General features: G+C 43.6%; 2 protein-coding genes and 1 pseudogene across 2 annotated transcripts; 2 read left to right on the top strand and 1 right to left on the bottom strand.

The window, feature by feature from the left end:
- Positions 1 to 2048: 2048 nt before the first annotated feature.
- On the top strand, positions 2049 to 24768 carry LOC120054195 (5'-nucleotidase domain-containing protein 3-like). Its single transcript, XM_039001647.1, has 14 exons — positions 2049 to 2464; positions 5916 to 6100; positions 8353 to 8427; positions 9779 to 9834; positions 10648 to 10738; positions 11097 to 11234; positions 16165 to 16225; positions 16632 to 16734; positions 17240 to 17341; positions 17588 to 17669; positions 17774 to 17860; positions 17958 to 18098; positions 22711 to 22775; positions 23087 to 24768. The coding sequence occupies exons 1-14, from the start codon at positions 2152 to 2154 to the stop codon at positions 23349 to 23351; spliced, it is 1764 nt and encodes a 587-aa protein (XP_038857575.1). The 5' UTR covers positions 2049 to 2151; the 3' UTR covers positions 23352 to 24768.
- Positions 24769 to 30381: 5613 nt separating this feature from the next.
- Positions 30382 to 43964, top strand: LOC120053325 (annotated as a pseudogene).
- Positions 43965 to 61883: 17919 nt separating this feature from the next.
- LOC120053550 (filamin-C-like) lies at positions 61884 to 120113 on the bottom strand. Its single transcript, XM_039000682.1, has 42 exons — positions 119729 to 120113; positions 109668 to 109916; positions 105246 to 105343; positions 101635 to 101791; positions 100733 to 100929; positions 100020 to 100182; positions 99630 to 99830; positions 97369 to 97633; positions 97025 to 97161; positions 96582 to 96775; positions 96188 to 96445; positions 95782 to 95905; positions 95252 to 95412; positions 93018 to 93399; positions 92505 to 92767; positions 91992 to 92270; positions 91463 to 91781; positions 90950 to 91123; positions 89556 to 89718; positions 88814 to 88974; positions 84484 to 84651; positions 84219 to 84339; positions 83912 to 84068; positions 83651 to 83840; positions 83301 to 83569; positions 79114 to 79210; positions 78687 to 78827; positions 77345 to 77473; positions 76909 to 77082; positions 76405 to 76566; positions 75782 to 75985; positions 75336 to 75488; positions 74960 to 75082; positions 68583 to 68840; positions 67960 to 68232; positions 67617 to 67754; positions 66121 to 66236; positions 65545 to 65677; positions 65105 to 65281; positions 62904 to 63122; positions 62161 to 62373; positions 61884 to 62071 (listed from the first exon to the last, which is right to left on the bottom strand). Exons 1-42 carry the CDS (start codon positions 120111 to 120113, stop codon positions 61884 to 61886), a joined length of 8133 nt encoding a protein of 2710 aa, XP_038856610.1.
- Between the last annotated feature and the right edge of the window lie 307 nt (positions 120114 to 120420).

The following is a 120420-nucleotide window of genomic DNA, read 5'->3' as shown; positions in this document are numbered from 1 at the left end:
TAAATAAATCACTGACAGTGTCACCAGCAAAGCACCCCCACACCATCACAAATCCTCCTCCGTGCTTCACGGTGGGAACTACACATTCGGAGATCATCCGATTTCCACCAGTCTAATGTCCATTGCTTGTGTTTCTTGGCCCAAGCAAGTCTCTTCTTATTGGTGTCCTTTAGTAGTGGTTTCTTTGCAGCAATTCGACCATGAAGGCCTGATTCACACAGTCTCCGCTGAACAGTGGATGTTGAGATATGTATGTTACTTGAACTCTGTGAAGCATTTATTTGGGCTGCAATTTCTGAGTCTAATAACTCTAAGGAATTTATCCTCTTCAGCAGATGTAACTCTGGGTCTTCCTTTCCTGGGGCGGTCCTCATGAGAGCCAGTTTCATCATAGCGCTTGATGGTTTTTGCGACTGCACTTTTCAGTATTGACTGACCTTCATGTCTTAAAGTAATGATGGACTGTCGTTTCTCTTTGATTATTTGAGCTGTTCTTGCCATAATATGGACTTGCTCTTTTACCAAATAGGGCTATCTTCTGTCTACCACCCCTACCTTGTGTAACAGTATAACTTTACGTCCGTCCCCTCGCCCCGACCCGGGCGCGAACCAGGGACCCTCTGCACACATCAACAACAGTCACCCACGAAGCATCGTTACCCATCGCTCCACAAAAGCCGCGGCCCTTGCAGAGCAGGGGAACCACTACTTCAGGGTCTCAAAGCGAGTGACGTCACCAATTGAAATGCTATTAGCGCGCAGCACCGCTAACTAACTAGCCATTTCACATCTGTTACACTCACCCCCCTTTCGACCTCCTCCTTTTCCGCAGCAACCAGTGATCCGGGTCAACAGCATCAATGTACAGTATAACTTTAGACCGTCCCCTCGCCCCGACCCGAGCGCGAACCAGGGACCCTCTGCACACATCAACAACAGTCACCCACGAAGCATCGTTACCCATCACTCCACAAAAGCCGCGGTCCTTGCAGAGCAAGGGGAACCACTACTTCAGGGTCTCAAAGCGAGTGACGTCACCGATTGAAATGCTATTAGTGTGCAGCACCGCTAACTAACTAGCCATTTCACATCCGTTACACTTGTCACAACACAACTGATTGGCTCAAACTCATTAAGGAAAGAAATTCCACAAATACATTTTTACAAGATACACCTGTTAATTGCAATTCATTCCAGGTGACTACTGGTTGAGAGAATGCCAAGCGTGTGCAAAGCTGTCATCAAGGCAAATTTGAAGAATCTCAAATATAAAATATATTTTGATGTGTTTAACACTTTTTTGGTTACTACATGATTCTATATGTGTTATTTCATAGTTTTGATGTCTTCACTATTATTCTACCATGTAGAAAATAGTAAAAATAAAGAAAAACCCTGGAATGAGTAGGTGTGTCCAAACTTTTGACTGGTACTGTACGTCTCGTGTCTGAGCCGTTGAATTGCAACTCCGCTTTGTCTCTTTACTGACGTTTTGCATGTTTGATTGCCTTACGGAGGGAATAACTACACTGTTTGTATTCAACCGTATTCCCAGTCACCTTGCCATGGTTAAATGCGGGTGTTCGCTGTAATGCCCCTCAGCCTGCAGTGGCGGCACGCACCTATAACGTTTGTTTGCAAAACGCTATAATACTTTTTAAGAAGAAGAATAAGAAGGTCTGTCATTTTGAGTGTTGACCATAGAGAATGATAGAAGCCTCTAAGTGGCCAAAATGCTATTTATGAGAATGGGTAGCGCCATTGAGGGCTTCCACCATTTTCACGTAGTCAACTGGGTGGTACTTCCAACTTCATTGGCTGACCCCTCCTGGTGACCCTGTTGGAATAATGTCCACCTGGGTCATCAGGAGGGATCAGCCAATCGTGAAGAAGAAACATTACTACTTCACCATGGAGACAGCCTCAATGGCTCTGCCCATGCCGTCGCAGACGCTATAATGACACAGATACAACAATTCGTCCTCTATCTATATCTACGGTGTTGTGAGTGGAACCAAGGAAGTGACGTTGCCACGGAAGAGCATGGACCGATTCGGTTTCTGTATTTACAGAAGAGTGCTCTAACCGAGAAAATTTACCTAGAGCCCACGACCTACACGCTGGTTACTGACAACCCGAAGGCGACTAGTCATGACGCCGTTGTCACTGTACTTGTGTAGTCTGCTAAAAAATAATAAGTTGTTAATTTGCTACAACTACTTACATACGCACGGAACAACACTACACCTCGTCGATCGGGCGCCGCAGAAGACTCGACTCGCTCGGTTATTGGAAAGGAATTTCCATGCAGTGTTCCGTGGTAGGGTCACCGGGAAGGTTTTGGCGCAACAATCCGGTGCCAAAAACTATAGAGAGGCTACTATGTGTACCAGTTCCGCAAGTGGCCAGGACATGACCAACTGGTTGTGGTCTATTTACAACGAAACCAAAAAACAGACCGAAGGTAGGGCAAGCATTTGTTGAATTCAATGAAGACAAGTGTGGTTTAGGATGCAAAACAATATTGTCCAATAACTCATTACTCTATAGCATATTCCTTTGAAAGACGTTGTGTAACTTTCACTTAGCTAGCTACTGGTGTCATGTCAATAATAAGTACTTATTGTATGCCAGTTATTGTACCAGTTAAAAACGGGTGCCTATTATTGTAGCTACCACTTACAAGTACTTATTATTGTACCAGAGACACTGGACATTTCACCTGCTGCTGACCACTGTCAATGGCACACTGTCAAAGGCATCCTGAACTGTTGTTGACTGACTGAATGGACATAGACTGTGACACTGACATGTTGTTTTACACTGTGATTGCTTGCTGTCCCTCCCGTAGTCTCTGGAATACAGGCTTTTGAGACCCAGCAAATGGGCAGTGGACTCATCATGTCCAACATAGAAGGGGCCAGGGGTCAACAAGCTCTTGAAAACCCTTCTCTGTATGTTGGGTTTTTAGCAGTTACATTCACCGACATTTGGCTCCATGTGAACCACATTTCCAACAATGTGTTTTAAAGTTTAGAAAAGTAAATGATAATCACTTTCAAACCGGTTTTGCACAGATCCTCAAGCTGTGTGCCACCAGTTGACAAACTACACCTCCCCAGTTACGCATACACACACAGGTGTTTGGAGCACACTATATAGTGCAGGTGGCTTCCTATGTCTTCCGTCTGTCTTCCGTAAACAAGTGATGTAACATGGAGATATGGCCATATGGGGACACTAACCCTAACCATATAAATGTGTGTAGTAATTTTAACCTTTTTGTTTTTAAAAATAATTTATTGCTTATATGAAAGTTTTGTTCCTTATGCTTCCAAAAACATACCGCAAGTGATACGTGTTAATGTTTATAGCAAGCGTCGGGGTTCTTAATTATTCCTTGCCCACGAACAGTCGACCACCCATCAGAGATGATTGCAATACAATCTGCCTTCTCTATGATTTGCTTGACCTTCACTTAAACTCTGTTGAAATCTGCATCCAGCAAATTAGTAGATAAAGCAAGTCTGGTTGGAGGGGTGTATGATGGGCGAAGAACATTCAGAAATCCTTTCTAATACACATTGCCTGTGAGCATCAGAGGTGAACCAGTTGCATACAGAGCTCGAGAAAGATATTCATCAGCATTTCTCTGACTACGTTCCTCCATCGAGTCAAAAAACCGAATGATTCCAGGAGGACCATGAGCTGTTGCTATCGATAAGGTGTCTGATTCATCATTTTCACCTCGAATAGAAGTAGAGGGACTTTTGTCAGAGGTTGCTTGTTGTGATCGCTGAGGGAACTTTATGCACTTGGCCAGATTCTGCATCTTTGTTGCATTCTTCACATATGATTTGGCACAGCATTTGCAAATGTACACAGCTTTTCCTTCTACATTAGCTGCAGTGAAATATCTCCACACATCAGATAGTGCCCGTTGCATTTTCATGTAAAGATGGAAAAAATTAGTAAAAAAAACACATACAATTTCATGTACAGTTAAATAGAGAAGCAGTTAGATTAAAACTTCTTAAGGCTAGGGGGCAGTATTTTGACGTCCAGATGAAAAGTGTGCCCAAAGTAAACTGCCTGTTACTCAGGCCCAGAAGCTAGGATATGCATATCCGGTCCATATGCAGAAAACACTCTAAAGTTTCTAAAATGGTTAAAATAATGTCTGTGAGTATAACAGAACTGATTTGGCAGGCAAAACCCCGAGGACAAACCATCCAGGGGGGAAGAAAATTGAGGTCATAGGATTTCCCAATGGTTTTCTATGGGAAGCCCTATTTATGAGGAACCTGGTTGCAGTTCCAATGGCTTCCACTAGATGTCAACAGTCTTTAGAAATTGTTTGGTGTTTTTCTTTTGAGAAATGAAGAAGTAGTCCTATTCATTGTAAGTGTCACTCCAGGTGGACTCTACTGTTTTGGTGCGCGTGAACTGGAAAGCGCTTCACGTTGTTTTTATCCGGTATTATCCGTGCTTCTACACCTGCATTGCTTGCTGTTTGGGGTTTTAGGCTGGGTTTCTGTACAGCACTTCGAGATATTAGCTGATGTACGAAGGGCTATATAAAATAAACTTGATTGACTAAACTTGATATTAGAAACAGTTTATTCCGTCTTAAATTTGATCGATTATTTACATTTTAGGATAGCTGAGGTTGGATTAGGAACGTTGTTTGGACCAAATTTACAGGTAACTTATTAGATACTTTGTACTCATGTTGGGCGAGTTGGAACCGGTGTATTTCTGAATCAAACGCGCCAAATAAATGGACATTTTGGGGATATAAAGAAGGAATTTATCGAACAAAACGACCATTCATTGTGTCAATAAGACATTTGGGATTGCAAAAAGAAGATCTTCAAAGGTAAGGTATTTATTATATGGCTATTTCTGACTTTTGTGTCGCACCTTCCTGGTTGAAAAATTATTGTCATGTGTTTGAATGATTTCGCCGTAAAGCCTTTTTGGAATCTGACACAGTGGCTGGATTAACAAGAAGTTAAGCTTTATTTTGATGTATAACACATATATTTTCATGAATATTGAATATTGATATTCCTGTAGTTTGAATTTGGCACGCTGCTATTTCACTGGATGTTGTCAAATCGATCCCGCTAAAGGGATGGCGCGTGAAGGGATCCATAAGAGGTTTTAAGCAACTATTTTGTAAGATAAATGTTTTAAAATTAAACATGTTTGGAAACAGGTGAATTAACACTCCTCAGTTTGCAGGCTCAAGCAAGCTAAAACCCACATGGTAGCAAAAACTAACTAGCAGAAATTGTTAACAAGTTAGAAAGGATTTAAACACACTTTGCTGTAGGCAACTATTTACTAGTTAACAAAAAAATTAGGTATGTCATAAAAAATATTCACCCCACCCAGTATTGTAATCAAAACTTACCAGAAAGCATGCAGTCCTTGGCTCAGACAGTGTAGTAGTGGGCTCAATAGCATCTCATTAGTGTGCAAGATCTTGAGAATCAGCTGTACATGTGATGGAAGAATATACTGTGCATGCAGAGGGTTGCAATTCCATTGAATTGGGGATAGTTTAACCAAAATATGCCACAGACCTAGAACTGCCTTATGTGTAAGCCCACAAAAAGGTTCACTGTTATAAGCTAACTTTTTTTGATGAATTTAAGCAAAATGTTCAAAATTCCAGGGCTTAACTTCCCACGGAAATTTACCGTAAAGTTTCCGAACTTTGCAACTCTAGTCATGATTCATGTCCTGAAGGGCATGGGACAGTGTAGTAGAGGCCTGTATTAATTTGCAGAGTCAGTGGAAATAGATTTAGCTTACATTGATACAACACAACTAGCAAGAAAGGTTGAGTATGCAATGTAAAAATGCATGTGTTCCTGTTCTTCACCCTTTTCTTCCTTCTATTTTAGCCTTGATCCCAGTGATATCTAAGAACAGTGTGAACCCCAACACTATCTTTGCCAATAATGAGATGAGTCTGCACGATATAGAGATCTATGGGTTTGACTATGACTACACCCTGGCTTTCTACTCCAGACACCTCCACACCCTCATCTTCAACATCGCACGGGACATCCTCATCCAGGAGCACAGGGTACGTAGTCTGTTCCTCCAGTCTAGGCTGAACTCAGATCTGTAGCAGAGGGGTCTTTCATGTGTCAGGGATGAAGAGGTAGAGCAGAGGAACAGTAGCCTGATCCCGGATCTGTTAGTGCTCTCTTGACAACACTTATGTTAATTGTCATACCAAGTTTGTGCCATATTGCCAATTGCTCACTGGGGCCAAGGTTGGCTTGACAATGAATGGCAAGATAGCACAAACTGATCTGGGACCAGAGTCTGTTCCTCTAGCATGCTGTCCCAGATATGTTTGCGCTGTCTTATCAGTAGGACTTGGCAAGACAGCAGATACAAAATAGCCAAATGTTATGGTCATTGTCATGCCAAATCTATTTGTGCTGTGTAGCCATCTCCTACAGTCATTGTCATGCCAAACTGCCACCGGCATGACAATAACCATATGTGACTTGTTTCAGGAAACTAGGCATATGTCGCGCGTCACTATTTCGCAGGAGAGCCATTTGAATGCGTTTTTTGGCAGAAATGCCTTTCGAACATGTGAACTTTCATGTGCCTTAATAACAAACATGTATGCCTTCTGTAAATACGAATGAATTGTTAAATTACGACCCTAGTTGGTTTAGCCACAGAAAAAGGCTAAGGAGATAAAGAAAACGCCTGTCTCTGGATTACATCTTCAAACTAAGGGCAACCATGGCATCCGTGGCAGAGAGGGAAGTGTCCATCCATGTATACGGATAAGATAGTCTAGCTGGCTACATTTTCAGATAATACACGTTTCTAATTTTGTCAGTCGTTTTCATTTCAAGTTAGTGTACTGTTAGTTAGCTAGCTGGTTGGCTGGCTGGCTTGCTAGCTAACGTGTATGATCTGTGTAGCAATATTATTTGTATCTCAAAGCCATTTGCTTTGCTAGTTATAGACTGTTAGCTAGCTAACATTGAACCTGGTTGTTTAGCTACCTGCAGATTCATGCAGGGGAGTAACGTCATGATTTGGAATTATGGTTAATTGTTTAGCTAGCTAGCAACACGTCTTAACAAAAGACTCTGCTATGCAAGTAGAATGTTAATGATGTCACTGCAACAACTGTTGATAGACTTAGCCAGAGCGAATTTACCAGATATTTACTCCGATTTCAGAGCACTCTCATCTGAGTGTACCAGAGCACAGAATAACTGACAAATTTACGAACGCTTACCACCCTTTGAATATGGCCGGTGTCAGTAAACGTTGGCAAAAAAGCTTGAATTGTTGCCAGCAGCACAGTTGCAGTCACCAACGCTCTGGATAGCATAAAAACTGCCTAACCAGCTCTGCTAGGGCAAGTTAAATGGTCAGTGAGCTCTTCTCTTATTTGTGTCTGGAAGTAGCTAGCAAGCTAGCCAACATTAGCCAGTTAGCTTGGTGCTTGACTGCCTGTTAGGACAGAACGCTCAGATCAACCCTTAAAGAGATGGGTGGGGCTAAAGCTTAAGCGGGTGTGAACAATGCTGAATGGGTGTAGACAAAGAAGAGCTCTCCTGTAGGTGTACCAAAACATTCAAAGGACATTTTCTCAAAAGTGAGGTTACAACTTTCAAAGCAGAATTACCTTCCCATTGTTCCTTAACTGTAGTGTATGATATACCATTGTGTAGCTACTTTTATCCAATGTAATAAAAAAAATAAAAAAACACAATTTCATATTTTGCTACATAAGACCGAATTGAGCCGGTTGGTCACATATGAGTTGGTAAGAAGGCAGAAACAGCTCCTCTAGTCCTTGGCATGCCAGATCATAGGAGTTGACAAGACAGCATTAACATATCTGACCAGGTTTCTTTTTCTCTGCTTTTCCTCTGCTCTTTCATGCGACGATGAAATCTGCTCCAGATACATAATAATCATAGTAACAGAAAGCTATGTAATTCTGTTGTACTTGACAGACCACAGTCAGGCCGCGTCTTGTTCGTAACCTTGACAATTCTCCCCCTCCATTTGATTCAACACTCACAATTTTTCTTCCATAGTGAGATATTCTATTTGGTGTCAGTGTCACCCTATTCAAGTTGACAAATACTTTTTTCGTAGTCGTGGGAAGTTTTCTGGATTCTCTTTCCTTTCAATTCCTTTCAAGGTCTTCTATGATGAGTTTTTCTTCAATGATTGAATGACACTGACGTTAACTTTTTCAGTAGACTCTGCACACTTCTCAATTAGTTGATATGAGACATTTGTGTTCCACTCAAAGCTCGGATAACATCTATTTTCCTTCCTCTTTAGTACCCTGAGGGCCTGCGTGAGTACGAGTACATCCCAAACTTTGTTGTCAGGGGACTGCACTATGATGTCCAAAAGGTGAGCATGGTTGATGTTATAACATGTTATGTATAATGAGCAACTGGGCATTTTTACACATGACTCTGGTGGGATGTTAATTACGTAACTCACGGACCAGACCTGTATGGAAGCACCTGTTTTCAATATGTACTACATATACACAAAAGTATGTGGACAACCTTTTCAAATGAGTGGATTCAGCTATTTCAGCCACACCTGTTGCTGGCAGGTGTATAAAAGCGAGCACATAGCCATGCAATCTCCATAGACAAACATTGGCAGTAGAATGGCCTTGCTGAAGAGCTCAGTGACTTTCAACGTAGCATGCCATCTTTCCAACAAGACAGTTCGTAAAATTTCTGCCCCGCTAGAGCTGCCCCAGTCAACTGTAAGTGCTGTTATTGCTGTTACTGTTATTGAAACGTCTAGGAGCAACAACGGCTCAGCCAGTGAAGTGGTAGGCCACACAAGTTCACAGAGCGGGGCCGCGTAGCGCATAAAAATCGTCTGTCCTCGGATGCAACACTCACTACCGAGTTCCAAACTACCTCTGGAAGCAACGTCAGCACAATAACTGTTCGTCGGGAGCTTCATGAAATGGATTTCCATGGCCGAGCAGCCACACACAAGCCTAAGATCACCATGCGCAATGCCAAGCATCTGCAGGAGTGGTGTAAAGCTTGCCGCCATTGGACTCTGGAGCAGTGGAAACATGTTCTCTGGAGTGATGAATCACGCTTCACCATCTGGCAAGTCCGACGGTCGAATCTGGGTTCGGCAGATGCCAGAACCCTATCTGCCCGAATGCATAGTGCCATCTGTAAAGTTTGATGGAGGAGGACTAATTGTCTGGGGCTGTTTTTTCAAGGTTTGGGCTAGGCCCCTTAGTTCCAGTGAAGGGAAATCTTAACGCTACAGCATACAATGACATTCTAGACGATTCTTGAATGGCCTTCAAATGACCCCTGACTTCAACCCCATCGAACAACTTTGGGATGATTTGGAATGCCGGCTGTGAGCCGGGCCTAATCGCCCAACAGTGCTCGAACTTACTAATGCTCTTTTGGCTGAATGGAAGCAAGTCCCCACAGCATTGTTCTAACATCTGGTGGAAAGCCTTCCCAAAAGAATGGAGTCTGTTGTAGCAGCGAAGGGGGAACCAACTCCATATTAATTTCTATGATTTTGGAATGAGATGTTTTACGAGAGGTGTCCACATACTTTTGGTTATATAGTGTTTCCTTTATTTTGCCAGTTATCTGTATCTGTTATAAGGCTTTATATCACTGCTTGTGTGAATATTACATTTCTGATTGGCACTTGTCAGCCAATCTTTTTCTAATTTGTGTTAATCAATTATTTGTTCCAGGCATTACTGATGAAGATAGATGCCTTTCACTACATCCAGTTGGGAACAGTATACAGGTATGTACTATCAACACCATCACAGTTTACAATCAATAAGCAAAAGTACAGTCAATAACACTATAGAAAAATCTATATACAGTGTGTGCGAATGGAGTAAGGAGGTAAGGCAATAAATAGGCCATAGTAGCGAAGTAATTACAATTAAGCAAATTAACACTGATAGATGTGCAAGTAGAAATACTACTGTGCGAAAGAGCAAAAAAGTAAATATAAACAATATGGGGATGAGGTAGGTAGTTGGATGGGCTACTTACAGATGGGCTATGTACAGCTGCAGTGAGGGAGATATGTCTCCCAACTTCAGCGAATAATTTTTTTAATTTATTTTTCTGCAATTTGTTCCAGTCATTGGCAGCAGAGAACTGGAAGGAAAGGCAGTCAAAGGAGAAGTTGGCTTTGGGGATAACCAGTGAGATATACCTGCTACGGGTGGGTGTTGAGCTGAGATAAGGCGGGGCTTTACCTAGCAAAGACTTCTAGATGACCTGGAGCCAGTGGGTCTGGCGACGAATATGTAGCGAGGGCCAGCCGGCGAGAGCATACAGGTCGCAGTGGTGGGTGGTATATGGGGCTTTGGTGACAAAACGGATGGCACTGTGATAGACTGCATCCAGTTTGCTGAGTAGAGTGTTGGAGGCTATTTTGTAAACGACATCGTCGAGGATCGGTAGGATAGTCAGTTTTACGAGGGTATGTTTGGCAGCGAGAGTGAAGGAGGCTTTGTTGAGAAATAGGAAGCCGATTTCTAGATTTCATTTTGGATTGGAGATGCTTAATATGAGTCTGGAAGTGTTCTCTTGTCACATGTAGGGGTCTTCACCCGGTGCCAGACAAGGAAGTGATTGCCATGTACGAAGGCTGCCACGTTCCTCTGGAGAATATGAGTGACTTTTATGGCAAGGTAGGGCTCATCTCCTCTACCCTTCCACATTCACTATATACAGATAAGCCTCATTTACCGTGATAAACTTACCCCTTTACATTTTGCAGCAAGGCCACTCTGTTTATCCCAGTCACTCCGGTCATGAACTTTTTGCACCCCTACAGTCTGGCACACGATACTGTAGTATTACGTTTCTACCCTGTAATCAGTGAACCCAGAAGCAAATCTTACATGTGCTAGCTAACTATATACAAAATGTACTTATGTGGGCAGAGGTTAGGGATACACTTCTGTTTTGCATACCCTAGTAACACCCTCGCTTTACTTGTGTCTTGTCCTATCTGATCTTTAATAATCTCCCCTCTATCCTCCACAGAGTTCCCATGGCCACACTATGAAACAGTTCATGGATATCTTCTCCCTTCCAGAGATGAACCTACTGTGCTGTGTTAATGACTACTTTATGAAGCACAACATCGACTACGAGCCTGTGCACCTCTACAAAGACGTCAAGGTAAAGAGACCAGAACAGTGGTGTTCCAAAGACACCTTCTTTGGACTGGAACTGCAGCCGGTGGGAGAAACCCTCATAGGGAGGAGGGGCAGTTTCCCAGACACCGGTTAAGCCTAGTTCTGGACTAGTTAGAATCATGTTCAACGGAGAATCTCCTTTCAAAATGTGCTTGAAGACCAATTACTGTTCAAAAAGGTTTTAAATGAAATAAAGATCAGAAAATGGTCAGAAATTTTACCTGATGGTGGAGCTCTAAACATGCGTAAATTCCCATAGGAACACAGCAATTTTAAAGTGCAGAGCTTCTGCCTTCATTTTTCATCTTACAGGAATGATATACTACTGTACATGTGAGGAGAAAGCGGAAGGCTCTACCTATCCTTTGACGTAAATAACCCCTGTTTGATTCCTAGGTCGTCAACTAGATAGCAGTTGCATTTGGTTTGGGTAGTCAGTCACTGTGCCAAAACGGCTGAAGGGATCTTCAAACCGACATCTTAAAATGACCTTAGCAATCAGGGCTTTGAAGCTATAGTTATTTAAAATAAGACACAGACAGATGAGGGAATTTCTTACTTCTTGTCCCATTCAAGGATTCGTACGGCATTGCCAGCAGTAAGATTTGAGTTCGATTTCCAAAAGACAAGGACTGTAGCTTTCAAATGATATATCACTTTTCTATTTTCTGGTACCAGGTCCAAAACAACCACTCAGAGTTGAATAGGTTAAAACAGCTACAGAGTTCAATGGCTGTGAAGAAAAGTGAGGATGAATCAACATCATTGTAGTTTTCTCCACAATTATGATTTAAATGACAGCGTGAAAAGAAGATTACAAATATTCCTAAACAAGTCACTAAAGTAATACTGCAAATAAACATGGCGCTCCCGAGTGGCGCAGCAGTCTAAGGCACTGCATCTCAGAACAAGAGTACGAATCCAGGCTGTATCACACCGGCCATGATTGGGAGTCCCATAGGGCGGCGCACAATTAGCCCAGCATCGTCCGGGTTTGGCCGGGGTAGGCCGTCATTGTAAATAAGAATTTGTTCTTAACTGACTTGCCTAGTAAAATAATGGTTAAATAAAATTAAAATAAACACTTTTTGGCTTAAACGCAAAGCCTTATTTATGTTTGGGGCAAATACAACACATAACTGAGTAACTGCCTCCATATTTTCAAGCATGGTGGTGGATGCATCATGGTTTTGATATGCTTGTAATCGTTAAGGACTGGGGAGTTTTCAGGATTAAAAAAAAAAACGAAATGGAGCTCAGCACAGGCAAATCCTAGAGGAAACTGAGATTTTGTGGAAAAAGATCAGGGTGCCTTGTGAGGATCAGGCGACAAGTGGCTAATCTGCCTTTGCCTTCCATCCTGCTAGCTAACGTTCAATCGCTGGAAAATAAATTGGACGAACTGAAAGCACATATATCCTACCAACGGGACATGAACTATAATATCTTATGTTTCACAGAGTCATGGCTGAACGACGACATTAAGAACATACAGCTGGTGAGTTATACACTCTCGGCAGGATAGAACAGCAGCCTCTGGTAAGACACGGGCGGGGGCCTATGCATATACGTAAACAAAAGCTGGTGCACGATATCTAAGGAAGTCTAAAGGTTTTTCTCGCCTAAAGTGGAGTATCTCATGATGAGCTGTAGACTGCACTATCTACCTAGAGAGTTTTCATCTGTATTTTTCGTAGCTGTCTACATACCACCACAGACCGATGCTGGCACTAAAACCTCACTCAATGAGCTGTATACCTCCATAAGAAAACAGGAAAACGCTCATCCAGAGGCGGCGCTCCTAGTGGCCGGGGACTTTAATGCAGGGAAACTTAAGTCCATTTTACCTGTGCAACCAGAGGGAAAAAAACTTTAGACCACCTTTACTCCACACACAGAGACGCGTACAAAGCTCTTCCTCGCTCTCCATTTGGCAAATCTGATCATAATTCTATCCTTCTGATTCCTGCTTACAAGCAAAAACTAAAGCAGGAAGCACCAGTGACTCGGTCAATAAAAAAAGTTGGTCAAGCGGACAGGCAAAGCGGACTACGAAGGGAAACCCAGCCGCGAGCTGTCCAGTGACGCGAGCCTACTAGACGAGCTAAATGCCTTTTATGCTCGCTTCGAGGCAAGCAACACTGAAGTATGCATGAGAGCACCAGCTGTTCCGGACGACTGTGTGATCACGCTCTCCATAGCCGATGTGAGCAATACCTTTAAACAGGTCAACATTCACAAAGCCGTAGGGCCAGACGGATTACCCGGACGTGTACTCAAAGCATGCGCGAACCAACTGGCAAGTGTCTTCACTGACATTTTCAACCTCTTCCTGACTGAGTCTGTAATACCAACATGTTTCAAGCAGACGACCATAGTCCCTGTGCCCAAAGAAGCGAAGGTAACCTGCCTAAATATTTACGTCGGTAGCAATGAAGTGCTTTGAAAGGCTGGTCATGGCTCACATCAACACCATCATCCCGGAAACCCTAGACCCACTCCAATTCACGTTCCGCCCCAACATATCCACAGACAACGCAATCTCAGTTGCACTGCACACTGCCCTTTGCCACAAAAGGAACACCTATGTGAGAGTGCTGTTTATTGTCTACAGGCCAGTGTTTCCACACCATAGTGCCCACAAAGCTCATCACTAAGCTAAGGACCCTGGTACTAAACACCTCCCTCTGCAACTGGATCCTGGACTTCCTGACAGGCCACGCCCAGGTGGTAAGGGTAGGCAACAACATCTGCCACGCTAATCCTGAACACTGGGGCCCCTCAGGGGTGCGTGCTTAGTCCCCTCATGTACTCCCTTTTCACCCATGACTGCGTGGCCAAACGCGACTCCAAGACCATCGTTAAGTTTGCTGACCACACAACAGTGTGGCCTGATCACCGACAATGATGAGACAGCCTATAGGGAGGAGGTCAGAGACCTGGCAGTGTGGTGCCAGGACATCAACCGCTCCCTCAATGTGACCAAGACAAAGGAGCTGATTGTGGTCTACAGGAAAAGGTGGGCCGAACAGGCCCCCATTCTCATCGACGGGTTTGTAGTGGAGCGGGTGAAGAGTTTCAAGTTCCTTGGTTTCCACATCAACAGCGAACTATCATGATCCAAACGCACCAAGACAGTCATGAAGAGAGCACGACAACACCTTTTCCCCCTCAGGAGACTGAAAAGATTTGCATGGGTCCCCAGATCCTGAAAAAGTTCTGCAGCTGCACCATCAAGAGCATCCTGACCGGTTGCATCACCGCCTGGTATGGCAACTGCTCGGCATCTGACCGTAAGGCGCTACAGAGGGTAGTGCGTACGGCCCAGTATATCATTGGGGACAAGCTTCCTTCCATTCAGGACCTACATACTAGGCGGTGTCGGAGGAAAGCCCAAAAAATTGTCAACGACTCCAGTCGCCCAAGTCATAGACTGTTCTCTCTGTTACCGCATGGCAAGCGGTACTGGGGCGCCAAGTCTAGGACCAGCTGTAATATTTGTGTTGTGGAGAAATGACCAGTTAGTAGACGGGAGTACAGTTAGTTTCCTTTAGTCAAAAAACTTGTGCTCTACAGCCCCCGGCCCAATAGTGCGCATGTGCATTTCCTATTAGGTGTAGTAACATAACACTGCCGTAATACATTACTGTTTAGTAACTAATATGAACAGCTGTAGATCACAAATACTACTACAGCTTCTACCCCCAAGCCATAAGACTGCTGAACAATTTATCAAATGGCCACCCAGACTATTTACATTGACACCCCTCCCCCATATGAGTTTTTTTCACTGCTGCTACGCACTGTCTATTATCGATGCATAGTCACTTTACCCATACCTACATTTAAAAATGACCTCGACTAACCTGTATCCCCGCACAAATTGTTAACAGAATTACCCAAAAATCTGTTACAGAAAGACTGCAACTGAATTAGTAGGCACAAACCACCGTTTGGTCACCTGTTACTAGCCTCCCTTCCACTGGCATACTGTTACGTTCAGCTCAATGTTTTCTTTCACTTTCTGTCACATGGTGGTCAAAGCAAGAGTGTGAAAACAGTCTGGACAACCCCTCCCTCTCTCTCTCTCTTCTCCCTCTCCAGTTAATGTCACTTTCCCCGGCTCTTACTGACAACAACCCATGAGCCCCTTTTTTAAATGTAATTTACTCTAATCAGCCCTCTCACCCACTGAGCACTGACTGACCCCAGACGTCTGTTGAAAAGTAGTTGAAATTTAGTCCACATCTGAACCAGTCAATGTCTGTTTCACATGTTTATACACCACAGAAAAGTCAAGTAGTTTAGTACAGTAGAGCACACTTTAATTTACTGTACTGAACTCTACTTTACTGTGCTGTACTGTGATGTCCAAACTTGTGAAACATAGATGTCTATGATTAGTACAGTTATGGTCCAGTCCGGACCAACCAAATTTGGTCCTGTTTGGGTGTGGAGCTCATTAAAATAATACCCCAGTATGCAAAAGAGGATATTACATTTTTCTACCTATGTGTACCTATTCAGGATACATCACCATGAGGAGAATGATATTCATAATTATGCATTTCTGTATTGTACAGATCAGGGACCCATGATGTCATTCTGTTACCGGGTGTTAATCCACTTCTGTTGCTCAATAATCAAAATAGATTTTTTCAAACTCAAATGTGTCATATCATAGATGACCTCCTATTCTTTCTTTCATAAAAAAACTGCAGGAGATTTTACCATCATTCTGTTACTTTACGTCTGCACTGTTCTTCGAGTAAATGTGTTTTTGTCAATGTAGTATGGTTTAACTTTCTTTCTGTCCCTCTCACTGTTTGTAAAGTGCTGTATTTTGTGAAAAAGATTCCTCCTGCCACAAAATACAACCATTGTAACATCTCATCCTCTTTCTGTGTTGGCAGGCAGCGATAGGAGATGTCCATGTGAAGGGTATTATGTATCGAGCTGTGGAGGCAGATATGGGTAAGGATAACAAGGATCTCTGCTTAGTTCTCTAAAATAGTTCCTTTATGATCATTGGAGTGAGGGGAGTGTATGCTCTGATTTGGGCAACCCAGTCTGTTATGCTATATGTGGTATCTTTACAAATTATCTCAGGTGTTTGTGCTACTGTGTATGAATGTCTGTGAGGAGAGTTCTACGTCAAGGTCATTGCCATTGCTCGTATCTTCAAAGAGATTACTATGAAATATTGTTATTGTAGTTCCTAGATATAATGTATTTTCTGTAGACAATAGTAATTGTCTGACAGTGTAGCTCAGTTTATACTGTATGTTCACTACCCCTCTATCTTCCTCTCTGTCTCTCTGTCTCTGTCTCTCTGTCTCTCTGTCTCTCTGTCTCTCTGTCTCTGTCTCTCTGTCTGTAGAGAACTATATTTCCTATGGGGAACAGACTCACGCTGTGTTGAAGAAGCTCTATGAGGATGGCAAGAAGATGTTTCTCATCACCAACAGCCCCTTTGACTTTGTGTGAGTGTCAACCTGTGTTCGGGCGTCTTGTGGTCCTGTGTGGCTCACTTGGTAAGACCTTGGCACTAGCAAACGGCAGTGTTGTGGGTTCAAGTTCTGACGATATCGCATACAATACAAAATGTTTTATCACTGTACTGTAAGTTACTCTGAGATTGTCCGTCAGTACTGAGCTAGGCTTTACAACCACGACATTTGTTAGATTCACGTGGAGGCTTGACCCAAATCCACTGGTCTAAATCAAAGAGCTTTCATCACCTACTCATGTCATGGTTAGAGGAATGTTAGCTACAGTCTTGTTAGCAACATTCAGTCCTCACTGTGATGAAATGGCAACGTCTTGAAACAAGACTGATTAAAAAAAAAAAATAATAGAACAAACGGTTGAGGAATTACCCTCATGAGTGTGCAGATATGTTTGATGCTGGTAGAGTGTGCTGTGTGTGCTATATTCTGTTGTGTACTGTGTGAATTCTAATATAAAATCTAATCTGTGAACTCCCAGGGACCGGGGAATGAACTACATCGTGGGGAAGGACTGGAGAGATTTGTTTGATATTGTCATTGTGCAGGCCGACAAACCAGGCTTCTTCAACGACAGGAGGAAGTAAGTGTTGGAACGACATAAAGACCTTGAAACTTCTGTTATGTCCCTTTTGGTCTCCACAGGGTACCTACGTAAAGACTTCATAACACGTTAATAAACCATACATGACACGTTCACAAGCAGTGCATGAGCGTTCCGTAAATGCTTTATGTCAACAACCGCTTCAACAACAACCGTTGAAGTCCTCGTGAAAGTAAGTACTCTTCAAATAAAGTGTTAGCGTTTTTCTTCCTCTGTCCATCCTAGGCCCTTCAGACGAGTAACAGATAAAGGGGTGCTGCATTGGGACAGGATTCACAAGCTGGAGAAGGGGAAGATCTACAAACAGGTACAGGACAATTCACTTTAGCTATTGAATGTGAGTTAAAACTCCTTTGTGGGGTCTATGGAATTATTGCATTTTTCTTTGATACAGGTATGTGTTTGTTTCAGGGAAACCTATACGAGTTCCTGAGACTCACTGGTTGGAGGGGGTCCAAGGTGCTGTACTTTGGAGATCACATTTACAGCGACCTGGCTGTAAGTGAACAACAATTTGCAAATGCTTTAGCTGTACAAATACAATGTACGTCATAAAAGTAACTGGTTATTTGAGGTGTTATGCGTCTCCCTGTAGGACCTGACTCTGAAGCACGGCTGGAGGACAGGAGCCATCATCCCAGAGCTGAGGAAGGAGATCAAGATCATGAACACTGAGCAATACGTCCACATGATGACCTGGCTACAGGGCCTGACTGGACTCATAGAGCACATGCAGGTGGGTGGGGGCAGGGAGAGGTGTGTGTGTGTGTGGGGTGTGTTGAATACTGAGAAGTACGTCCACCTAATGACCTGGCTACAGGGCCTGACGGGGCTCATAGAACACATTCAGGTATGTTGGTGTGGGTGGTAGCTCTATGCCTACCTACACAATTGTAATCAGTAACTTAACTTTTGGATTGCCCAAACTCAGTAAAGTAATCTGATTGCTTTCAGTTACTTTTGGATTACTTTTGCCTTAAACGATCCCCCCCCCTCCCAGAGGAAGTTGGGGCCACTATTTCAACATAGTTTTCTGTCCAAATGATGAAATGCACATTTAGGTTCCACCTGCGAAGAATGACGAGGGCTGCTTATACATATTCACGAATGTATGTGGGAATTTCCGCGTGGAGTTGATAAACATCAACAAATTGGACACTGACAGCTGTCAGTGTAGCTAGCTAACATGCTAACCTTATCTAGCTAGCTAGCTATCTTGCTAACCTTATCTCCCTAGCTAATATTATGTTTGTTTTTTTACTACACCATATTCAAAAGATTAGCCAGCTGGCCCTTTGGCTGGTCCTGGAGCTGAATTTGTCATAAGCATTGATTTAGGCCATCCCTGGCGAAGTTCACCCTATCTTTTTCCAAGATGGCGTAGCAGTGCAGACGTGGTTTGTCGTCCTCTCGTGTACTTTTTGTATTTTTCGTCTCTTTTTTGGTATTTATTTTCAATCTCTTTTCCATTTTTTTATTAAATATACCTTCCGGTAACCCGCCTCACCCTATGTGATACGGATCCGCTATTTTTGTTTTAGACCTTATAGCCAGAACCTCCATCAGAAGCTAACCAGCTAATTAGCTACTAGCTATTTAGTCATTGCTAGCGGCCTTTACCTTCTGCACAGACACCAGCTGTTTTTTAGCCTGGATAATACTTGCCAGCCTGCCAGTATTGGACTGTTCTCTCCACTACAACGCTGGATTCCTGCCGTAAACCCTGGACCATTACTCCTGATCATCACAGCTAGCTGCCACCGAGTGACCCAGCCCCAAAGCTAGCCCTGAGCCAGGTCCACCTCCCAACCTACTCAGTGATCACTCGGCTACACAGCTGATGCCTCCCGGACTCTACCCCAACACGGCTAGAATCCACTACTCCACCGGATCCTTGCCGTAAGCTCTGGACCTTTGCATCGGATCATCGCTACTAGCTAGCTGCTACCGAGTGGCAAAAGTGGCTAACGCCCCTGCCCTGAAGCTAGCACCAGTTAGCCGTGAACCAGGCGCTTCTCCCGGCTAGCAAACAAAATTACTACAACTACAATACCTCTCTCGACATCTGGCCTGGACCCTTTGTCGACATGGCGCCCCGCCGTACCACCACGACTGGTCTGCCGACGTAACTCCATCCGCTGTGCCCTCAACCGGCCATTGCCGGACGTTGGAGCAGACGCTTCTACTTACCCAGCCTGCTAACTTTAAACACCATGTCTCCCACGTGCTAGCATAGTAACGACTACCCCGCAGCTTCCCTGTTCCATCTATTGCTGTTCACTGGATCCTATGATCACCTGGCTACATGGCTGATGCCTGCTGGACTGTTCATTAATCACGGTACTCCATTTAGTTTATTTTTTGTTTATCTGTCGGCCCCAGCCTGGAACTCAGGCCCTGTGTGTAGTTTACCGAACCACTCTACCCATTCATCGCCATTTTACCTGTTGTTGTTGTCTTGGCTGATTAGCTGTTGTTGTCCTACAATCTAAACTAGATGCCCTCAATCTCACACAAATTGTCAAGGAACCCACCAGGTACAAGCCTAAATCCGTAAACATGGGCACCCTCATAGATATTATCCTGACCAACTTGTCCTCCAAATACAATCAGGGTCTCAGCGATCACTGCCTCATTGCCTGCATCCGCTATGGGTTCGCGGTCAAACGACCACCCCTCATCACTGTCAAACGCTCCCTTAAACACTTCTGCGAGCAGGCCTTTCTAATCGACCCGGGTATCCTGGAAGGATATTGACCTCATCCCGTCAGTTGAGGATGCCTGGTCGTTCTTTAAAAGTATTTTCCTCACCATCTTAAATAAGCATGCCCCTTTCACAAAAACATCCTGTGGCGGACTGCACTAGCATCGAATAGTCCCCGTGATATGCAACTTTTCAGGGAAGTTAGGAACCAATGTACGCAGGCAGCTTTTTCAAACAAACTTGCATCCTGTAGCTCTAACTCCAAAAAGTTTTGGGACACTGTAAAGTCCATGGAGAATAAGAGCACCTCCTCCCAGCTGTCCACCGCACTGAGGCTAGGTAACACTGTCACCACCGATAAATCCACGATAATCGAGAATTTCAATAAGCATTTCTCTACGGCTGGCCATGCTTTCCTCCTGGCTACCCCAACCCCGGCCAACAGCTCCGCACCCTCGGAGGCTACTTTCCCAAGCCTCCCCAGCTTCTCCTTCACCCAAATCCAGATAGCAGATGTTCTGAAAGAGCTGCAAAACCGGACCCGTACAAATCAGCTGGGCTAGACAATCTGGACCCTCTCTTTCTAAAATGATCCGCCGCCATTGTTGCAACCCCTATTACCAGTCTGTTCAACCTCTCTTTTGTGTCATCCGAGATCCCTAAAGATTGGAAAGCTGCCGTGGTCATCCCCCTCTTCAAAGGGGGTGACACTTTAGACCCAAACTGTTATAGACCTATATCCATCCTGCCCTGCCTTTTCTAAAGTCTTCGAAAGCCAAGTTAATAAACATATCACTGACCATTTCGAATCCCACCTAACCTTCTCCGCTGTGCAATCCGGTTTCCGAGCCGGTCACGGGTGCACCTCAGCCAGGCTCAAGGTACGATAAAAGACAGTACTGTGCAGCCGTCTTCATCGACCTGGCCAAGGCTTTCGACTCTGTCAATCACCATATTCTTATCGCAGACTCAACAGCCTCGGTTTCTCAAATGACTGCCTCGCCTGGTTCACCAACTACTTCTCAGACAGAGCTCAGTGTGTCAAATCGGAGGCCCTGTTGTCCGGACCTCTGGCAGTCTCTATGGGGGTACCGCAGGGTTCATTTCTCGGGCCGACTCTTTTCTATGTATATATCAACGATGTCGCTCTTGCTGCGGGTGATTTCCTGATCCACTTCTACGCAGACAACACCATTCTGTATACATCTGGCCCTTCTTTGGACACTGTGTTAACTAACCTCCAAACACGCTTCAATGCCATACAACACTCCTTCCGTGGCCTCCAACTGCTCTTAAACGCTAGTAAAACCAAATGCATGCTTTTCAATCGTTTGCTGCCCGCACCCGCCCGCCCGACTAGCATCACTACTCTAGACGGTTCTGATTTAGAATATGTGGACAACTACAAATACCTAGGTGTCTGGCTAGACTGTAAACTCTCCTTCCAGACTCATATTAAACATCTTCAATCCAAAATTAAATCTAGAATTGGCTTCCTATTTCGCAACAAAGCCTCCTTCACTCACGCCGCCAAACATGCCCTCGTAAAACTGACTATTCTACCGATCCTCGACTTCGGCGATGTCATTTACAAAATAGCTTCCAATACTCTACTCAGCAAACTAGATTAGGTCTATCACAGTGCCATCCGTTTTGTCACCAAAGCCCCTTATACCACCCACCACTGCGACCTGTATGCTCTAGTCGGCTGGCCCTCGCTACATATTCGTCGCCAGACCCACTGGCTCCAGGTCATCTATAAGTCTATGCTAGGTAAAGCTCCGCCTTATCTCAGCTCACTAGTCACCATAACAACACCCAACCGTAGCAGGTATATCTCAACGGTCATCCCCAAAGCCAACACCTCCTTTGGCCTCCTTTCCTTACAGTTCTCTGCTGCCACAAATTGCAAAAATCACTGAGACTTACATTTCCCTCACTAACTTTAAACATCAGCTATCTGAGCAGTTAACCGATCGCTGCAGCTGTACATAGCCCATCTGTAAATAGCCCACCCAATCTACCTACCGCATACCCATATTGTTTTTATTTACTTTTCTGCTCTTTTGCACACCAGTATTTGCACACCAGTATTACTTGCACATCATCATCTGCTCATCTATCACTGCAGTGTTAATTTGCTATATTGTAATTACTTCACTACTATGGCTTATTTATTGCCTTACCTTCTCACGCCATTTGCACAAACTGTATATATATATATATTTTTTCTATTGTGTTATTGACTGTACGCTTGTTTATTCCATGTGTAACTCTGTGTTGTTGTCTGTGTCGCACTGCTTTGCTTTATCTTGGCCAGGTCGTAGTTGTAAATGAGAACTTGTTCTCAACTAGCTTACCTGGTTAAATAAAGCTAAAATGTTAAAAATTCAATTCAAAAATCTTTGACTTTTTGTATTTTTTCACAAACATCCTTTCTGAATTCAAAAGTAATCCAATAATGAATCATCTAGTTTTTAAAAAGTATCTATAATCTGATTACAATATTTTTGCTGGTAATGTACTGATTACACTTAGTTTGTAATCAGATTACATGTAATCAGTTACTCCCCAACCCTGTCCCTACTTCCCAGCTCCACAGATATGTATTCTCAGTATGTCTCCTCTTCTCCCTCCGTTCCAGGTCCACAGAGACCCAGCGTCGCAAGCTGTTGTCCAGGAGTGGATCAAAGAGAGAGAAGCCATGAGGTACCATGGGGAATTACTTGTAATGTGCATAGAGCCTTTCAAGAATCTCAAGAGAAACATTATATAATTTGTGATGAGTCCTCTTATTTGTTCAAAGTCTAGAAGTTATGCTATAGATATTTTGATAATACTTTCTTTGAAAGGCACCTATAGTACATAAGGACTTCATAACACATTTATACTCTACATAAGAATTCCATATGATGTAGCTACCCTTCAAATAAAGTCTTACCGATATTTTTCTTGACGTGCAATGCAAATGAGCACTGTCACTTGATAACAAATATCTTACGTATTTTATCATGCAACAGATCGCAGACTAAGGACATCTTCAACAGCCAGTTTGGGAGTCTCTTTCGAACGTACCACAACCCCACCTACTTCTCCCGCCGCTTGTCTCGTTTCGCTGACATCTACATGGCCTCCCTCAGCTGTCTGCTGAACTATGACTTCCAGCACACCTTCTTCCCTCGCCGGACCCCCCTGCAGCACGAGTCACCCTTCTGGCCCGAACAGACCAGCGCCGGAGCCCTGAAGATGCCCTTCATACCCCACAGGACCACGACTGAAGAGTAGAGAGGGGTAGGGTTTCAGTGTAACACTCCATCCGGACCTGCTCAAAGTAGAGGGGGACGGGTTTCATTGCGACACACTCCGTCCGGACCTGGTCTGGACACAGCTTTCTGTGGGCCCTATTCAGAGTTGAGATTAGTGTGCGCAACTCAGTTTTGCGCCGATCATTCATTCATTCATTCATTCATTCATTCATGTAAATTGGAGACTGGCACAAAATTGTAAGTTAAGTGCATTGTCTTCAAGTCAGAATACTGTCCTGAGATGGGTTCTGGACATTGCTGACTTGGACTTCAACCGTTCATTACATATTTAGGGCATGTGGACAGGCCATTCACTAGATACTGTACATACTCCATCTCATATGCTGGCTTTTTCACAATAACTTGAATACTGCTGCTCCTCTTTAAAATCTTGTCATGACATCTCACTATTACACGTGTAGGTTTCATCTATCTATAAAGATTTAGAACGTTAGATAATATACAGTAAGTACATACCCTCTTTAATAGCTCTGCAATGTTTCAATGCAATTCTATTATCATTAAGAGAACCGCTAATAGTAGAGTTGCTTAGTATACCAAACACAAAGTATTACGTTTGATGAATGTGCTTGACAGACATACAGTATGTAACCAAATGGAGATTTACTTAGATCAGCAAGCTTTCACTTTCATCCAAACAAGGTCAAAATATGTCATTGTGATCTCTAATTTCTTAGTAAGTATGTGTGGGTGTGAGGGAGAGAGCAAGAGAGTATGATTTGTCCGTACAGAGTGAATAGCGTTTATTTTATAGCAGTCTTGAAAGATGTCGGGGCATTATCTGTAACAGTCATGGTAATCATTTATGTAAATGTATGATATGCACTTGTTAGTTAGCTGTGTATTAAGATGCTCTTGGCCTTTTAAACTATATACAGTATCTGTAAATAAGGGGAAGTTGGTTATAAAGGGGTAATAAGGGATGACCACCTAAAACAGGTGGTCTCTGAACCTGTAAGCACAGAGAAACACAGACTCCTGATATTATCTAGCACAGGAGTTTTTGTGTGGAGTTGAATTGTTTGAAAATATGACATGACATTTTCGAAGACATGCCTTACACGTCTGTCACTAGAACTGCACTGTAGATCATATATTAGTGATGCTTTAGTTTAGAATATATTATTCCCTGGTAATAAGGGAGATAGGCCTACCCTAAAATCATATTTCTCACAAAGGCTTTATTGTTATTAGTAGTCCTTACTAGTTCAGGTACTAAGCACATTAATAGCACTCGGACACAACCGACCTAACTCAGTTTATTTTTCATAGAAAAGGGTAATATGTTGTATTTCATTGACAAATGTATTTATCATCGTCCAGTGTTGCTTGGCTATCTTTTTTGTTTGTTTTCATAAACATTGTGCTTTAAAAAATATAAAAGTGTTTTCAAATAATTTACTTTGCATTGAAATGTTCAGAAATTAGATTTATTCGTTTTGGGGGGAAACGAACAAGAAAATGACATTGTTTATGATCATCGATGAGGTTTAATGTTTTAGAAATCTATTGTTTGCGATATACAGTGTGGTCTGAAATTATTGACATCCTTGATAAAGATGAGTAAAAATGACTTCATAAAATAAATGACTAAATTCAAATACTGAGCTATATTGAACAAAAATATACATGTAACAATTTTACTCAGTTACAGTACATATAAGGAAATCAGTCAATTTAAATAAATTCCTTAGGACCTAATCCATGGATTTCACATGACTGGGAAAACAGATATGCATCTGTTGGATATGCATCTACATTTTTAAAAATGTAGGGGCTTGGATCAGAAAACCAGTCAGTATCTGGAGTGACCACCATTTGCCTCATGCAGCGCAACACATTTCCTTCACAATGAGTTGATCAGGCTGTTGATTGTGGCCTGTGGAATGTTGTCCCACTCCTCTTCAATGGCTGTGCGGAGTTTGTGGATACTGTCGGGAAATGGAACACGCTGTCGTACACGTCGATCCAGAGCATCCCAAACATGCTCAAAGGGTGACATGTCTGAGTATGCAGGCCATGGAAGAACTGGGACATTTTCAGCTTCCAGGAATTGTGTACAGATCCTTGTGACATGGGGCTGTGCATTATCTTGCTGAAACATGTGGTGATGGTGGCGGATGAATGGCACAATGAGCCTCAGGATCTCATCACGGTATCTTTGAGCATTTGAATTGCCATCGATAAAATGCAATTGTGTTGTCTATAGCTTATGCCTGCTCATACCATAACCCCTCCGCCACCATGGGGAATTCTGTTCACAATGTTGACATCAGCACACAGCTTGCCCACACGACGTCATACACATGGTCTGTGGTTGTGAGCCGGTTGGACGTTCTGGCAAATTCTGTAAAATGACAACCCACCTCGGGTTATGGTAGAGAAATGAAAATTAAATTATCTGGCAACAGCTCTGGTGGACATTCCTGCAGTCAGCATGCCAATTGCACCGGTGTAATAATCATGCTGTTTAATCCACTTCTTGATTTGCCACACCTGTCAGGTGGATGGATTATCTTGGCAAAGGAGAAACGCTCACTAACAGGGATGTAAACAAATTTGTGTACAAAATTTGAGAGAAATAAGCTTTTTGTGTGTATGGAAAATTTCTGTGAATGGCACAATCTTTTATTTATGCTCATGAAACAAACACTTTTACATGTTGTGTATTTTGTGTGTTTAAATTGTATGCAAAAAAAAAAGGGAAATTATACTAATAAAATTGCTCAGAGAAAGATTTTGTTTATCGAGTAAAACATTCTCTCAAAGGTAGGGGTCAAAATTATTAAGACCCCTGTTTTCAATACCTTTTTAATACCTCACCTTGCAAGGATAACCACACTGAGCCTTTTTCTAAAATGTTTAATGAGTTGGAGAACACATTTGGATGGATCTTAGACCATTGCTCCATACAGAATACCTCCAGATCATAGATATCTGTTGTCTTCGCTTATGGACTACCCTCTTCAGTTCAAACCACAGGTTTTCAATTGGTTTCAAGTCTGCGATTGCAGCCATAGCAAAATGTTAATTTTTGTGACCAATTACCATTTCTTTGTGGATTTTGAGCTGTGCTTGGTGTTATTGTTTTGGTGGAAGATCCACTTGCGGCTAAGTTTTAGCCTCCTGGTAGAGGCAACCTATAAGGGCACAAGGCGAGACCCAGATGCAGACACGGGAGGCAGATGGTTTGAGTCTTTGATATTTATTATATCCGCAAGGGGTAGGCAAGAGTGGTCGTGGACAGGCAAAAAGTCAAAACCAGTTCAGAGTCCAGGAGGTACAGTGTGGCAGGCAGGCTCGAGGTCAGGGCAGGCAGAATGGTCAGGCAGACGGGTACAGCGTCCAGAAAACAGGCAAGGGTCAAAACCGGGAGGACTAGTAAAAGAGAATAGAAAAGGCAGGAGCACGCTGGTTGACTTGGAACATACAAGACGAACTGGCACAGAGAGACAGGGATAAATACACCAGGGATAACAAGCGACACCTGGAGGGGGTGGAGGCAATAACAAGGACAGGTGAAACTGATCAGGGTGTAACACAACCGGGTTTTTGTCTAAAATATCCTGGTACTGGATAAAGTTCATGATGCCTTTGACTTTAACTAGGGCCCCAGGACAAGTGGAAGCAAACTAGCCCCATAAAATCAACCATAACATCATCCACCACCATATTTTACAGTAGGTATGGGGTTCTTTTCTGCTCATGCATTCTCATTTCGACACCAAACCCACCATTGGAGTGTGGCCCAAGAGCTCTATTTTCATGTCATGCTCCCAATGTGATTTTACTGTGTCTTCAGAAAGTATTCACACCCCTTGACCTTTTCTACATTTTATTGTGTTACAGCCTGATTTTAAAATTAATTACATTGAGATTTTTTTTGTCACTGGACTAGACACAATAACCCATAATGTCAAAGTTGAATTATTAAGTAAGAATTTTAAAATGAAATGTTTTGAGTCAAGTATTCAACCCCTTTCTTATGGCAAGCCTAAATAAGTTAAAGAGTAAATCTTTGGTTAACTTCTTAGTGATCCCTTCACGCGCCAATCCTGTCAACGGGATTGATTTGACAACACCCAGTGAAATAGCAGCGCGCCATATTCAAAAACAGAAATACTCATAATAATCATTCATGAATCATACAAGTGTTATACATCGGTTTAAAGATGAACTTCTTGTTAATCCAGCCACAGTGTCAGATTTCAAAAAGGCTTTACGGCGACAGCAAACCATGCTATTATCTGAGGACAGCACCCCATCAAACAAACACATGAAAATCACATTTCAACCCGCCAGGCGCGACACAAAAGTCAGAAATAACTATATAATTCATGCTTTACCTTTGAAGATCTTCTGTTGGCACCCCAATATGTCCATTAAACATCACAAATGGTCCTTTTGTTCTATAAATTCTGTCGTTATATCTCCAAAATGTCAATTTATTTGGCGCGTTTGACTCAGAAAATACACCGGTTCCAACTCGCGCAACATGACTACAAAGTACCTGTAAACTTGATCCAAACATTTCAAACAACTTTCCTAATCCAATTTTAGGTATTTTTAAACGTAAATAATCCATACAATTTAAGACGGGATTAAACTGTGTTCAATACCGGACGAAAACAGTACACTTGGCTATCTACCCAGATAGGAAATGGCTACTTCTTCATTCCTCAAAGGAAAAACATCAACCAATTCCTAAAGACTGTTGACATCTAGTGGAAGCGATAGGAACTGCAAGCAAGTGCCTTAGAAATCTAGATCCACATAGAAAACCCATTGAAAAGAGATTGAACTCAAAAAAAATAATTCCTGGATGGTTTGTCCTCGGGGTTTTGCCTGCCAAATAAGTTATGTTATACTCACAGACATAATTTTAACAGTTTTTGAAACTTTTGAGTGTTTTCTATCCAAATCTACCAATTATATGCATATCCTAGCTTCTGGTCCTGGGTAGCAGGCAGTTTACCTTGGGCACACTTTTCATCCGGACGTGAAAATAGTGCCCCCTAGAATTAAGAAGTTTTAACAAGTCACATCTCATCTCTGTACCCCACACAAACAATTATCTGTAAAGGCCCCTCATTCGAGCAGTGACTTTCAAACACAGATTCAACCACAAAGACCAGGGATGTTTTCCAATGCCTCACAAAGAGGCGCACCTATTGGTAGATGGGTACATTTTTTTAAAGCAGATATTGAATATCCCTTTGATTATGGTGAAGTTATTATTTACACTTTGGATGGTTTATCAATACACCCAGTCACTACAAATATACAGGTGTCCTTCCTAACTAAATTCTCGGAGAGGAACGAAACTGCTGAGTGATTTCACCATGAGGCCAATGGTGACTTTAAAACAGTTAGAGTTTAATGGCTGTAATAGGCGAAAACAGAGGATGGATCAACAACATTGTAGTTACTCCACAATACTAATCTAAATGACGGAGTGGAAATAAATATGCCTGTACAGAGTAATATATTTCAAAACATGCGTCCTGTGTGCAACAAGGCACGAAAGTAATACTGCAAAAAATGTGTCAAAGCAATTCACTTTTTGTCCTGAATACAAAGTGTTATGTTAGGGGCAAATCCAATATAACACATTACTGAGTACTACTCCATATTTTCAAGCAATAGTGGTGGCTGCATCATGTTATGGGCATGCTTGTAATCGTTAAGAACTAGGGAGTTTTTCAGGATAAAAAATTAACTAAATGGAGCTCAGCACAGGCATAATCCTAGAGGAAAACCTGGTTCAGTCTGCTTTCCATCAGACACTGGGAGAGGTTTTCACCTTTCAGCAGGACAATAATCTAAAAAACAAGTCCAAATCTACACTGGAGTTGTTTACCAAGAAGACAGTGAATGTTCCTGTGTCCGAGTTACAGTTTTGGCTTTAATCCGCTTGAAAATCTATAGACCTGAAAATGGTTGTCTAGCAATTATCAAGAACAACCAATTTGACAGAGCTTGAAGAATTTTGAAAAGAGTAGTTGGCAAATGTTGCACAATCCAGGTGTGGAACACTCTTAGAGACTTACCCAGAAAAGACTCCGCTGTAATCTCTGCCAAAGGTGCTTCTACAAAATATTGATTCAATATTTATGTCAAATAGATATTCATGTGTTTCATTTTCAATAAATGTGCAAAAACTTCTAAAAACATGTTTTCCAGTTTTACAAACATGTTTCATTATGGGGTAGTGTGTGTAGATGGGTGATATAAATATTTTGTTCATTTTGAATTCAGGCTGTAACAAAAACATTTGGAATAAGTCAAGGGGTATGAATAATTTTTTTATTGACCCAGTGCCTGAATATACACTACTGGTCAAAAGTTTTAGAACACCTACTCATTCAAGGGTTTTTCTTTATTTTTTACAATTTTTTACATCATAGTGAAGACAACTATGAAATAACACATTGAATCATGTAGTAACCAAAAAAGTGTAAAACAAATCAAAATATATTTTATATTTGATATTCTTCAAATAGCCACCCTTTGCCTTGATGACAGATTTGAACACTCCTGGCATTCTCTCAACCAGCTTCATGTGGTAGTCACCTGGAATGCATTTCAATTAACAGGTGTGCCTTGTTAAAAGTTAATTTGTGGAATTTCTTTCCTTCTTAAAATGGATTTGAGCCGATCAGTTGTGTTGTGACAAGGTAGGGGTGGTATACAGAAGATAGCCATATTTGGTAAAAGACCAAGTCCATATTATGGCAAGCCCATATACAGGTCTTAAAAATGCAAGTTTAATTTGATCGAGTTAACTCAATGTGTTGAATTAGGTTCCTGGGGGTTTATTCAGATCTTTGTAGTTTTGTGGTTGTGAATCCAGGGCCATATTCATAAAACATCTCAGAGTAGGAGTGCTGATCTAGGATCATTTTTGCCTTTTAGATCATATTGAATAAGATTACATGAACAGGACCTGGACCTGATCCTAGATCAGCACTCCTACTCTGATATACTTTATGAACACACAGCCCCTGGGCTCCTCTTCCTCAGGTCTGGTGTCTATGTCCACGTTGACCCTGCTGGCATACGAGCGGTACAACGCGGTGTGTAAGCCCATGGCAGGCTTCAAGATGAACGTACGTCGGAGCTACCAGGGGCTCCTGGGTGTCTGGCTGTTCTGTTTGTGCTGGGCTGTGGCCCCGCTGCTGGGCTGGAGCTCTTACGGCCCCGAGGGGGTCTAGACATCCTGCTGTCTGGGCTGGGTAGGAGAGGTCTCTATAATGTCATATAACTTGTTATAAGCATGTATGAACCTTTTATCATGCTGGAGCTCCCACCCCAAGGGCGTCCAGACATCCATCCTGGGCTGGGAGAGAATAGGTCTGTAACACTTTATTAAAAGGCTTGGTAACTTGATATAAGCATGAGCCTTTATAATGTCTTGTAACAACACATTTGTCCAGACATCCTGCTTCCTTGGCTGGCAGGACTGGTTGGTAACACTGAGTACTTTTCAGACCTTTTATTGAAAAGGTAAGGCAGTGTAGATTAGAATGAGGAAAGTGAGGAGAGTTTGCCACGAGCGTATGTAGGCTATGTGTTGAAGGTCATTGTTGGTAACACTTCTTAAAGCATCCAGGTATAATGTCTTATAACAGGGCTTATAATGTGTTATGTCTCTCTAGGTCCTGGAGCAACTACAGCTACCTCGTCCGCTACACACTGCTGTGCTTCCTCCTGCCTGTAGCCATCATCATCTACTGCTACACCAAGGTCCTCACATCCATGAGCAAGGTACACATAAATATTGTCCATCAGTCAGCTCCACAACGCTCTCTGTCTATATGCTGTTGCAATTGAGCTGGGGATGAGGTCAAGTCCCCATGTCCCTTAGAGCCCTCACTGTGTTCTACAGGAGCACCATCGAGAGCATACTGTCGGGCTGCATCACAGCCTGGTACGCAACTCCACAAATGCGGACCGCAAGGTGCTTAAGAGGCTGAAGGGATGTAAACAAATGTGTGCACAACATTTGAGAGAAATACGCTTTTTGTGCGTATGGAACATTTCTGGGATGTTTTATTTCAGCTCATGAAAGATGGGACCAACACTTTACATGATGCGTTTATGTTTTTGCTCGGTAGTTCAGGGCCTCCGGAGGGAAATCAACTGTGTTCTACTGTATGCTCACTAGTATGTGAATGATGGTAGCCCTGTCCGGTTTCTCTCCCTCTTCTTCCAGCTGAAGAGGAGCTCCAGTGTGGGGCTCCAGGAGAATACTTTTTGTAGTGGAAAATGAAACATTTGTGTTTCTTATTGGACAGTTCCATGTAGTTCCTCCTTTTTTCAGTCTGTTTTCTTCCGGTAGATACCTAATGAACACAACCCTGTCGTGGGGTGTTGTCTTCTTTTTCATCTTTCTATTCCTCTCCTTCCTCCTTCTCCCCCAGCTGAACCGTACTGTGGCGTTGCAGGGAGGGCGTCCCAGCCTGGAGGAGAATAAGCGAGATGTGAGGATGGTGTTGACCATGATCGGGGCTGCCTTCATCTGCTGGTCTACTCTACACAGCCCTGTCCGTGGTGGTGGACCCAGAGCTCCACATCCCTCCACTGTTGGCTACCATGCCTATGTACTTTGCCAAGACCAGTCCTGTCAACAACCCTATAATCTATTTCCTAAGTAACAAGCAGGTATGTGTAGGAGTGCCAGAAAAACACTAGAGTGAGGACACGCCACATCAATTGAGTTTCTAGATTATTGAAGGAGACTGCTATATATCAGTTCCAGTGGAGGCTCCTCAGAGGAGGAAGGGAAGGACCACCTTCCTTAGTGAATTTCATAAAAATGTACATGGTAAAACATTTATAAAGTTATAATTGTTAGATAAAACTATATTAAATATAATCACGTCACCAAATAACTGATTGAAACACAGTCTACATTATCCCGAACAGCACTCTGTAGGGTAGCACCATGGTGTAGCTGGAAGACAGCTAGCTTCCGTTCTCCTCTGGGTACATTGACTTCAATACAAAACCTAGGAAGCTCATGATTCTCACCCCCTTCCATAAACTTACACAGTAATTATGACAACTTCCGGAGGACGTCCTCCAGAGCTCTTCCAGCATGAACTGACATGTTGTCCATCCAATCAAACGATCAGATAATGAATCTAGTACTGAAAGCATACGCTACAGCTAGCTAACGCTGCAGTGTATAAAATGAGGTGAGTAGTTGACTCAAAGAGAGAAGGACAATAGTTGAACAGTTTTTAACAAATTCATTTCTTTCAAAATGAAGGAGAAGCAAGAGAGAAAGAGAGAAACTTTCAGTTTCACTTACTTAGCAAGCAGGTGCAGCTAGCTAGTTTAGCCTACTGAAACACCCTGCTCAAACAGAGGGATTATATGTTAGCTAGCTGGCTATGACTCTCCAACACAACACTGGAACTCTTCCAAGTCAAGGTAAGCTTTTGGTATTACTAATGTATTGCCCCCTGTGCACGCCGGTGTAACTGCTTACTGACTGTACACTAACGTTACTGCATGATTGTAGCATTTACATTTACATTTAAGTCATTTAGCAGACGCTCTTATCCAGAGCGACTTACAAATTGGTGCATTCACCTTATGATATCCAGTGGAACAACCACTTTACAATAGTGCATCTAAATCTTTTAAGGGGGGGGGGGGGGGGGTTAGAAGGATTACTTTATCCTATCCTAGGTATTCCTTAAAGAGGTGGGGTTTCAGGTGTCTCCGGAAGGTGGTGATTGACTCCGCTGACCTGGCGTCGTGAGGGAGTTTGTTCCACCATTGGGGTGCCAGAGCAGCGAACAGTTTTGACTGGGCTGAGCGGGAACTGTACTTCCTCAGAGGTAGGGAGGCGAGCAGGCCAGAGGTGGATGAACGCAGTGCCCTTGTTTGGGTGTAGGGCCTGATCAGAGCCTGAAGGTACTGAGGTGCCGTTCCCGTCACAGCTCCGTAGGCAAGCACCATGGTCTTGTAGCGGATGCGAGCTTCAACTGGAAGCCAGTGGAGAGAGCGGAGGAGCGGGGTGACGTGAGAGAACTTGGGAAGGTTGAACACCAGACGGGCTGCGGCGTTCTGGATGAGTTGTAGGGGTTTAATGGCACAGGCAGGGAGCGCAGCCAACAGCGATTTGCAGTAATCCAGACGGGAGATGACAAGTGCCTGGATTAGGACCTGCGCCGCTTCCTGTGTGAGGCAGGGTCGTACTCTGCGAATGTTGTAGAGCATGAACCTACAGGAACGGGCCACCGCCTTGATGTTAGTTGAGAACGACAGGGTGTTGTCCAGGATCACGCCAAGGTTCTTAGCGCTCTGGGAGGATTTACTAACAAGCTAGATTTACTAACAAGCTATGCTGACTATGACGTTACTTTAGCTAATATGGTGACAACGATGTAGGCTGTTTGTAGAGGTTTGGCTTGGAAAGGTTGTTTCGCATGGTCACATACAGCTGATTTGTTGTGCATTGAAGTCCACAAGTGAAGGGAAGATAAGGAATACAACGTGGCTGTTAACTCTGTTTACGTGTGATCAGGGGTGTATTCATTCCATTCTGTTTCTTAACTATATCACTATATTATCTACATTCAGGCAAGAGTGTGCAAGGCGGTATTTAATGTCGCTGTCTGTCACCTCAAATCTCTCGACCTGTGTGCTCCTACATTGTAAACTTTCATTCATAGGCTAGGTTGTAGCAACCTCATGATGGATATAGGGAACATTTTGGTTTCATGTAGTAGCCTAAACCTATTGATGTTACATTGAGCTGGGTGAATGGAATCTGAATGACAGTCATCCAATATGCTGTAATAGAAATAAGGCCATGCTCATGAAAACATTTTTTCCCTCGTCTCAAATGGCACTGACCGCCGCTGATCAGTTCCCTATGGTCTTAATTTCAATTATGATATGCATTTACATTTTGGTTATTAAGTAGATTACATTCTTATCCAGAGCGATTTACAATCAGTAATGTCTTGTGGATTGTCTGGTGTATTGAAGATTGTATGAATTTATTCATCGTTTTTTACCAGACATTTTGTACGTGGTTTGCAAACAGTTGGCATCTGTCTGTACTCCCTGTAGTTCCGTGATGCCACTCTAGAGGTCCTCTCCTGTGGGCACTGCATCCACCACGGCCCGGCCACCGACACCCTCACCATGCACTCAATGACCCTGATGAGCACCGTGGGCACAGGGAGCCGAGGGATCAGCATCCACAGCAAGGTGCTGCCTCTGTGAATCCTCTCTCCTTTGTCTCCTCCATCACTCCACCGGAAACAGAAATAGGAACCTAGAAGTATCACAGTGGTCTGGGTACATCCCGGCCCGGCCCAATCAAGGGGGAGAGGAGAGAATAGCTTCCTCCTCATCCTCAGGCCATATAAAGTAGTCCCCATACAATTCCACTTCAGTTAGTCTCAGCAAGACCTCAAGCCACATAAAGTAGTCCCAACCCTGCAATTCCACATCAGTCATCAGCCAAGACCGCCTCCTCAGTGCTATCAAAATGGGAATGAGCGCGCAACAGATCAGTGTACTGTCTACACTCATTCTGTTGTTTTTCTGAAATCTTTTTTATTAAATAGTTTTTAATCATAACAACAACAACATCTTTAACTATTGGAAGTTCTGATAGCTAAGGATTCCTCGACGTAGCTGGCTTTTTCGGCTTGGTCTGCCAGTTTGTGTCCCGGATTCCTGCTAAAAAAACAGTTAGCAGTTAGGCATCATGCTAACAGAGCAAAATAACGCTAACAGTGCTAGAGTCAAAACACCAGTGGTATTTGTGTCTTTGTCTGGGCTCAAATGCGCTAGGTGCGAGATGATGTCTATGCAAGAGGAGGAAAATAAGGTGGAACTAATAAGTTAACATGAATTCTTTGTCTGTTCCAAATGTATCATCAACCAGCATAGGGGAAGAGATTCTCCAGGGTGACCAAGAACCCAATGGTCACTCTGACAGAGCTCTAGAGTTCCTCTGTGGAGATGGGAGAACCTTCCAGAAGGACAACCATCTCTGCAGCACTCAACCAATCAGGCGTTTATGGTAGAGTGGCCAGACGGAAGCCACGCTTCAGTAAATGCCATATGACAGCCCGCTTGGAGTTTGCCAAAAGGCACCTAAAGGACTCTCAGACCATGAGAAACAAGATTCTCTAGTCTGAAACCAAGATTAAACCCTTTGGCCTGAATGCAAAGTGTCACGTCTGGAGGAAATCTGGCACCATCCCTACAGTGAAGCATGGTGGTGGCAGCATTATGCTGTGGGGATGTTTTCAGCGACAGGGACTGGGAGACTAGTCAGGATCGAGGGAAAGATGAATGGATCAAAGTACAGAGAGAACCTTGATGAAAACCTGCTCCAGAGCGCTCTGGACCTCAGACTGGGGAGACGGTTCACCTACCAACAGAACAACGGCTATAAACAAACAGCCAAGACAACGCAGGAGTGGCTTCGGGACAAGTCTCAATGTCCTTGAGTGGCCCAGCCAGAGCCCGGACTGGAACCCGACCAAACATCTCTGGAGAGACCTGAAAATAGCTGTGTAGCGACACTCCCTATCCAACCTGACAGAGCTTGAGAGGATCTGCAGAAAATAATGGGAGAAACTCCCCAAATACAGGTGTGCCAAGCTTGTAGCGTCATACCCAAGTGTCACGAATCCCGCCGAAGATGGTGCCTCTTCCTGTTCGGGCGGCGCTCGGCGGTCGTCGTCACCGGCCTACTAGCTGCCATCGATTCTCTTCTTTTTGTTTCTGTTAGTTTGGGCTGATTGGGTGCACCTGTTTTGAGTTTAGTTTTGTGGGTAGGCTATTTAAGGGCAGTAGGCCCACTGGCTTTTGTGCGGGCTTGTTATTCTGTTTGTGGTGTTTGTATTCGTGTGGATTTTGTCCTTGTTTATTGTGGACTGGATGTTGACGCGCCCTTTTGTTGTGTGGCGTAGCCGTCTCGTTTATATTCTATTTTGGAATATTAAAGTATATCCACTTGCTCGAAACTACCCTGCTCTCTGCGCCTGACTCCTTCATTCACCATTGGAAACGTAACAGAAGCCCGCACCACCCATGGAGTCAGCAGAAGCAGCGACCACCCCTCTTCCATCGATGGAGGAGCGTGTCCTCCATCACACCGCCGTTCTCCATAGGATTGGTTCGGCGATGGACATGATGATGGAGAGGATGGAGCGATGGGAGAGGAGTGGTTTCCCGACGTCTACCCCAGCTCCTTCACAGATGTCGCAACCTACTCCATCCACGTCAGCGTCGGGTTCCGGCGCATTGCGTCTCGCGCTCCCGAGGGAGTACGACGGCACGGTGGCTGGGTGCCAGGGGTTTTTGCTCCAGTTGGAGCTCTACTTGGCTACCGTTCATCCGACTCCCTCGGGAGAGGAGAGTGTTAGCCTCCTCATCTCCGGTCTGACGGGTAGAGCCCTGGAATGGGCCAACGCGGTCTGGAACGGCCCAGACTCGGTTCGGGACCACTACCCAGAGTTCACCCGCCGCTTTCGGGCCGTATTTGACCACCCTCAGGAGGGCCATGCGGTGGGTGAGCGACTGTTCCACCTCAGACAGGAGACGTGGAGTGCGCAAGACTTCGCGTTGGAGTTCCGGACCTTGGATGCTGGTGCGGGGTGGAATGACAGGGCCTTAATAGACCATTACCGTTGCAGCCTCAGGGAGGACGTCCGTCGGGAGCTAGCTTGTAGGGACACCACACTCTCCCTCGATGAACTGATAGACATGTCGATCCGACTAGATAACCTGCTAGCTGCCCGCGGGCGTTCAGAGGGGGCCCTGTCAATTCCACCTCCCAGCCCTCCCACTCCAACTCCGATGGAGTTGGGAGGAGCTGCATCTAGGGGGGCTGGAGGAAGTGGCTCCTCTTGCACCTACTGTGGCCGGAGAGGACACACTTCGGACCGGTGCTGGAGGAGTCCATCTGGGAGTCGAGATGGCAGGCGGAATACTCCTCGGCCACCCCAGGTGAGTAGGCACAAGACTCACCCAGAGCTCCCTGTTGGTCACATTTTTTTGGTTATTTTTTTTCCTGCGTTTTTCCCCTCTCTTCAGCATAAGGCGCTAGTCGACTCAGGCGCAGCTGGGAGTTTTATGGATCGCGGACTCGCCCGTAAGTTGGGTATTCCGCTAGTGCAGATAGACCCACCTTTCCCCGTGCACTCCTTAGATAGCCGACCGTTAGGGTTAGGGCTGGTCAGGGAGGCCACGATTCCGCTGGACATGGTAACACAGGGGGATCATAGGGAGCAGATCAGTTTTTACCTTATTGATTCACCTGGGTTTCCAGTGGTGTTGGGGGTTCCCTGGCTAGCCATTCACAATCCTCTCATTTCCTGGAGACAGGGAGCTCTTCAGGGGTGGTCAGATGAGTGTTCAGGTAGGTGTGTGGGAGTTTCCATCGGTGCCACGTCGGTGGAGAGTCCAGACCAGGTTTCCACTGTGCGCATTCCCCCAGAATATGCCGATTTGGCTATCGCTTTTAGTAAGAAAAAAGCGACCAAATTACCACCTCATCGACGGTGGGATTGCGTGATAAACCTCCAGGAGAACGCTGCACTTCCCAGGAGTCACGTGTACCCATTGTCACAGGAGGAGACGTTGGCTATGGAGACATATGTCACGGAAGCTCTGAGACAAGGGTCCATTCGGCCCTCCATGTCACCCACCTCCTCGAGTTTCTTTTTTGTGAGAAAAAAGGAGGGAGGACTGCGTCCATGCATTGATTATCGAGGTCTAAATTCAATCACAGTGGGATTTAGTTATCCGCTACCTCTCATCGCTACGGCGATGGAATAATTTCACGGAGCGCGTTTTTTCACAAAACTGGACCTCAGGAGCGCGTATAATCTGGTGCGTATTCGGGGAGGAGACGAGTGGAAAACAGCGTTTAGTACCACATCAGGCCACTATGAGTACCTCGTCATGCCGTATGGGTTGAAGAATGCTCCAGCCGTCTTCCAATCCTTTGTAGATGAGATTCTCAGGGACATGCAGGGGCAGGGTGTGGTAGTATATATTGATGACATCTTGATCTATTCTGCCACACGCGCCGCGCATGTCTCCCTGGTGCGCAGGGTGCTTGGGCGACTGCTGGAGCATGACCTATACGTCAAGGCTGAGAAATGTGTGTTCTCCAAACCAGCCGTTTCCTTCCTGGGTTATCGCATTTCCACCTCGGGGGTGGTGATGGAGTGTGACCGCGTTAACGCCGTGCGTAATTGGCCGACCACGGTAAAGGAGGTGCAGCGGTTTTTAGGGTTTGCCAATTACTACCGGAGGTTTATCCGGGGTTTTGGCCAAGTGGCGGCGCCCATTACCTCACTGCTGAAGGGGGGGCCGGTGCGTCTACGGTGGTCGGCCGAGGCAGATGGAGCCTTCAACCAGTTGAAGGCACGGTTTACTGAGGCTCCCGTGTTGGCGCATCCGGACCCTTCGTTAGCGTTCATAGTGGAGGTGGATGCGTCCGAGGCTGGTGTTGGAGCCGTGCTATCACAGCGCTCGGGCACGCCACCGAAGCTCCGTCCCTGTGCTTTCTTTTCTAAGAAGCTGGGTCCGGCGGAGCGGAACTATGATGTGGGGGACCGGGAGTTACTAGCTATGGTAAAAGCCCTGAAGGTGTGGAGACACTGGCTTGAGGGGGCTAAATACCCTTTCCTCATCTGGACTGACCACCGCAATCTGGAGTATATCCGAGCGGCGAAGAGACTGAATCCACGTCAAGCTAGGTGGGCCATGTTCTTTACACGCTTTAGATTCACGATCTCTTATCGACCAGGTTCCCTCAACACTAGGGCCGACGCGCTGTCCCGTCTCTATGACACGGATGACCGGCCCATCGATCCGACTCCCATCCTTCCAGCCTCTTGTCTGGTGGCCCCGGTGGTATGGGAGGTGGACGCGGACATCGAGCGGGCGTTGAGGGTAGAACCTGCGCCTTCCCAGTGTCCGACTGGCCTTAGGTACGTACCGCTTGGTGTTCGTGATCGATTGATTCGGTGGGCTCACACACTACCTCCTTCGGGTCATCCGGGGATTGAGAGGACAGTGCGTGGTCTTAGGGGGAAATACTGGTGGCCCACCTTGGCTAAGGACGTGAGACTCTATGTCTCCTCCTGCTCGGTATGCGCACAGAGTAAGGCTCCTAGGCACCTGCCGAGAGGGAAGTTACAACCCCTCCCGGTTCCACAACGGCCATGGTCTCATCTATCGGTAGATTTTCTGACTGATCTTCCCCCATCTCAGGGGAACACTACCGTTCTGGTCGTTGTGGATCGGTTTTCTAAGTCCTGTCGTCTCCTTCCATTGCCTGGTCTCCCTACGGCCCTACAGACTGCGGAGGCTCTATTTACCCACGTCTTCCGGCACTACGGGGTGCCGGAGGACATCGTATCTGATCGAGGTCCCCAGTTCACGTCCCGGGTGTGGAGGGCGTTTATGGAGCGTCTGGGGGTCTCGGTCAGCCTTACCTCTGGGTATCACCCCGAAAGTAATGGACAGGTGGAAAGAGTGAACCAGGAAGTGGGTAGGTTTCTGAGGTCGTATTGCCAGGACCGGCCAGGAGAATGGGCGAGGTACGTTCCGTGGGCAGAGTTGGCCCAGAACTCACTCCGCCACTCCTCAACTAACATGTCGCCATTTGAATGCGTACTGGGGTACCAGCCGGTCCTGGCTCCGTGGCATCAGAGCCAGACCGAAGCTCCTGCGGTGGAGGAGTGGGTACAGCGCTCTAGGGAGACCTGGCGGGCAGTCCAGGACTCTCTCAGGCAGGCCAGTGAACGGCAGAAGAAGAGCGCTGACCGCCACCGCAGTGAGGCCCCTGTGTTCGCACCAGGGGACAGGGTCTGGCTCTCGACCCGAAACCTGCCCTGCCGGAAGCTGGGGCCGCAGTGTGTGGGGCCATTTAAAGTCCTGAGGAGGATAAACGAGGTGTGTTATAGATTGCAACTCCCTTCTTACTATCGTATTAACCCCTCTTTTAATGTGTCTCTCCTCAGGCCGGTGGTAGCTGGTCCCCTTCAGGAAGGTGAGGTACCGGAGGTCCCTCCGCCCCCTCTGGACATCGAGGGGTCCCCGGCGTACACAGTACGAGCTATTCTGGACTCGAGACGCCGGGTGAGGGGCCTGCAGTACCTCGTTGACTGGGAGGGGTACGGTCCGGAGGAGAGGTGCTGGGTACCGGGGAGGGACATTTTAGATCCTTCCCTCTTGGTTGATTTCCACCGCCGCCACCCGGATTGCCCTGCGCCTCGCCCTCCGGGTCATCGCGCTGCGGGAGCCGCGCGTCAGAGGGGGGGTACTGTCACGAATCCCGCCGAAGATGGTGTCTCTTCCTGTTCGGGCGGCGCTCGGAGGTCGTCGTCGTCACCGGCCTACTAGCTGCCATCGATTCTCTTCTTTTTGTTTCTGTTAGTTTGGGCTGATTGGGTGCACCTGTTTTGAGTTTAGTTTTGTGGGTAGGCTATTTAAGGCCGGTAGGCCCGCTGGCTTTTGTGCGGGCTTGTTATTCTGTTTGTGGTGTTTGTATTCGTGTGGATTTTGTCCTTGTTTATTGTGGACTGGATGTTGACGCGCCCTTTTGTTGTGTGGCGTAGCCGTCTCGTTTATATTCTATTTTGGAATATTAAAGTATATCCACTTGCTCGAAACTACCCTGCTCTCTGCGCCTGACTCCTTCATTCACCATTGGAAACGTAACACCAAGAAGACCCGATGCTGTAATCACTTCCAAAGGTGATATGTAAATGTGATATTTCATTTTTCATATTTAATACATTTGCAAAAAATTCATTAAACCTGTGTTTGCTTTGTCATTATGCGGTATTGTCTGCAGATTGATGAGGGGAAAAAACAATTTAATTCATTGTAGAATAAGTCTGTAACATAACAAAATGTGGAAAAAGTCACGAGATCTGAAAACTTTCCAAATGCACCATATGTCCAGAGTCATATTCTTGTTAGGTTGAAAGAGGATCTCACGTCAGATGATGTGGAAGTAATATGGCTACAGGTTCATCTGCCTCACCTAAAGCCTATTCTCGTAGGAAGTTAACATAGACCACCAAATGCTAAAGATCAGTAATTGGACTATATGTGTGAAATGTAGGATAATGTATGTGATATCAACAGGGAAGTATATTTTCTGGATGACATAAATATTGCAAACAATTTAGAATCCTCCAACCCGATAGCCTACTCCCAACCGTCATGTTGTACATCGCCATATTTTCCATTCCATCCTAACAGAAACCCTGAGGGTTTTATTTTTCATGGAATAGAAACACCATAATATTATTCAAATTAATTTAGCAAGTACCAGTCAAAATTTTGGACACATCTACTCATTCCAGGATTTTTATTTTTACTATTTTCTACATTGTAAAATAGTGAAGACAGCACAACTATGAAATAACACTGGTCTCCCGCGTGCCCCGCATTCTGTAGTACAGACATGGCTTGCTCTCCCTTATGTAAGGAATTAGGCACTTTCCCATGTTTACTACAGTATGTATTGTAGACTGCACAGTAGCCTAATAAATAAATAAACACATTTCGTTAATAATGCTAAAAAATACTCTTTCAAAATGCAGATGTTGATTTAGTTATGGATCCATAATGAATTACTATGGGAATAAAAGTCACTGATTTACAGAAATATTGGAACAAAGTTTTCTAATGAAGGCAAACAATTTAGAATCCTCCAAACCTGTAGCCTACTCCCGACCGTCACGTTGTACAGCGCTATATTTTCCATTCCATCCTAACGGAAACCCTGAGGGTTTTGTTTTTCGTTTTTCTCTGAATAGAAACACCATAATATTAAGCCACATTTCTTAAAATCAAACCTATATACTATGTTATTACAAAAAAGGTTTTAAATGATCTGGTAATGCCAATACGGAATACTATCAAATGCTTCTCAAAGATGCCCTCTGGTGGTCAAACTAGCAATAACTTGCAGTAACAGCAAAACTGGCTGACAATTAAATGACGTGCCACAGAATGCTGCGGCAGCACGCAAGGTGTGCCGCAGTATGACACACTTTTAAAGAAGTAACCACTGCACAAAGGGAATCCCAGCCACGAGCTGCCCAGTGACGCAAGCCTACTAGATGGGCAAATGCTTTTTATGCCTGCTTCAAAGCAAGCAACACTGAAGAAAGCTTGAGAGCACCAGCTGTTCCGGACGACTGTGTGATCACACTCTCCGTATCTGATGTGAGTAAGAACGCAAAGGTAACCTTCCAAAATGACTACCGCCCCATAGCACTCAAGTCTGTACCCATGAAGTGCTTTGAAATGCTGCTCATGGCTCACCATCATCCCGGAAACCCTAGACCCACTCCAATTCGCTTACCACCCCAACAGGTTGACAGATGATGCAATCTCAATTTCACTCCACACTGTCCTTTCCCACCTGGACAAAAGGAACACCTATATGAGAATGACCCTGGGACTAAACACCTCTGCAACAGGATCCTGGACTTCCTGATGGGCCGCACCCAGGTGGTAAGGGTAGGCAACAACACATCTGCCATGCTGATCCTCAACACGTGGGCCCCTCAGGGGTGCGTGCTCATTCTATCATCATTGAGCTCCAACGCACGCCAATGTTAGCTTGCAAGACTGAGTTTAAGAGTGCCTAGGGTTTATATTTTTTATTTCTGTATGTTGTGTAACTGATCATTCATTCTTATTACATGGGAGAACATTCTAGAAACAGTAGTCTAAGCTTTAAATATTTACTAGTAATATCGCTAGCTTTTTGCATTTTCCCCTAGTGAGTCAATATCATACAAGTTAATTTACTGAGATGGCCTTTTCACCACTATTCTCAGGCCAATCTGAGTCTTTGGTGAGAGGGTTACACAAGAATATGTACCTAAAGATCTTATAGTACTGTAACGACCCTGGGTTTATAAGCGCGGTAATCGACTCTACCGCATGAGCATGCTTTTGCGGCACAGTCGATAGCGCTGGACCTCGGGCTAGAAGGTCTAGGGTTCGAGACCTGCTCCCTGCCTGTTTCATTACAGTACTCTTAGCATTGTTGGCTTCCTTACACATCAAAAAATCCTCACCCTTTGCCAGATCAATAAAGTGTTTATACCTTCATTAGTTTTGGCTGTGCCCCTCAGTGTGTGTCAAATCAAGAGGGGTACCAGGCTCTCAGGTAATATAAAGTGTGTCCTTGTTTGGGTACCAGGCTGGCTGGCTGCCTCTCAGGTGGGTTAACAGCTGTCACACATTTTCAGCAGTTAATGAACACTGAGGTGTTACCTGCTGGGCTGTGGGACCTAGACCAAAATGTGGACCAAAATAAACAGGCTTTCTACTGCTATGGTTCAGTCTCTCTAGTGTTGTTATACGGATCAGTTGAGCTACAGGCAGGCATGACAGAGCCTTACTTCATCCCCTGTCTCTTAATCACGTGTGTGTGTCTGCCTGTGTTAACCAAAGGCTCCTGGTCTGTCTCTGTAGGCCCTCCACCCTGGACCAACCAGTGGGTCTGTCAGGCCCTCACACGTCCTCCAGCCCCCCTGGATAGACAGGGTAGGAGACCTCATTATTACCCTGTACAGAGTCTTACTCACTGGGCCAAGTTTCACAGCCTGGGGTCCATCTATGGCTGCGCGGTGTCTCAAATGGTACCCTATGGGCCCTGGTCAAAAATACTGCACTATATAGGGAATAGGATGCCATTTGGAAGACAGCCTATGTCAAGAACTTCACAGCCGGGCATCAAGGGCTAAAGCTATGAAACCAATACAACGAAAGAGAGAGTTTGCGTTTCACTTGTTGTCTAGAATGAACACATAAGCATTAGATAACTTGTGAACTCTCTAAACTGCAATGAAACCAGTACCACCACCATTATTATAAACATCAGCTGTAAGAAATAAATTAAGAGACTTAGCTTGGTCTTATCGAGTGTTTTAATATAACTATTTATTTATTCTATCCACTGTACCAAAACACACAATTCAATTTGTGAATTTTTCACCTTCTCCTTATCAATCTATATATTTCGTCTATAATAGGATCAATTAAATTCGCAGTGTCCTCTTCAATTTACATCTTCACATCATGTACCATTTTATATTTATTTATCTCCCCCATTAGTCTCTCATGTTGTCACTCACAAACCTCATGAGTCTTAGACACATTCAATTGGAGCATGCAAAATGCAAAACTCCACCAGTTATGAACAGAACTACTATATTATGTGTTACAACTGTCTTAACTAAACCTAGAAATCAGAGGAGTTATGGTATAAGGGTGTTTTATGAAGATACCACTGGGAAATATATTTACCAACAATGTACAGCTTGTACTATTTTAACACAGTAAGTCTACCTAGGTCTTGCTTTTAAAGAATGTAAAAAAAAAAAAAGGACATTATGGCTTCTGTTTCTTAACCCATCTTTTGACAAGTATTCAAATGCAACCAACCTTAAAAGGGGAAGTTCAGGATTTTACAGCTGATGTAAAATGGTTCATCACCCTTGTAGTCTATGGGCAACTGTAATCCATGGTTTGGTTTTCATTAAACAGCCACTACAAACTTCAGCTAACTTTAGCCACCACAATCAATGGAAGTGATAGGAGCATGTGAGCATGTTCTAAAATGCTGAACTTCCTCATTAATACCTAATGTCTAGATCTTTATACGTAGGAAGATAGGACAGTGATTTCTCTCCAGGTTTAGATTGACACATCTACATGGATTCTAGTAGTGGCAGTGCTTTCCTATTTGTAATAACTTATTTATACTATACAACTTTATTTCTACCTGGTAGCTAACATCTACTTTTTATAACTTCAATGAACGTCAGTTGAGGTAAAAATTTATTCTGAGAAATTGTTGTGAAATTGATGCTACATCAATGTTCCTATCAGTAAGTCAGGTACGCACTTACAGTTAAGCTATACATCGATTGAGAACATCAGAATTTAGAATATCAGAATTTCACTTTGAATATTTCACAAACAGTTTCAGTGCGGGGGAAAATATACTCATCGAGCAAGACGTTAACCAGTAGAGGATGGATATTCAGTGGCTATTCTTCTTTGGGATGGCAGGTAGCCTAGTGGTTAGAGCGTTGGGCCAGTAACCGAAAGGTTGCTAGTTCAAATCCCTGAGCTGACAAGGTAAAATCTGTTGTTCTTCTCCTGAACAAGGCCTGTTCCTAGGCCGTCATTGTAAATACGAATTTGTTCTTAACTGACTTGCCTAGTTAAAGGTAAATTAATTTAAAGGCCCAATGCAGCAGTTTTTATCTCAATATCAAATACTTTTTGGGTAACAATTAAGTACCTTACTGTGATTGTTTCTTTTTGACAATTTTGATTAAAAACAAACAAAAAAAGCTTCTTAGCAAGAGTAATTTCTCAAGCTAGAATTTAGCTAGGACTGTCTGTGAGTGGCCTGAGTAGGGAGGGGAAAACTGAAAATTTGTTGTTATTGGCAGAGAGGTTTGGAACTATTTTTCTTATTGACCTATTAACTAATTTACCGTTTGGTAATGTCACCAGGCAGGCCAAAACTCCATTCTACCAAAACAGCCTTCAATTTCTGGCGGTCTTTTATTCAGGAGGTCTTTTCAAACAGCTCTTACACTAAAATGCATGATCATAATTTTCACAATTCACAGTATTATTCCAACCTCATATATATATATATATATATATATATATATATATATATATATATATATCAGACGCTTCCTTCGCAAGCGGAGACGGTGGCTATGGAGACATATGTCTCCGAATCCCTGCGTCAGGGGTACATTCGGTCATCCACTTCACCCGCCTCCTCGAGTTTCTTTTTTGTGAAGAAGAAGGATGGAGATCTGCACCCGTGCATTGACTATCGAGGTCTCAATCAAATCCCGGTGAGGTACAGTTACCAACAACAGTTATTGTTGCTTCAATGTATCGACAATATTTTTCTGCCTCATGAAGTACACCAATCCCTCCTGCAGCAAAACACCCCCACAACATGATGCTGCCACCCCCGTGCTTCATGGTTGGGATGGTGTTCTTCGGCTTGCAAGACTCCCCATTTTTCCTCCAAACACACCTATGGTCAGTATGGCCAAACAATTCTATTTTTGCTTCATCAGACCAGAGGACATTTCTCCGATGTCCGATCTTTGTCCCCATGTGCAGTTGCAACCCGTAGTCTGGCTTTTTTAAAGTGATTTTGGAGCAGTGGCTTCTTCCTTGCTGAGCAGCCTTTCAGGTTATGTCGATTTAGGACTCGTTTTACTGTGGATATAGATACTTTTGTACCTGTTTCCACCAGCATCTTCACAAGGTCCTTTGCTGTTGTTCTGTGATTGATTTGGCCCTTTCGCACCAAAGTACGTTCATATCTAGGAGACAGAATGCGTATCCTTCATGTGCGGTGTGACAACTGCATGGTCCCATGGTGTTTATACTTGCGTACTAATTTGTTTCTCAGGTCTTGGTTGATTTCTTTTGATTTTCCCATGATGTCAAGCAAAGAGGCACTGAGTGTGAAGGTAGGCCTTGAAATCCATCCACAGGTACAAATCCAATTGACTCAAATGATGTCAATTAGCCTATCAGAAGCTTCAATAGCCATGACATAATTTTCTGGAATTTTCCAAACTGTTTAAAGGCACAGTCAACTTAGTGTATGTAAACTTCTGACCCAATGGAATTGTGAAACAGTGAATTATAAGTGAAATAATCTGTCTGTAAACAATTGTTGGAAAAATGAATTGTGTCATGCACAAAGTAGATGTCCTAACCGACTTGCCAATACTATAGTTTGTTAACAAGATATTTGTGGAGTGGTTGAAAAACAAGTTTTAATGACTCCAAAATAAGTGTATGTAAACTTCCGACTTCAACTGTAACTTCAAATAAAATATATCAATGTAGGCTTCAGCAGAACACAAATATGAGAATGTATAGGTCTCCTGCCTATGTGATAATATAAAGCACATATTCAGATTACAAACGTGTTCTGTGCTGTGTAGGTAAAGGAAAAAAAGGCGTCCTTAGTTTTCAAAACCTCCCGCAATCACTATCCACCGTGTTAAGTCCATTTATCTCCTGAAGGTCAACTTCTTGCTCAAAGCCATGAGCGAGCATGTGGCTGTGATGTTTAGCTTCCTAAGAATATTCGTAAAACTCTGGCTGTAGTATCACATTTTTTTCTTCAATTTTGAGTGTTAACCTGGGTGTCCTCTTTAGCCTTGTCTTCAATTCTTGCTGCCACCAAATGCACCTTGATTCAGCCATGTTCCCAAAACTTTTTTGGAGGGCTCTTTTTTTTCTTCTTTTTCGTCTGATGCATAGGATGTTCATTTACTGTAAATTCCACCCAATCTTTTGCTAGTTTAAATCCCTCCAGTTGTTTCTAGACCGAAGATCCCATACCTTTTTGCATGTTGTACAGCCCAACTTTGAATTCTGCATGACAAGCCAAGGGTTATACGTGGGCTTGTTCTTCATCTGCAAATTGCACCTGCTCCGAGCACTTCGTCGATGGATGCACTTACCCCCCTCCCCCCCCAACTCCCCATCTCCCTCTCCCACAGTCTGACTTCAGTAGGGAGACGACTAGACTAGGCTGTGTGACGTGATTACGCAGGGACCTCTTCACTAGCTGACCACCACTACCAAGACCTGTGTCAAGATTAGTTTCTTACCACACTGGCCCTCCCCATAACGTCTATGTACAAATAAGAGAGCAGGTCTGGAATCTGTGTAGCAGGATAGGATGATTACATAGAAGGATCACCGCACTTTTACATGATGGTCTTTCTGGGGGGCGGGAGATATAACGAGGAGGCAACTTGATTTAATGCGGATCGCTTTTATTAGAATGTCTACAGTGTGAACAGTGAAATAATTAATAAATCATGCCACGAGAGGTACCGGATCTTGTCAAATAAGTGTCGGAACAAAGAAAGTCAAATCTGAGAGGTGCCAGATCCTGTTCCGGCAGCATCCGGCTCAAATTAAGCACTGGATGGAAGGTCCCCGTAGAGATGTACCTCGGACTCAGAATGCATGCCAAATAAGACTAGACGATTAGGGTCAGCCAAGTGCTGAAGGACGTAGGACGGCGGACGTAAAGGTAATGGCGGACTGAACGAAGTTATGTAGAGCACCTCAAGATAAAACATAATATTCGAAATATCTGCTAAATTAGACTAAAATATTAGCACTAAATAATCTGGTGGGTGATAACCTTCAATCTGGATAATAACACAAAACAAATCCTAAGATTAGAGACATTTATCGACAAATATTACGAAAACAAGCAACACCCAAACATGACGGAGAGTAAGACAGGGGAACCGATTCAAAAACGAAAACGTGACTCCTCAACCGACACTGATGATTTAATATTCTCACCACCGGCAATGGTAAAGGTCGAAACCGATCTGTTAAAATCAATAAATGACAAACTGGGTATACTTGAATTAGTTAGTAAAGATATAAAAGAGTTGAAGGCAAGCCTAGAGATGAGTGATGAAAAAGCTGCGACATTGGAGAAGGAAACACACGCGCTAAAAGGGACAGTCAATAAAATTGAAACCGAAATGAATGAAATTAAAAAGGAGAACACCGTTCTGAAGGAATGCTTACTAGACATACAAACTAGATCCATGAGAGAGAATTTGGTACTTACAGGTATCCAAGAGAAAGAAGGAGAGGTTCCTGAATCTGTAGTTAGAGAGTTCCTTTTTGCAGCGCTTCAGATTCCACGCGAAGTTATCGATAAGATCCAACTTGAACGTGTACACCGCCTCGGACAGAGAGGGCAGAGGTACGAACGCCCAATCGTTGCCAAATTTGCTTCATTTAAAGATAAAATAATGGTTAAAAGCCTGGGTAAAAGACTTGCTGGGACCAAAATTGGCATGAATGATCAGTTTCCGAAAGAAATTGCAGAACGGCGCAAAGTTCTGTATCCAATTTTCAAAGAAAATAGATTAAAAGCGAAACGAGTAGCTCTCGTCGTTGATAAACTATATATTGATAACCAGTTGTTCAGAGACACAAAGACTACTCCATGGTTATTTTAAAAATTACAAAGTTCTCATAGATGAGGAAAATAAACACAATTCAAGCCCGGTTATTGATTGTAACAATACAATACAAAATATAGCTTTTCTATAAATCTTCATATATAACTAATTGAACACAAGCACTATTTCTACATAGTGAAGATAAAAACTAAGTAAACAGAAGGCACAGTATGTGTGGATGGTGTGGTGTGTGTTTATTTTTATTTGTTATGTTTGGAAAGTTGAGTGAGTGAGTAATGAAATAGTTGCATATCCCAGAGCCAGTGTATTGCTGTGGGCCGGGTATGAGAGGGCTTTCAATGTTGTTCAGATGATGGATATACTTTTATAATGAATTATACGTCTTATTTATTTATTGTCCTATCATGGGGAACTACATTTTTAAAATAAATTATATCTAATTATTTATGATCCTATTTTAATGGTACGGTCCATGGCCCTATACCCTAGACACCCACATGAATGGCCCAGATACTAAGGAGAAGTCCCTAACTGTTTTATGTGCATGCTGTAAGCGGTCTGTATGCAGCCAAAATGAGGTCAGGGACCAAGAGCAGCACTGCCCCCTCAAGATTCTGAGCCTGCTTGGCAGGGTTGGTCCTGCAAAGCCAAAGCCCCCTAAAGGGAGAGCATAATAAACAAGGAAATTCTCAAAGCTGCTAATGAGAACCTTGACGACCTTGTACCTAGCCGGTGGGGATTCCGGTGGGGTGCCCCCACCCAGGCAGTGGCAGTGCTGGCAACACTAGCTGCAGTAACCCATGGGGAGGGGGTCACACTCGGACATTCAGAGAGGGGGTATATTATTGTGGCCCTGGTGGCACGAAATCAAGTCGGACTACATGGAGATGCTTGGGAACATGGTCAAAATGGATGACCGTATTGTGGGTGTTTCAGGAAGAAGGTGTACATTTGACCTCCATCATTTAGGATGTGACAATGGTAAATAAATCTCTACATTTATGCTCATTTTTTGCGCGGTCTTGCAGGCCTTCTCATGCAGCTGCAACTGCAAGTACATTTGTAAATCATGATCCATCTTGAGTTGGGCTCTGGGATGGTGCAATTGTTGAGAGGGTGAGCTTATGGTTGTGTGGGGGTAAGGGCTGAATGTGTGTGGGTGTATGTGTGTATCCCACAACTGTTGCGAAGGAAGAAGTAAAAGATGTTAGGGACTATAGAGGATGATTCACAGCAATATGTAATAAAAATAGAGGTGAGGGCGATGGAAATGCATTTGGCAATGGATCTGCTTCGGTTCGGTGGATGGCGCTGTGTGCACTTTTCGAAGGATGGATCCCAGTCGGTCCGGGGCTGTGCGATGCGGGGGGTCGGGGGTGGTCTGCCGGTCATTGGGATGACAACCCAACTCGAGATGGGGGCTTTTGGCGGGTGGAATAGTGGGGACCAATTGGAGGTTTGCTTAGTGGAGATGCAAATGTCATGGTACAACTATATAGACACTCAATCATTATGTTACTTTTTAATAGGACGTTTACAAACATATATTTTGATAAAAATAATTGAAAGGTGTGTCTCATTATGGTAAGTGGTGAAATAAGTATAGCCAGTTACAATTGTAATGGCTTAGCAGATAATAAGAAAAGACGATCAGTATTTACCTGGCTAAAAGAGAAGGATTATAATATCTACTGTTTACAGGAAACCCATTCGACAGTTTTAGATGAAGTTTTGTGGAAAAAGAACTGGGGGGGCGAAATATATTTCTCCCATGGGCAAAGAAATTCAAAAGGGGTGATGGTTTTAATTAATAATAACTTTGATCCAAATGTGCAACTTGTCCAAACAGATCCTCAAGGTAGATGGATTATTTTAAATATGTTATTGGACAATAAACATATATGGCTTATTAACCTATACGGTCCGAATAATGATGATCCAAGCTTCTTTGACAATATATATAAGAATGTATCAACTCTACAAGCAACACTAGACTCTATTATTATAGTGGGAGATTTTAATACGGTCTTAAATACCTCTATGGACCGGAAAGGAAATCACACTACAAACTATCACCCTCAGGCACTTAAGGAAATCAGGAATGTCATGGATATATTGGAATTAGTGGATATATGGAGACTTAAATACCCTGACCTAGTGAGATATACATGGCGGAGGCTTAATCAAGCTAGTCGCCTTGACTACTTTCTTATATCATTCTCTCTGGCACCAAAAGTTAAAAAGTGTTTGATAGGGGACAGAATGCGGTCGGACCATCACATAATTGGCATATATATTACTCTTACAGAATTTCCACGTGGGCGAGGATATTGGAAATTTAATCAAAGCCTACTAGATGATAAATTGTTTAGAACTAGGACAGAAGAATTTATAACTGACTTTTTTAGACATAACATAGGTACAGCAGATCCCCATATTGTATGGGACACTTTTAAGTGTGGCTTTAGAGGCCATGCAATTCAGTACTCATCTATAAAACAAAAGCAATTTCGATCAAAAGAGTCCATATTAACAAAGGAAATTGAAGGACTAACAGTACAGTTAGATAACAATAAAAACGGTACCATAGAGGCACAGAATAAGTTAGAGGAAAAACAAAAAGAAATGGAGGAACTTATTCAAGAAAGATCCAGTGTAATATATTACAAAAATAAAGCGAACTGGATGGAATATGGGGAAAAATGCACCAAATTCTTTTTCAATCTTCAATATAGAAATGCTACCAAAAAAAACGTATTAAAACTTGTTACAAATGATGGAGTCACGCATGATTCACCAAATGATATTTTGAAAGAGGAAGTAAAGTACTTTAAGAATATATTTTCGTTTCAGGCTCCTCCATCTCCACTAACTGAAACTAATTGTATGGATTTTTTCCCTAATAATAATGTAAAATTAACATCTGTACAGAAAGACTCATGTGAAGGCCTAATTACAGAGGAGGAACTACTTGATGCAATTGGGGCCTTTAAGGATGGGAAAACTCCAGGACTGGATGGCATACCAGTGGAAGTATACAAACATTTTTTTGATATACTCAAAGGACCATTATTAGCTTGTTTTAACCACTCCTATATAAATGATAGATTATCAGACACGCAACAAGAAGGTGTGATATCATTATTACTGAAACAGGACCCAAGTGGTATATATAAAGATCCAGTCCATTTAAAAAATTGGAGACCTCTTACACTTCAGTGTTGTGATGCAAAAATCCTAGCAAAATGCTTGGCGCATAGAATAAAAAAAGTTTTGTCAGATATTATTCATCCTAATCAGACAGGTTTTTTACATGGACGATACATTGGAGATAATATAAGGCAAGTACTGGAAACAATAGAACACTATGAAATATCGGGGACACCAGGCCTGGTTTTCATAGCTGATTTTGAAAAGGCTTTTGATAAAGTACGACTGGAGTTTATATATAAATGCCTAGAATATTTCAATTTTGGGGAATCTCTTATAAAATGGGTAAAAATTATGTATAGTAACCCTAGGTGTAAAATAGTAAATAATGGCTACATCTCAGAAAGTTTTAAACTATCTAGAGGAGTAAAACAAGGTTGTCCACTATCGGCATATCTATTTATTATTGCCATCGAAATGTTAGCTGTTAAAATTAGATCAAACATTAATATTAAGGGATTAGAAATCCAGGGCCTAAAAACTAAGGTGTCATTGTACGCTGATGATTCATGTTTTCTTTTAAAACCACAACTAGAATCTCTCCACGGCCTCTTAGAGGATCTAGATACATTTGCTATCCTCTCTGGATTAAAACCAAATTATGATAAATGTACCATATTACGTATTGGATCACTAAAAAATACACATTTTACATTGCCATGTAGTTTACCAATTAAATGGTCTGACGGTGATGTGGACATACTCGGTATACAAATCCCAAAAGAAAGAAATGATCTCACTCCAATAAATTTTTATAGAAAGTTAGCAAAAATAGATAAGATCTTGCTACCATGGAAAGGAAAATACCTGTCTATTTGTGGGAAAATCACCCTGATTAACTCTTTAATCATATCACAGTTTACCTATTTGCTTATGGTTTTGCCTACACCTAGTGACCTGCTTTTTAAATTATATGAACAAAAAATATTCAATTTTATTTGGAACGGCAAGCCAGATAAAATTAAAAGGGCCTATTTATATAACGAATATGAATTCGGAGGGCAGAAATTATTAAATATTAAAGCATTAGACCTCTCACTAAAGGCATCAGTCATACAAAAGTTATACTTAAATCCAAACTGGTTCTCTAGTAGATTGGTACGAATGTCTCATCCTATGTTCAAGAAGGGCCTTTTTCCCTTTATTCAGATTACACCTGCTCACTTTCGGTTGCTTGAAAAGGAAATAATCTCCAAAATATCTTTATTTTTTAAGCAAGCCTTAGAAAGTTGGTTGCAATTTCAGTTTAATCCACCTGAAAGGACGGAACAAATAGTACAACAAATCTTGTGGTTAAATTCAAATATAGTAATTGATAAAAAAACTGTATTTATCGAAGAAATGTTTAAAAAAGGTATAATTTTTGTGAATGATATCATAAATAGGACTGGTGGAGTAATGTCACACATGCAGCTAACACAGACATATGGAAATGTCTGCTCTACCCAAAATTACAACCAATTAATTGCAGCATTACCACAAAAATGGAAGAGGCAGGTGGAAGGGGATAAAAGTAAGGAACTTGTATGTCGGCCTTATATTAAAGAACATAAATGGTTAAAAAAAAGTGTGATAAATAAAAACATATACCAATTTCATTTAAGGACCAAAAAACTTACAGCTGTGCCATATAAATTGCAAAATAGTTGGGAAGAGATTTTCGATGTACCCATTCCATGGCACATGGTGTATGAATTGATACGCAAAACAACGCCGGATTCAAAACTTCGAATTTTTCAATTTAAATTATTGTACAAAATTCTTGCAACTAATAGAATGTTATATATATGGGGGATACAATCTTCCCAGCTCTGTAGATTCTGCTGTGAGGAGGCAGAGTCATTAGACCATTTATTTTGGTATTGTCCGCATGTAGCTCGTTTTTGGTCACAGGTCCAGGAATGGTTGAAGAATTGCAACATTTGCGTAGAACTAACGCTACAGATAGCAATACTGGGGGATTTGAAAAGCCATAGTCAATCAATCAATAATATAATAATTATTTTAGCAAAAATGTTTATTTTTAATTTACAATCCGTGGAAGCTATGAGAATAGGAAGATTCAAATCTTTTGTGAAGCATCACAGCACAGTTGAAAAATATATGGCAAATAAAAATCCGAAATGGATGATGTTGGAAGATAGATGGGAAAGGTTGAGTGGAGCTGAAGGGTGGGACTAATAACAAGATAAACAATGTAGGGCATACGGGATCTGTGAAATGTGTATAGGTGCGGAGCTATTGTGAAATAGCACAGTTACAAGTGGAAATCAAACTGGATGGACAACAGAAATAGAGGAAGGACTAAGAACAAACAAGAGAGAACTATTATAAAGTAGACTGTGTCTGTAAAATGTGTATAAGATGTATAAATTGAAGGTAAAAACAGAAATGTTTATCAGTTTACTCCAATTGGGGGATCGGTGGTAGGGTTTGCGGGGAATAATAATAAAGGTATACTCTTTAAAAAAGTATGTATGTCTATGTAGGTATGTGTATGTATATATGTGTATATGTATGCATACGTGAATGGATATATATATTTACCCAAAAAAATATGGGGGATTGGAAATGATGCAGACAATTACATTGGAAGCAACATTCTTTCCGCAATATTAAGCTGATCCACCCCCCAAAAAAAAAAAAAAAAAAAAAAAGACTAGACGATTAGACTATAGCTGGTGTGTGTGTGTGTACTAGCTGCTCAGCAGTGGTCATTGTACAGATGTAAGATCTTAATTTGAACAACCTTTTGTTGCTGAGAGATTCCTGTGTCGCAGGAAATGCAGATGAGCTTGGTGATTTACAGAAATTCACTGAAAAACCACAGTTATATTAACAGTATTCCAATTTGAATGTAGTCTCATTTCGACCAGCTAATAACATAACCACCGATCAAACAACTTTGTGGACTAAACGTTCAAATCCTGTTGCTGCAGGATTATTTTTCTGCGACAATACAGGTCAAATTAGGATCCTGCATCTGTACACATGACCCTTTGACAGTCAGCAGCTCAGCCCAGTAGCACTTGACAACAGAAAAGCCATGATGAGAAATGGTTTTGCTACTTCAGGTGAATGAAGCTAATAACTGCAGGTGTAGAGAACAACAGTAAGGTTGCATCCTACATGGCACCCTATTGCCTATATAGTGCACTACTTTTGATCTGGTCAAAAGCTGTGCACTGTGTAGGTAATAAGGTGCCATTTGGGACGCACCTAAGGGAATAACCACGGGGGGCATGTCATTATTACACAATTCCACAGTGCACATGATCCATACTGTGTGCATGTGCCTTTGTATGTGTGTGTGTGTGTGTGTGTGTACCTGTGTGTATGACAATCTTTCCATCTCCTTAGCAACCCCCTCTCTCCCTTGACTCCTCTCCCCTCTAAGGACTGTATTAATAACCAGGGCCCATTTCTCCTGATGAAACATTCATGGGTGTTTTTTGTAAAAGGAGTTCAATGTATCTCTGCTGCTGCCAAGGCAATCAGGATCACTCTCAGGAGCTGGGAGAAGGGACAAGCAGCCTTGACTCCATCCATACCCAAGCTTGTAGCGTCATACCCAAGAAGACTCGAGGCTGTAATCGTTGCCAAAGGTGCTTCAACAATGTCCTGAGTAAAAGGTCTGAATACTTATGTAAATGTGATATTTCAGTTTTTATGTTTTTATTTCTAAAATCCTGTTTTGCTTTGTCATTATGGGTTATTGTGTGTAGATTGATGAGGGAAAAAACTACTTAATACATTTTAGAATAAGGCTGTAACCTAACATAATGTGGAAAATGTCAAGGTGTCTGAATAATTTCCTAAGGCACTGTATATGTATTTTGGACTCTGACATTGCTCGTTCTGATTTTTCTTAATTTCTTTATTTTTCCTTTTACAGTATGTGATTGCTAGGTATTATTACTGCACTGTTGGAAACAGAAAAGCATTTTACTGCACCTGCGATAACATCTACAAACTGTATGCGACCAATAAACTTTGATTTGATTTGACCAAATCATCACAGGTGAATTACAGACAGTGAAAAGTAAAATATTGTTTGCAGGTGAGGTGAAAAAACCTGTGAAATTACTATTAAAACAATTGTTTACATTGACACTTTTTACAACCAGGAAAGGACAAGAGAGGAGGGTAGACAAGAGACAGCAATGGAGAGAGGCAGAGGAGGGGTGAATACGTAGTAGACTGTAACACTTAAAGCTGCTCTATGGATTCTAATTACTGCAGTGTGTGTGTGTGTGTGTGTGTGTGTGTGTGTGTGTGTGTGTGTGTGTGTGTGTGTGTGTGTGTGTGTGTGTGTGTGTGTGTGTGTGTGTGTGTGTGTGTGTGTGTGTGTGTACACTGTGTGATTCTTTAATCAGTTTGGCTCATTGGACAGGTCAGAGTCTATGTTGGAGAGGTTTTTGACAATACACTCTAGATGTATGTGCTCCAGAGTAGAGAGTGTTCCAGAGTAGAGAGACCCACGGTAGTTACTTTAATTTCTCTAGGATAGGGGGCAGCATTCGGTATTTTGGATGAAAAGCATGCCCAAATTAAACTGCCAGCTACTCATCCCCAGAAGATAAGATATGCATATTATTAGTAGATTTGGATGGAAAACACTCTGACGTTTCTAAAACTGTTTGAATCATGTCTGAGTATAACAGAACTTATTTAGCAGGCGAAAGCCCGAGGACAAACCATTTAGAATTATTTTTTTTGAGGTCACTCTCTTTTCAATGAGATTTAATTGGGAATCCAGATTTCTAAGGGACCTTCTTGCAGTTCCTACCGCTTCCACTGGACGTCAACAGTCTTTAGAAATTGGTTGAGGTTTTTTCCTTTGTGTAATGAAGAAGTACGGCCATCTTGAACGAGGGTCACTTGAAGTGTCCTGTTAGATAGAGGCGCGTGACCAGAAAGCTAGCTACAGTTTGTTTTAATCCTGTATTGAACACAGATCATCCCGTCTTCAATTTGATCGATTATTTACATTAAAAAATACCTAAAGTTGTATTACAAAAGTAGTGTAACGACTCCCACCGAAGGTGGCTCCCCTTCCTGTTCGGGTGGTGCTCGGCGGTCGTCGTCACCGGCCTACTAGCTGCTACTGACTTTTCCTCCCCCTCCCTTTTTGTTGATTATTGACACCTGTTTGTGGTTAGGGTGATTTGTGGGGCTTTATTACCCAGCAGCCCGGCCTGCTGGGTGTGCGGGATTGTTGTGTGTACAGTCTGTACATGTCAGGATACGTGTTCGTTGGTTTATGTTTATTCGTGTTTCTCACTTTGCTTGTGGTGAAGCATTTGGTTTAGAGGAGCGTCGTGTGTTCACCCGTGTGGGGAATTAAATTTGGAACGCTACTGTGAACTCTCTGTCTCCTGCGTTTGACTCCTTGCATCCACGACACCCCGGGCATTACAAGTAGTTTGAAATGTTTTGGCAAAGTTTACAGGTAACCTTTGAGGTATTTTGTAGTCACGTTGCACAAGTTGGAACCGGTGTTTTCTGGAAACGCGCCAAATACATGGACATTTCGGATATACAGTGGGGAGAACAAGTAGTTGATACACTGCCGATTTTGCAGGTTTTCCTACTTACAAAGCATGTAGAGGTCTGTAATTTTTTATCATAGGTACACTTCAACTGTGAGAGACAGAATCTAAAACAAAAATCCAGAAAATCACATTGTATGATTTTTAAGTAATTCATTTGTATTTTATTGCATGACATAAGTATTTGATACATCAGAAAAGCAGAACTTAATATTTGGTACAGAAACCTTTGTTTGCAATTACAGAGATCACACGTTTCCTGTAGTTCTTGACCAGGTTTGCACACACTGCAGCAGGGATTTTGGCCCACTCCTCCATACAGACCTTCTCCAGATCCTTCAGGTTTCGGGGCTGTCGCTGGGCAATACGGACTTTCAGCTCCCTCCAAAGATTTTCTATTGGGTTCAGGTCTGGAGACTGGCTAGGCCACACCAGGACCTTGAGATGCTTCTTACGGAGCCACTCCTTAGTTGCCCTGGCTGTGTGTTTCGGGTCGTTGTCATGCTGGAAGACCCAGCCACGACCCATCTTCAATGCTCTTACTGAGGGAAGGAGGTTGTTGGCCAAGATCTCGCGATACATGGCCCCATCCATCATCCCCTCAATACGGTGCAGTCGTCCTGTCCCCTTTGCAGAAAAGCATCCCCAAAGAATGATGTTTCCACCTCCATGCTTCACGGTTGGGATGGTGTTCTTGGGGTTGTACTCATCCTTCTTCTTCCTTCAAACACGGCGAGTGGAGTTTAGACCAAAAAGCTCTATTTTTGTCTCATCAGACCACATGACCTTCTCCCATTCCTCCTCTGGATCATCCAGATGGGCATTGGCAAACTTCAGATGGGCCTGGACATGCGCTGGCTTGAGCAGGGGGACCTTGCGTGCGCTGCAGGATTTTAATCCATGGCGGCGTAGTGTGTTACTAATGGTTTTCTTTGAGACTGTGGTCCCAGCTCTCTTCAGGTCATTGACCAGGTCCTGCCATGTAGTTCTAGGCTGATCCCTCACCTTCCTCATGATCATTGATGCCCCACGAGGTGAGATCTTGCATGGAGCCCCAGACCGAGGGTGATTGACCGTCATCTTGAACTTCTTCCATTTTCTAATAATTGCGCCAACAGTTGTTGCCTTCTCACCAAGCTGCTTGCCTATTGTCCTGTAGCCCATCCCAGCCTTGTGCAGGTCTACAATTGTACCCCTGATGTCCTTACACAGCTCTCTGGTCTTGGCCATTGTGGAGAGGTTGGAGTCTGTTTGATTGAGTGTGTGGACAGGTGTCTTTTATATAGGTAACAAGTTCAAACAGGTGCAGTTAATACAGGTAATGAGTGGAGAACAGGAGGGCTTCTTAAAGAAAAACTAACAGGTCTGTGAGAGCCGGAATTCTTACTGGTTGGTAGGTGATCAAATACTTATGTCATGCAATAAAATGCAAATTAATTACTTAAAAATCATACAATGTGATTTTCTGGATTTTTGTTTTAGATTCCGTCTCTCACAGTTGAAGTGTACCGATGATAAAAATTACAGACCTCTACATGCTTTGTAAGTAGGAACACCTGCAAAATCGGCAGTGTATCAACTACTTGTTCTCCCCACTGTATATCGATGGAATTAATCGAACAAAAGGACCATTTGTGATGTTTATGGGACATATTGGAGTGCCAACAACAGAAGCTCGTCAAAGGTAAGGCATCAATTATATTTTTATTTCTGCGTTTTGAGTCGCGCCTGCAGGGTTGAAATATGCTTCTTTCTCTTTGTTTACTATGGTACTATCCTCAGATAATAGAATCGTTTGCTTTCGCTGAAAAGCCTATTTGAAGTCTGACATGTTGGCTGGATTCACAACCTGTCACGTTCCTGACCTTATTTCCTTTGTTTAGTCTTTGTTTAGTTGGTCAGGACGTGAGCTGGGTGGGCATTCTATGTTTTGTGTTTCTATGTTGGGTTTGTTGTTTGGCCTAATATGGTTCTCAATCAGAGGCAGGTGTTTGTCATTGTCTCTGATTGGGAACCATATTAAGGTTGCCTGTTTTCACTGTTTGTTTGTGGGTGATTGTTCCTGTTCGTGTGTTCATCTGTTCTGTGTTCCCATGTTCAGGACTGTAGCGTCTTCGTTCCTTTTTGTCGGTGTGTTGTTTTTGTTCGGTGTTTAAGTATTTTCCCATTAAATATGGATTATATTCACGCTGCATCTTGGTCCTCCTCTCTTTCACCCGAAGACAGCCGTTACACAACCAGTGTAGCTTTAATTTGGTATCTTTCATGTGTGATTTAATGAAAGTTTGATTTTTATAGTAATTTATTTGAATTTGGCGCTCTGCATTTTCTCTGGCTTTTGGCCAAGTGAGACAGTAGCGTCCCGCCTAAACTCAGATTTCTGGATATAAATATGAACTTTACCGAACAAAACATACATGTATTGTGTAACATGAAGTCCTATGAGTGTCATCTGATGAAGATAATCAAAGATTAGTGATTCATTTTATCTCTATTTCTGCTTTTTGTTACTCCTTTCTTTGGCTGGAAAATGGCTGTGTTTTTTTGTGACTTGGCTCTGACCTAACATAATCGTTTAGTGTGCTTTCGTCGTAAAACCTTTTTGAAATTGGACACTGTGGCTGGATTTACAACGACTGTATCTTTAAAATGGTGTAAAATACTTGTATGTTTGAGGAATTTAAATTATGGGATTTCTGTTGTTTTGAATTTGGCGCCCTGCAGTTTCACTGGCTGTTGACGAGGTGAGACGCTACCGTCCCACATACCCTAGAGAGGTTAATTGAGTACTGGCAGTGTCTGCTGTGGCAGGTGGGAAGGTGCAAATTACCTGAAAAATATCTAATCTCTCAATGTTCTACACTCTCAATGTTCATCTCAAAGTGCATCAAAATTCATGCATTTAACTGTTGAAATTCCTTCTTTTGCCAGGGGAGGATGCCCCCGGATCCCCCTACTGGCTCTGGGCTAAGCCCAAAATGTCTTAAAATCCTAGAAAAGCCCCAAGGCGTGTTCATAATGACACTCACATTCAGTCAAAATCACTAAATAAACCCACTTGTGTTTTGTCAAGGCAGCAGTTAAATCTTTATTATATCTGCAAAGTTTACCAAAACATATAGGTTAATATAAAAAAAAGACATGTTTCTCTTTTTTTAAGCATACAAAACCATATGAGATTTAATACTGTTTAATAGCAAATTATCTTCTGTTTATAACATTCACACATTAAGCCATCCTTTGCTACACAACAATCCCTTTCTATTGGTCAAACAGGGTCTTGGGACCAATCAAAATACCAACATGACTTGGAACACGTCTACAGTACACATAGAGATCGATAGACGGCGCACTGCCCATGCAGTTACAGAAGCGATTAATGGCAAAATATAGGAGTGCCCTCTTTCCAACTCTATGACACCACACTAGTCACCAACAACTTTTCTCTAAACAGTAACAGTTAGAGTTAATCATTTTTAAATAAAGGTTGAAATCTTATTTTTTCCTTTAAGGGGAGAGGGAGAGAAACTTCCTTGCATTTTTTTGTGCACATTGGGAGAGGAGGTTCGTTCTACAGTCGTCCAGTGAAGAGTGTAGCGGAGTAGCGGAGCAGGGTGGGGGCGAAATGGGGGTCAGGGGTGAGATTAAGGGTTGGAGAACAGAGTTCTTTCAGGGCACAGCTACTTTGAAGGGGCTGCCAGGGACACTGTCATTCCCCCACTTGACAATAACGGTGTAGTTGTCCTTGTCGTTGACAGTGTAGGTGACGTTGTACAGGCGGTTGCCCATGTGTTTAACGTACACCTCTTCACTGGGCGTCCTGGGACCGTGCAATCCCACCAGCAACATGTTAGTACCTGGAAGAGGGGAGGGTTAGGAATGGTACTAGAGGAGTGTGTGTTACATATTGGTGTGTGGATCTATTCCTCGAGTCTGTTCTTCTCACCTGCTTTGCTGCAGTCCACATTGAATATATTCTTCTGTCCGACCAGAGCCTTGGTGAGCCCGCCGCCTCGACACACCACCTTGCTGGCGTCAGAGGTCAGTTTTGAGGAGGACGAGGTACTGTACGCTCCTGCTACCTTGGACGTCTTAGTGATCGTCTCTACCAGGACCGAGGACGTCTCGTGAAGGCTGTGACCACCAGACAGACGGGTACCTGAGGGAGGGAGACATGTTACAAAAGAGCTGCAGTCACGGCTCAAACCAGACATTACATAATCTAACACCTCCCCTCCTCAGAACAGACAAGAGCACCATGAATGGGGGTTTCTTATGAGAGTGTGGGAGGCTACTTAGAACAACACTGTTAACCTCTAGGCTACTGTTTTCCCCATCTCAACATATTCATACAGCATAGATTTCTCATACTCGGAGGGATTCTTTGTAACTTCACAACAACATACAGTATCTAGCCTTATTTTCTACATTTTGCCGGTGCTTCAGAGGATGCACACAGTCTTCAGCACTGAAGTCAGTGACTATTCAATTTACAATCCCGATGAGAGAATTTTTTTACTTATGTACCATTTATGTAATTTGTTATTTATATACTACGTATTCATTATAGAATTTCTAGGAACTTTGAACTTTTCAGAGTGTCTCGTTTTATACCGAAAACCTCCAACAACCTTTTCATCAAGATCTGGCAGTCAAGCTGCACACACGCGTCACACACCGAACACACACCTGTGACTTTGGCTTTGAATGGGCTGCCCACTATATGGTTGAGTCCTCCATATTTGATGGCGATGAGATAGTTGCCGGGGGCCATGGGTGTGTAGATGACCTTGTAGCCATCAAGGCAATCGGAACAGTCCATCTTCACCTTAGAGGGACCGTCGATGGTCACGGACAGGGCACCTGACCCCGCGTTACAGGTGTTCACTATAAACTCTGAAGCTACACCTAGAGGGAGAGAGAAAAGACTCCATGGTGAGGAGACCTAGCATTCATAATACATCATTTTAAGACAGCATCACAACTAGGGCTGTGGCGGTCACAAATGTGTCAGCCAGTGATTGTCAAGCAAATAACTGTCGGTCTAACGGTAATTGACCGTTAATTAACATAAACACATTTAGCATCTCCTGGCTTCCACACATAGCCTACAAGACACTGATGCAGACCTTTGGAACATATACATTTAGAAAAGTCTAGTAAATCGATGTAATATAGCCTACACCTTCACAATAAATCCATGATTTATTTTTTAGACAGGTCTAAAGAAGCATGATATGAAGAAAATGTAGTCTATTTCAGAAGAACAGAATAGCATACTCTGAGTTGTCCTTATGTTAGGTCCTGATCTGGCTATGTCAAATGGCTGTGGGCTAGTTCATTTAGAAGACAAGATTTACTTAGAATTCCATGGCATTATTTTATAGTATGAAGAATACAATTGAACAAAGCTAAATAAAATGGAAAGGATATTTTCTCCAAATGAGATTTGAAGGAGTCCAGGTGACTCCACTGACGCGCCAATGCGCGTAATGATGGTGACAGGTGTGCATAATGATGGGCAGCCTGGCGCGAGAGGGTGAGCGGGAGCAGACGTGATAGTAACCCTCTCTAGGGGCGCCACCTGGTGAGCCTGACGGGCCAGATGAGCCGGCTGAGGCGTGGGAGCCCGACGAGCCGGCTGAGGCGGGGGAGCCCGACGTGGGGTGGGAGCCTGCCGAGCCAACCGAGACAAGGAAATCTCTTGAGTCAATTAAGGCCATAGGCGGAAATCCCAGGGGGGACACGACCCCTCCCCCCCCCCCCCATCCTGGGAAAAATGTGATTTGTCCCCCCCAATATATCACTGTAAACATAACTACTGTATGTAATTTCAATAATATTAATAATACGCAATGATTGAAGCCCATTTTAGAATGATAGAAGATAATAGATGATAGAAGCCCATCTCCTACTGCTACTGTAAATAGCCTGCACAGTGTGTGTGTGTGTGTGTGTGTGTGTGTGTGTGTGTGTGTGTGTGTGTGTGTGTGTGTGTGTGTGTGTGTGTGTGTGTGTGTGTGTGTGTGTGTGTGTGTGTGTGTGTGTGTGTGTGTGTGTGTGTGTGTGTGTGTGCGTGCGGTAGCCAGCCAGTCAGGTAGGAAAAATGGCAAAAAAAATAAAAAAGACAGAGCATTTTTCAGTACACCAAAACGCAAAGTAGGAACCTTAGTAGCCTAGTATCTCAAAGACTAGTTGATAAAATGTTCAGAGGAAAGAAGTGAAATGCTAATGGAAATGTTTCATAATGATGTCATTAGGCAGAGCAGGCAACAGATGGCACACAGACAGCAGAGTTGGGGACAGATAGGCAGGGACAGTTTGTTGGGTCTTTGTTTGGCAACATTATGAAAGGTTCTCTCATTTTTAGACTTGTAAAATAATTGAAAAATGCCATGGATACCCCCACTCTCAACTTAAACTGGTGACTGAACTAAGATTTGTTTAAGGTAATGATATTGCTGTTGTGATTAATTGTGTAGTTTTGTGTACCGGTAGTTAGGAGTATGCCAAACACCTTATTTCTTTTCTAGGAGACAGACTGAGTCAATGAGGGTGGTGAAAGGGAAAGAGCCAGGGAGAGAGACTTCAGAGGACATTGTCACAGCCACGGCAGGCCCAGTGTCATGACTTCCTCCGAAGTCAGTCCCTCTCCTTGTTCGGGCGACGTTCGGTGGTCGACGTCACCGGTCTTCTAGTCATCGCCGTTCCACCTTTCATTTTCCATTTGTCTTGTCTTCCCACACACCTGGTTTCAATCCCATCAATTACATGTTGTGTATTCAACCCTATGTTCCCCCCATGTCCTTGTCCGGTATTGTTGATTGTAAGAGGGTCTGTGTACAGCGGTAGTAAGAAGATAAGAAGAAGATATAGAGTAGTGTATGTACCTGTGGATCCTCCATCCAGTCCAGGCCCATACACTGTCACCTTGCCTGGGTCTCCAGCCTGTCCGGCCTCCCCCACCCTCACGTTGAACGGACTTCCAGGGATGTGGCTGCCATTGAACTTGACGTCGATGGAGTGCACGCCATTCTCACGGGGAATGAAGCGGATGGCGTTCTTGTCTGGGGAATAGGAGTGATTAGATATAAATAAATATAATGGTAAAGGTATAAAGTTCATGTTTTGTTCAACATTAAGTAACACATTTGTCCCCATCTCTCCCATGTAATTTTGATTAGTGGTGGCTGTAGTTAGCTGAAGTTAGGAATAGTGTGTACAGAAATCCGAACCTCGAATTACAGTCTCTCCAGGCCCATGGACTACTTTCAGAGTAAGGAACCATATAACTGTGACGTCTAATACCAAATCCATCCTTATATCTTACCACTGTCCAGCTCTGTGATGTAGCACTCCTCTGCTGAGCCGGAGGGGGTATGGACCTTAGCATCGACCACGCCCCTTGCCCCGTTACACTGTACAGCGAACGACGCTTCCTGGTTCACCTTTAGGTCCTTCTCCTGAGGGGAGGAGGGGAGGAGGAAGGAAGAACAGGGTCAGGACCTGGTAAAGCTCTGTAAGCTTGTCTTGTGTGTGTAGAATGTGTGTGACTGTGACTCATCTTGTATATGAAACAACAATAAGGAGATAGGTAGAGAGATTCCCGGGATGAGTGTGTGTAAGAGGGAGAAGGTGTTCATGTGTTTCCTAGTGGGGGGTGACGAGCAGTACTGATGGCCATGAGTAAGACCCCACATCCCTCTCACTTACCATTAAACAACAACACATTGAAATAGCCTTGGTTACTGCTACAGCCCACGCCTCCAGTTACACTTCCAAGGACAAACAAAGCCCGACCAACAAGCGACTATTGTTATGCTAAATGATGGTCTTGTGAGGAGTGTTCTAACACAATTCGTAATTATGTGATTGTGATTGTGTGTGTGTGTGTGTGTGTTCCTACCTGCAGGCTGGTGACAGTGAGTCGGCATGCCTCATCAGACAGCGTTGCTATGGGAACAACAAAGGGGCTGTCGGGGATGTGCTCGTTGTTGAACTTGATTGACACTTCATAGTCACCTGAGGACACACAGCGGAACCAGGGAGTTAGAAGCCAAAATATCAGTGATCAGATGATTGAAATGTAGTAGTAGGAAAGGAGAAAAACATGGCGTAAATGACAAAAAAAGATCTCAGTTTAGTATGATCAGATCAATGGGTGTCCCGGGTGGCGCAGTGGTCTAGGGCACTGCATCTCAGTGCTAGCTGCGCCACCAGAGTCTCTGGGTTCGCGCCCAGGCTGGGCTGGGTTCGCGCCCAGGCTCTGTCGCAGCCGGCCGCAACCGGGAGATCCGTGGGGCGACGCACAATTGGCATAGCGTCGTCCGGGTTAGGGAGGGTTTGGCCGGTAGGGATATCCTTGTCTCAGTATGTAAAAAAATGTAATAAAATGTATGCACTCTACTGTAAGTCGCTCTGGATAAGAGCGTCTGCTCTTGGCCGGTAGGGATATCCTTGTCTCAGTATGTAAAAATGTATGCACTCTACTGTAAGTCGCTCTGGATAAGAGCGTCTGCTAAATGACTAAAATGTAAAAAATGTAATCAATAGCTGTCATTGTCTCTGCTGAATATGAGAGCTTATCTGTTTCTTTGATAAACTGTGGGAAAGACTGACACCTTGTAGTCAGTGTGTTTGTTTCTTACTGTGTCCTCATCCCTCTAACTGGGGACAAGTGCTATGTAGCTTCTTAGACCAACTACTGCCTAGCCTACTGCTATGTAGCTTCTTAGTGCTATGTAGCTTCTTTGGTTTTTAAATGATACAATGTGGGTGAACCATTTAGAAATTACAGCACTTTTGTACATGTTCCCCCCATTTTAGGGAACCAAAATAATTTGGACAAGTTTACTTATATGCGTAGTCAAAAGCTAGGTATTTAGTCACAAATTCCTAGCACGCAATGACTCCATCAAGCTTGTGACTCTACAAATTTGTTGGATGGATTGGCAGTTTGTTTTGGTTGCGTTTCAGATTATTTTGTTCCCAATATAAATAAATGGTAAATAATGTATTGTGTCATTTTGGAGTCATTTAAATTGTAAATAAGGACAGAATATGTTTCGGAACACTTCTACATTAATGTGGATGCTACCATGATTACGGATAATCCTGAATACACATACTGTATAAGTGAATTTGTCCAAATACTCTAGGTTCCCAAAAATGTGGGGACTATCAACAAAAGTGCTGTAATTTCTAAACAGTTCCCCCGATATGGATTAAAATACCCTCAAATTAAAGCTGACAGTCTGCACTTTAACCTCATTCTCATAGTATATTTTGAAAGTGCTGGTGTACAGAGCCCCCCCCCCCCCGCCAAAAAAAGTGTCACTGTCCAAATACTTTGTTCAATTGTTGGTCCTTGGAGCTGGATGGGGTTTTTCTACCCTATCTCACCTGGATCCTGTACGATGTAGACCACCCCACAGGATCCATCCTTCCTGTCTTCAAAGGAGATCTCAGCCTTACTGGGCCCCTCTACAGCGATGGACAGACCGCCTGCACCGGCCTCCCGGGTCCAGATACTAAACTCAGCTACGGGGAGGGAGGGAGGGAGGGAGAGAGAGAGACCTGGTTCAACTAAAATAGGCAAAAAAAATTCACGTAGTGAAAGTAAAACATTCTTCAAAAATATATGTGCTGTATGCAAAATCAGTGCTAGTTAGTGTAAAAGAAAGGACAAATACAACAGTTGTGTTTTTTTCTTCAGAAACAGAGAGGGTCAGGTCAGACTACTTACTTGGTGCTCCTGCCACTCCTCTCTCCAGCCCAGTGCCTCCGGCCCGAACCTTGTGGGACCCTCCTTCTCCCAGGGGTCCCACTGTAAACTGGAAGGGACTACCTGGGACGTGCTGCCCGCTGTACTTCACATTGACCGTGTGGGCCCCCATCTCCTGGGGCACGAAGCGGACACTGTAGGTGCTGTCCCCTCCATCTATGATCTCTGCCTGTTCCGTTTTACCCCCAGGGCTGGTAACCTGGGCCATCATACTACCCTTGGTAGCGGTTTCACCTGGGGGAGGGAGGAGCGAAGGATAGGGGGTGTCAGACTGGCTGGGAGAGAAAAAGGGTTCTTCGGCTGTCCCCATAGGAGAACTCTTTGAAGAACCCTATTTGGTTCCAGATACAACACTTTTGGGATCCATGTAGAACCCAAAAGAGTTCTCATCTGGGGACAGCTGAAGAAACCTTTTGTTATCAGTTTTCTTTTACGAGTGTAGTTAAAACAAACCACATATCGATTATGATCATTGCAAGTAAAACCTTGTTCAATATTGTCTCTATCTGTAAAATCAGTAAAAATAAAACAAGTACAAGTGTTGAGTGTTAGTAAATTTGTATTTTTTCTTCATTCATTCTCACCTGGTGTGACTGTAGCGGGTATCCCAGCGAAGCTAGCCAGACTCTCTCTGCCCAGGAACTCTCCAAAAACATCTCTGAATGGACTGGCTCCTCCTGTTCCTCCCGCCTGGGTGCTCTCTTCGACCCTCACCTCCCTCTTCGTCTCGCCCCCCTGCATCTTGCTGATCTCCGTGCGCTCCGTGCGCGTGTACGTGTGGCTGCTGCGTGTGAATATGCGCGTCATCCTCTCCTGGGCTGACACCATCTGGAACCAGTTTCCTATTGGTGGAGAGAAAGCAGGGATGGTTAGTGTTTGGTTAGTCTTAGATGCAAGCTGTACTTGAAGACTTGCGCTAGCTAGCTTAGCTTTTAAGCCAGCGAGCAAAAGCTGTATGAAAGTTGATTGAGAGTCGAGTGATAGGGGTAACGACCACCGTTGTGTTCATTCTATAGATGATATTAACACACTTCAGCACCATGTGAGTAATACTTGACCACATTGTGACCATGTTTAAAATTAAATTAAAAATCTAAATGTGTTTGTCACATGCTTCGTAAACAATGCTTATTTACTGGTACTTTTTCAACAATGCAGATTTAAAGAAAAAATGTTAACAAAAATGTTTAATAGTGACAAGAGGAATAAATACACAGAGAATACTGAATAACAATGACGAGTAAAAATAACATGGTTATATACAGGGAGTACCAGTAGCAAGTCGATGTTCAGGGGTATGACGTTATTGAATTAGCTATGTACAATACAGTGCATTGGGAAAGTATTCAGACCCCTTGTCTTTTTCCACATTTTGTTACGTTACAGCCTTATTCTAAAATTGATTTTAAAAAAGAATCCTCTTCAATCTACACACAATACCCTATAATGACAAAACGAAAATTGATTTTTAGAATTTTTGGCAAATTTATGAAAATAAAATAAATATGATTTACATAAGTATTCAGACCCTTTGCTATGAGACTCGAAATTGAGCTCAGGTGGATCCTGTTTCCATTGATCATCCTTGAGATGTTTCTACAACTTGATTGGAGGCCACTTGTGGTAAATTCAATTGATTGGACATGAAATGATTTGGTAAGGTCCCACAGTTGACAGTGCATGTAAAATCAAAAACCAAGCCATGAGGTTGAAGGAATTGTCCGTAGAGCTCCGAGACATTATTGTGTCGAGGCACAGATCTAGGGAAGGGTACCAAAAAATGTCTGCAGCATTGAAGGTCTCCAAGAACACAGTGATCTCCATAATTTTTAAATGGAAGAAGTTTGGAACCACCAAGACTCTAGAGCTGGCCGCCAGGCCAAACTGAGCAATCGGGGGAGAAGGGCCTTAGTCAGGGAGGTGACAAAGAACCCAATGGTCACTCTGTGGAGATGGGAGAAGCTTCCAGAAGGACAACCATCTCTGCAGCACTCCACCAATCAGGCCTTTATGGTAGAGTGGCCAGACGGAAGCCTCTCCTCAGTAAAAGGCACACGACAGCCCGCTTGGTGTTTGCCAAAAGTCACCGAAAGGACTCTCAGGGCATGAGAAACAAGATTCTCTGGTCTGATGAAACCAAGATTGAACTCTTTGGGCTGAATGCCAAGCATCACATCTGGAGGAAACTGTGGAAACTGTGGAAAATGTTTTTCAGGAGCAGGGACTGGGAGACTAGTCAGGATTGAGGGAAAGATGAATGGAGAAAAGTACAGAGAGATCCTTGGAAAACCTGCTCCAGAGTGCTCAGGACCTCAGACTGGGGTGAAGGTTCCCATTTCTGCAGGACAACGACCCTAAGTACATAGCCAAGACAAAGCAGGAGTGGCTTCGGGACAAGTCTCTGAATGTCCTTGAGTGGCCCAGCCAGAGCACGGACTTGAACCCAATCAAACATCTCTAGAGAGACCTGAAAATAGCTGTGCAGCGACGCTCCGCATCCAACCTGACAGAGGTTGAGAGGATCTGCAGAGAAGAATGGGAGAAACTCCTAAAATACAGGTGTGCCAAGCTGTAATCACTGACAAAGGTGCTTCAACAAAGTACTGAGTAAAGGGTCTGAATACTTAAGTAAATTTGTATTTTTCATACATTTGCAAAAATCACAAAAACCTGTTTTTGCTTTGACATTATGGGGTATTGTGTGTAGAGTGATGAGGAAAAATACAATTTAATCAATTTTAGAATAAGGCTGAAGCGTAACAAAATGTGGAAAAAGTTAAGGGGTCTGAATACTTTCCGAATGCACTGTAGGTGGGTTAAAGTGACTAGGAAATAGGATAGATAATAGACAGTAGCAGCAGCGGGTAGCCATTTGATTAGCTATTTTGCAGTCTTGTTTGTTTAGCAGTCTTATGGCTTGGTGGTAAAAGCTGTTCAGGGTCCTGTTGGTTCCAGACTTGATGCACTGGTACCATTTTCCGTGCGGTAGCAGAGAGAACAGTCTATGGCTTGGGTGGCTGGAGTCTTTGACAATTCTTTGGGCCTGCCTCTGACACCACCTGGTATGGAGGTCCTAGATGGCAGGGAGCTTGGCCCCAGTGATGCAATGGCCATACTCACCACCCTCTGTAGCAGTTGCAGTACCAAGTAGTGATGCAGCCAGTCAATATGCTCTCAATGGTGCAGCTGTAGAACTTTTTGAGGATCTGAGGGCCCATGCCCAAACTTTTCAGCCTGCTGAGGGGGAAGAGGCGCTGTCGTGCCCTCTTCACAACTGTGTGGGTGTGTGTGGATCATGTTAATTCCTTAGTGATTTGGACACCAAGAAACTTGAAGCTCTCGAACCACTCCACTACAGCCCCATCGATGTGGATGGGGGCGTGCATGCTCCTCCGTTTCCTGTAGTCCATGATCAGCTCCTTTGTCTTGCTAACGTTGAGTGATAACTTGTTGTTCTGGCACCACTGCCAGGTCTCTGACCTCCTCCCTGTAGGCTACCTCATCGTCGTTGATGATCAGTCATACCACTGGCGTATCATCAGCAAACTTGATGATGGTATTGGAGTCGTGCATGGCCAAGCAGTCGTTGGTGAACAGGGAGTACAGGAGGGACTAAGCATACACCCCTGAGAGACCCCCCTGTTGATGGTCAGCGTGGCGGATGTGTTGTTGCTTACCCTCACCGCCTAGGGGGCGGCCCATCAGGAAGTCCAGGATCCAGTTGCAGAGGGAGGTGTTCAGTCCTAGGGTCCTGAGCTTGGTGATGAAGTTGGAGGGGACTATGGTGCTTAAAAACCTTTTCTCAATAGGGGGGCGCTGTTTTCACTTTGTAAAAAATCGTTCCCAAATTAAACTGCCTCGTACTCAATTCTTGCTCGTACAATATGCATATTATTATTACTATTGGATAGAAAACACTCTCTAGTTTCTAAAACCGTTTGAATTATATCTGTGAGTAAAACAGAACTCATTTTGCAGGAAGTCAGGAAGTGAGAAATCTGAAATTGAGGGCTCTGTTCCAGGGTCAGTTTATTAATTTGCATGGAATCTATGGGTCTACATGCACTGCATACGCCTTCCCCTAGATGTCAGTAGGCAGTGAGAGTTGGAATGGGGTGTCTAGCTAGATCTGAGGCTGAACAAGACGTCTTGGAACGGAAGGTCTGGTCTTTTCACCGTTTGGCCTGACGCAGGAGGGACCTTTGCATTGCGTTCAGAAAAGCTTTCGTTTTAGAAGTTAGATATATCCGGCTCTGATTTTATTTGATATATGTGTTAAAAACATCATAAGGTAGTTATTTTAAACCGAGTTATATCAGTTTATATCAGTATATTGCGATTTTCGGTATTTCATTTGTTCTGCGTTATTGTGAGTTGGGCACTTCCATGCCGCATGGCCATCTTTGTTAGCTAAATCGACAGATGAAGACGACATTCTACAACCAAACAACGATTATTCTGGAAAAAGGACACCTTGTACAAGATTCTGATGGAAGCTCATCAAATAGTAGGAACTAATTATGATATTATTTCGTATTTCTGTCGAAAATGTTCAGACTATATTCCGCCCAGATTTCGGGCGCTGTCTCGCTATAACGTAAGCTGTATGTCGTAATAAGGTTATTTTTACAAATCTAACACAGCGGTTGCATTAAGAACCAGTGTATCTTTCATTTGCTGTCCAACCTGTATTTTTAGTAAAGTATATGATTAGTTATTTGATTAGATGATGTGCGTGTCAGAAATATATCCGGATTATTTTGTGCTGTTTGGCTAGTATTCACATTGTTCAACCACGAATTGTACCGCTAAATATGCACATTTTCGAACAAACCATATATGTATTGTGTAATATGATGTTATAGGACTGTCATCTGATGAAGTTTGAGAAGGTTAGTGAAAAAATTAATATATTTTGCTGGTTTATTCGCTATCGCTAACGTGTCTTGAATGAATGGGGCTGTGTGGTAGGCTATTGTAGTAAGCTAATATAATGCTATATTGTGTTTTCGCTGTAAAACACTTAAAAAATCTGAAATATTGGCTGGATTCACAAGATGTTGGTCTTTCATTTGCTGTACACCATGTATTTTTCATAAATGTTTTATGATGAGTATTTAGGTATTTCACGTTGGTTTCTGTAGTTATTCTAGCTGCTTTGGTGAGACTACTGCAATGTAAAACTATGATTTATACCTGAAATATGCACATTTTTCGAACAAAACATATGCTATAGAATAAATATGTTATCAGACTGTCATCTGATGAAGTTGTTTCTTGGTTAGTGACTATTTATATCTTTATTTGGTCGAATTTGTGATAGCTACCTATGCAGTAAAAAAATTGTGAAAATATGCGGTTGGGTCTTTTGCTATCGTGGTTAGCTAATAGAAATACATATTGTGTTTTCCCTGTAAAACATTTTAAAAATCGGAAATGATGGCTGGATTCACAAGATGTGTATCTTTCATCTGGTGTCTTGGACTTGTGATTTCATGATATTTAGATGCTAGTATTTACTTGTGGCGCTATGCTAGGCTATGCTAGTCAGCTTTTTTACTGATGAGGGTGCTCCCGGATCCGGGATTGTGACCAAGTAGAAGTTAATGCTGAGCTGTAGTCAATGAACAGCATTCTTATATTTCATGGCAATAGATGTGAGTGTTACAGGGTGATATTCATTTATGCAGGTTACCTTTGTGTCCTTGGGCACAGGCACGATGGTGGGGACTATGGCACTGGGACTATGGTATTACAGACCCAGTCAGGGATAAGTTGAAAATGTCAGTGAAGACCCTTTCAAGTGCATGCTCTAAGTATGTGGCCTGGTATTCCATCTGTCCCTGCGGCCTTGCGAATGCCAACCTGTTTAAAGGTGTTACTCACATACGGAGAGAGAGATCACACAGTTGTCTGGAACAGTTGGTGCTCTCATGCATGGCTCAGTGTTGTTTGCCTCGAAGCGAGCATAGAAGGCATTTAGCTCATCTGGTAGGCTTGTGTCACTGGGCACAAAAGTTTCCTTTTGAAATCCGTGATAGTTTGCAAGCCCTGCCACATCCGTCGAGCATCAGAGCCGGCGTAGTAGGATTCGATCTTAGTCTTATATTGACGCTTTGCCTACTTCATGGCTCATCGGAGGTCATTGCGGGATTACTTATAAGCGTCCGTATTAGGGTCCCGCTTCTTGAAAGCGGCAGCTCTAGCCTTTAGCTCTAGCTTATTATACAGTAATCAGATGGACAAGAACTTGTGTAAATATCGTACTCCAGTGGAATTATTCAGTATTTTTGCATCTATTTGAGTTTTTACCTGTAATCCATGGCTTCTGGTTCGGGTATGTACGTACTGTACAGTCACTCTGGGGACGATGTCGTCAATGCACTTATTAATGAAGCCAGTTATTGATGTGGTAAACTCCTCAATGTTATCGGTTGAATCCTGGAAGATATTAAAATCTGTGCCAGCAAAACAGTCCCGTAGTTTAGCATCCGATTCATCGGACCACTTCCGTATTGAGCGTCACTGGTACTTCCTGTTTGAGTTTTTGCTTGTAAGCAGGAAGAAGGAGAATAGAGTTATGGTCTGATTATGGTTTCTGTGTGTGGAGTAAAGGTAATCTAGAGTTTTGTCACCTCTCGTTGTACGGGTGACATGCTGGTAAAAATGAGGTAAACGGATTTCAGTTTTCCTGCATTAAAATCACTGGCCATGACAAACACTGCCTCTGAATGTGCATTTTCTTGTTTGCTTATGGCCCTATACAGGTCGTTGAGTGCGGTCTTAGTGCCAGCATCGGTTTGTGGTGGTAAATAGACCGCTACAAAACATATAGATGAAAATTCTTGGTAAATAGTATGGTCTGCAGCTTATCATGAGGTATTGTAATTCAGGCAAGCAAAAACCTGAGACTTCCTTGACATTAGATATCGCGCACCAGCTGTTGTTAGGCTGTGCTCACCAGGGATTTTGAGGTTGAGGCCACAGGCGCTGCCAACAGAAGCGATGGTGGGAGCAGTTCTCTTCCTGGTGATGCTCTCCTTCATCCTTCCTTCTCCTGTCACCTTCACTGTGAAAGGACTTCCTGTAGGGGCAGAGCATCAGCCAATCAGAGGCAAGAGAGTACCAGCAACAGGCCATTAGTGAGGTCAGGGAGAAGTGTATTAGCCAATGAGAGGTCCGAAACCGGAATTGGTGCAGAAAAAAAACACAGGTAACAGTGACTGACAATGTTGTTCGATAACGAAACGCAATCTCACCTAAACCAAGTTAATTTACGGATTTTACACATTTTTGATAACATTTACAAAACTGAAGTAAGACAAAGGAACACTAACCTGGGATGTGCTTGTCAGAGAACTTGATGTTGATGATGTGGTTGCCTGGCTCTGTGGGGCAGTAACTGACTCTGCTCGTCCCATCCTCCACAACCTCACAGTTAATATCCACTTTACTCGGACCCTCGATCGACAACCCCAGACCACCATAACCTGAGAAAAAGAGATAAAGATGTAAGGCAATGGAGAGAGCATTGTATCTGTCTATGAACTTTAGCAGATATGCGTTAGATTAGCTTAAAGGAAAGATACACCCATTTTGAAAGTTGATGCAAAACTCATCATACCGGCTGTATTTCTGCCTGCTTGAACGGCGAATAGCTCAGACACACATGAACACTTGAAATGACTCTGGGAATCGATAGAACATCGCTCAGAGATGCACAAAAACTATACAACATTCAAAATGGGTGAATCTTTCCTTTAATATGTCTAACATGCCTCACCTGCATTCCTAGTGTCCACAAAGAACTCAGCCATATCGAAGGTGCGTGCCTCCACCAGTCCTTTACCGAAGGCCTTGACCCTACTGGCCTCGCCAATCTCCGACTGGCCAACCTGGATCTTGAAAGGGCTGTTGGTCACGTGCTTACCGTTCTTCTTCACGCTCACCTCGTGCTCTCCCGCCTCCTTAGGGGTGAAGGAGATACCTGCAGATGGAGAGATGGAGGAGGAGTGTGTGTAAGTAGATATTTGAACAGAATATTTAAACAGGGATTAGTTAAAGGATTCACAAATTCTGACAGTGCTGTCATCGTCTTATGCTTCAAGACAGTTGAACTCAGTGCTCTCTGTCTGTCTGTCTGTCTGTCTGTCTGTCTGTCTGTCTGTCTGTCTGTCTGTCTGTCTGTCTGTCTGTCTGTCTGTCTGTCTGTCTGTCTGTCTGTCTGTCTGTCTGTCTGTCTGTCTGTCTGTCTGTCTGTCTGTCGTGAGTCCCAAGACTGATGGTTCACACGGAGAGAAAGGTTACTTTGCTTCAGAGTAAGGAAACTAAACCATTTATTCTACCCACCAGAGCCATGTTATTGAAAGTCACTGGCTCAGGCCAGACTAGTGGGTAGTGTCTCACCTATGTGTCTGCTGGGCAGTCTCTTGAGCAAACACGGCTCTTCGTTGCCTGATGGAGCTCTGATACTAGCCGCCAGCAGACTCAGGTCAGACTCTGTGATCTTCAGTGACAAGTCTGCTGCTGTCCCCACGTTGAGCTGCGACGTCCTGATAGAGTCATCACCTTGATGGAGAGAAATGGAAAATGGATTGACAAACCATTTATTAACATTTACTAACTACATAATAACATGTATTAACCATTTACAAACCATTTACTAACCATTAACTAACAGTTACTAACATGTACAAACAATTACGAACATTCACTCACAACGACTGACCTTTTACTTACACTTAAAAATAATTTGCTAACCCTTTACTAACCATCCCAAATACCATTTTACTTAGAGCCCTACCACACATATGATTGATCAATATACCAGTGATTTCACGGCGAAAGTATGAGTGGCATTGTGGCTGTATGCGGGTGCACCCCTGAGTGTTCTGGTCCAGACCCACTCACCAGTGATTTTAGCAGTGAAGGGGCTGCCGGCTATGTGTTTGTTGTCAAACTTGACAATGATCTTGTAGTCTCCTGGTGAGGTGGGCAGGTAGGATACAGTACAGGTTCCATCCTTATTGTCTTTACAGGTGATCTCTGCCTTAGAAAGACCCTCCACCGCTAGGGACAGACCACCTGTAGGGGGGGTAGGAGAGGGGAAGGGGAGAGAGAGAGAGAGAGAGAGAGAGAGAGAGAGAGAGAGAGAGAGAGAGAGAGAGAGAGAGAGAGAGAGAGAGAGAGATGGGGTTTTACTCAACTGTCTACATAGGATTAGATGGAGAAATGTTTTCCCATCATTGTGGGCAGGGAGGGGGGGGGGGGGGGGGGGGGATACAAGTCAATAAAACTGTGTTTCAAAATGACTGGTTTAAATAAGAAAAATAGTCAGAAGAAGTACCTTCTCCAGCGTTCTTGGTGATCACGATGAAAGTGACAGGTTTGTTGATGGTCCCGTGACAGAGACCAGGGCCGTATGCTGTCACCAGACCACTGTTCATAGCATCCACATAGAACTGGAGGGCGCTTCCTGTGAGGGGGAGAGAGATAATGGAGGGAATGGACCATCAGAAAAAAGTTTGTTCAATGTTCAACAATGTTTATTTAACATTCATTTACATAAATATGCCTGTTTAAACACCTGAGCTGTCACGTGTGCTCCCTCTCTGGCCTCTAGGTCACCAGGCTGCTCGTTATGGCGCACACCTCTCACCATCGTTACGCGCACCTGCGCATAATCAGACTCACCTGGACTCCATCACTTCCCTGATTACCTTCCCTATATATGTCACTCCCTTTCGTACCTTCCCCAGGCGTTATTGTTTCGGTTCCTGTGTCAGTTCTGTGCGTTGTTGGTGTTTCTGATTTTTGCATTATGTTGTGTTTATTTATTAAAACACTCCCTGAACTTGCTTCCCGACTCTCAGTGCACATTGTTACAAATAACGCCTCACCTAAGGGAAGCATCAGGGAGTGTTCTTTAGTTTTTTTTGTTTTGGTGGGAATGACCTCGGGTCCGGGAGCCGCTACAGGCTCTCATGCCTCCAGGCTACCCTGCCTCCGTCGGTTCGTCAGGCTCTCATGCCTCAGCCGGATTGCCAGGCTCCCCTGCTTCTACCGGCTCATCAGGCTCTCATGCCTCAGCCGGATTGCCAGGCTCCCCTGCCTCAGCGGGTCTATCAGGTTCCAGCGCCCCTGCCAGCGACAGGTTCTCGCGCATCAGCAGGGGTGACCGGTCGGCTCCTGATCCCCGGGAACGTCCCTTTGGTTGGCGTCCTGCGGCAGGAGCCGAACACACCGGGGAGGGGGTACCGTCACGTATGCGCTCTCTCCGGCGCTCTAGGTCGCCATGCTTCCGCTTCTCAGCCGGACTGATAGGTTTCCTGCGCCTCAGCAGAAGTGATCGGTCCGCTCCTGATCCCCGGGATCGTCATTTTGGTCGGTGTCCTGCGGCTGGAGCCACGCGTCGGGGAGGCGGTACTGTCACATGTGCTCCCTCTCTGGCCTCTAGGTCACCAGGCTGTTCATTCCCCAGGCGTTATTTATTAAGACACTCACTCCTTGAACTTTCTTCCCGGCTCTCAGCGCACATCGTTACATGAGCTGGATTTTTTGTTGTTGAAATATAAACATAAGAATCTTAATTGAGCATAACTACTTAAATTGAGTCTGGGTTTAGTTTGAAGACAGGCTAACACAAGGTGTTTTCTCCTCTGGTTTTGACAGACAGAAGCGTACTGTACCTGGGATGTGATTTCCTTCATACTTGATGTCCATCTCGTGCAGACCCTTCTCAGTAGGGTCGAATTTAACTGTGATGGTCCCATCATTGTTGTTTATTATGTAGGGGCGGGCCGTCTTACCGGAGGGCATACGCACCTCACCTGGAAATTCCAGGAAAGGAAAGTGAGTGTGTCATTGTGTCAGAAATAGTCAGAGTATCTACAGGTACCTGTGTACTGTTTTATGTGTCAATGAGTATCTGTTAGGATTACAACTTTCTGTAAAGTTTCCCAAATTTCCAAGGTTTCCCCAAAATCCTGATAGGAGAGTTCCTGGATTCAGGAAGGAATCTTTGCATCCTTGCATAAGCAGAGAGGGAATCCTTTAACTGGGGTTTCGGGGGAAAACCTGGGAAATTTGGGAAAGGTACCAGAAAAGTCCCTGTACCTGTGATCGGTCCCTGCTGTACAGTGAACGGGATGACCAGGTTGAGAGGGCGGAACTGATCCATGCCGTCACTAAGGACAATGGGCTCCTTTGTTGCCTAAAAGGGCACATGATACATGTACGAGTAACTATAGCAAGCTATGTCTATACAAAGTACAAATTTTACTTTAATGCAGCCTTTTTGAGTCCGTTAAAATGTTGTTAAACCCTTAAAACATTATAAAGATTCATACATGATAACAACAAGTTATAAAGCATTTAGTAAAGTATTACCCAATTTTAGTATTGTCCCCCAGAATGTTCCAAACCACTCTCTCAACAGACCCCCCCCCCCCAAATTTGTTTCTCTGATTCAGGAAAAATGTTCTTCTGTTCCTGGGATATTTGGTTGCACCACCTAGCTACTTAAGATTAATGCACTAACTGTAAGTCGCTCTGGATAAGAGCGTCTGCTAAATGACTAAAATGCAAATCTAAAAAAAAAAAAAAAAAGAGTATCTTAATTAGTTATTTTCAGATGATCAAATTTTTGCTATTTTGTAGCTTTGGCAACTATGTGTCTGTTTTCTATCCCAGTTCGCTCCTCTCCCTGTAGGCTATACAGACGCTCCGCACTCCTTGGCTGCAACCCTTCTAATTTAGTGTACCCTGTGCGCACAACCCATGTGGAATTCCTGCTCTCTGGACTGCCGATCTGCGGTCAAGAACACCCGAGTTCATCTCAGTCTATGCTGCGCTTCAGTCCCTTGACTTTTTGGCCCTGACGGAGACGTGGATCAACCCAGACAACACTACTACTCCAGCTGCTCTCTCTTCATCTGATGATGTTTTATTTCATAGTCCGAGAGCATCTGGTCATCGCGGTGGTGGCACATGGCTACTCATTTCTCCTAAGTGGATATTTTGGATTTTTCTCCCCCTCATCTGTCCATCCCCTCATTTGAATTCCATGCTGTCACTGTCACTTGTCCCCTCAAGCTTAACATTGTTGTCATCTATCGCCCACCAGGTGCCCTTAGAGAGTTCCTCAATGAGCTTGACACCATGATAAGCTAATTTCCTGACGATGGCTCAGCGCTCTTCGTACTTGGTGACTTCAACCTTCCGACGTCTGCCTTCGATTCATTTCTTTCCAACTCTCTCTTTCCCCTTATTGCCTCTTTTGACCTCAACCTTTGACCTCAACCTCATTTTTACTAAAGGCTGTTTGCCTACTAATCTCACTGCAACCCCGCTCCAGCTCTCTGATCACGACCGTGTTTCCTTTTCTGTCTTCCTCTCCTCCAAACCTAGCCACTCAGGCCCTAGCCAGATGGTCCTGCGCCATCGCAATCTTCGCTCTATCTCTCTCCCACTACTCTCTCCTCTTTTATCCTATTATCTCTCCCTTCTGCTAAATTCTTCTCCCTCCTGTCTCCTGATTCTGCTCTTCAACCCTACTCTCCTCCCTTTTTCTCATCCCATGACTCGTACTGTCCCCTTTCTTACCAGCCGGCTTGGCCCTCCCCTCCTGCTCCGTGGCTGAGTGACTCATTGCACGCTTACAAAACAGCATGTGGGCAGCTGAACAAAATTGGAGGAAAACTAAAATCCCGGAGGATCTATCATCCCTCCACCCCTCCTATCTACCTTCTCTTCCTCTGTATCCACTGTTAAAGCCACTTTCTACTCTAAATTTCAAGCTTCTGCCTCTAACCCTAGGAAACTCTTTTCCACCTTCTCATCCCTCCTTAATTCTCCACCTCCTGCCCGTCACTCCATCTCCACAGACTGTCAACCACTTTGAAAAGAAGGTTTACAACATCCGCTCCTCATCCACTCAGCCTATTGAGTCCACTGGTCCCACTCACACAGAACTACCCTACTTCTTGACCTCTTTTCCCCCTCTCTCTCCAGATTAAATCCTGCAACTAGTGTGGTCCGAACGCCCGACAACCTACCCGCTCGACCCCACCCCCCCTCCCTTTTCCAGACCATCTCTGGAGACCTTCTCCCATTCCTCACTTCCCTCATCAACTCATCCCTGACCACTGACTGCGTCCCCTCTGACTTCAAAATGGCCTGAGTCGCTCCCCTCCTCAAAAAACCAACACTCGACTCCTTTGACGTCAAAACTACAGACCGGTGTTCTGTAATTTCCAAAATTCTTGAGCATGCTGTTTCTAACCAACTCTCTCGTTATCTCTCTCAGAACAACCTTCTTGACTCTAACCAGTCATGCTTCAAGTTGTGTCACTCAAACGAAACTGCTCTTCTCTGTGTCATGGAAGCTCTCTGCACTGCCAAAGCTAAATTTCTATCCTCTGTTCTCATCCTCCTAGATCTATCCACTGCCTTCGACACATTGAAACATCATATCGACCCTCTCAGGGCTGGATGTCTCTGCACACTCTTGGGTTGCATCCTACTTGGCAGGCTGATCCTACCAGGTAATGTGGAGAGGATCTGTGTCTGCACCACGTACTTGTCCCCCAGGGCTCGGCCTCTTCTCTCTATACACCAAGTCACTCAGTTCCGTCATATCCTCACATAGTCTCTCCTATCATTGCTATGCGGATGACACTCAACTACTTTTCTTCTTCCCACCTTCTGACACTCAGGTGGCGACACGCATCTCTGCGTGCCTGGCAGATATATCAGCTTGGATGTCGGCCCACCACCTCAAGCTCAACCTCGACAAGACAAAGCTGCTCTTCTTTCTGGGGAAGGCCTGCCCAATCAAAGACCTCTCCATCACGGTTGACAACTCCACAGGGTCCTCATCCCAGAGTGCAAATCCTTTGCCATGACCCAGGACAACACCCTGTCGTTCTCTGTCAACATAAAAGCAGTTACTCGCTCCTGCAGGTTTATGCTCTACAACATCCGTAGAGTACGACCCTACCTCACACATGAAGTGGTGCAGGTCCTAGTCCAGGCACTTGTCGTCTCCCATCTGGACTACTGCAACTCGATGTTGTCTGGGCTCCCCGCTTGTGCCATCAAACCCCTGCAACTAATCCAGAACGCTGCAGCCAACCCTGGTGTTCAACTTTCCCAAGTTCTCCCATGTCACCCTACTCCTTCGCACACTCCACTGGCTTCCAGTCGAAGCTCGAATCCACTACAAGAGCATGGTACTTACCTACTGAGCAGCAAGAGGAACTGCCGCTCCCTACCCTTCAGACTATGCTCAAACCCTACACCCAAATCCAAGCACTCCTTTCTGCCACCTCTGGTCTTTTGGACCTCCAACCCCTATGGGAGGGCAGCTCCCGCTCTTCCCAGTCCAAGCTCTTCTCTGTCCTGGCACCCCAATGGTGGAACCAGCTTCCCCCTGAAGCTAGGACAGCAGAGGCCCTACCCATATTCTGAAAACATCTGAAACCCTACCTCTTGAAAGAGTATCTTAAATAATCCCACAGCACCCTCCGTCGCACTCGCTTACTATGACTGTGATATGTGGTTGTCCCAACTAGCTACAGTATCTTAATAAGATGAATGCACTAACTGTAAGTTGCTCTGCGTAAAAACGTCTGCAAAAGACACAGACGTTTCTTCTGAAACTTGTCAGTCTATTCTTGTTCTGAGAAATGTACGCTGTGTACTACTCCCTTCACAGAACAGCGCAAACTGGCTCTAACCTGAATAAAAATTGGAGTGGGAGGCCCCTTTAAACGACTGAGCAAGCCTTAATTTCTCAGAACAAGAATATACTGACAAGTTTCAGAAGAAAGTTATTTGTTTCTGGCCATTTTGAGCCTGTAATCGAACCCACAAATGCTGATGCTCCAGATACTCAACTAGTCTAAATAAGGCCAGTTTAAATGCTTCTTTAATCAGGACAACATTTTTCAGCTGTGCTAACATAATTGCAAAAGGTTTTTCTAATGATCAATTAGCCTTTTAAAATGATAAACTAGGATTAGCTAACACAACGTGCCATTGGAACACAGGAGTGATGGTTGCTGATAATGGGCCTCTGTACGCCTATGTAGATATTCCATAAAAAAATCAGCCGTTTCCAGCTACAATAGTCAATTACAACATTAACAATGTCTACACTGTATATCTGATCAATTTAATGTTATTTTAATGGACAAAAAATGAGCTTTTCTTTTAAAATCTAAGTGACCCCAAACTTTTTAATAGTAGTGTGTATATATATTAATTAATACACAAATCTATATTACTAATATGTACTCAACCGTAACATGGAAGGGGCTCTTGGGTATGTGCTGTCCTCCGAAGCGGATGGTGATTACATATTTTCCGGGTTCTGGAGCGGTGTAGTAGGTGTCGAAGGTTCCATCACGGTTCTCATGCACATCCATGTCTAGCTTCACCCCCTCTGGGGTTGTGACCGAGCAGGTCACCTTGCCCTTCCCAGCAGCCTTTGCGTCCACAGAGACGATGGCCTCCTCGTGCACCTGCATCTTAGTCAGACCTGATGCCAGGGCATGTCCTCCGATGGACACTGGGAATAAGGAAAGAGAAAATTGTCAGACTATTGAAAAGAGAAGATAAAATAGAAGAGAAGGGAAAATGAGAGGTGTACCAGTGAGAAGACACTTGCTGGCGTCTCCAGTGGGCAAGGCTAAGATGTGGTAGGGAGAGTAGGGGATCTCATCGCCTCCATACTTGATCATGATGGTGTAAGGGCCGGTGGAGTCTGGTACGTAGGACACTGTGTAGGTCCCATCTCTGTTATCATATATGGTAGCCTTCTTTGGCTTGCCTTCTGAGTCCTACAGGGGAGGAGGATGTTATTATTGTGTGTGGTGGGGTGTGTGTGGGGCGGCGGGGGGGGGTTACCCACCAGTATTTGTACAGTGAGCAGTCCCTCTCCTGCGTCACGGGCATCAATGGTGAACTCCACTGGCAGGCTGGCGGGCACACCTGACTTGTCCAGACCTGGACCGCTTGCACAAACCTTACTGGCATCATGACCAGGCTGAGATCTCACCTTGAATGGACTGTGGATGGAGAGAGAGAGAGAGAGAGCAAAAAAAAATATATATATATTTCATGACCCTATTGAAAATATATGAAATGCCTACAGAAAAGTAAATGAGGATATTACAGTAAGGTTTCTGGTAAATCGAGTTTTGTCCAGTCTGTCTCACCTGCGAGGAACCTCCTGGTCTCCATATTTAACTGACACAGTGTAAAGGCCATCATGAACTGGAGTGTAGTTGACTGTATGTGTACCATCACTGTTATTTTTTACAGCAACAGGCTCTGAACCTATGAGGAAAAGAGGACAGATTAGCTACATTCAATTAAGTCACTATATGTAAACATTCATGTGTATGTGTGTGTTTATGGTTTTTTTTTATGCTTGAGCGTGTGCATGTGTGAGTAAAGTAAAGTATGTAGAGTTCCTCTTACCTGATGGTCCTGTGAGACTGACCTCCAGTTTTGCCTGTCCTGCCTGTGTAGAGTCCACAGTAAAGGTCTGAGGTATGTGGGCTCTGACTCCGTCACCCAAACCTGGGCCTGAACATTTCACCTTACTGGGATCCACCACATCCCTCACTGGCACGCGGAACGGACTGCCTGCAGGAGACACATGGAGAGACACTGTATGGTCAGCATTTTTATTAGGATGATAGGGAAGAAGGCAATCAGCGGCAGCCAGTAGAAGAGAGAGATATTGAGAAGTATTGGATATTGTGTTTTTATGGTGTTTTTATCGTGAGAGCTGGGGTAAGATTTTCACTATTTATTATGCATAGCAAATAAACTTGAAACTTGTATTATGGTGATGATTCTGCTTCTTCTTCTCCATGCAGTGTGTAAGTGTATGTGTTTGTATGTGCGTTTATGTAGGGACTATTAATTATTGGACTATCAATTGTTAACTTCTCTGGGATAGGTGGCAGCATTTTCACGTCCGGATGAAAAGCGTGTCCAAAGTAAACTGCCTGCTACTCAGGCCCAGAAGCTAAGATATGCATATTATTAGTAGATTTGGATTGAAAACACTCTGAAGTTTCTAAAACTGTTTGAATCATGTCTGTGAGTATAACAGAACTTATTTGGCAGGCGAAACCCCGAGGACAAACCATTCAGAATTCGATTGTTTTTTGAGGTTACTCTCTTTCAATGAGTTTTCATTGGGAATCCAGATTTCTAAAGGACCTTCTTGCAGTTCCTATCGCTTCCACTGGATGTCAACAGTCTTTAGAAAATGGTTGAGGTTTTTCCTTTGAGAAATGAAGAAGTAGCACTGTTCAGAATGAGGCTCGAGGGAAGTGTACTCTTTGTTAGAGGCGCGTGACCTAAAAGCTAGCTACACTTTGTTTTCCTCCGATATTGAACACAGATCATCCTGTCTTAAATTTTATCGAGTATTTACGTAAAAAAATACCTAAAGTTGTATGACAAAAGTAGTTTGAAATGTTTGGACAAAGCTTACAGGGAACTTATGAGATATTTTGTTGTTACGTTGCGCAAGTTGGAATCGGTGTTTTTCTGGATCAAACGCGCCAAATAAATGGACATTTTGGATATATATCGACGGAATTAATCGAACAAAAGGACCATTTGTGATGTTTATGGGACATATTGGAGTGCCAACAGAAGAAGCTCGTCAAAGGTAAGGCGTGAATTATATCTTTATTTCTGCGTTTTGTGTCGTGCCTGGAGGGTTGAAATAGGATTGTCTGTGTTTGTTTACTGGGGTGCTGTCCTCAGATAATACCATCGTTTGCTTTCGCCGTAAAGCCTTTTTGAAATCTGACATGTTGGCTGGATTCACAACAAGTGTAGCTTTAATTTGGTGTATTGCATGTGTGATTTCATGAAAATTTTTATAGTAATTTATTTGAACTTGGCGCTCTGCATTTTCACTGGATGTTGGCCGGTGGGACGCTAGCATCCCACATATCCCAGAGAGGTAATCCCTGTATTATACTTATGCTAAAATGTTTATTCTATTCTACCGAGCCATTCACTTTATGTTAGGAGTCTTATCTGTTATTAAATCTTATTGTTGTTGCATTGTCGAGAAGGAACCTGCAAGTAAGCATTTCGTTGGACGGTGTAAACCAAGGATGGGCAACTGGCGGCCCGTGAGGCGCCAGTAGGTCCGCGGATCAATTTTCAAAAACTACACACACACAAAAAAATATATATATATAGTGCCTTCAGAAAGTATTCAGACCCCTTGACTTTTTCCACATTTTGTTTGGTTTCAGCCTTAATCCAAAATTTATTAAATAAAAAAAATGCTCAGCAATCTACGCAAAATACCCCATAATGATTAAGCAAAAACAGGTTTTTAGAAATGTTTGCAAATTTGTCCAATAAAAAATAAAAAATAGGGAAATAGCTTATTTACATAAGTATTCAGAGACTCGAAACTGAGCTCAGGTGCACCCTGTTTCCATTCATCATGTTTCTACAACTTGATTGGTCCACCTGTGGTAAATTCAATTGATTGGACATGATTTGGAAAGGCACACATCTGTCTAGATAAAGGTCCCACAGTTGACAGTGCATGTCAGAGCAAAAACCAAGCCATGAGGTCAAAGGAATTGTCTGTAGAGCTCAGAGACAGGATTGTGTCGAGGCACAGATCTGAGGAAGGGTACCAAAACATTTCTGCGGCAAGGATGGATGAGGGAAAAAACAATTGAATCAATTGTACAATAATGCTGTAATGTAACAAAATGTGGGTTCTGAATACTTTTCGAATGCACTGTATACATGTAAAGTGTCGGTCCCATGTTTCATGAGCTGAAAAAAATAAATCGCAGAAATGTTCCATACTCACAAAAAGCTTATTTTTTTCTCAAATTTTGTGCACAAATTTGTTTACATCCCTGTTAGGAAGCATTTGTCTCAAGATAATCTATCCACCTGACAGGTGTGGCATATCAAGAAGCTGAATAAACAGCATGCTCATTACAAAGGTGCACCTTGTGCTGGGGACAGTAAAAGGCCACTTTGAAATGTGCAGTTTTGTCACACAACACAATGCCATAGATGTCTGAAGTTTTGAGGGAGTGTGCAATTGGCATGCTGACTGCAAAAATGTCCGCCAAAGCTGTTGCTAGAGAATTTAATGTTAATTTCTTAATGTTAATTGCCGCCTCCAACGTCATTTTAGAGAATTTGGCAGTATGTCCAGCCAGCCTTACAACCGCAGACCACATGTAACCCTGCCAGCCCAGGACCTCCACATCCGGCTTCTTCGCCTGCGGGATTGTCTGAGACCAGCCACGAAACAGCTGATGAAACTGTGGGATTTCACAACCGAAGAATTTCTACACAAACTATCAGAAACCGTCTCAGGGAAGTTCATCTGCGTGCTCGTCGTCCTCACCAGGGTTTTTACCTGACCGCAGCTCGGCGTCATAACCGACTTCAGTGGGCAAATGCTCACCTTCCATGGCCACTGGCACGCTGGAGGAGTGTGCTCTTCATGGATGAATCCCGTTTTCAACTGTACCGGGCAAATGGCAGACAGCATGTATGGCATCCTGTGGGCAACCGTTTTGCTCTTGTCGACGTTGTCAACAGAGTTCCCCATGGTGGTGGTTTAGTTATTGTATGGGCATGTATAAGCTAAGGACAACGTAATCCGCCGCCATCACCTCATGTTTCACAAATCCTGGAAGCTGAAAATGTCCCAGTACTTCGCCTGCATACTCACCAGACAGGTCACCCATTGAGCATGTTAGGGATGGTCTGGATCGACGTTTACGACTGCGTGTTTCAGTTCCCACCAATATCCAGCAAGTTCGCACATCCATTGAAGAGGAGTGGGACAGCATTCCACAGGACACAATCAACAGCCTGATCAACTCTATGCGAAGGAGATGTGTCGTGCTGCATGAAGCAAATGGTGGTCACACCAGAAACTGACTGGTTTTCTGATCCACGTCCCTACCTTTTTTTGGTATCTGTGACCGATGCATTCTGTATTCCCAGTCATGTGAAATCCATAGATTAGGGCATAATGACTTTTTTTCAGTTGTCTGATTTCCTTATATGAACTGTGACTCAGTAAAATATTTTAAAATGTTGCATGTTGCGTTTATATTTTTGTTCAGTGTACTGTATATATAGAGATTTTTTTGGGGGGGGGGGGGGGGGGGGGACTCAGTCAGGTAAGTTAAAATAGTAGAATACACAATTTCGAAATTTGGTTGTGTATCAGCAGATTTTCTATTGTTATGTCAGTCACTGACTGTCACTCAATTTAGCCAATGTCTAGCCAGCTATCTAAACTTCTAGTAATCATGGTAAAATTACCGACCGGGATCTAACAATGATTTTGTTAGTCACGCTCACTAATATATCACAATCAAAACTACAAACATGTCTCTCCACCTTATGGCAAAATAGAATTGCAGGAAATTAGCTGTTAAACTGCAAATTATTCTCTCTGCCCCATAGCAAAATTGCATGAAAGTAAAAATAAATTAAAATAAATCTTCTCTCCGCAACATGTATAGAATTGCAGGAAATTCACTTTAAAACTTTTTTTTTCTCTCCGCAGTCATTTAGCCAGCCAGGCTATGGCTGGCTTCGACTGTATGTGGGGGAATGGATGTGGGTACACAGACCCGCGAGCCACTGCGGCCCCTCATGATGAGTTCAGATGTTTTGTGGCCCCCACCCCCATCAGCTGCCCATCCTTGATATATACCATGTGTATCCTGTACGTACGACTAATAAAACTAGAATTTGTATGTGTATGAGGCGTTACCTGGAATGGGGTGTCCTCCGAAGTTAATATTGACGTCGTACTCTCCAGGTGTGAAGGTAACGTATTCTACGCTGCAGCTGCCATCTTTGTTATCTCTACAGGTAATTTTTGCCTCTGACGCTCCCTCTATGGTCATGCCCAGGCCTCCAGTACCAGCACCCCTAGAGAACACAGACAATGATCAACTTTAAATGGTAATTTCACATCAATTACATTGCTTTCATAGGAAAGGCGTTCTCATTATTGGAAGAATTGAAAGACATTGGATTTGTGAATGATTTTCCTGTGACCATGTGTTCGTATGTGCTTAACTAGCTAAAATGTTTCGAAACATTGTCATCAATAAACCACATGGGAGCATAGATTGCAGAGTGCAGTCTCTTTTTAGCATTTACTGAACATATCATTTATGAACATTTGAACATCTTGGCCATGTTCTGTTATAATCTCCACCCGGCACAGCCAGAAGAGGACTGGCCACCCCTCATAGCCTGGTTCCTCTCTAGGTTTCTTCCTTGGTTTTGGCCTTTCTAGGAAGTTTTTCCTAGCCACCGTGCTTCTACACCTGCATTGCTTGCTGTTTGGGGTTTTAGGCTGGGTTTCTGTACAGCACTTTGAGATATCAGCTGATGTAAGAAGGGCTATATAAATACATTTGATTTGATTTGATTATTTGATATCCAGCACCTGTTCAGAAACATTGGCTGTGTGTATGCAATCTTTTCCTTTGCTGTGATTGTACCTGGTCTCGACGGTGAAGCAGTTGGGTTTGTTGATGAGTCCTCCCTCCAGCCCTGGCCCGTAGGCCCTGACCCGGGTGGGGTCACATCCCTCCACCACTGACACCCTGAAGGGACTCTTAGGGATGGCCACCTCGTCATACAGCACCTCAATCACGTGCATACCTGGAATAGACAGACCAACCAGATGGTTTCAATATCTCACAGTGTGTGTGTGTGTGTGTGTGTGTGTGTGTGTGTGTGTGTGTGTGTGTGTGTGTGTGTGTGTGTGTGTGTGTGTGTGTGTGTGTGTTCTCAGTAGACAGATACACATGATTACAGGTGATTTTATGGCAGATATACTGAACATGATCTTGTATGATGGCCAAGCTGGTTTTACTGTGCAGGGCAATTAAGTTATATCTATCTAAGACGATTTTCAGTGCATTTCTGATATTTTATCACGAGTGAACCTTTCTTCCTAAGATTCGTTCAGATAATGAATGAGACTTGTGGTAACTATGGAGATGTGAGACTAATCATTAATACACAAAAATAACACATCTTCCCCCCCGTTGTTATACCGTAATAAAATTAACTTGACCGAACTCTATTAATACCTCCAGCTAGCCATTACTCCTGTATCTGAGAGAAGAGGCTCAGAGCAGGACAGAGCAGAGCATATATACCTGATCTTCGTTTCTGTTCCAGCACTAACTCTATTTATGAAGCCCTCTCCCCTCTCTGCCTCTCTTCTCTAAACCCCTCAGATCACCTCCTCTGCCTCCTTCTGTATTTATACCCTCTCTATCTACTCTATCTATCTAGTCCTAAATGAACCCTCCGCTCAAACACCTGCATTTTGTCCAGCCACCCACCACCCGCCAACCCCTCTTTTACGCTACTGCTACTCTCTGTTCATCACATATGCATAGTCACTTTAACCATATCTACATGTACATACTACCTCATCAGCCTGACTAACCGGTGCCTGTATGTAGCCTCGCTACTGTATATAGCCTCGCTACTGTATATAGCCTCGCTACTGTTATTTTCACTGTCTTTTTACTGTTGTTTTTATTTCTTTACTTACCTATTGTTCACCAAATACCTTTTTTGCACTGTTAGTTAGAGCCTGTAAGTAAGCATTTCACTGTAAGGTCTACTACACCTGTTGTATTCGGCGCACGTGACAAATAAACTTTGATTGGATTTGATAATATCTCGCTATCACTCTTTTCAAGGATTCCTTGTTGAACAAAACTGAATAAAAGAGCAAGTAACATGTGATGGGCTTGCCCTGTGTACATCTACGTTATCCCTTTATGGTCCTTGGAGTCGGATAGCTATTAAACATATCCTACCAAGCAACCTAACTTTAGCTATCAGAAAGCTATCATTTTCTACATGTTCTTACCGTCCTCATAGGCGGTGTATTCCACTCGGAAGGTTCCGTCTCCCTTGTTTGTGATGTAGGTGTCCGTGTTGGTGCCTGAAGGGTTGATGATGCACGCTTTCAAGTGGTCACCAAAGGTCTCAGTCATTTTGCGGGCATCCACAATGAAGTGAGTGGTAACCTCCTTGATGACTCCTATAGACATGGATGATCGCAAGCTACTGTAATTGTTAGCATGTAATTGTTAGCTACTGTAGTGTTAGGTAGAGTAACCTTTTCCAGTAAGCTAAAGTATACTTTAGCTATAGTAGCTTTTTGCCAGTATGCTATAGTAGCCGTAGCTATATGGCCTTTATCAGTAATCTATGCTTTGCTTGTAAACTACTGTGTATAGTAGGTAGCTAGCCTTAGATTGAGGCATTTAGCAAATTATAGTTAAATAGCTTAAGTAGCCTTTCGCTATAGGAGCCTTTGGCCTACTTTACCTAAGCAGGGGTAATATGCCCTAACCACTCCACAACTACTCCTCCTTACCTCTGGGCTGCACTCCTGGTCCATAGACCTGCACTCCGCTGGTATCAACAGCCGGCTCCACTTGGATGAGCGCAGGGAAGTTGGGAACCACGTGACCCCCGTACTTAATGGTGATGGTGTGTGTGCCGTGGAAAGGTGGGATGTAGGTGACAGAGAAGGTTCCCTCGGCTGTCTTCTGGATGTGGACCTCGGCCTGAGCCCCGGACTCGGAGACGATCTCGACGGCGAGCTCAGCCTCTCCGGCACTGGTGCAGTCCACTGTAAAGTAGGCTGGTTCCCCTGCCTTGGCTTTATCTAGGCCTGGACCACTGGCTGTTACCTGTAGGTTTAGGGATAGGTTTATTTGATATTTTTACAGATGCAGAAACATACAATCTCACATTTGATGCCATACATTCCTAAAAAAACATGGAAAATATATAAACGATATAATCAGCCTGAATATACAACCGATAGGCATGTCAGTAAATCAATAACTAGGCATATCGAAGGCATAACGTATATTAAATAAAGTATCGTCTCATCTCACCTTGCTGGGGTCCAGGCATGGCTTAACAGCTGCCTTGAAAGGAGACCCAGGGATGTGCTGCTCTCCAAACAGGATATTGATGGCGTACTCTCCAGCCTCAGTAGGCAGGTAGGACACCGAGCAGGTACCCTGTCCATTGTCCTGGCACTCGATCTTAGCCTTGCGCGGCCCCTCCACAGTCAGGCCCAGCCCGCCGGGGCCCGCTCCATTGGTGTCAATGGCAAAGGGGGCTGGTTTACCCACAATGCCTCCCTTCAGGCCTGGGCCATATGCGCGCACCTGAAGGAGAAAGTTAATAGGTGTTAGAGAGACTCATAATGTCATGAAGAAGCAAGAAGAAGTCGATGCCAGTAGTGTAAACATTAGGACAAAAAACATCCATAATGCTTCATTAAGCTTCAGTAGAGATTACATTTCGGAGTATCAGTCAGTGGACAGTTACTGCCTTTTCATGAGCCTCGCATTAAAATAGATCCCACTGAAGCTCATAGGGTCAAATGTAGTCACTTTTACCTTTGATGGGTCAGCAGGCATCACTCCCTCCACAGCGAAGGGGGATCCAGGGACGGGGTTGCAATCATAGCTGACGTCCACCTTGTAAGGCCCCTCCTCTGGGGGGATGTACTTCACCGAGTGGGCTCCATTGGCTGTGTCCGAATCCAGCTTGTAAGGGATTGGTCGGCCAGAGGATGAGGTCATCTTGACGGCCACCTCGCCCTGTCCTCCGGCTCCCTGGGTGTTGATGTAGAACTCTTGATCCTTGCCAACATCCACCTCTGTAAAATAACAAGAACAAACATGCTTAAATCCTATATTCATCCGTTTTAACAGCTACTCATTCAAACTATTGACAACACCATTGCAAATAAGAATTATCTACGGTATATAGCTATAATCTAGGGCAATGTCAGATGTACATGGTCCCAAGAAGAAGAAAATGAATAAGATAACAAGATCCAGTTTTCAAATCAATTACATTTTGGGCTTTACGTTGCAAAGTTACTGTGTACAATGTTGAGAACTTACTGGTGTCCAGTCCTGTAACCTTGACCTTTCCCAGATCTACAGGAGGAGCCACAGTAATATTGAAGGGGCTCTTGGGAATGGGGTCCCCTCCATGGGTGACGGAGATGGTCGTCTGACCCTGATGAACAGCGGCGTACTTAACGGTGTAGGAGTAGTCATGGTTGTCTATGATCTCAAAGTCCCTGACAGCCTCTCCCTTCAGTTCTGCTGCTGTGAACTGGACCTCTGGCTTGGCCTTGCCTGCTCCCTTTGTGAAGATGGTGAAGTGGGTGGGAGTGCCCGCCTCCACGCCTGTCTTGTTGAGTCCTGGGCCCTCAGCCCTCACATTGCCAGCATCATGGGAAGGATTTACCTTCACTCTCAACGGACTAATGGGGATTTCCTGTAACACAAATATGGAATGGTTTTGCTGCAGTACGATTTTTTAAATAAAAACTCGAACACAAATCGAGATCCCAACTACGGCAACTTTTGTGCCATTCGGGTCATCCTTAGAATGAATAGTTATAATTATTATAGTTCTAATGCTAAGCCACATAGTAACAGTAGGCAGGGCAAACCCGTTTTGGTGATTTCTGGTATATCATCAAAATAAATAAACCAAATCACGTTTTTGGACTCATTCAGGAGTTTTTACCTGATCAGGTACAATAACACTGGAAATGAATGTTGAATGTTCAATTTATATTCCTAAAACTTAAGTTGAAAATGATGCTGTCGCTGCTTCCTGTTGAGAAGACATTTTGATAAGAATCCCAATGTTAAAACACAGATTTAACATGTTCAAATCAATAACCAATACGCAGAAACAGTTTGTGATGTACTGTATTGAAAACCTAAATATAAAATGTCGTATCTACACATGAAGTAAATGTGCAACAATAGTAATCATATTACTTGTGTTTTTGGAAACAAGCACCTTATAAACTGCACCAAAACCACTATCGATTAGGGAGAAAATCAGGTTATACGCGTTGCTGAAACTAACACAACTAAAAAAACACATGGAAACTGGAGTTATTATCTACATCGCTGGTTAAAGAACAACCTGCTGATGACAGACAGCTACATTTTGGAGTGATGCATTTTGATTTGGGGGTCGCCAAAACGGAAAGAGAAACATAACCTATTTGTCAATCACTCATGTCGATGTCATGTTGAGTTCAATGGCGCTAGTGGGGGGAGAAAGCGGGAAAAAAAGCGAAAAAAACACACGGAATCTCAAAATAATGTGTACATTACTGGTTAGAGGACAATTTGTAAAGGACAGCTAGCCACATTTTGAAGTGTTGCATTTGTATTCAGGTGGCTCGCCAACCTGGTAAGTGTAACACAACACTTTTTTTTGTTAATCACTTCCATTGATATTACGCCAAAATCTATAGAACAGGGGACAAAGGTTTGGGGTGTTGCACTATTTAAACTAACACTATTCAAAGGGCACATGGAAACTTTGAATAACCTATACATGGTTGGTTCGATGAGAACTTGTAGAAGGCTTATATCTATATTTTAGAATGTCGGATGTTGATTTTGGGAGGCTGCCATCACGGAAAAGGGAACACATCACTTTTTCGGTTAGTTAACTTCAACATATCACGACGCGGCATAGGATATCAATAGTGACAACAGTTGGTTGCTATTTAACTGCTAGTTTGACTGTCAAAACCATGTATTGGTGTGTGGCCAGCAACTTTTATAGAGAGACCACCCACTAATTTTCTGTGCCATTTCCTGGCCACTCCGCGTTCTAAGTCCGGCGCATCCCAGCACGTGTGACAAACTCAACGGTACAAAATCAAAGATATTGATCTGTTTTAAGCAATCAATCTTATGTTATCATGATGACTAAACTTTTATTCTGACATCATCAATCCGAGGTAAAAAGGATGTTGAATTACACTAAATTTTATGGTGAAAATGCAAGATTGTGTAAGGTAGTAAAACAACTGTCCACATTAGGGAAATGAGTGCAAAATATACAATAATTGAATATGGCAAAATAATTCAACATGTCAATTTAAGATGATAGTATATGTTGCCCACTCACAAACTATTGCAACAATAACATCTATTTCTCGCACATTTAACCATTTAGAGAGTTAAAAAATGCGCTCAAACACAATTTAACTGGGCGCTCTAGATTAGAGCCTCCATAGTGTCTCCACGTTTGATGTCCCTTGTAACAGTAACTCTCTACTGAAGGACCCTGGGTAGTGTAGTTTTAGTCTCACCTGTTCAGCGAACAACACCATGACGGTGTATTTCCCTGCACCGGGGGGGGTGTACTTGACGGTGAAGGTGTCATTGTCGTTCTTGATAATGTCAAAGTCGATGTCAGCCTCGGCTGGACTCACCACTCCTGGAGCACACTTGATCCCAATGCTGATGTCTCCTGTGGGAGGTCAATAGATATGTATATCTACATATGAAGAAATCTCATAATACTGTGCCTATCAGTATCAATCACTTTCTGATCTTTTACAGTTGCAGGCACTAAAGTTAGGTTGGTATTGGCAGAACAAGTGCAAGACGATGCTCGTCCATATGGCGGCGCACAATTGGCCCAGCGTCGTCGTAAGAATTTGACTTGCCTAGTTAAATCAAGGTTAAATAAAATGTAAATAAACTGCCTTCTCTATGGAAGAAATGGTTTTAAAAGGGTTCTAACAGGGTGAAAATGTTATACCTGGAACCCTACAGGGTTCTCTACAGGAAGAAGAAGAAGAACACTTTGAGTAGTATTTCCTATTAACACACATACCTTGTCCAGCCTCTGCGCAGTCCACAGTGAAGAAGTTGGGCTCGTTGGCCTTGAGTCCTGTCTTCTCCACTCCTGGACCATACACCTTGACCTTGTCTGGGTGGCAGCCCTCTCCAACAATCACCTATACACACAGAAACACACAGTGTTATTCAGACAGAGGCAACACTTGACACACAACACTATTGTTGCTACCTAAAGTACTCATATCCATTTCTAGTGGAGTATCATTTTCCCTAAATAAGAGTACGCTGGCTGGGCTTATGTACACTTGTCTGAGACCTGAAGACTTGTATTGGCTCCCCGTCCTTTACCTAATGCCTAGGCTTTAGCTCAGTGGGCTAACACGGTTTAGTGACACACAGGAGATCCCGGGTTCAAATCTCAGTGGGTCGGTCCTACTCACCCTGAAGGGGCTGTTGGGCACGTTGACATCTCCCCAGGTGATGAGGATGGTGTGTTTGATGGGCTTAATGGGGACGTACACACACAAGAAGGTCCCGTCTCCCTTATCAGTGATCTTAATGTCGATGGTGACGCCCTCTGTATCCTTGGCGGAGATCTTCAGATGGCCGTTGCCAGCCCCGCGGGCATCGATGGTGAACTCTGCTGGTTTGTTTACGATGACCACTATGGGCTCCAGGCCTGGACCGAAAGCTTTCACCTGCAACAGAGAGGTAAACATTAATGTGTTGCATAGAGGTACAATTACATTTGTGTGTGTTTGTTTGTACATCTGTGTGTCATAAAAACTACTCCTGTAAAGGTGGAGCTAGGCTGGTGTGGTGGGAGGAGCTAACCTTCTCAGGGAAGCAGTCATTGGTTGCAGAGAGGATGTGGGCCATGAAGGGGCTGTCCTTGATGTCTTCGTCATCACATATGACATGGACAGCGTAGTCATCTGGCTCAGTGGGCCAATAGCGGACATCGCAGGAGCCGTCACCCTTATCATCACACTCTATCTTAGCCTGGGATGGTCCCTCGATAGAGAAGCCTGGAGAGAGAACGTTTGACTTTACTCTCCCGATCACTCAAGAGGCATATAAGTCATTTTCCTCTGCACACCTGTTAGAACACCAACTGTACTTGTGACTATAAAGAAGAAGTAATGTGCCTTTTCTTAGAAAATGTCAAGATAAATTCCACTAAAGAAGTTTGATTTTGTTACTGTCATCTAATCCATTACTCTACTTGTTCAACTACTTTACCCATAATGCCCCATGTCCCTCATGTCTTGACTTACCCAGAGTTCCCACTTCCGTGCCGATGGCCTCCACCACGAAGTCAGCCGACTTGCCCACCCGGCCGGTCACCAGACCAGAACCCCAGGCTCTCACCTTCTGAGGGCCTGACACCTCACTCACCTCCACATCGAAGGGGCTGAAAGAGACGTGTTGCAGTAGACTATGTAGGTGCTGGACATTGGGAAGTGTAGTAAACACATTATGATAACTTTATAAATACTTTATATGCTATTATTAATGAGAATCATTAACAAACACTAATAGAACATTAAAAAAGCATTATAATTAATAAGCATTTCTACACATTTCTAAGCATTTAAAACGGCTTATTGAAAGTCCTTACCTGTGTGGGATGGGCTGTCCTCCCCAGGTGATGTGGACGGTGTATTTACCAGTCTGGTTAGGAAGATATTCACATTCATAGACACCATCACCAACATCTTTTACTTTCACTGGCTCCTCATCTCCACATGGCCCAGTCACTGAGACGTTGAGCTCTCCGTTGCCAGCTCCCTTGGTGAACACCTTGAAGTCTGCCACCTCCTTGACCCTCGCCCCTTTTGGCTGAAGGCCTCGGCCCGTGGCACGACACGTGTCGGCATTGATGGCTGGAGAGAAGGAAAGGCGTGGTTAAGGAGAGTGGTACACCGACTGACAGACTGACAGACTAACCTAGCAGTGTATGACCAAATGGAGCTGGCAGGAGCATTCGCATACGATACAATGTCGTATGCAAACATGATGCAGGCAAGATGCTATAATGACTTTCATTATTAAGGTCAACGAACATAATCAGTCAATCAATTCCATAGGATGCTAGCTTTGAACTTTGACACAATGCAGTATAGGAATATCACAATTCTGAATGCAGTACACTCACATTGTATAATACACATACATTACCAGTCAAAAGTTTGGACACACCTACTCATTCCAGGGTTTTTCTTTCTTTTTTTACTATTTTCTACATTGTCGAATAATAGTGAAGACATCAAAACTATGAAATAACACATGAAATCATGTAGTAACCAAAAAGTGTTTTATATTTGAGATTCTTCAAAGTAGCCACCCTTTGCCTTGCTGACAGCTTTGCACACTCTTGGCATTCTCTCAACCAGCTTCATGAAGTAGTCACCTGGAATGCATTTCAATTAAAAGGTGTGCCGCCTTAAAAGTTACTTTGTGGAATTTCCTTCCTTCTCAATGCATTTGAGCCAATCAGTTGTGTTGTGCCAAGGTAGGGGTGGTATAGAGAAGTGATACGCCATCCCATCTGGTTTGCGCTTATCATTTGTCTTTCAACAGGACAATGACCCAAAACGTAAGGGCTATTTGACCAAGAAAGAGAGTGATGGAGTGCTGCATCAGATGACCTGGCCTCCACAATCACCGACCTCAACCCAATTACGATGGTTTGGGATGAGTTGGACTGCAGAGTGAAGGAAAAGCAGCTAACAAGTGCTCTGCATATGTGGGAACTCCTTCAAGACTGTTGTAAAAGCATTCCTCATGAAGCTGGTTGAGAGAATGCCAAGAGTGTGCAAAGCTGTCATCAAGGCAAAGGGTGGCTACTTTGAAGAATCAAAAATATAAAATATATTTAGATTTGTTTAACACTTTTTGAGTTACTATATGATTCCATATGTGTTATTTCATAGTTTTGATGTCTCCACTATTACTCTACAATGTAGAAAATAGTACAAATAAAGAAAAACCCTTGAATGAGTAGGTGTGTCCAAACTTGACAAGTACTGTATATCAATACAACCATGTATTGGTTGCAGCATGAAGAAACGAATGGAGCTTCCATGCAACAACTGACTTAACAACATTTCAGTCTAATAGAAACATTGATTGCAGGCTTGGTTACACTTAAAAGTTTGAAGCAATCAAACCTATGAATACTAACCCAAATGAAGGAAACACAACAAGCCAAAACATTTAAAAATGAAACATTTCATAATGCAATCTGGGAAGCACTGACTCACTGAGACTAAAATCACTTTCCTGGAAAGTTTCCTACTAGTCAAGAAAATTCACTTTGCTACATAATAGAAATGTATGAGATATCTGTCTCCAACACCAAGCTGCCACAGGCAGGGTAGCAACCGCCCAAGCAAGGCACTCTTTCTTGGCCCTCAGAGGGCATGGCATTGCCACAGGAAGCATACAGGGCATCGGGAAAATGGCATAGGGCACAGGACATAGGTATGGTGGGGCCCGGCTAGCATACCAACGGGCGCAGGCCTCCACCTAGACAACCCATACTAACTTGGTCTGCACTTTTTGCCTCTGAGGGTAGGGACACCACCCTTCTTGCCCTCTGGGCCCTTCTCCCCACAGGGAGAGGTGAATGCAGACTGGGGATTTATCTGAACTGGAAGAGGACCCACGATAGAGGGAGGAGCGAAACATCACAGACAGGAAGTTGGTTTAACTTCAACATAGCACTGACTGGTCATCGTGGCGACATGTTGGCTGCGGCAAGTGATTGAAATAACTGTGGAACTAGAGAGTGATAGATCAACAACGGAATGACACAATGCAACAGTAGTTCCAATAACAGTGATTTGTGTCGTGACAGTTGGCTCAGTGCTAACTTACCCTCTGTGATTTGAACCTTGAAGGGGCTCTTAAGGATCTCCTGACCGGCAAACAGGATATGGATGGTGTGGGGGCCTTCCAACATGGGCCGGTAGGTGCAACGGAAAACACTGTCCCCCTTGTTTTCCAAGATCAGTTTCACCGTGTCTTTCTTCCCCTCAGGGTCCACGATGACAACGCTCACATCACCGTTACCAGCACCTAGACAGGATAACAGGAAGAGACCAATCAAAACACTGTTAACCAACCAAGTGATCAAAACAAGGAAACGTGGGACATTGTTTTAGGCCCTCACAGTAAATTCCTTCTCTAGTTTTAGCAGTTTTGCAAGGAACTCATCTGATCACTGCTACTAATGTGTTCCTTGACTGGTGTGTCCCCACTCCTTACCTGCAGTGTAGATGTCAAAGTAGGTGGGTTTGTTGGCCATGTTGCCGGTAGCTTCCAGCCCTGGTCCTCTGGCCTGGACCTTGTTGGGATCACCTATGGCCTTGGCCACGTTCACTGTGTAGGGGCTCTTATCAATATCCTGCCCAGCAAACAGCACTTTCACCTGAGGAAATAACCAGTAAAATGTTCCTTTAAAGGCCCAATACAGACTTAAAAAATATATATATTTCAAATAATTTCTGTGTAACAATTAATTAGCTTACTGTAATAGATTTACATTGGCAAAATTTGGGAGTGGTGTGAAAATTAGCTGTTATTGGCAGAGGTTTGGAACTTTGTTATTGGTTTATTAACCAATTTACTGCATGGTGATGTCACCATGGAAAGCTGAAACTGCCACCCATGCAAACCTGGTGATTAGAAGGTCCTGTGTAGATTGTATTTTCAACCAGCAGCTATCAGGAAATAACACTGATCAAATCTTTTCACACTTTTACAGTGTTAGTTTCATCAGCTGTTGTACAATATGATACAAAATAGGGGAAAAATACATATTGACTGCATTGGGCCTTTAAGTTTTCCTTTAAAGAGTTTCAATGGGCTAGTAGTACATTGTGATGATGAGATGTGTGTATAGTCAAGTCAAGTAAAGTAAGAATGTAAAGTTAAGTAAAATAAATCTATATGGGATATTGATGGTAGTGATCAGTTACCTTGTGGGCGCCCTCAACCTTGGGGATGTAAATGACGGTGTGGGTCCTGTTCTTGTCGTTGTTGAAGACCACCTTAGCCTCCTCAGTGTGTCCCTCAGGATCAATGACATACACCAGCACCTCAGCCTGACCTGCCTCCAGAGTTTCCACTGTGAACACTGCTGGCTTCAGAACCATGTTACCATTTGCCTCAATACCTATGGGAGAGAGAGGAAGATTACTTCATTGTACACTGTTCACGAATTTCCAGCAGAATTTATAGTTAGAAAAATATGTGTAAAATAGAGAGTTAGTGTAAGAAGTGCATGACTGGCTGCAGGGAAGTAAGGCGCAGGAGAGCAGAACTGGGTAAAAACCGGAGCAGTTTAATAAGCAAAACCAACGGCACCCAGAACAACAAAATATGGGACAAAATAACCCATCGCGAACCAGTCATAGTGCACAAACACTTTACAACAAACAATTCCACACACAGACATGGGGGGAACAGAGGGTTATATACACGACAAGTAATGAGGGAATGTAAACCAGGTGTGTGGGAAAACAAGACAAAACAAATGGAAAATGACAGGTGGATCGGCGATGGCTAGAAGACCGGTGACGTCGACCGCCGAACGCAGCCCGAACAAGGAGAGGAACCGACTTCGGCGGAAGTCGTGACAGTTAAATGTGTTTGAGTCTATGGGCAGTATATGAAACAATACATTCTGCTTATCAGAGATCCTGATTCACTTACATTACTTTAGTCATTGGGCAGATGCTTTTTTCCCAAGTGCATTCAACTACAGTAGGTAAAACAACCTCACAACTATCGCAAGTAAAACTTTCTTTATCTACTAAATCAGTGCTAGATTCAACTCACCACTGTGGTAAAGTATGGTCCCTATCCCAGTGGTACCCACCTGGTCCGTAAGACTTGGCTTTTTTGGGGTACAGCTGAACCCCTTTAGGTTTGAGGGGAGCGCCAGAACTCAGTTTAGACTTAGGGAACTGGGACAGGTAAGTCATCACGGACTGTTCATCCACTTCCGGATCTACAATCTCCTCAGGGTTGATCACCTAGGCCACAAGGAGAGTGTGAAAAGTTACTCACCTAGTCAACAAGCAGAAAGTCATGGGTTAGGGAAGTGATTTTTAACCGGTGCCTTGAGGAACTCAGGTGTGCCGCAAAAGTTTTCCTGATCTTGTTAATTTTTTGGAACACTCACTTATAAACGTGACCTGTGGAATGCATATGGAATTTTGACTTGGGAGCAACAGTGCCACTTAGATAATACATTGAATGGTACATGGTTACATCTGTATCACTGTTTCAAGTCTGGTGCGCTCAGACTGTTGTTACATTATCATTTGAGGGGAGCGCATCATGAGCAAAGTGATTTGTAGGCTATCATTTTACTTAGCCTGTGAGAACCATTAGCACAGGCAAGTCTGATTAGGCTTAGCTGAAACAAAACACACGCTTTGTGTCCGTGATTGCACCCCGATGCACAAAACCGCTCGTCTGTAGCTCAAAACGTTCAAAACTAAATTACTTTTTTTTTTACCAGAGCTAAACAAATATCTTCCTAGTGGGGATTCACGGGACACTCTTAAAGAGGTACACACAAATTAATCTTCGTGAGTAAAGAACTATGAGAATAGTTCAAATAAACCCTATTTAATCTGTAAAAAAATATTTGTCACTGAAAATAGAGGATTTGCAGTATGGATCTGCCAAGAAGGAGGTCATTACCACTAAATTAATTAATAGGAACGTTTTAGGTATGCCACATAAAAAATGTAAAAAATGGTTGGGAAACATTGGGTTAGGGGTCAATATAGCCACAATTGTCTTACTTGACTTAAACCCTTTTGCCCCATGGGAAGCATAGGTCAAAGCACATCTGTATTTACCCTTAAAGAGGATTGTTGTCTGGTCTTTACTGTAAATAGTTTTTAAGAAATCGATACAGGACTAAATTACTTAGTAGGCCTAGTAGATAGTCTGTCTACTTGGCAAAGGGTAGACGTTTGTTTAAGGACATAGACATAACAGACAGGCATAAAATACATTTGATGTCTCTATTGTTTATGTGTTCTGTAAACCAATGATAAGGCACATTTCCACATTGCATAGATACTATTTCTATTCTATTTCATGGACTCCCTCCTCCTCCACTCTCTCCCTCCCTCCCTGTTTTTTGGCCGTATCACAGTGTGGTGTAAATTTCTTGACCCCAGTACAGCAGGGTTAAGCACGGCGGCCTCAGTAAGCCATGACTTAGCCCAGAGCCAAGCCCTCTCCCACACCTCATCTACAGCTCACAAGACAGCCCTCAGCCCAGGGAGAATTCAGCCCCCTAGGCCTGGGACCTGGGAATCCAAGACACATACCTTTGGCCTTATCTCTCACTACGATACACACCCTAGGCCAGCTCAATACAGTATAACCTAGGCCAGCTCGATATACACCCTAGGCCAGCTCAATATACACCCGAGGCCATCTCAGCATGAATCACACCCTAGGGTGATGCCATGTCATGAATGGCCCTGCTTCACTGAGACTATGCATGTGTTGTATCAGATAAACAAGTGAACAAGTAGATAAACAAGCACTCAAATAGTACATCTGACAGTGTCAGTATTGGAATTGAATTTGGCAAATCTACATCTCAGCATATAAATCTATAATATGCTATAATCATGCACCTGCTCAACACTCAAACAAATTAAACTACAGTAAAAGTGAAACATAGTAGACAATATGAAACCTTGCCATATTGTCCCTCTGTTAACTAAAACATCCATAGCATTACATTCACTAGCTCCACATCGTGCAGCTACAAAAAAACGTAATAAATCACGTGAAAAAACACGTGGTTTTCGGACATGTGTGAACACGTGAACAAATCCTATGAAAAAATGTACATAATTTAAAAAAAATCTACAAATAAAAAAATCACGTGACATTTTCACTAGTAGAGGAGAAATATTTATTTCAGCTTTTATTTCTTTCATCACATTCCCAGTGGGTCAGAAGTTTACATACACTCAATTAGTATTTGGTAGCATTGCCATTAAATTGTTTAACTTGGGTCAAACGTTTTGGGTAGCCTTCCACAAGCTTCCCACAATAAGTTGGGTGAATTTTGGCCCATTTATATCCCAAAAAGTCTGTTCAGTTGGCGCCATCGATTTGATTAATCCACTCGTTCAACATGCAGAGAAAGGAATCCAAAAATCTACCGCTAAACTTTGTTAAAACAAGTCAAAATTATTTTCTATTGACTCCTCAGATATCCTAAAATGTAATCAAACTATAATAATTCAAACGGAAAGAAGTATGTTCAATGTGTCTCCTCTTCATCGCGCGCACATACACGCATTTCCAAGACCGTGTCCCTGTAGTAAAACTCATTATTCTTACTCGTTTTGGAAGAAACAAGCCTGAAACCTTGAGTGCTGACACCCAGTGGACGCCATAGGAATTGTGGGAGATAGATTCAATTATTTCCCTATACTTTCCATTTTAAGAGCATGGGCTCTCTGGTTTTTCTTTGGATTTTCTCCTACCATATCTATTGTGTTATAGTCTCTTACATTATTAAAAACATTCTACAAACTTCAAAGTGTCTTCTTTCCAATGGTACCAATTATATGCATATCCTGGCTTCAGGGCATGAGCAACAGGCAGTTTACTTTGGGCATGTCAGTCAGGCGGAAATTGAGAAAAAAGGACCCTAGCCTGACTCCAACCTAAGTGTATGTAAACTTCCGACTTCACCTGTATGTGGTTTCACATTTCACGTGTGATATTTTACATTTCTCATGTGTGCTTTTGTAACTGCCGGGATTAGAACCCGGGTCTCCCACAGGAAAAGCCAATGTCTTGACCATACGAACAAAAGGAACAAAATTCTGAAGTTGCAGGCGGGCCGACTTCATCACATGACCATGAAGAACCATGACCGACTCATATCCACTACACTTTCACATGTGCATTTTTATCTTTTTATGTCAACTAGGGCTGTCAAACGATAAAAAAATGTAATTGACTTTATCGCAGGATCTGCTGTGATTAATCACAATTAATCGCAAATTCATAATTTGCTCAAATTGAGCTGTAATTTAAGATTTCTTATACAAAAAGCATTACAAGAATATTGAGTAACACTGGCTCAGAAATAAGAAATTATTATTTTTAAAGCACCTTAATTATTATACTCGAAGAGTCTAAGTTACCTTCTTCCAGAATGGCATTACATACTGTAACATTGCTACTGCAACATGTTAACACCCCCTTTTCACATGTGAGGATAATAACGCTATTTTATCACTACATTTGAACTTGCAATTCCACATGTGAAAGTGAGATTTTCACATGTGGAGTTTTCTTACATGTGAAACTGCAAATTAGATTTTCACATGTGAACTTGCATTTGAACATGTGATTTGAACATGTTCAACTGCAAATTTGACAAGCCTCAAGGGGCTTTCCGTGGACAGTAGTCCCCAGAGTAGTGTGTCTTACCTGGGGAACGCCCAGCCAGTTGTCAGCCTGCTGCATAGCCTCTCTGGCGTTCTCCACAGGCTGGCTAGGGTCCCAGGCCTGCCAGTCAGGGCACAGACCTACAGGGAAAGAGAGAGGGAAACGACGGGAGAGAAGTAGAGAGGGAGGAAGGAGGAAGTGACAGGGGTTTTAGAGTGGATTAAGATGGCATCCTCTCAGGGTTAAGATGGCATCCTCTAACAATTGCATAAGTGTCTTATCTGGTAACAGAAAGAATTAAGATTGTCATCATTACTACACTCCTACTAATTACTACTAACACCCTACCACCCTGTGAGACCATGTATTTACCCATGCTGCTCTCCTCCAGTTAGTTTAGAAAGATGTTTAACTATTCCTTGATGGAAGGGCTTCAATATCAAAACAACTAAAGCAACAGACGTCCTTTCACTTTCCCTGTCGGACACCGAGGGCTAAAGCAAACAGGCTAAACACTAGAAATAGACTTACTAGAATTAGCATTCCCATTCAAGTCAATGGGTCTACGATGTGTGGACCGCAATGTAATTCTATTTCTATGTGCTTATTTTTGTATTTTTTTTAAAGTACCTTTATTTAACTAGGTAAGTCAGTTAAGAACAAATTCTCATGCACAATGACGGCCTACCCCAGCCAAACCCTCCCCTAACAGGGACGACGCTGGGCCAATTGTGCGCCTCCCTATTGGGCTCCCGATCACGGCCGGTTATGATACACCCGGAGTCAAATCCGGGTCTGTAGTGACGCCTCTAGCACTGCGAGGCAGTGCCCGCCACTCTGGAGGCCATAAATGATGTACCTTGTGCTGCTAATGCTTAACTATCTTTTATCAATGCAGTGAGTTTGCTGACTCAAAGAACACAGAGCTCAACGGGAGTCTAGTATGTCGTTATTACTGACACCGTGGAGCTGCTGTGTTACTCTAACATCATCGTGACGTTTAAACGTTTACATTACATTGATCTGGCGCTGGAATATTGTCAGGGATACACGAGAAATACTTTCTCAAACAAAGGAGGGGACGACTCTTGTTCTACCTGATTTCTCTAGCTGTACCAAAACTATAAGTCTGTTAAGTATAAATACACTACCGTTCAAAAGTTTGGGGTCACTTAGAAATGTCCTTGTTTTTGAAAGAAAAGCAAAAATTTTGTCCATTAAAATAACATCAAATTAATGAGAAATACAGTGTAGACATTGTTAATGTTGTAAATGACTATTGTAGCTGGAAATGGCTGATTTTTGATGGAATATCTACATAGGCGTACAGAGGCCTGTTATCAGCAACCATCACTCCTGTGTTCCAATGGTACATTGTGTTAGCTAATCCAAGTTTATAATTTTAAAAGAATAATTGATCATTAGAAAATCCTTTTGCAATGATGTTAGCATAGCTGAAAACTGTTGTTCTGATTAAAGAAGCAATAAAACTGGCCTTCTTTAGACTAGTTGAGTATCTGGAGCGTCAGCATTTGTGGGTTTGATTACAGGCTCAAAATGGCCAGAAACAAAGAACTTTGTTCTGAAACTTGTCAGTCTATTCTTGTTCTGAGAAGTGAATGCGAGAAATTGCCAAGAAACTGAAGATCTGGTACAACACTGTGTACTACTCCCTTCACAGAACAGCACAAACTGGCTCTAACCAGAATAGAAAGAGGACTGGGAGGCCCCGGTGCACAACTGAGCAAGAGGACAGTACATTAGAGTGTCTAGTTTGTGAAACCGACGCATCACATGTCCTCAACTGGCAGCTTCATTAAATAGTACCCAGTCTCAACATCCAAATTGAAGAGGCGACTCTGGGATCTTGGCCTTCTAGGCAGAGTTGCAAAGAAAAAGCCATATCTCAGACTAGCCAATAAAAAGAAAAGATTAAGGGTAAAATAACACAGACACCGGACAGAGGAAGATTGGAAAAAAGTGTTATGGACAAATCTAAATTTGTCCATAACAGACATAACAGACAAATCTACATTTGAGGTGTTCGGATCACGAAGAAGAACATTCGCGAGACGCAGAATTTTTAAAAAGATGCTAGAGGAGTACTTGACGCCATCTGTCAAGCATGGTGGAGGCATTGTGATGGTATGGGGGTGCTTTAGTGGTGGTAAAGTGATAGATTTGTACAGGGTAAAAGGGATCTTGAAGAAGGAAGGCTATCACTCCATTTTGCAATGCCATGCCATACCCTGTGGACAGCGCTTAATTGGAGCCAATTTTCTCCAACAACACGACAATGACCCAAAGCACAGCTCCAAACTATGCAAGAACTATTTAGGGAAAAAGCAGTCAGCTGGTGTTCTGTCTATAATGGAGTGGCCAGCACAGTCACCAGATCTCAACCTTATTGAGCAGTTGTGGGAGCAGCTTGACCGTATGGTACGTAAGAAGTGCCTATCAAGCCAATCCAACTTGTGGGAGTGCTTCAGGAAGCACGGGGTGAAATCTCTTCAGATTACCTCAACAAATTGACAACTACAATGCCAAAGGTCTCTGCAAGGCTGCAATTGCTGCAAATGGAGGATTCTTTGACAAAAGCAAAGTTTGAAGGACAATTATTATTTCAATTAAAAATCATTATTTATAACCTTGTCAATGTCTTGACTTTATTTCCTAGTCATTTTGCAACTCATTTTATGTATGTTTTCATGGACAACAAGGACATTTCTAAGTGACCCCAAACTTTTGAACGGTAGTGTACATTACAAACTAACTCGCAGGATTTGAGCAGGGCAAGATTTGTCAACTTCCTAAATGATATCACATGTTCAGTAAGGAACCTGGGCCTTGTATGGTCTCAGCTGTAGCTCGTTAGGTGTCTGAAAGTCGTTGTATCACGTCAGGCTTTCTGAGTCATGTAAACATTCAACCACAGTGTTCTAGACTCCTCTCTCTGTTCTGTAACTCAAAAATGAGACATTTTAAAGCTTCATGTCAGAGGGTTACAGAGTGTGTTACAGAGTGTGCAGTAACTTCTGGTCAAATTGGAGGCGTTTCAAGTCAACGAGTCATCTCTGTGAATCTCCACTCCTGCTCCAATGCTTATCCTCGTGCCATCAATCTCTAGCACAGAACGGCCTGCTTTTTAACGCCATGCCAAGCATATAAGCACATCTTCCTTGACAGATAAAGAGGAATCATGCCCAAATTTGGGGGTGTTGTGTGGGGAGGCTGAAGAGAGCTACTTCACTTCGTCTGGGACAGCTGGTAGGAACGTACTAGAGCTCTTTCTCTCCTCTCTCTCTCTGTTGATTTTTCAATCACTCTCTCTCTCTTCTCTCTCCCACCTTCTCTCTCTGTCCTTGTCTCTGTCACTCTGTATTCCTCTCTCTCCACTCTCTCGCTCTGTCCCACTGGCTAAACAGGGCCAACGAGGCCCACTGCCATTGCCAGGCTGTGTAAGTGATACCATATCGAACACAACAACTGACTCATAGCTGACACTGACATCTCACCACAGTAACTTCCCACACATGTGTCTGATGGAAGATGAAATGACCTGGCACAGCACTTACCAGGGATCTACCATTCTCCGTTAGTCACATTAACTAGCACTAAACTGTTCCCGAGTCAGTTCTTACCAGGGGCACAGTTAGGGAAATCGGTATCTTGAGCATCCCGAGATGTTACATAGAATTTCTGTCGCTCGGGCCTCCCGAGTGGCGCAGTGGTCTAAGGGACTGCATCGCAGTTGCTAGCTGTGACACTAGAGATCCTGGTTCGAGTCCAGGGTCTGTCGCAGCCGGCTGCGACCGGGAGACCCACGGGGCGGTGCACAATTGGCCCAGCGTTGTCCGGGTTAGGTGAGGGTTTGGCCGGCAGGGATGTCCTTGTCACATCACAACTCCTGTGGCGGGCCGGGCGCATGCACGCTGACACGGTCGCCAGGTGTACGGTGTTTCCTCCGACACATTGATGTGGCTGGCTTCCAGGTTAAGCGGGCATTGTGTCAAGAAGCAGTGCGGCTTGGTTGGGTTGTGTCCCGGAGGATGCATGGCTCTCGACCTTTGCCTCTCCGAGTCCGTACGGGAGTTGCAGCGATGAGACAAGACTATGACTACCAATTGGATACCATGAAATTGGGGAGAAAAAGGTGTAAAAATGAATACAAAAAAATGTAAGATTTTCTGTCTACCAAAAATGTGTATATTGAACATACCAAGATGTTATATACATTTCTGCCTCAAATTGAAATTGTTATCTTCAACGTTGCGAGATGTTAGTATTCCTGCCTCGACCAGAAATTGATATCTTGAGCATTTGTGATGTTTTGTATGTAATTGGGTTCTGATGAAGAGATGTTATCCTACCAGGAACTAAATTTCCCATGAGAGAGTGCTGTGTCTGTCAGGGAGGTGTGTCCTGAGGACATATACGGGCAACATGAAATCCACATGTACTAACCAGGGGCACAGTTGTCTACCAGGGCTCCTAGGGCCTTGCCGTCCCTCCAGTCACGGTGGAAGTTGTTGATGGGCAGCTCAGGCACCTTGTTCTGTATCCAGCCCAGCAGCCTCTGCTTGGGGGTCAGTTCCTTGGCCTCCTCATCATCCCCGTCCTCCCACATGGGCATGGAGATGGAGTAGTGCAAGATCAGAGTCCAGATCAGACCCAGGATCAACTTCAGGTTCCCGTCCACGATGGCCTTGGAGTCTGGAGGGGAGAGAAACACAGATCTAGAATCAGATTTTAGTTCCCATTCATTATGGTAAGAAGCAATGTTATGTGTATGGCTTTTTCTCATGCCAAATTGACTGTTTGGTATCTGATTCTATCTGAGTCTTTAGATAAACAAAATGGCCTTGTGATTACATCTACATTTTAGTCATTTAGCAGACGCTCTTATCCAGAGCGACTTACTATCACATCTATCAAGTCTGACCTGACTTCCACTCTCTCACCCCACCCCACCCCACCCCAGACACTCCTCTCCAACACAAGAGTGACTGAGTATCCCTGGTATTCCACATACAGACAATGGGGCATGGTTGGGCTCAACAGCTGAGGACATACAGTATGTTGATATGGAATCCTTCCCTAAGTCAACAGAACTTGTATTTCAATTGATTTGAAAGTACTTTGGAAAATAAGTTATCTTAGTGTGAGATAAATCCAGGTAGATGAACTAAGTAGTAGGACAATAAAGAGGCCCATTTGCGACCAACCTTTAACTTCCTGACTAATGTCTTGAGATGTTGCTTCAATATATCCACATAATTTTCCTGACATCAATTTTGTGAAGTGCACCAGTCCCTCCAGCAGCAAAGCACCCCCACAACATGATGCTGCCACGGTTGGGATGGTATTCTTTGGCTTGCAAGCCTCCCCCTTTTTCCTCCAAACATAATGATGGTCATTATGGCCAAACAGTTTTTGTTTCACCAGACCAGAGGACATTGCTCCAAAAAGTACAATCTTTGTCCCCATGTGCAGTAGCGGTTTTGGAGCAGTTGCTTCTTCCTTGCTGAGCGGCCTTTCAGGTTATGTCATTATAGGACTCGTTTTACTGTGGATATAGATGCTTTTGTACCTGTTTCCTCCAGAATCTTCACAAGGTCTTTTGCTGTTGTTCTGGGATTGATTTGCACTTTACGCACCAAAGTACGTTCATCTCTAGGAGACAGTAGTCATTTAGTCTCCTTCCTGAGCGGTATGACGGCCGTGTGGTCCCATGGTGTTTATACTTGCGTGCTATTGTTTGTACAGATGAATGTGGTACCTTCAGGTGTTTGGAAATTGCTCCCAAGGATGAACAAAACTTGTGGAGGTCTAAAAAAAAAAAAATCTGAGGTCTTGACTGATTTCTTTAGATTTTCCCGTGATGTCAAGCAAAGAGGCACTGAGTTTGAAGGTCGGTCTTGAAATACATCCACAGATACACCTCCAATTGACCCAAATGATGTCAATTAGCCCTTTAGAAGCTTCTAAAGCCATGACATAATTTTCTTCAATTTTACAAGCTGTTTAAAGACACAGTCAACTTAGTGTAAGTAAACTCCTGACCCACTGGAATTGTGATACAGTGAATTATAAGTGAAATAATCTGTCTGTAAACCATTGTTGGAAAATTACTTGTGTCATGCACAAAGTAGATGTCCTAACCAACTTGCCAAAACTATAGTTTGTTAACAAGAAATTTGTGGAGTGGTTGAAAAACGAGTTTTAATGACTCCAACCTAAGTGTATGTAAACTTCCGACTTCAACTGTATATATAAGGGCCATTTTTCAACTTCATAATCATCATCTACAGCACCAGCCCAACATCAGCATATGTGAACATGGCAGGTTTCTATGTTTTGTAGTAAAAAATATAGAGGAATATACATTGCGTATACAATACATGGATTACTGTGTATGTGTGCCATTCAGGAAGGGAATGGGCAAGACAAAAGATTGAAGTGCCTTTGAACGGGGTGCCAGGCGCATCGATTTGTGTCAAGAACTGCACCGCTGCCTGGGTTTTCAAGCTCAACAGGTAGGAGGGTTGTTTGGTTTGATGTGGTTTTAATACTGCCTATCACCACCTATCAAAAGGTGTGTGCCAGTGACACATACTCAGTATCACGTACTCAGTTGCTGTGACAACCACAGAAAAGTTATTTCATGGTTTGTTTTCACTGTTCACTTTGTGTTGCTGCAGCAAGCCTCAAGAGGCTGGCGTCAGGAGAGGAATGACAACGCTGCCGTTATCGTGTCCCGTTTCTGTCAGACTGAAGTATAAACACCTTCTCCGCCTGCCACTCCCCAACACACACACTTTGTGGGCATTGTGTGAATGACCCCTAACTTCTTTGCTGACACTATACTGCAGGACGTTGGGACATTCCAGAGGCATGAGGTCCATCGCTCTCCATAGAGAGTACCCCCGGGCATCACAACACACACGCCCGTGCCCTTCACAATTACCCGCTCAAATCGGCGGTCACACTAGGAATTTCATCGCGCCGTGTGGGGAGAGAAATCAGTCACCAGTGTCATGGGTTTAATAACCCATCTACCTAGTGAAATGTGAGTCTGGAAAACGCTAGCTAGGCTTCTCATAGTCCTAACCCTTATCATATCATAAGATGGTTATGTAAACATACTGTACAGTAGACAAAATTAAAGAAATAACTAGCCATGGTGCTTAATAAAGAGCACTTTTCATGTCTCATTTGTTGGGTGTCTCTTCAGCAGTCAACTACAGTTAAGGGCATATTTCCTTCTAAACAAAAACCCTCTGTCTGTGTCTTTGTGACACATCAATATTGAAATGACTCAATATGTCAATATGAAGAGTTTCTTTCCAAAACGCTATATTCACCAATTTTTCACATTTGTTTTCATCAGAAATGATTACTTATGGGTACATTTATGTGTGTGTGAAATATTGCTGTTCTCAGATGTATAATTCATAGATTATATTCTATTCTTTGTTGCTAAACGCTATAAAGTGCATTCGGAAAGTTTTCACACCCCTTCCCTTTTTTCCACATTTTGTTACGTTACAGCCTTATTCTAAAATGTAAATATATTTTAAAAAATCCTCATCAATTTACACACAATACCCCATTCTGACAAAGCGAGAACAGGTTTTTGGAAATTGTTGCAAATTTTTATATATATATATAAAAAACTGAAATACCTTATTTACATAAGTATTCAGACCCTTTGCTATTAGACTCGAAATTGATCTCAGGTGCATCCTGTTCCCATTGACCATCCTTGAGATGTTTCTACAACTTGATTGGAGTGCACCAGTGGTAAATTAAATTAATTTGGAAAGGCACACACCTGTCTATATAAGGTCCCACAGTTGACAATGCATGTCAGAGCAAAAACCAAGCCATGAAGGACTTGTCCGCAGAGACAAGATTGTGTCAAGGCTCAGATCTGGGGAAGGGTACCAAAACATTTCTGCAGCATTGAAGGTCCCCAAGAACAGAGTGGCCTCCATCATTCTTAAATGGAAGAAGTTTGGAACCACCAAGACTCTTCCTAGAGCTGGCCGCCCGGCCAAACTGAGCAATCGGGGGAGAAGTGCCTTGGTCAGGGAGGTGACAGTGCTCCAGAGTTCCTCTGTGGAGATGGGAGAACCTTCCAGAAGGACAACCATCTGTGCAGAACTCCACCAATCATGGTAGAGTGGCCAGAAGAAAGCCTTTCTAATTTTTTATATATATATTTTTTTGTACTTTTTATTAGTAGTTACAGTCTTGTCCAAATGCTTCAACTCCCATATGGACTCGGGGGAGGCGAAGTTCGAGAGCCATGTGTCCTGTCATGTACTGTATTCATAACTGCTTTCATGGTGAAACACTGCTAAAGAATTTCAAGCATTTTTGTGAAGGAAAACACTGTTCACTGCTGGTCCACGCATATGCGACGAAGCGGATGATTATAAAATTGTGTATAAAACGTTGGTTGTACATGTAATTGTAGCCCTACACGTCTGTGTAATATAGCCTGTACTGAAGTAGCAACGATTATTTATGTCGGTCTGCAAGTGGAATTCCAACAAGAAGCTTCTCAGTAAATGTATTTTGGCTGCACTTCTCTTCTCAACATGCTCACACAATAAATGTAATTCTACATTTCAAAAGAAAAAACCTACATCTCTGCTGGTATTCGAACTTGCAGCAAATAGCAAAAATCGCCAGAAGCCAGGCTTGCAACACTGTCAGCTAATCTGTCAGCTAAACGTTTTTTAAAAACGTTCATTCGCAGATGATGCCGTCTGTGTAACGGCTGTCTTCGTCCTCCTCGTCTGAGGAGGAGTAGGAGATATCGGACCAATACGCAGCGTGGTGAGTATTCATATTTATTTAGAATAGTTGAATCAAACAAACAAAATAACGATTAAACTAACAAACACGAAACAGTCCCGTATGGTGAACAAACACAGAAACAGGAACAATCACCCACAAACCACAATACAAAACAGGCTACCTAAATATGGCTCCCAATCAGAGACAACGACAAACACCTGCCTCTGATTGAGAACCATATCAGGCCAAATACATAGAAATAGACAAACTAGACAAACATAGAATGCCCACTCAGATCACACCCTGACCAAACAAAACATATAAACATACAAAGCAAACTATGGTCAGGGCGTGAGCTGGCCAGTACCCCCCCCCCCAAGGTGCGGACTCCGGCCGCAAAACCTAGGGGAGGGTCTGGGTTGGCATCTGTCCGCGGTGGCGGCTCTGGCGCGGGACGTGGACCCCACCATAGTCATTACCCGCTTCAGTGGCCTCTTAGGAGCGGCGACCCTCGCCGCCGACCTAGGACTGGCAACCCTACTAAAGGGCCCCATTGGACTGAGGGGCAGCTCCGGACTGAGGGGCGGCTCCGGACAAAAGGGCGGCTCTGGACTGAAGGGCGGCTCAGGACAGACGGGCGGCGCTGGACAGGAGGGCGGCTCAGGCCTGCCGAGGTGCACTGTAGGCCTGGTGCGTGGTGCCGGAACTGGTGGTACCGGGCTGGGAACACGCACCTCAGGGCGAGTGCGGGGTGCTGGAACTGGAGGCCTGGTATGTGGTGCCGGAACTGGTGGGCTGGTGCGTGGGGCTGCCACAGGAGAGCTGGTGCGTGGGGCTGCCACAGGAGAGCTGGTGCGTGGAGAAGGCACCGGATAGACCGGACCGTGGAGGCGCACTACAGGTCTCGAGCACCGAGCCTGCCCAACCCTACCTGGCTGAATGCTCACCGTAGCCATGCCAGTGGGAGAGCTGTGGAATAGGCCGGTGGAATAGGCCGCACTGGGCGACGCACTGGAGACCAGATGCGTAGAGCCGGCTTCATGGCACCTGGCTCGATGCCCACTCTAGCCCGGCCGATACGAGGCTCTGCTATGTACCGCACCGGGCTATGCACACGTACTGGAGACACCATGCGAATCTCCGCATAACACGGTGCCTGCCCGGAACCTCTCTCTCCACGGTAAGCACGGGGAGTTGGCTCAGGTCTCCTACCTGACTTAGCCATACTCCCCGTGTGCCCCCCCCAATACATTTTTGGGGCTGCCTCTCTGGCTTCCATCCGCGCTTTCTTGCTGCTTCCTCATACCACCGCCTCTCGGCTTTCGCTGCCTCCAGCTCAGCCTTGGGGCGGCGATACTCTCCAGCCTGTGCCCAGGGTCCCTTGCCGTCCAGAATCTCCTCCCAGGTCCAGGAGTCCTGCGATCGCTGCTGCTGCCCGTTACCACGCTGCTTGGTCCTTCGGTGGTCGGTGATTCTGTAACGGCTGTCTTCGTCCTCCTCGTCAGAGGAGGAGTAGGAGATATCGGACCAATATGCAGCGTGGTGAGTATTCATATTTATTTAGAATACTTGAATCAAACAAACAAACAAAATAACGAATAAACTAACGAACACGAAACAGTCCCGTATGGTGAACAAAGACAGAAACAGGAACAATCACCCACAAACCACAATACAAAACAGGCTACCTAAATATGGCTCCCAATCAGAGACAACGACAAACACCTGCCTCTGATTGAGAACCATATCAGGCCAAATACATAGAAATAGACAAACTAGACAAACAACATAGAATGCCCACTCAGATCACACCCTGACCAAACAAAACATATAAACATACAAAGCAAACTATGGTCAGGGCGTGACAGTATGACTGCTGTTAAGGACGCTCTCGTGGTAAAGTGTTCTATCCCTTCCAATTACGTCAGTGATTCTAATTGGTTAATATTGAGTTTGAACCGGATATAATCACAGCTACCTGGTGACGTTAGCATAGGGCTAAATTTACCAGGTTGCATGATGGGAACAGCTTTTGATCACGTGCAACTGGGTCAATTATTTAAATTGGCTTATACGTTAAACTTAAAACTTGTTTGAATGTTCGCAGGTATGGCGCCAACATGTCCAGGATGCCCTCTTACCTCATACATACACTTAGGCTACTGTTCAGTATCTCTGTTTACCTAGTCTCTCGTCGACTGACTATTGTGCATTAGTTCTGGGTTAACCGAGATAACTGTTTATCTAAAGCTACTGCTAAGTTTGCCCCCTGCTTATTCAACCAGTACACAACCTGGCCAGTATAGAATGACATTATTGCAACCAGCTCTACCCACTGGAAGTACTGTATGTGTCTATGTCTAGCTAGTAGCTGCTGCTAAGGGAGTCCAGGGTCCACAGAGTCCAAGGTTCAGCAATCTATGCCTCAATCAATCACTCATCCCAGGGTTTAGCTACCTCTTTGAACAGAATACCTCTATGATTATCCCTAACACATCGCACATGCTTGCAGCCAGCCTAAACCTCACCTCATAACCACACCATCCCAGGAGGATTCTGGCCATGCACCCACTGTTCAGCTAGACTGGTCCTAGATCAGTTTTGTATTATAGCCAACTCCTATCATCTTTCTCATAATTCCTCTGATCTACAAAACAATGAACATAGGATTTGGCTATGCAGCCCTAACTGATCTGGGACCACCAGGCTACTTTAGTGTTAAGCAGGCCGTAGAGTTAGTGGCTGTCGACATAAACCCATTTCCTGTCTCTCGAACCCTTGGCCTGACTCCTCTGACCTTCAGTCAGTGTGATTATGAGGTGCGGAGTGAGTGCAGAGTGAGAGGGGTGTGTGTGTTGTGGGTGTGTCTGTCTGTGCACGCATGCACAACATCGTTGTGTGTCATTCTCATTAACATGGTCCTACTGAATTCTCAGAGGCCAGAGTGATGGCCTGCCACTGCCCACCTCAGTAGTTTGAGTAAGACATTTGCAACCTTGCAGATGGATCTGAGATTTTAGGATGGATGGCTGGCTTCAGCCTTGGCCCTGACATTTATTTTTTATTTTTTATTAAAACCTTGTTTAACTAGTCAAGTCAGTTAAGAACAGATTCTTATTTATAATGATGGCTTATCCCGGCCTAACCCGGACAACACTGGGCCAATTGTGCACCGCCTTATGGGACTCCCAATCACGGCCGGTTGTGATAAATAAAATGATAAAATCAGTTATATTTCGTCTCTCTCTGTGTTTACATCATTTTCAGAGTGGCTGAATCTCACTGGAGAAATCATCCGAGCGAGGGAAACAGCGCCTCTCTGTCTCAGTATGTGTAGCCCATGTATCTGATGCTATGTGGACCAAAAGAGTATAACATGTTGCCGCCGTAGCATTTGATTGATTGATGCAAGCAAGCATTTGGCCTCGCTTTTTTCAATATTTTTTTAACCCTTTTTCGTGATATCCAATTGGTAGTTACAGTCTTGTCTCATCACTGAAACTCCCATACGGACTCGGGAGAGGCGAAGGTTGAGAGCCGTACGTCCTCTAAAACACAACCCCGCACTGCTTCTTGACACAACGCTCACTTAACCCGGGAGCGTGCATTGCACCTGGCCCGCCACAGGAGTCACTAGAGCGCGATGGGACAAGGACAAGCCGGCCGGCCAGCCAAACCCTCCCCTAACCCGGACGATGCTAGGCCAATTGTGTGCCGCCCCATGGGTCTCCCGGCCAGTTTGGATATGGCTTCACACCAGTCAAATCACTTCCAAAGCAAAACATAATTTTCTGAAAAACGTGTCTGTTTCTGGTCTGCTTGTGTTGATGTCCTGCCGTAGCTAGCTTGCTAAATTGGCCCTTTCCTAAGCCATGGTGTCACGCCCTGGCCATAGAGAGGTTTTTATTCTCTATTTTGGGTAGGCCAGGGTGTGACTAGGGTGGGCATTCTAGTTTCTTTATTTCTATGTTTTCTATATCTTTGTTTTTGGCCGAGTGTGGTTCCCAATCAGAGGCAGCTGTCTATCGTTGTCTCTGATTGGGAATCATAATTAGGCAGTCCTTTTTCCCTCTTTCATTTGTGGGTAGTTATTTTCTGTTTAGTGTCTGCACCTGACAGAAATGTTTGCTTTTTCGTTTTGTTACTTTGTTTGAGTGTTTTTGATATCAAATAAAATCATGAACACTTACCACGCTGCGCTTTGGTCCACTCCTTCTGACGACGAGCGTTACACATGGATGGAGATGGGGATTTGGACTTGTGGTTTTGACTAAATTCTCTGTACAGGCCAATGATTATGACGCGATTCTGATCTAACCATGTTGTGCCACTGGCCTGAGACGACTGAAGTTCAATATGTAGCGTAGATGTAGCTTAGGAGGCTCACATTAACTAGCTACCTAACTTAGCTGGTTCATTGTTGCCCATGCGAGGAATTTAGGCTAGCAAGCCTTTTAGCTTGGTAGCCTATGACAAATAAAACTGAAAGTGTACTGTATGACAAAACCATAGACCATTTTGCCAACATGAACGAGAGGATGATGGCCTAGTCTACAAGTAGTTTGTTTTTGTTTTACCTGCACACACACACACACACACACACACACACACACACACACACACACACACACACACACACACACACACACACACACACACACACACACACACACACACACACACACACACACACACACACACACACACACACACACACACACACAAACATACACACACAGAAATCAGTGCCATGGACAGCCACATGATTTTTAGCAACATTGATTTGACTAAATTGTTTTTGGTACCTTTAAGTGTGTTTTCAGTGTATTAAACTAAGCATATATAGTCTTGTTGATTTGATGATGTTTAAGTTGAAATGGTGCTGGAATAGCGGAGGCATTGCTCCTGTTGTCTTTGTGCTGACTTGCGGTAACTCTGTGGTTCTAAATCTTGCCTGACCATACTGCAGGTGATATAACTGTTTGGTATGTGCAATATTTGCTTCATGGACTGCTCTCCAGTTTTGTGATGAAACAAACGTACGTGTTGTTCAATTTATTCTGCCAATGTGTGACTTGTCTTTTTGTTGTCTAGGCCTTATTGTATATCACGTTGGCGTATGAACGAATGGGTTATAGAGCAAACAACCCAATTATCACAAGCTAATATGTATTTTTTACTGGCTTGGCTTGGCTTCATCTGTGATTTTACCCACACACCTCTACTGCAAACTGGATTTACAGAGGTGCCATAATACTGCAGTGTGGATGGATGTTTAGTCACTCAGCTGAATGATTCAAATTGGTCTCTCAATAATATGTGGTCGACAATCCAAGATCCACTAATGTGTAAACACATGTTATTACTCCACTGTGTATTATGTAAAGTACAAATATTTTGTGAAATGACACTCACAGTCTATAATGAATGTATTATCCATTGATTAATTAATAATTGATGAATTCATTTCTGTAGAGTCTATATTGTAACCTAAAGAAAATAGATTCATGAATCAGTAAAAAAGCTATTATTTTGATATATTTTGTTAAAATAAATAGGCACATGTATTGTTCTGTTCTGTTATTCCCTCTGTCCCGATTATGCACTGGAGTTTGATTGAACTCCCTCTCCTTCTCTCTCGCCTCTCTCTCCCCCTCTCTCTCAAAGATGAATAACAATAAATAAAGAATTGCCCCAAAAGCTTAATTATCACTTACCAATAGATACCAACTTGATGTGTTCCCTGTCCAAGAATTCAAGAGCCACCGACACATTTTCCAGTTTCATCTGTCTGAAGTTGGGTCTATTGTGGTGCTTTCTGTACATCTTCTTCTGACTCAGAACTTCCAGGAGCCCGATCAGCTTTAAACCGTCGCCAACATCCTTCTGCAAGTCAGTGATGCTCTTGTTGATGCACTTGAGGTGCTCATTGCACCACCTGGTAAAAGTGTTCTGTTGTATTTTCTTCCATGGCGCATCCTCGGCAAGGTCCTTCTCTGTAGCCGGCATCTCGTCTTCCTCGTCCCCTTCAGAGTTGTCAGTGCCCTGGTAGTACTGTGGTGGATGGCTGTAGTCATAGTAATGTGCATTATTGCTTGACATGCTGGCGGTTTCTGTGTCGATGCCAAGTCGATGCCAAGCGTGTCGATCGCGTGTCGATGCCAAGCGTGCGCACTATTCGCTGTGGTAAAAGTTAAAAATTTAAGAGGGATGAGTTTAAGAAAATGTTCCCCGAAGACTTTTCGGATGTGAAGAAGCCACTTCTTGTTAGGTAGGACAATGATGAATTAAATGGTCCGATTTACAGTCCGATTTACAGCCGGTCACTGGTTGTTAATTGGCAGTGGCTTGACAAATGTAGTTTCTGCTTCTTAATAGATAGGCTTAGAGAATAATGTCACTTTTTGAG

The sequence above is a fragment of the Salvelinus namaycush genome, chromosome 9 (genome assembly GCF_016432855.1).
Source record: "Salvelinus namaycush isolate Seneca chromosome 9, SaNama_1.0, whole genome shotgun sequence".
NCBI lineage: Eukaryota > Metazoa > Chordata > Actinopteri > Salmoniformes > Salmonidae > Salvelinus > Salvelinus namaycush.
Note: the sequence above shows the minus strand (reverse complement) of the source record. Positions and strands in the feature narration are given on the sequence as shown.

Coding starts and splice junctions, on each gene's coding strand:
- LOC120054195 (XM_039001647.1), top strand. CDS start 2,152: ATGACGCCGTTGTCACTGTACTTGTGTAGTCTGCTAAAAAATAATAAG. Junction 9,835..10,647: donor CAGTTGGGAACAGTATACAG/GTATGTACTATC, acceptor TGTCACATGTAG/GGGTCTTCACCCGGTGCCAG. Junction 18,099..22,710: donor GACTCATAGAGCACATGCAG/GTGGGTGGGGGC, acceptor CCTCCGTTCCAG/GTCCACAGAGACCCAGCGTC.
- LOC120053550 (XM_039000682.1), bottom strand. CDS start 120,113: ATGTCAAGCAATAATGCACATTACTATGACTACAGCCATCCACCACAG. Junction 75,083..75,335: donor CTCTGACAAGCACATCCCAG/GTTAGTGTTCCT, acceptor CTGCCCCTACAG/GAAGTCCTTTCACAGTGAAG. Junction 68,233..68,582: donor ACCCGCTACAGTCACACCAG/GTGAGAATGAAT, acceptor TCCCTCCCCCAG/GTGAAACCGCTACCAAGGGT.